General features: G+C 42.9%; 1 protein-coding gene across 1 annotated transcript; it reads right to left on the reverse strand.

The window, feature by feature from the left end:
- Positions 1-29,319: 29,319 nt before the first annotated feature.
- Positions 29,320-100,636, reverse strand: LOC137323357 (parathyroid hormone 2 receptor-like). Its single transcript, XM_067986844.1, has 13 exons — positions 100,154-100,636; positions 90,727-90,826; positions 83,610-83,720; positions 83,345-83,466; positions 82,997-83,091; positions 73,009-73,195; positions 52,652-52,805; positions 51,349-51,409; positions 49,926-49,992; positions 45,894-45,988; positions 39,793-39,931; positions 31,831-31,872; positions 29,320-30,144 (listed from the first exon to the last, which is right to left on the reverse strand). Exons 1-13 carry the CDS (start codon positions 100,217-100,219, stop codon positions 29,770-29,772), a joined length of 1,614 nt encoding a protein of 537 aa, XP_067842945.1. The 5' UTR covers positions 100,220-100,636; the 3' UTR covers positions 29,320-29,769.
- Positions 100,637-144,179: the final 43,543 nt, after the last annotated feature.

Raw genomic sequence — 144,179 nt, forward strand, 5'->3', positions numbered from 1 at the left:
TTCCTGAACAATTTGCATGGCTATGAGGAAAGGGCAGGAGAGTGGGACTAATTGGATAGCTCGTTCAAAGAGTCGGCACAGGCATGATGGGCCGAATGGCTGCCTTCTGTACTGTGTGAATCTGAGTCCCCCTAGAAATTCTACCCTTTTTACTTGCATCTACCTTATCTATTCCTCTTGTCATTTTAAAAACTTGAACTATGTGTCTTAACCATTTTTACCCAGTTACAGTGCAGTTCTGCTTGCAACATAGGGCTGTAAATCCCAGAATTATCATTCAGTCTTCCCTAAACCCTCTCCAATTCATCGGTATTTTCTTAGAGTGTAGGATGTCCAAAATTCACACACTGAGGCTAATTTTAACTTGTGTCACTTGATGTTAATAGGGCAGTAATGGCTTCAAAGTGGGGTTGGCGCCATTTTAAAAGGGTCTTACTACTGGGCGTCCAAAGCCTGTTCTGGGCAGTAGATCAATTTCAATATGCAACTTGAGGTCCTAAATGAGGCCGGTGTCTCAAAATCACGGCAGCCTCTTCACAGATATGGACTATTGGCTGGCGCACTTCATTGGTTGCCCAAAAGTCAAAATTGACTTTGCTATCCACAGTGATACCATAGGAATATAGCAACAGGAGTAGGCCAATCAGCCTCTCGAGCCTGTTCCACCATTCAATTAGATCATGGTTGTTCCATATCCTAACTCCGTCCACCTGCCCCGATTTCGTAGCCCTGAATACCCTTGCCTAACATAAATCTGTTAAATCTATCAATCCAAGTAGGATAAGGATCATTTGTTTCTAATCCCTTTGAGATGAACCACATTATATAATTCATCTTTGCCAATTAACATTCTTTCTTTGTGTTCACGTTGCACATTTCCCGTTCCAATGTGCAAAACTGTTTATTTTTCTACATTGAAATCCATCTACTGCTCCTTATCCCATCCATTTAATTGGACTAGCTGTCTCTTAAATGGTATTGAGATCTCTTGTGCTTGTTTGCCAGTCAGCTGGGAAGATACATAATTGCTTATTAGAAAATGCCTTTTTAATTTACTATTTGTGGAGTGACATTATTTTCAGTAGATAATTACCTGAAGAACTAACTGATCAGCTCTTTTTCATCACTTTGTCAAATAATTCACAGGAATGCGCAGCCATCTATTCAACCTCTATTTTTCCATCTCCCTCAGCATTGCTCTTTTACTTTATTTCTGCCAAAAGAATCTTGCTGTTTTAAAAGGAGAAAGAGCCTGTTTACAAGTACATTCCTCTGCTGGTTTAACTTTGTTGAAACACTATTGCATTGAGATGAACGTGGGCAAACTGCTAAAGGTACTTGATGAAAGCCACTACACGAGGTACAAATTATCCCGAACAAACCAATTTACGAGAATGACAAGAATTGTTCAAATTACACTGAAAATAATACTAGCACTGAACAACAACACATTACAGTGTGGTTCAATGAATTGCGCACATTTTTTTTGTGTCACTATTGTTTTCATCAAGGTGAGGATAGTTAATGCTGGAGAATGGAATGTGTTTTGATGTCAAATACTTCCAGGTCAGGTATAATAATGGCTAGCTGTGGATTAAAGCTCCATCTCCTCTGCCCAACAATGAATTTCTGACCCAACCTTAGCAGAGCATAGTAACATTTTCCATTTTATATTTTCAACATCAGCCACCCTGTGGCCTGTCTGGGTGAGATCCTAGTTAATATCAAATTAGGGGAAGTTTTGTGCCACCTGTTCTCAGTAATAATTTTTTTAAAACTGATTTCACACAGGAATTTTACAGCCAGCAAATATCCTCTTTATCTGTGTTGAATTTGAACTCAGGTCCCCCAAGGTCATCAATCTCACTGCACCACTCAGTTCCCTGAATTACAAAACTTCTAATATAGTCTGGTTATAAAATAGCAGTGAGATAATGGGGCAGATAGGCAGATAGAAGAGATATGTACTCTCAGCTGAAGAGAACTTGTGAAGCAAGACCTTGGGCTCGATGTTACCAGGGCTGCGGGTTCGCGGCGGGGGGGCTATTGGGCGCGTGGGTAACGTGCCCGGTGAAATCAGTCTGCCCCCTGCGCGATCGCAGTGTAATTGGATCCACTTACCTGGTCTTCCGGGTTCCCCACTGCTGATCTGTGCGTCGGGCAGACTGCGCATGCGCAGTAAGGTCTGTCAGCTGGAGGAGCTCTATTTAAAGGGGCAGTCCTCCACTGACAGATGCTGCAACAAATAGCAAAAATTACAGCATGGAGCAGCCCAGGGGGAAGGCTGCTCCCAGTTTAATGATGCCTCACTCCAGGTATCATTAGATGGGGTGAGGAGGAGGGGGAGGACCGAGATCTTCCCCCCGGCAGGCGGGAGGAAGCGGCCTGCCTCTGCCACCAGGAAGGCTTGGCTCAAGGTGACAGAGGAGGTCACCTGCACCACCAACTTATCGCCCACCTGCATACAGTGTAGGAGGCGCTGCAATGACCTAAGTAGGTCAGCCAAAGTGAGTACACTTACTCATTCCCCTGCACTCCGTCTGCCACATCACCACCCCCACCCCACATCTCCTTCTGCACTGCCAAAACTACTCTGTCACATCACCCCTCATACCCACTCAAACCTCATCCTCATCTTACCTGCACTTACTCACCTTGCCAGTACTCATCCCGCCACTACCACTCAACCCAATCCTCATACAATCTCATGGCTCTATCTCATACTCACCCTCTCATGCATCTCTTTCACAGTCAGCCTCACTCAACCTGCCACTACCTGTGTTGCAGCCACAGGGCATGCATCGTATATGTGCAGTAGGAAGCGTAAGGCAAACGTGTCACGTTTGAGGGTTTGTCATGGTTTTTACTTGTATTGAATTTCTGACCAACTCACATTACATATTATATTGGCACCACTACTGCCATGTCTTTGCGAATCTTGTCTGGTTTGTGCAATAATGCCCTTTCCTGAGGATCACAATGAAGACCCACAACTGATGCCACCCATTATGTCACTGAAGAGTGGGTGTAGGTGTATTTGCAGGGCTCTTTTGTGCAGACGACAGAGAGACGTCGGCGATGTCCCCAGTGGCACCCTGGAAGGATGCGGAGGAGAAGTTGTTGAGGGCAGTGGTGACTTTGACAGCGACAGGTAAGAAGATGGTGCTCGGGCCAGCCGGGAGCAGCTCGGCATGAAGGAGGCTGCAGATGTCCACGACTACATGTCGAGTGACTGAGCCTCCGTGTGCACTGCTGCTCAGAGAGGTCCAGGAAGCTGAGCCTTGGTCTGTGGACCCTGTGGCGAGGGTAGTGCCCTCTGCGACGCATCTCTCTCTGTGGTTGCCCTCCCTCCTGCTGTGCAGGTGGATGTGTCACAGCACTGTGTTGTGGAGCTCCACGTGTCAGAGGTGGACGGCGAGGCTGGTGATGCTGTTCGCCCTCCGAGGAGGTCATGACTGCAGCTACGGCGGCCCCCATCCGGAAGATGTACATCTGAGGGGGTCCGCAATGAAGGTACATGTCTGTGGACCCCAGGGTAAGTGTGCAGGTTGGTGACTTTGACTGTCAGGAGGAGGGTGGTGGAGGCCAAACTTTGTCCCAAGTGACAGAGTAGCCTCCTGCAATGAGTGAGGGTCTCCCCACCCCCCCCACCTGTCAAATGGAGCTTTGCAGCTGCCACAGGCTGACAGCTGCAACATGCCCATTTCAACTGGGAGTGTTTCCCCCAGAATGGGAAACAGTCCCAGTTGTCTATAAAATCCCACCCCTCCTCACATATTCACTTAATCAGGTCAGTTAATGACCTGAAATACCTACGTAAATACTTTTAAGTGGCACCCCGCTGGCTTTAATTGCCTGCGGGATTCCCACATGCGGGGGCTGCGCGCGCACGTCGGCACGTCTGTGGGGAACCCGGAAGTGGGCAGGTTGGAGCCGGGCTCCGGACCCGCTCCGGGATTCCCCGATTTTCGGAGCCCCCCTGCCAGGAACGCACCCGATAGCGGGTGCTAAAATGAAGCCCCTTATCTTCATAGTGAAGGAAAGGTGAATATCAGAGAGACTGTCCTTCCTTTTAAAGGGGTATGGGAAAGGGCTCAAGACTGGGATTAAGTGGCTAGCTCTTTCTAAGATGGGCCGAATGCTTGCTTCCTTTGTTGTAAAATTCTAAGATTCTGTATTGAATGAGAAACATAATATTACGGTGTTGGTTCCATTATTTTGACCGCCGTCTTATTTTAAAGGTGTGATTCTTAACAACTGTAGCTCTCTGAAGATTGACCTCTTAAAAAGATACTATCACTATATATGGACTTTTCAAACATGTTAAGTTCCTAGAACAACCAGTTCCAAATACTCACTTCCAATGTTAACATGTTGCCTAAATGTTAAATTAGTGCTTTGTTTATTTTTTAAATTATTAATTAATACATATTTTTATATTAATTAAGTGGATACTATTATAGCAATATCTATTTGGACAAATACTGCATTAAACCTTAAAACATCAGTTTACCTGCTAATTGGTATATTCTGCATTGGGAGGATGGTGAGCTCTGTTCTCTCTCCCGCTGTGTGCTGCCTTCATATCAGTGACCTTCTCCACTCTCGCTCATAATCCAATCCTATCCACTAATGATTCCACCCTACATTTATCAACTTCATTTAAATTGTGTGCCCTCCATTTCTATTGCACTGCAATGGCTGAATCACAATATTAATCCCCTCTCCGGTCTCTGATGGGAAATGGAGGACTTGTTTATTTTTCAATTCTTCAAAAGCACTGTTTCTTCACGTGTCTCATGAGTCAAACAGCAGCTATCATCTCTCACCTTTGATGGCTGCACTCTTAATCCTCCTTCATTTATTGACATTTTTGGCTTCACTGTTCTCCTCTGATCGCAAATGGAACTTCCACATCTTCCTCATTGCTAAAGCTACCTTCAAAAGTTTGTTTCTCTCTATCGCACAAAACATTTTTTTCCTCCTGTGAGCAGCTTATAACTCTCTCTGAGTCTGAAGTCTGTCCAACATTTGAAAAACTGCTTCCATATCTTGGGAGGCTCTTCTAACATCTCTCTCACATTTCAGAATAGGATTCAGGAAATTTCTTGTACACAGCTGCCTATAATTTCTCTGCATCACAATGTTGCCTGTCTTTCTATATTTTACTGATACTACTGAGGCCATTTTACCATCTGAACTTTCCTATTTTGTTCCTTCTAAGCTCCCAATACACTCTTCTATATGTAACTCCTGCACCCCCCCCCCCCCCCACAACCTCCATTAAAGTTCCTGTCTCTGCTAGTTAGGTGGAGACATTAACCACTGATTTTTAAATAGATCCCATAGCATAATTTCAGGGCCATCACGTTATTTATTTTGGGTTTGAGAATTTTAAAAATGTTGTTCCTTTTGCCCCCCCCCCCCCTCCTCCTCTCCTTCTCTCCCTTGACCTCCCGCTCTCCTTCTCTCCCTTGACCTCCCGCTCTCCTTCTCTCCCTGGACCTCCCGCTCTCCTTCTCTCCCTGGACCTCCCGCTCTCCTTCTCTCCCTGGACCTCCCGCTCTCCTTCTCTCCCTGGACCTCCCGCTCTCCTTCTCTCCCTTGACCTCCCGCTCTCCTTCTCTCCCTTGACCTCCCCCTCTCCTTCTCTCCCTTGACCTCTCCCTCTCCTTCTCTCCCTTGACCTCCCGCTCTCCTTCTCTCCCTGGACCTCCCGCTCTCCTTCTCTCCCTTGACCTCCCCCTCTCCTTCTCTCCCTTGACCTCTCCCTCTCCTTCTCTCCCTGGACCTCCCGCTCTCCTTCTCTCCCTGGACCTCCCGCTCTCCTTCTCTCCCTGGACCTCCCGCTCTCCTTCTCTCCCTGGACCTCCCGCTCTCCTTCTCTCCCTGGACCTCCCGCTCTCCTTCTCTCCCTGGACCTCCCGCTCTCCTTCTCTCCCTTGACCTCCCGCTCTCCTTCTCTCCCTTGACCTCCCCCTCTCCTTCTCTCCCTTGACCTCTCCCTCTCCTTCTCTCCCTTGACCTCTCCCTCTCCTTCTCTCCCTGGACCTCCCGCTCTCCTTCTCTCCCTGGACCTCCCGCTCTCCTTCTCTCCCTGGACCTCCCGCTCTCCTTCTCTCCCTGGACCTCCCCCTCTCCTTCTCTCCCTTGACCTCCCGCTCTCCTTCTCTCCCTGGACCTCCCGCTCTCCTTCTCTCCCTTGACCTCCCCCTCTCCTTCTCTCCCTTGACCTCCCCCTCTCCTTCTCTCCCTTGACCTCCCCCTCTCCTTCTCTCCCTTGACCTCCCGCTCTCCTTCTCTCCCTTGACCTCCCGCTCTCCTTCTCTCCCTTGACCTCCCGCTCTCCTTCTCTCCCTTGACCTCCCCCTCTCCTTCTCTCCCTTGACCTCCCCCTCTCCTTCTCTCCCTTGACCTCCCCCTCTCCTTCTCTCCCTTGACCTCCCGCTCTCCTTCTCTCCCTTGACCTCCCGCTCTCCTCTCCCTTGACCTCCCGCTCTCCTTCTCTCCCTGGACCTCCCGCTCTCCTTCTCTCCCTGGACCTCCCCCTCCCCTCCTCCATTCATTTCCATAAAAATCGGGAGAAACGTAAATCGGGCTGCCGACTTGCTATCACCCATTATACGCTACCACACAAAATCAAGATCTCCCCCAATGAATCACGCTGGGCTACAGTTCCACAGTTGCTTGCAGCCTCCCCTCAGCTCAGTGTGAGCCTGTGTGTTGAATGTTAAGTACGATTGCTCAGCTCTATAATTAAATAAAGTACCATTTCAAGGTAATTATTTTCCAGCTTTCTGATGTCCAGATGTGTTAATGGCTTACATTATACAATAGGGTTACAAAATTCTTCTCAGTACACAGTGAGAATACAAGATCACTATCCAAATCATTCATTATCTAGGTTAGAACAAAAGTTGATAATTTCCTTTTAATTATTTGGGAGCTGCAAATTGTCGTCTAAGGATAAATTTAGGACTTCCTTTTATCCTTTTTAAGAAATATTTTTCTTTAAGCTGCAAGATAGTATGCTAGTCATATTTGTAATTTTTAGCATTTATATCCTATTCTATTAAATGCTGATATCCCCACAGGCCTCCATTGGAAAGAAACACTTTTGAGCTGATTGGATAATCTGTGTTTTATTTAAATTAATGATTTAATGTGATTCAAAATGCCCTTGTCCCTGGGCTCTGTTCAGGTGCAATTACACTACAGCTGTCACATCAGTGTGAAACTGCTTTGCATCAACACTCAACTTGTAGGCCTGGAATTTTCTGCATATTTTCACCCCAAAATACACGCAATCGGAGTGCAACGCAAATATGCGCCCTAAAAGATTGTGGAATTTTGGGTGTAAGTGAGTTACATGCAGAGGTACAATAACCTCCTCGATCTTTACAACCGTCTATCAATCCCTCCATTCGAACGTACTTCTCTGCCCATAATACTGTGTAGCCATAGATGTGGCACTCATTGCCTCTGCCAACACCATCCATACCCACCTCCTGACCGCACGTGAGTACTGGGATGTGGGAGAGCTGAGGAGCCAGTCCTGCCTTCCTTCAATCTTGTCCAGGAAGTACTGCAGATCGTCTTCCACAAAGTTAAAAGCCCTTTTCGTGTGAATCAGTCATCTGTGAGAAAGGAAACTTTTGAGACAATGGAGACTCTTTGGGCTCAATTTTAAAAGGGTGGTGGGATGGCAGCGATGGTGTGGGGGTCAATTGGCACGCGGCAAACCTGAATTTAAAAAACTTACCTTTCCCCACGCGATCGCGAGGTAATTGATGCTCATTAATCTTGTTTCCGGGTTTCATGCCCGGGAGCCAACCTGGGAGCTGCAACATCAATGGGGGGGGGCGCGGGGCAGGAGGAGAAAAGAGAGAGAGAGGCAGACCTCATCAGGCTGGAACAGATATCGGGGGGGGGGGGGGTGGGAAGACATGGGGGAGTGAGACATCGGAGCAGGGGGGTGCAGGTGACATGTTATCCCCCTCCCTTGCATGTCGGAAATGTTAGTCAGCAGGGTAGTGGGAACCTAGAAGAGGTAGAGAAGCAGGTCCTGCAGACACTGGTCCTGTCCAACTGGTATGAGGTACTTGATACCTGTGAGGATAAGGATGAAGGCTGTAGGTAGGATGCCCAGAATGCTAACCATGGCACCATGGAGCATGAGGATCAGAATAGAAAGGTTGTAGTCATGGAGGATTCTATAATCAGGGGAATAGATAGCGTCCTCTGCAGTTGCGACCGAGAGTCCAGGAGGGTGAGTTGCCTACCTGGAAACTAGAGAGGAACTTGGAAAGAGAGGGGGAGGATCCAATTGTTGTGGTCCATGTCGGCACCAATGACATAAGGAAGAACAAGGAGGAGGTCCTGTTAAGGGAATATCAGAAGCTAGGAACTAAATTAAAAAGCAGGACCTCAAGGGTGGTAATCTCAGGATTGCTACCTGAGCCATGTGCTAATTGGCATAGGGATAGGCAGATGGGAAAGGTTAATGCGTGGCTGAAAGAGTGGTGTGGGAAGGAGGGGTTCTATTTCACGGGACACTGGCACCAGTACTGGGACAGGAAGGAGCTGTACCACTGGGATGGGCACCACCTGAACCGGAGTGGGACCAGAATCCTAGTGGAAAGGATAAATAGGGTAGTGGAGAAGGCTTGAAACTTGCAAGCTGGGGGGAAGGATCAGGTAGCCATAACAAAAGCCTAAAGATAAAAGAAACAGGAGATGAGTGTAAAGGTCAGACCAGGGTAAGGAATAAAGATCCACCTCCCTCTCCTCCTTTTAAGACGCTCCTTAAAGCCCATCTTTTCGGTTCGGGCTCTCTTCTTTTGATTACACCAGTGTAAGCTCCTTGGGACACTTCTACATTAAAGGCGCTGTATAAATGTAAGTTGCTGTTAGTGGGATTCTGATAGGAGGGCACATTTACTCTTCCAATGTCTAGTGTTTCATAAGATGCTGCCAAAATAATCGTACCCCCACCCCCAAAATATCCTTTGTAATAATTCTCTGGCTATATGCTCCAGAGGCTAACACCTTTCACCCCCTCAGAAAGGCATCATTCCTCTGATTTCCTTGTCATTGCTCACTCAATTCAGATTCTTTTTGGAAACGCTATCAGAGGGAGACCAAAACTAGGGGCCATGAATATATGATAGTCACTAATAAATCCACCAGGAAATTCATGAGAAACTTCTTTTCCCAAAGAGCGGTTAGAATGTGGAACTCGCTACCACAAGGATAAGTTGAGGCAAATAAGATAGATGTATTTAAGGGGAAGCTAGACAAGTACATGAGGGAGAAAGGAAAAGAAGGTTATGCTGATCGGGTTGGATGAAGTAGGGAAGGAGGAGGCTCATGTAGAGCATAAATACCGGCATAGACCTGATGGGCCAAATGGCATGTTTCTGTGCTGTACGTTCTATGTAAACGGTCAAGGCACAAATACAGTTATAAAACAGAAGTATAAAAGGACTGTTAAAAATAAAGTAAAAGGAATAACTGTTAAAGACAAATTAAACTGCCTGTACAACAATGTACACAGAGTCCAAAATAAAATGAGGAACTGGAGGCAATAATCCATAGCGAGGAACCAGATGTAGTAGGAATAACGGAAACAAGGCTTCATAAAGAACAGGACTGGCAACTAAATATTGCAGGTTATAACATATTCAGAAAGCATAGGGAAGGAAGAAGGGAAGTGATGTATCTGTACTAATTAGGGATAACACAATGACAATAGAAAAAAGGGACATAACTAACAGAAGGATAGAAACAGAGCCCATATGGATTGAAATAAAAGATAAGAAGGGATCGATCACGCTAATAGGGATATACTACAGGCCACCTAATAGTGGAAAGGAGGTGGAGGAAGAAATATGTAAGCAAAAATGTGAAATGAGTAAAGGATATAGAATAATAATCATGGGAGATTTTAAATACCCCCAAATAAACTGGCAAAAAGAGGTAGGTAAAGGGGTACAGGGAATAGAGTTTTTACAATGTGTGCAGGACTCCTTTCTTAACTAGTATGTCAAAAGCCCAACAAGAGAGGAAGCATTGCTGGATCTAGGAATGAACAATGAACCAGAACAGATATGAGAAGTAAGCATTGGGGAACATCTAGGCATAATAAGGTTTAAGATAAAGATTGAGAAAGATGTAAGGCAAAGACCAAAGTAATAGATTGGGGAAAAAATGATTTTAAGGGGATGAGAATGGAACTAGTGAAAATAAACTGTAAAAATTGACTGATAAACAAAGAAATAGAACAGCAGTGGGAAACATTTAAAACTGTGACCAATAGAGTCCAGAAGAAATATATCTCACTAAAAAAAGAACAAACTAGCCAGTAATGACACACCATGGATGAATAAAGAAATAAGGGCAAAATTGAAACTAAAGAAAAAGGCATACACTAAGTATATAGACAACAAAGGAGAGGATGACAAAAGGGAATATGAAAAGGTTAGGAAAGAAGTAAAAAAAACAACTAATGGCGCACCTTTCTTAGCCTTCTCTAGTGCAAGCAAAAGCACTCAGGTGTCTGATGCCAGCTAGTGGATGGGTAACCCTTTGCTGCACATTTTCCAGTGCCACAATGTACTTTCTGCAATGCGGTGAGCAGAACTGTGCACAGCTGAAGGATGAACCGATGTTTTGTACACACTTAGTATCATATCCTGTGATTTATATTCTATTGCATGCGCTTTACAACTCAAGATCCTATACACGTTATTTACCCTTGAGTGATATGTGTTTCAAACAGAAAACGTTTGTCGCTGCATTATGGCTTATTGGATATATCCTTGCATTCAGAAGGCAGAGAAATGAACATTCTGTTATAGTTTAAGCAACAGAATGAATTTATTAACATTAAGTGTGTAAGAAAACAACAGTAAAATAAACAATATTTATAATTATGCACTTTAGCAATTCCACCTTGAACGTAGAAAAGCAGCAAACAGTCACAACTCCTGCATTAATGTAAAAGTGAACCTAAAGTATAATTTCTCAACCCTTACCTTGTATGAGAGTCTCACTGCTAATCCTCCACACTATGCCCTGTTATCACTTTTGCTGTTGGTTTCAGAAAGACTGCAGACTTGGTACAAAATAACCTGATGTATAGTTCACAAAATCCTCTGAGGCTAGAAAGGAACAAAGGAAATTAGAAATGTAGCTCTCCAACTCAGAGAGCTGACAATCAATTGAAAAAAAAATGGCTTCATTTTTATTGCAGAGGTGGTAACCCAAAATGCCTGTGTTAAAATAGAGAATAAAGGAATTTCATAAATATGTGTTAAGCAATTGTATCAAACAGCATATTTTCAAAAGTTCTGAGTTTTTCAGGAAGCAATGCAAGAACCTTGGTCTTTCCGAATAGATTAAACTTCACAGATTATGTATTCCTAAATTAATTAAATACCATCTGGTGAAGTGAAGTCCTGCTGTACAGTAACTCACCAATTCTTCCTTTAATTCATTCTCGGGATATGCATGTCACTTGCAAGGCCGCCATTTATCGTTCATCCCTAATTGCCCTGAGAAGGTGGTGGTGGGCTGCTGCAGTCCTTTGTAGCGGGTTGATCCAACTGAGTGGCTTGCTAGGCCACTTCAGAGGACAGTTAAGTGTTACCAACATTGGTGTGAGACTGGATTCACACATCGGCCAGACTGGGTAAGGACAGTAGGTTTACATCCCTAATGGAAATTAGCAAACCAGTTAGGTTTTTACAACATGGTCACTTTTATAGATACCTGTACCAGCTTTATTCCCCAGATTTTTTTAAACTGAATTCAAATTCTCAAACTGCTATGGTGGGATTTGTTTTCTTGACTATTAGTCCAGGCTACTGGATTACTAGTCCAGTAACATAACCACTACATGTATGCATGGTCAATATGATCTCCTGGGCCGGTTTTGATCACCTGAAGGGGTCGGAAAGGAATTTTGCAGAATTTTTTTCCCCTTTATTGGCCCTGGGTTTTTTTTCTGTTTTTTGCCTCTCCCAGGAGATTACATGGCTGTGGGGAGTTAGGAAGGGTCTAGTCATGATGCCGGAGGCATCACGAGTGTGGGGCAGGCTTGATGGACTAGCTGGTCTTTTCCCGCCCGTCATTTTTGTATGTTCGTACACTACCATAAATCCTATGTGTTTAAAGTGAAAATTTTCCAATCCAGAGCATTCTGGAGAAGGGGAATTGTGAAACACTTAATAGACTACAGGCTCCATTAATATTATGAATTTCTCATGCTTTCCCTAAGCAGTCTTCAACAAGTGCAATCAGTGACTTAGTAGTCGAGAAATCATTAACTAAAGGTCGAGCGTATGGGTTGTCATGCATTAAAGTAAATGGGCATGAAAACCTGTAATCCTGCTCCACCACCTAATAGTGACAAACTGTCAGAGAGTAACATGCCTGATCCCATCTGAATTCCTGGGATCAGTTAATTAGCATTAGCTGGAGAGCACTGTGCCTGTATCAGGACAACTGAGATGGCTGCTAGGCGAGTTAGTGACTGAAATATGCAGCAGAGCTGACAGGTCCAGCTGAAGATTTTACTAATGAAGAGAAATTGGTCCATCTCTAAGAAAGGTCGCTTTAACATCACCAAATTCTGCTTTGCTTTAATGTCCAGGCCATGAAATCGACCTGAAACACTTTTGTGGGACCCACTTCCATCATTGATGTCTGTCTCTTGCAGGCATGACAATATATTGGAAGCGTCAGAGGCAGGAATAGCAGGAAATCTGGTGGGTGATGTCATTTCATGAGGAAATTGCAGATGCTTTAGCCATAACCTTCCAAAGCGCTCTCAATTCAGGAATTGACCCTTCAGATTGGAAAATTGCAAATGTAACTCCATTATTTAAGAAAGGTGAGAGAGAGAAATTAGGAAATTATACACCTGTTAGACTAACATCTGTTGTGGGCAAGTTATTGGAATCTATAATTAAGGACAGTGTGACTGAGCACTTAGAGAAATTTGAGCTGATTAGAGAGAGCCAACATGGATTTGTAAAGGGTAGGACATGTCTAATGAGCCTAATTGAATTTTTTGAGGAAATAACTAAAGTAGTAGACAGGGGAATGTCTATGGATGTAGTTTATATGGACTTCCAGAAGGCATTCGATCAGGTTCCACATAAAAGACTGTCAGCTAAAATTAAAGCTCATGGGATTGAAGACAAATTATTGACCTGGTTAGGAGATTGATTAGGTGGTAGAAGAGAGAGTAGGAATAATAGGTATGTACTTGAATTGGAAGGAAGTGACTAGTGGTGTCCCACCAGGATCTGTGCTGGGGCCTCAACTATTCCCTATATTGATTAATGACTGAGATAACACAGCAGAAAGCCAAATATCCAAGTTTTCCAATGACACAAAGATTGATGGCATAGTAAGTAGTGCAGACGGAAGCGTAAAATTACAATTGATAGATTAAGTGAGAGAGCAAATCTGTGGCAGCTGGATTTCAATGCAGGTAAGTATGAGGTCACCCATTTTGGACCAAAAAAGGATAGATCCGAGTATTTTTGAAATGGTGAAAAGCTAGGAACAGTGGAAGTCTAAAGAGATTTAGGGGTGCTTGTACACAGATCATTAAAATGTAGTAGTCATATAAAAAATAATAATCAAAAAGGCTAATGGAATGTTAGCCTTTATAACTAGAGGGCTAGAATATAAAGGGGAGAAAGTTTTGCTACAGCGATACAAAGCCCCGGTTAGACCACATCTGGAGTATTGCGTACAGTTCTGGGCACTGCACCTTAGGATATATTCATCTTGGAAGGAGTGCATTGTAGATTCACCAGAATGTTACCAGAGCTCCAAGGGTCAGGTTATGAGGAACGATTACATAAAGTGGCTTGTATTCTCTGGAATATAAAAGTTTAAGGGGTGATTTGATTGAGGTTTTTAGAATTTTGAAAGGAATTGATCGGGTAGATGGAGAAATTTTTTTCTGCTGATGGGAGTGTCTAGGACAAGGGGATATAACCCTAAAATCAGAGCCAGGCCATTCAGGAGAGAAGTTAGGAAACACTTCACTACAAAAAGCAGTACATAAAGCAGGGAATACGCAGTAAACGGAAACATATTGAGAGGGGTAGAGGAAGTGAGAGACCTTGGAATGCATGTGCACAGGTCCCTGAAGGTGGCAATACAGGTAGATAAGGTTGTGAAGAAGGCATACGGAATACTCTCCGTTATTAGCCGAGGTATAGAATACAAAAGCAGGGATGTAATGATGGAACTGTATAAAACGCTGGTAAGGCCACAGCTGGAGTATTGTGCGCAGTTCTGGTCACCACATTACAGGAAGGACGTAATTGCTCTGGAGAGAGTGCAGAGAAGATTTACAAGAATGTTGCCAGGGCTTGAAAATTGCAGCTATGAGGAGAGATTGGATAGGCTGGGGTTGTTTTCCTTGGAGCAAAGGAGGCTGAGGGGTGACTTGATTGAGGTGTACAAAATTATGAGGGGCCCAGATAGAGTAGACAGGAAGTACCTGTTTCCCCTAGCGGAGAGTTCAAGAACTAGAGGACATAGATTTAAGCTGATTGGTGGAAGGAATAGAGGGGACATGAGGAAAAACTTTTTTACCCAGAGGGTGGTGGGTGTATGGAATTCGCTGCCCAAATTGGTGGAAGAGGCAGGGACCCTCATCTCTTTTTAAAAAGTACCTGGACCTGCACCTAAAGTGCTGTAAGCTGCAGGGCTACGGACCGGGTGCTGGAAGGTGGGATTAGAGCGGGCACCTGGTTGATCTTCGAGCCGGCATGGACACGATGGGCCGAATGGCCCCCTTCTGAGCTGTATCTTTTCTATGGTTCTATGCTAGCTCAATTGATAATTTTAAATCTGAGATTGATAGATTTTTGCTGGCCAAGGGTATTGAGGGATATGGAGCCAAGTCGGGTGGATGGAGTTAGGATACAGATCAGCCATGATCTCATTGAATGGTGGAATGGGCTCGAAGGGCTGAATGGCCTACTCCTGTTCCTATGTACCTATCTCGCCAGTCTCTCCTCCATTCTTGACGTCTGGCTGCCGCCACAGAGAGCTTTAATGCTTCAAAGAACAAGGCAGAGACGTGACGTAACTGGATCCCACCCAATATTTGCCCTGACTGGTCCCTGCTCACCCCAAATCTGCTGAAAACATTGTGGATTTTTGGGGTCAATATGTATAAAAAAGATACAATGGGTTAGAATAAACTCTTACTTCTGGGAGCTGGATTTAAGCTGATTGGTGGAAGGAATAGAGGGGACATGAGGAAAAACTTTTTTACCCAGAGGGTAAATTCCTGTGCAATCACCTGTAAATGGAGTGCACCCAACTGCTCTTGATGAATGCAAAGCACCACACAGTGGTTTAGTCATTGCTGCTTCATGCTGTTTCCTAGATGTGTTTTCAGATGTCAGACGACCGGTGAGCAGTTGCACAACATCTTCACTGTGATTCACTGAGTTCAAGAACCTGTTCAATACTGGTGAAATTATTTCCTCATACAGGAGTTTTCAGAAGTAAAATCTGCACCTGAAATTAGTCATAGTCAATTTACAAATAATCTGATAACAGTTATCTTCTATCACCATCTACTCATGTTCCATTCAGAAGAACTTCTTCGAGCTTCATATATGTAGGCTGTCTTTTCGTCTTGTACCAGCCATAAGATTAATTAGAGCAATATGATTAATTAATCTTTAATTAGGTTTGCAATAGCTTTTCTGGTCAAATCTGAGCCCATGGCATTGTAGCCAGCAAATCATTTATAACCATATTTCATGGCCATCAGTTCCTGCTCACAACCACTGTTGTGCTGCCAATTATTACAAAAGTTTAGACTCATATTTGACTTACTCTCTCATTTGCATTTTAAAATCACCCAAGAAGTGAAATCTTTGTGATACCACCTCCACTTTTTGAGGTCAGGTCAATCTTTCATAGAGATCAAGCAAACTCTAGGTCTCCTTCATTACACTTGTGGCCCTCCGGGAACAAAACCTGGTGCACCATCTATCTGACTGAAGATAGAATACTCAATAGTGCCAATTCTTGCAAGCTTCTTATCTTCTAGGGCTTTCAAAAATTGCAAGTCTATGGAAGGAATCCTTTCACGAGCAGAGATTTGACTGCAAGTAAATCGGTGGCTAGAGTTCTTTTCATGTGCAGCATGAAGGCTAACTGATATTCTCTCAGTCTTTTTCACACTGCTCATGCAAGCAGGCTCGTGACCATTGGCAAGGCATTTCAGCTTTGATACATGTGCAGCAATGTCACCCCTTAACATTGATTTTAATCAAAATTCATGGTATGACTGCTTCCACGATTCCTGAAAGCAGAACTAGGGGCCATAAATATAAGATAGTCACTAATAAATCCAATAGTGAATTCAGGAGAAACTTCTTTACCCAGAGAGTGGTTAGAATGCGGGACTTGGAGTAGCTGAGACGAATAGCATAGATGCACTTAAGGGGAAGCTAAATAAGTACACGAGGGAGAAAGGAATAGAAGGGTATGCTGATAGGGTTAGATGAAGTAGGGTGGGAGGAGGCACGTGTGGAGCATAAACATTAATATAGACCAGTTGGGCTGAATGGCCTGTTTGTGTTAAACATTCTATATAATGTGTGGTTCCCAACCGTCTGTATAGGTAAACTGCTATTAAATCACATTAGCAGGAGACTTATTGCTCCTTTATTGCATCAGTATTGCATTATTTCAGCATTTAATTATGTAAAAATTGGCCTAAAAATTATTGATGGCAATATTAGCAGACAATTGCTTCGTAGATCTGTACAGCATGACTGTTTGGGAGGTGGAAATGTTGATGCCTCAATTTTAAAATTCTCATCCTTGTTTTTAAATCTTTCCATGGCTTGCCCCTCCCTATGTCTGTAACCTCCTCCAGCCCAGAACCCTCCGAGATCTCTGCACTCCTCCAATTCCGGCCTCTTGCGCATCCCCGATTTTCATTGCTCAACAACTAGCTGCCTAAGCCCTAAGCTTTTGGTCACCTGCCCTAATATATCCTTATGTGGTTCCAATTTTGTTTGTTAATGCTCCTGTGAAGCGCCTTGGGACATTTTCCTACATTAAAGGCACTTTATAAGTGCAAGTTATTGTGGCATGTAGGCTGCACTATGTCTGGATAGATTGAATGGACCAGTTGGTCTTGGCCGCTTTTTTGTTTGTTTAGAATGTTCAACTGTGGAACAGGTATCTGAAACACTAAGCAAGGAGATGGGGGCAACTTTCTTCTGCCCTCCACCCAATTTACGCTGAAAACTCGAAGTTGGCAGACGCAATGTTTTTTAAAAAACTTCCGCCCACAGGCTGCCTGAGGCCCACCCATAACAAATGGGAACCTCATTAAAATATCTAAATTGTGGTTTGTACGACCCCGATGCAATTTTGAGGTTCCATTAGGTGGAATATGCACTCTGTCTTTCAGATGTGACGTTAAACTGAGGCCCTGTCTGTCCCCTCAGGTGGACATAAAAGATCTCTTGGCACTATTTGAAGAAGAGCGGGAGAGTTCTCCCCAGTGTGCTGGCTGATATTTATCTCTCAACCAACATCTCTAAAACAGATGATCTGGTCATTTATCTCATTGCTGCTTGTGGGAGCCTGCTGTGTGCAAATGGCTGTGTGTTTCCTACATTACAACAGTGAATATACTTCAAAAAGTACTTAATTGGCTGTAAAGTGCTTTGGGACATCCTTAGGTTGTGAAAGGTGCTATATAAATGCAAGTCCTTTTCTTTTCCTTTCTTCTTCTTTTTTTTGTGGAGTTTAGTGTCGAGTGGACAAACCAGCAGTCCTTAACGGACCGTTGCAGGCCGGTCCAAAACTCCCAAAAACCCTGTGACACTAATTTTTGTGGAGCCAGGAGGACCATGAATGTTACTGGTCGCTCAGTTACCTCCCCCGCCCCCCCCCCCTCCCCCCAGCCATCCCCACTGCTTAAAAGCTTGGCTCTGTGGAGGAGCTGCCAGATTTCTTCGTGCCCGCCCTTCCCGATCAGCAAGCTGTTCGTCAGCACACATTGAAAGTTGGCAGCTCACCAATCCAATTAAAATTAGGCACGACCATGATAATAGTTCAGGCTTCCCACTGGTGGCATCGGGTGAGCGTAGTGGACTGTCTGCTGCCCACCTGATTTGCACAATGGTCAACAATTGCCACCTCTGTTTCTAGCTGTGCTCGCGATGGCACTTTGGTTTCTGGAGTTGTAAGAACTTTCAGCGATATTTGTAGGGCTATCATTGTTGATTCCAAGTCTCCTGCTAATGTGATTTAATAGCAGTTTACCTACACAGACGGTTGGGAACCACACGTTATACAGAATGTTTAACACAAACAGGCCATTCGGCCCAACTGGTCTATATTAATGTTTATGCTCCACACGTGCCTCCTCCCACCCTACTTCATCTAACCCTATCAGCATACCCTTCTATTCCTTTCTCCCTCGTGTACTTATTTAGCTTCCCCTTAAGTGCATCTATGCTATTCGTCTCAGCTACTCCAAGTCCCGCATTCTAACCACTCTCTGGGTAAAGAAGTTTCTCCTGAATTCACTATTGGATTTATTAGTGACTATCTTATATTTATGGCCCCTAGTTCTGCTTTCAGGAATCTTGGAAGCAGTCATACCATGAATTTTGATTAAAATCAATGTTAAGGGGTGACATTGCTGCACATGTATCAAAGCTGAAATGCCTTGCCAATGGTCACGAGCCTGCTTGCATGAGCAGTGTGAAAAAGACTGAGAGAATATCAGTTAGCCTTCATGCTGCACATGAAAAGAACTCTAGCCACCGATTTACTTGCAGTCAAATCTCTGCTCGTGAAAGGATTCCTTCCATAGACTTGCAATTTTTGAAAGCCCTAGAAGATAAGAAGCTTGCAAGAATTGGCACTATTGAGTATTCTATCTTCAGTCAGATAGATGGTGCACCAGGTTTTGTTCCCGGAGGGCCACAAGTGTAATGAAGGAGACCTAGAGTTTGCTTGATCTCTATGAAAGATTGACCTGACCTCAAAAAGTGGAGGTGGTATCACAAAGATTTCACTTCTTGGGTGATTTTAAAATGCAAATGAGAGAGTAAGTCAAATATGAGTCTAAACTTTTGTAATAATTGACAGCACAACAGTGGTTGTGAGCAGGAACTGATGGCCATGAAATATGGTTATAAATGATTTGCTGGCTACAATGCCATGGGCTCAGATTTGACCAGAAAAGCTATTGCAAACCTAATTAAAGATTAATTAATCATATTGCTCTAATTAATCTTATGGCTGGTACAAGACGAAAAGACAGCCTACATATATGAAGCTCGAAGAAGTTCTTCTGAATGGAACATGAGTAGATGGTGATAGAAGATAACGGTTATCAGATTATTTGTAAATTGACTATGACTAATTTCAGGTGCAGATTTTACTTCTGAAAACTCCTGTATGAGGAAATAATTTCACCAGTATTGAACAGGTTCTTGAACTCAGTGAATCACAGTGAAGATGTTGTGCAACTGCTCACCAGTCCTCTGACATCTGAAAACACATCTAGGAAACAGCATGAAGCAGCAATGACTAAACCACTGTGTGGTGCTTTGCATTCATCAAGAGCAGTTGGGTGCACTCCATTTACAGGTGATTGCACAGGAATTTGTTTGCAAGTTAGATGCAACGAAAAGGCTTTTTGGCAAGTTTCACATATAAGAAAGTTGGTGTGTTTCTCTCTACAATCAAATCTTGATCAGTTAATGTTACAAGAACCGTGGGAAAGTTTTTAAAAACTCATCCTTCCTCCTATTAAACAGTGGGAGGACTGATGCCGTTGCCTTCGTCCCCTGCCACAAACTCTGTACCTTTATCATCAATTCTAGTCACAGGCTGAACCAGATTGTTTGCAACCTCAGCGTCCTATCTGACCCCAAGCTGAGCTCCCAACCCCATATCCTGTCCATCTCCATAATATGGCTCCTATCCACCCCCTACCTCAGCCCATCCTTTGCTGAAACCCTCATCCATGTATTTTTCATCTCCAGACTCGACTACTCCAATGCTCTCCTGGCCGGTGTCCCACCCTCTGCTCTCTGTAAACTTCAGCTCATCCAAAACTCTGCTGCTTGTATGCTATTACTACACCAAGTTCCACTTATCCATCATCCCTGTCCTCGCTGACCTACATTGGCACCCGATCCCCATAGCCAATCCTTTCATAGGGAGAGTGAGGCTATCATGTAACCTCCTCCAGCCCTTCAACCACCTCTTTCTCTGCCCCCCACCCCAATAAGTCTCCATTTCTCTGCCTCTGGCCTCTTGTGCATCCCTCCTCAATTTGGCAGTCCACATAAGAACGTAAGAAATAGGAGCAGGAGTAGGCCATACGGCCCCTTGAGCCTGCTCCGCCATTCAATAAGATCATGGCTGATCTTTTACCTCAACTCCACTTTCCCGCCCAATCCCTCTATCCCTTGATTCCCTTAGTGTCCAAAAATCTATCGATCTTAGTCTTGAATATACTCAATGACTGAGCATCCACAGCCCTCTGGGTCTAGGCCCCATGCTCTGGAATTCCCTGCCGCAACCCTTCCATTTATCCACCACCTTCTCCTCTTTTAAGATATTTCTTAAAGCCCACCTCTTTGACCAAGGGTTTGGTCACCCTTCCTGATATCTCTTTGGCTTGGCATCCATTTTTTTGATTATACCTCTGTGAAGCACTTTGCGATTTTTTTTTTTAACATTAAACTGATATATAAATATAAGTTGTTGTAGTGAAATAAATAGAGACTGATCAATATTATGCAGTGATGACCGTTTGTCAGTGTAAGGACTCGTTGCTTTATCGCTCCTATGACGTCAAATTTATATGTATTGGCTGCTGCAAGACAAAAGCATAACTTGAATTGAAAATTGAGATATCTTGTGTGTTTTTGCCTGTTGGTTCATATGGTAAACAATCTTTAATTCAAATGATTTGATCATTTTAATTTCTTGAGCACAAAAAAAAAGATTGAATTATCAGAAGTAAACTATCATGCACAAACAGAATTGACTGAAAGGTGAACTTGGACTTAAAATGCAGGATTTTTATACTGTACATTATGGAAAGTAAGACCAATGAAGAACCATCGAATGCTTTCTATTGTTATGGGAATTGGCAATGAATCCCATGTTGCCTTATGCAAGAAATAAACTATTAAGCAATAAGTTCATCTCCTCATATGCATTTTTTTTTTATCTCTGCATGCCATGCACTAACCTTTGATCAAGAAATGTCCAAACAAAATGAACTGAATAAATAATTAATTGTACTAAGTACCAACTCCCAAGTAGTTATCTGCTGATGCAGATTCAGTGATGATGCAGCAGCAGTTTTTTGACAGCAAGTCAGAAGGCTGTTTAAAGACATGTTTGTATTTCATATGCAGCTAAATACTGAACTGTAACATAATCCTGCTGATAAAAACAGAACACAGATCATCATATTGATGTACCTGGGTAACAATGAGGCTGATGAAAGTTACAGGGCAGATGAAAGGGCCATTCAAAGCAATGGGTTTGTTCGGTCCCGACCATCACTTAGCCAATTGTTGCACCTAGGATATCGTCGTGTTGTTGATTGTTTTGACCCAACCTCACTAACAACCATATCAAATGATTTAACAAATTACAGCTAAACGGTGTGACTTGTATATAAGGGGATTCTAACTCAAAAAGAAATGATAATAGCAGGCTCAGTCTGAACTGTAGTGCAGTCTTGGACCATTGCTTGTAAGTGGGAACTTTAGTCTTCTTGGCTGCATTTGCAATTAAAGTCTACTTTCGTTTTGCATCAAACCTAACTTTGTCCTTTGTAATATCATCTCTGTGCCTGGTTCTGAACAATCTCTCTCAGCATTGCAAAATATTTTTGTGCAGGAATTCTTGGTCACACAAATTAGTATCAATCTTGTGCATCCCCACTTCCTTCGCCCCACCATTGGAGGCAGTGCCTTCAACAGTCTAGGCCCTAAGCTCTGGAATTTTCTTCCTAAACCTCTCTGCCTCTTCACCTCTCTCTCCTCCTTTAACTCTTTACAACCTACCTTTTTGACCAAGCTTTTGGTCACCTGTTCTAATATCTCCTGATGTGACTCGGTGTCAAATTTTATCTGATAACGGTCCTGTGAAACGACTTGGGATGTATTACTACATTAAAGGCGCTATATAAATGCAAATTAGTTGTTTTTTTATAAATCACCAATTCATTAAATTAAAAAGTTGACATTTATAAATAAGGTATGATATCTTATGCTACTCTATTCAATCTCTTCTAAAACTTTGTACAGTCCATATGATTTAATGCATGATAAAAAATAAATTGAACTGTTACTATTTAGTTTCCCTACATTACAACAGTGACATGGAGCATGATTTTAGCTCGGAGCCGGGAATTGAGCAGATGGGTAGATGTTCATGAGAGAAACCCGGAAGCGAATTGAGTGGGTTGGAATCTGCGATCGCGACTCAATTGAAGACAATTAATTTTGCTTCCGGGTTTCCCGCACGATAGCCAGCCAGATTGACAGGCTGGCTGCCTGTTGGGCGGGAACGCAGCCAGGAATCGGAGAAGGTGGAGGGAGGGGGAGATCATGGAGGATGTGGGTGGGGGGCCGTGGAGAAGATTGTGGACCGGGACGTGATCGGGTAGGCAGGAAGTCAGGAGGTGTCGGAGGTAGGGAGGAGGGTTGGCCATCAGGGGTGGGGGTCGGCCAGCTATCTGGGGGCGGAGAGGGGTTGGACAGCGGCGGTTGTCTCCCATCGGGGGGGCGGGGGCGGCCAATCACGGCAGGTAAGTTTGTTGGACCTGCAGGGAGCACTCCTGCTACTCCTGGCCCGCAAGCAGTGCTATAAAGACACTTACGTCATGGATCCGGCCCTTCTCACCTCCTTTTACTTGGAATATTGTACAGAAATAATCCCTGAAAGTAAGGTATTTTGTTTCCTGCATCATCTGCACGATTTTGTCCCAGTGATGATGAAGAAATGGTGTTATATGTCCAAGTCAGGAAGGTATGTGACTTGGAGAGCTATTGGCGGCCATGTCTTCAGCTGCCTAGGCCCTAAGCTCTGGAATTCCATCACATGGGAGCATAATCACCAGAAGGACTGCAGTGGTCTAAGGAGCATGTCCATTATCACCACATTCCCAAGGTGATTAGGGATTGGCAATAAATGCAGCCTTGCTAGCATCACCAATATAAAATAATATTGATAGTCTTTTTATGGAAAACAATTACTCTAATATTTTAACCAATTGATGCCGCTTTGATGACAAAGTCTAATATTTCAAATAACATATAGTCATGAACTAGATTTCATCACTGCAGATGATGCAGGAACAAAATACTTTACTCTCAGTGATTACTTCTGTACAATATTCCATTTAAGTTCACTAAAATGTGTTTTCTAAATTATTGGTCTTGAAGTAGACTACTTAAAGTACATTTAATAAGAAAAACACAACAATTTAGTCATTAAATGGCATGATTTTTTCATTAAATGGTCACAGAATTCAGTTTTAATATCTCTTTCCACTAACGGTACATGGATGCAGTTTTGCTGTATGAAAATAAGGAACAATATACAAAACCGCATAGCCTAAAATTTCTAAATTATTGCACTCTAAACAATGGGGTGTCCTTTAAAAGCATCAATAAATCTATTTTACAATGTAAATTTGGGTTTTGTAATTGAGAATTATCTTGTTCTATGGTCAAACCTTTTCCCCTTTCAGTATACATTTTCATCACTGTTGCTATGATGCCTTGTGGCAAGATTGCTTTGTTGCAGCATTTTTAATAGTATCGACTTGCATTTGATGAGAACAATTTAGTATTTTACTCCCTGTCTTTCAGAATAACCATTCACTTTTTTTGACACTGAATATAGCCGCAGTCTTGAACTGGCTAGTTTTACACATGCACAACTGAAACAGTCAGTATCTGACTCTTATCCAAAACAGTACTAAAATCTGTTGGCATGAAAATTTCTGAACAGTTGAACGTGACTGGGATCCTTGCTGTTAATATTGTGGATACTCCTTACGAGTGCAATTAAACACAAACATCACAAGATAAGACAACCACATGAATAAACAGCATAATAATTAGTTTTGAAATATTTTGTGTAGGGATAATGCCCATACTGTAATATATACTTTACAATTAACAGCAGGTGACTGGATGATGGTTTCAAACCAGCCCAGACTGAATAGATAAATACTTTCCTTTGTCTGCTGACCGATATGGTCCTACGTGAAATGGGCATTGGTCCACAGCACAGAATAACCTAATTCATGATTAATTGGCATTGAATTGGTAGAATTAGTCAGAAACCACAGGATGGCCTATGCAAGAAATGGAAAATGTCACACTGGTGTAGTAGAAGGTATTTTTCTGAAATTGGGGCTGGATACATAATGGGTTCTTCTAGAATGGAGTCAGATATGTGAAGTCTCCAGAATATAAATTTACTTGTATGCTTTCCAATAGCCTTGAAAGCTTTGCAACCACAAACCACACTGCACCCATTTTCTCTCCCTTTACAGTGATTCAGCAATCTCTGCTGTTTTTTAAAATTTATATTACATATATATAACACAATACCTAACCAAAAGCAAAATACTGCAATGCTGGAAATCTGAAATAAAAACAGATAATGCTGGAAATATTCCAAGTCAAGCAGCATCTGTGGAGAAAGAAACAGAGTTAATGTTTCAGGTCGACGACCCTTTGTCAGAACTGGAAGAAGTTAAAGATTTAACAGTTTTTAAGCAAGTTCAGAGCCAGGGAAAGTGGGGGAGGAGGGAGGGGAGGAAAGAACAAAAGGCGTTAATTGTATGATTTATATCGATGAGTGTTAATTGTATTCAGGTGGTAGGTATCAATTGGGGACTCTCTCGAATCCTTTTTATAGGCGAGCTTATCTCTGGTGTGGTGTGTGTGTGTAAGGGGAATCTCTGTGAATAAAAGCTTGAAAACAACTGAAGTCCAGGCTCTAGTATTCTATCCTTCACCACACGGCTAACCAATTTTAACAAAAGGGAAGGTCTGTGATAGGGTGGAGGGCAGGAGTGATTGAATGACAAAAGGGATGATGGTGCAAGGCAAGGAGGGTGGTAATGGGATAAGTAACAAAAGATGGGTGTAGAGGAGCTGTAAATGGCAACAGCAGAACCATTACCAGCACCTGCTGTCCAAAAAAAGTGGGAGCAGTGGTTATGATCTGAAGTTATTGAGATCATTGAGTCCGGAAGGTTGTAAAGTGCCTAATCGAAATATGAGGTGCTGTTCCTCGAGTTTCCCTCAAGTTGAGCTTCATTGGAACAATGTAGAAAGCAGAGGTCACTGTGGGAATGGGACGGGGAATTAAAATGGCAAGCAACCAAAAGGTCAGGGTCATGCTTGCAGACTGTGCGGAGATGTTCAGCAAAGCGATCACCCAATCTTCGTTTGGTCTACCCAATGTAGAGGAGGCTGCATCATGAGCAGTGAATACAGGAGTGTTTGGGGCCCTGGATGGTGGGAAGAGAGGAGGTGAAAGGGCAGGTAATGCATCTCCTGCGCTCACACAGGAAGGTGTCGTGAGAAGGAGTGCAGGGGTGTTGGCGATGATGGAAGAGTGGACCAGGGTGTCGTGGAGGGAACGGTCCCTTCGGAATGCTGAAAGGCGGGGGGGCGATGTGTTTGGTGGTGGCGGAAATGATTGAGGGTGATACGTTAAATGTGGAGGCTGGTGGGGTGCAAGGTGAGGACAATGGGGGACCCTATTGTGGTTCTGGGAGGGGAAGGAGTAAGGGCAGAAATGTGGGAAAAGGGATGAACGTGGTCGCGAGCCCCGTTAACTGTAGTGGAGGGGAATCCTCGGTTGAGGAAAAAGGAAGACTTATTGGAAGCACTGGTGCGGAAGGTGGCATCGTCAGAACAGATGCGACGGAGACAGAGAAACTGGGAGAATGGAATAGTCCTTACAGGAAGCAGGGTGGGAGGAAGTGTAATCAAGGTAACCTTGAGAGTCGGTGGGGTGATGGTAGATATTGATTGACAGCCTATCCCCAGAAATGGAGATAGGGAAGGGAAGAGTTGGAGATGGACCATGTGAAGGCGAGGAAAGGGTGGAAATTGGAAGTTGATGAAATTTTCCAATTTGGGGTGACAGCAGGAAACGGCACCGATACAGTCATCAATGTACCGGAAAAAGAGGTGAGGGAGATGACCTGAGTAGGACTGGAGCAAAGAATGTTCCACGTATCCCACAAAAATGAAGGCATACCTAGGACCCATAAGGGTTTCCATAGCGACATCTTTTATTTGAAGGAAGTGAGTGGAGTGAAAGGAGAAGTTGTTCAACGTAAGAGAACAACTTCAGCCAGGCAGTGGTGAATGGGGACTGGTTGGGCCTCCGTTCAAGGAAAATGCGAAAGGCCCCCAGGCCATCCTGGTGGGGGATGGAGGTGTAGAGGGACTGGACGTCCACATTGAAAAGGAGACAGTTAGGGCCGGGGAACTGGAAGAGATGCGGATGTAAATCTGAAGAGACTGGACAAGGGGAGAAAAAAAGAGTCGAGATAGGAAGAAAAGTTCCGTGAGGCAAGAACAGGCTGAAATGATGTGGATCTTGGGAAGGAGGTTGAAGTGGGGTTGGGGGATGTTTGAGGTTGGAGGCCATGGGGGGGATGACCTCCAGAGGAGGTGTCAGTGAAGGTCTGGGAAACAATGGCTTGATGTTTGGCGGTGAGGTCATGGTCCAGGGGGAGGTAGGAGGAGGTGTTGGAAAGTTGGCGTTCAACCTCCGCAAGGTAGAGGTCCGTTTGCCAAACAACAACAGCGCCGCCCTTGTCAGCAGGTTTAATGACCATGTCTGAGTTGGAGAGAACGGAGTGCTGTGAGTTCCGAGGGTAGTAGGTTAGAGTGAGTGAGGGGAGTAGAGAAATTGAGACGGCCGATGTCACACAGGCGATTCGCGATGAAAAGATCGAGAGGGTAAGAGGCCAGAGGGAGGGGTCCAGGTGGAACGAGAATTCTGAAGACGGGGGAAGACTCCTGGCCAAAGAAGTGGGCGCAGAGGCAAAGGCGACGGAAGAAGAGCTCAGCATCGTGTCGAGCTCGAAATTCACTGAGGTGGGAGCGTAAGGGGATGGAGCTGAGGCTTTTGCTGAGGACTGATCGTTTGGGGTCAGAGAGGGGGAGGTCAGAGGGGATAGTGAAAACACGACAAAGGATGAGATTGGAAGGAGGGATGGGGTCAGGGGAAAGTGAAGGGGAAGAAGGATCAGGAGGGGTGTTAGTATCTAAGGGTTGTTGAAGCTTGCGGTCCTTGACGCCTGAAAGGCGAAGGATGAAATGGAACTGTGGACCAGGACAACTCTGAGATAGAGTGAGTTGGTGCTGCTGGAGAGGTCAAGAGCGTGTGTGTGGCGGCGTATGGCGTTGAGCGTGGATCTCAGGAAGCGGTGAGAGCAGTAGCTCGAGGAACGTTGAATATCATGGGTGGATCCGAAACGTGAAGGGTGGAATTTAAGTTGAAATCCACGTGGAATAAGTCGGCGCCTATAGTACCTAACCATATAGGACTGATTCACATTGTTGGAGCAGAGTAGAGAAAGTTTTACTCTGCACCTAGCCTGTGTATACCTGACCTGGGAGTGCTCTATAATGCTGGATACCTAAAATGGGAAAGTCTTTAATTTCCAAGACTCATCATTCACATGATATGTACAAAAAGATTTACCAAAAAATATGGATAATCAAGTTGTTCATCTGGACTTATAACCAATGTAGTTTTGCCAATCCTCCTGCATTGCCCAGGAGTCTCTAGGAATGAGGAATCAATCTCCCAGGCATTGCCGTCACAGGGGATCCTCTGCCTCGGTCACGCCACTCCCCGCCCCACCCTGCAACATTTGCAGACGTCACTTGATCAGATGTCATGTGATCAAATGTCACTTGGTCAGATATCATGTGGTCACTACCAACACAGCTCTAACCAGTCACAAATGTCATTCTTTGTAACAGTGACCACGGAGCATTATCCCTCCTCATCCTCTCTGCAACCTTCGACACGGTCAACAACTCCATCTATCTCTGGAGGGAAGTGTGCAGTGGTGTCTCTCGGGTCAGTATTAGGACCACTGCTCTTTTACATATATTAATGACCTGGACTTGGGTATACAGGGCATAATTTCAAAGTTTGCAGATGACATGAAACTCAGAAAAGTAGTAAACAATGTGGAGGATATTAACAGACTTCAGGAGGACATAGACATAGATTGTTCTCCTTAGAGCAGAGAGGGTTACGGGGAGATTTAATAGAGGCTTTCAAAATCATGAAGGGTCTTGATAGAGTAAGTAAGGTGAAACTGATTCCACTGGCAGATGGATCAGTAACCAGAGGCACAGATTTAAGGTAATTGGTAAAAAGAGCCAGCGATGAGGAGAATTTTTTTTACGCAGCGAGTTATTATGAATGCACTGCCTGAAAGGGTGATGGAAGCAGATTCAATAGTAACTTTCAAAAGGGAATTGGATAAATACTTGCAGGGCTATGATATATTGATCTCAGATAAGGTCATGAGTGGGGAGGACTTTGTTCAAAAAGGGAGCAAATGTTTTGCAATGCAATACGAGTGAAAACATAGGGGGCCAGGGGAGTAGAAAGATTTACTCCTAGAAAGAGAGATGAATGGGGTATATACTGGGTGAGGAGGGGGTGTGGCAGTTTGATATTGCTGCTCTGGAATACTGGTCAATATGCAATGGAGGATTCCCTCTCTAGAGCATTGAGAAGCTGTGGGCCACTCCACAAGGGCCTCAAGCCTAGGACAGTGATTGGTTAGGAGATAAGTAGAACAATAGCAAAGGATGGGTTAGGGTTTTTTGGGGTGCGGGGTTGGGGAGGCGTGACGGCAGAGAGGGAAACAGGAATTGGAAGAATAGGGCAGCACAGGTCAAAGTGGCAGCCAGTACTTGCACACAATTGAGTAATGTGTCAAATTCCTTTTGTGTATTACCTTAACACAGTATTTATCTGTTTAAAATAAACATATTAGCAATTGTGTAAAAAAAAAATTTATGTAAATATATTAACCAGTGGAAACTATACCCCTTAACATATTAACCTTGGCTGTTGAGCAAAGTTCTTGGCCACTTCAGCTTGCTACAAGTTGCAAGTATGATGTTACTAACATAAAAGAGGCTGGATATGGCAGATGCAGATACTGATTTTATTTTACAGCATTTACTTCATAGGAACCATCGGATAAAAAGATCCTCTTACTGACCACAGAATGCTCTCATTAAGAAGCATCTGCTGTATTTGTATTTCCACCAGGGTTCAGATTCATATTTCCACAATAACAGACCTATAGCTGTGGTTTATTTGTTTAAAAGCATACTGGGGATCAGATGGAACAAGGAAAATAGTTTTCAGTCTCCAGCGTAAATCATAAACCGGCCCAGTGGGTGTCAGATACAGCATGGTAAGATATTAATTAGGAACAATTTGAACCATTTTTGTACAATAATCAACATGTATTACTATTCAAAATAGGTCACAGGCTTCTCGTAGTTGAATAAAACTAAATGAACAATGTGGGACTGCAAAGCTCCTGTGGTCTTCTGTCTCATCACTGAGGACACAGATTCTTACACAGGGATTTTAATGGAGCAAATGTTAACTTTATTATTTTGTTGCCCTTTACACTGTTTCTTCATGTTCTTCTATGTTTGCCTCGAGTACAGGCTTTGAGGATTCTTTAAGGTAAATTACATCTTCCAAGTTTTCTTCATTTTCATTGGCTTCTTCGGGAATAGATGGTTGTAAGCTCTCTGGGTCGGAGTTGCTTCTTACATACCCAGGTAAAGTTAAGTGGTTGTTTTCTTGTTTAACTCCATTCTTAAGGATTTTGCGCGCCATTAATGACACACGTCCATTCATTTGTGCCTGGCTGGTGGTGCTGTTGGTCAGATTGGTTAGCACTGAGGTATATCTGTAACTCCCACAACTTGTTTTCCCATTCCAGTCTAAGGAAAGGTTCCACCTTGTCCACGTCTTTTTAATTTCCGTCTGAACCTTTAGAAAATAGACAACATTCAATTATATTAAATCAAATTGATTTTTTTTTAAAATTGCAACTGAGAGCCTGACATCTTAGCAAATTGGAGAAACTCTAAAATCCTTACAAAGGGCATTAATTCTAAAACATTTATTTTGTGTTACAATAGAGTAATTTGGCTATCATTAAAAGAAGCAGATATATTCATGAATCACTTGTTCACATACTGTTTTTAATTTACACCCATGATTTGGATTCAGAAACTCAATGCAAACTGGTCAAATTCACATACAACATCAAACTGCAAGGGGCAGTTGAATCTGCGGACACTCCTCAGGAACTACAAAATGAATTAGACACAATATATAAATGGGCAGATCAAGGACGGGTGAAATTTAATATAGACAAGTGCAAAGTACTGCATAGAGGAGAAGAAAAAAAGGAAACGTTAAATACTCCATGACTGGCATTGAAATAGTTAACGAGATCTAGGGTTTTCAGTAGATTCGATGTTCAACATGTCCAATCACAGTGAAGCCGCAATCAACAAAGTAAATATAACGTTGAACTGCACAGCCCAAAATAGCAGAGTCCAAGTCTGCAGAAGTCATGCTGAAACTGTGTAGTGCTCTGGACAGAGTATGGTATCCAGTGTGGTCACCAAGGAGACGGTCAAGTGTTGCAGCCAGTTCAAGACTCGTTCCAACCATTAGGGGATTGGGTTAAGAGGAAAGACTGGAAAAACTTATGCTTTTCCGACTTGAAAGGAAATGACTTAGAGATAACCTTGTCATTAATAACTCTTAACATAAGAGCTGTCAAAGATAGTAATTGGTACAGAAAAGGTAGGTCTAGAACACTCTTTCAAACTAAACCATGACTGTTGGACACAGGTTCAAACTAGTAAAAAATAACTTTAGGACTGAAATCAGGAGGTAGTTCTTCACACAGAGTGAACAACACATGAATGGACTTCTGGGTAAAGTAGTGGAGGCACTAACTGTCCTATCCTTCAAGAAACAATTAGATGCTGTGATTGAGGGATTAAGAATCTTTCTGGATGGATGAGCTAAGATGGGCGAAATGGTTTTTCTCCTCTTGTGATCGCGTGAACTATTTAAACAGTTAAAGATTTTGCTGTTTTATTCCCTATGTCCTTTGAGATTTAAGCAGGCACATCTTTCAGCCTATCTGAAGCTTTATCAGTTTCAATGCAAGGGGTGATGTGGCCTCTTCTCTGATCCCATCTCAACTCAAGTCTTACCTCTCCACTACTCTCAAATCAACTTCCAGTTTTCTAGTGCTCCTGACCCAAATGTAGCCTTTCATTCTTACCAGGTTGTACTCTGGTATCCACAATATATGTAATCCATATCCCTGCTTTTTATACTGCTGCAGCTTTTTATATACTAAGTGGCCTTCTCTGTTACATTATATACTATGCATGCTATGACTTCCTAACTTTCCATCCAATTTAAACCAAATTTCATCTGCAGTGCCATTTTAAATGGCTAAAAGCCAGAACAAGATGGATTAGTTCCTCTGACTGTTTTGGGACTCTCAAGCGTATTGTCAGACAAGCTGAGACTTTGATGGTTTCTTTGTATAAATAGGGATGGGAAAAAGAAGAATTCTTATCAAAAAGAATATAAACAGTTCAATCCTGAAGCAAGTCGTTTTTCAAAAGTTGAAGAATCGCTTACCTCTCCATTGCAGAAACAGTAGATGACCGCAACAAAGAATCCCTGCAAGGAACAGGTGCATCCAGAAAGGTTTAGAATGTTGTACATGGTTAAATCAGCCAGAAAATGAAACAGAACATAAAAGTAACTTAAAAATCTGTTTTTAAAGCAGGATTTGCAGGAATTTGAACTGTACACTGTCACAGTTTTGTTTTCCAAAATAGACCTATATTTTCTAAGACAAAATTACATACCATAAAGCAAGTGTTAAATGCTTAAAATGTAAGCAAGAAATTGCATGGCGTTTTCCTCCCCGACCTCATGCTCTTTAGAATTATTTATTACTTGAATATTATTTGATTGAAAATTTGCACCAATTCAATAATGCTGTAATTTCTGAACTAGAACACAAGAAAACTGACAAATTAAAACATGTATTTTCTTATTTGAAAATTACTGGAATTATACTATAATAAAAGCCAGGAATTTTCTCGGAGCTGCTCCCACTCCTCCACCGCAACTTTGCAATGGAAACCCCATTTATGCACTGCAAGCGATATGGAGCAAAAGTGGGTAAATGGAGCTGAGCTACAGATCAGCCATGATCTAATTGAATGGCAGAGTAGGCTCAAGGGGCAGAATGGCCTACTGTCCCCGAGTGGTTAGGATCTGGAATGCACTGCCCGAGGGACTGGTGGAGGTAGATTCAATCATGGCCTTCAAAAAGGAATTGGGTAAGTACTTGAAAGGAAAAAAATTTGCAGGGCTACAGGGATAGGGCAGGGGAGTGGGACTAGCTGGATTACTTTTGCACAGAGCCAGCGCGGACTCGATGGGCCGAAAGGCCTCCTTCCGTTCTGTAATCTTTCTATGATGTTCCTACGTGCTGTCACATTTCTTGCAAAGATAAAATGGTGAAGTGCAAGCAAATTCTGAGGAAATTTCTGGCAAAAGACTCCACAACCTCTAGCCTGAGCCTGTCCAGGGCAGGTCTTAAGTCTAAAGTTTACCAACTTTGTTTGGTATACAGGACACAAGGGGAAGATTTCTTCTGTTTGCAACAAAATAAGAAGCACATTTATAACTTTGCTACAAATAGCACACAGATGAAATGTTTGCCCACAGTTGAGTAAAACAAATCGCTTATTTACACACAAAATCAGGCTATTGAGAAACACATCCAGACCAGGTTTAACAGCATTAATGGGTTTGTTTCAGCAGCCTTTACTCCTAATACAAAGCAATGGGAGAGTCTAGAAGCATTACTTTCTGTTTGAAGTGCCCCTCCCATTTGTATTGATCCATGATCATTTTCACTGACATTTTGCATGATAATAAAGATCAGCCTCCAATGCACTGAGTTTTTACCACCAGCGTAGACATGAATCTTAGTTTGACTGTACCGCATGACTCCTATGCCTTGAAATTGGGCTACATGAATGTTAGCATATGAACACTAAAGGGGCAATTTTAACCCTACCCACCCAGTGGAAACTGGGCTGGCAGTTAAAAAACAGTTGGGTGACTTACCTGCAGGCATCCCTCTATCTTGAATTTTAACCTGCTCTTCTGAGCAGGCGAGAAAGACACCAGCCTGATGATGGCGGGCTCCTTTTTAACTTATTCAGATCAGGGTCTGATGCCATCATTGGACCCTGACTGCAATTTTAGATAGTGGCCTTTGTGACTTTCCTGCCAGATGAAGTCAGTGAGAAGAGAATCCGAGGCCAGATGAGGCCCGAACAGTTAAGTTTCTTTTCTTTTTCTCCTTGTGGGGCTAGGAGGAGCAAGGGCTGTCCTGAGCCCCACAAGGAAAGATTAGGTCACCCCTCTTCCTGAACGTGAGACTCTCCTGAAACACTCTCCCGGGACTTTCAATTCCAGCAGGTGTTTAATGCTGCCCGAAATTCCGCTCTCAGATGCTGCATCCTACTCGTTTCAGACAGGCAGCTGTCTGGGGACATGCAGGTGAGGCCACAGGAGTTTGGTGTTTGTCCCGCACTCGCCCGATTCCAGGTCTACGTTAAAATTGAGGTTTCAATGTTTGTTTGAAATTCCTTTCTTGATTATTTTTTTTAAAGATTCGTTCACGGGATGTGGGCGTTGCTGGCAAGGCCGGCATTTATTGCCCATCCCTAATTGCCCTCGAGAAGGTGGTGGTGATCCGCCTTCTTGAACCGCTGCAGTCCGTGTGGTGACGGTTCTCCCACAGTGCTGTTAGGAAGGGAGTTCCAGGATTTTGACCCAGCGACAATGAAGGAACGGCGATATATTTCCAAGTCGGGATGGTGTGTGACTTGGAGGGGAACGTGCAGGTGGTGTTGTTCCCATGCGCCTGCTGCCCTTGTCCTTCTATTGTAAACAATTTTACAACACCAAGTTATAGTCCAGCAATTTTATTTTAAATTCACAAGCTTTCGGAGGCTACCTCCTTCCTCAGGTGAACGATGTGGAAATGATTTCCACATCGTTCACCTGAGGAAGGAGGTAGCCTCCGAAAGCTTGTGAATTTAAAATAAAATTGCTGGACTATAACTTGGTGTTGTAAAATTGTTTACAATTGTCAACCCCAGTCCATCACCGGCATCTCCACATCTTGTCCTTCTAGGTGGTAGAGGTTGTGGGTTTGGGAGGTGCTGTCGAAGAAGCCTTGGCGAGTTGCTGCAGTGCATCCTGTGGATGGTGCACACTGCAGCCACAGTGCGCCGGTGGTGAAGGGAGTGAATGTTTAGGGTGGTGGATGGGGTGCCAATCAAGCGGGCTGCTTTATCTTGGATGGTGTCGAGCTTCTTGAGTGTTGTTGGAGCTGCACTCATCCAAGCAAGTGGAGAGTATTCCATCACACTCCTGACTTGTGCCTTGTAGATGGTGGAAAGGCTTTGGGGAGTCAGGAGTTGAGTCACTCGCCGCAGAATACCCAGCCTCTGACCTGCTCTCGTAGCCACAGTATTTATATGGCTGGTCCAGTTAAGTTTCTGGTCAATGGTGACCCCCAGGATGTTGATGGTGGGGGATTCGGCGATGGTAATGCCGTTGAATGTCAAGGGGAGGTGTTTAGACTCTCCCTTGTTGGAGATGGTCATTGCCTGGCACTTATCTGGCGCGAATGTTACTTGCCACTTATGAGCCCAAGCCTGGATGTTGTCCAGGTCTTGCTGCATGCAGGCTCGGACTGCTTCATTATCTGAGGGGTTGCGAATGGAACTGAACACTGTGCAGTCATCAGCGAACATCCCCATTTCTGACCTTATGATGGAGGGAAGGTCATTGATGAAGCAGCTGAAGATGGTTGGGCCAAGGACACTGCCCTGAGGAACTCCTGCAGCAATGCCCTGGGGCTGAGATGATTGGCCTCCAACAACCACTTCCATCTTCCTTTGTGCTAGGTATGACTCCAGCCACTGGAGAGTTTTCCCCCTGATTCCCATTGACTTCAATTTTACTAGGGCTCCTTGGTGCCACACTCGGTCAAATGCTGCCTTGATGTCAAGGGCAGTCACTCTCACCTCACCTCTGGAATTCAGCTCTTTTGTCCATGTTTGGACCAAGGCTGTAATGAGGTCTGGAGCCGAGTGGTCCTGGCGGAACCCAAACTGAGCATCGGTGAGCAGGTTATTGGTGAGTAAGTGCCGCTTGATAGCACTGTCGACGACACCTTCCATCACTTTGCTGATGATTGAGAGTAGACTGATGGGGCGGTAATTGGCCGGATTGGATTTGTCCTGCTTTTTGTGGACAGGACATACCTGGGCAATTTTCCACATTGTCGGGTGGATGCCAGTGTTGTAGCTGTACTGGAACAGCTTGGCGAGAGGCGCAGCTAGTTCTGGAGCACAAGTCTTCAGCACTACAGCTGGGATGTTGTCGGGGCCCATAGCCTTTGCTGTATCCAGTGCACTCAGCCGTTTCTTGATATCACGTGGAGTGAATCGAATTGGCCGAAGACTGGCTTCCGTGATGTTGGGGATATCGGGAGGAGGCTGAGATGGATTATCCACTCGGCACTTCTGGCTGAAGATGGTTGCAAACGCTTCAGCCTTGTCTTTTGCACTCATGTGCTGGACTCCGCCATCATTGAGAATGGGGATGTTTGCAGAGCCTCCTCCTCCCGTTAGTTGTTTAATTGTCCACCACCATTCACGACTGGATGTGGCAGGGCTGCAGAGCTTTGATCTGATCCGTTGGTTGTGGAATCGCTTAGCTCTGCCTATAGCTTGTTGCTTCCGCTGTTTAGCATGCATGTAGTCCTGAGTTGTAGCTTCACCAGGTTGGCACCTCATTTTCAGGTACGCCTGGTGCTGCTCCTGGCATGCTCTTCTACACTCCTCATTGAACCAGGGTTGATCCCCTGGCTTGTTGGTAATGGTAGAGTGAGGAATATGCCGGGCCATGAGGTTACAGATTGTGCTGGAATACAATTCTGCTGCTGATGGCCCACAGCGCCTCATGGATGCCCAGTTTTGAGCTGCTAGATCTGTTCTGAATCTATCCCATTTAGCACGGTGGTAGTGCCACACAACACGTTGGATGGTGTCCTCAGTGCGAAGACGGGATTTCATCTCCACGAGGACTGTGTGGTGGTCACTCCTATCAATACTGTCATGGACAGATGCATTTGCGACAGGTAGATTGGTGAGGACGAGGTCAAGTAAGTTTTTCCCTCGTGTTGGTTCGCTCACCACCTGCCGCAGGCCCAGTCTGGCAGCTATGTCCTTCAGGACTCGGCCAGCTCGGTCAGTAGTGGTGCTACCGAGCCACTCTTGGTGATGGACATTGAAGTCCCCCACCCAGAGTACATTTTGTGCCCTTGCTACCCTCAGTGCTTCCTCCAAGTGGTGCTCAACATGGAGGAGGACTGATTCATCAGCTGAGGGAGGACGGTAGGTGGTAATCAGCAGGAGGTTTCCTTGCCCATGTTTGACCTGATGCCATGAGATTTCATGGGGTCCAGAGTCAATGTTGAGGACTCCCAGGGCCACTCCCTCCTTGCTGTGGGTCTGGAGTCACATATAGGCCAGACCGGGTAAGGGCGGCAGGCTTCCTTCCCTAAAGGACATTAGTGAACCAGATGGGTTTTTACGACAATCCGGTAGTTTCATGGCCATCATTACTGATACTAGTATTTTAATTCCAGATTTTTTATTTTAATTAATTGAATTTAAATTCGCCAGCTGCCATGGCAGGATTTGAACTCATGACTCTGGATTTTAGTCCAGGCCTCTGGATTACTAGCCCAGTAACATAACCACTATGCTACCGTACCCTTTGCCTGGAGGACCCTTATTTAACTGAGGAAGGTAGAGTTCCACTATTTTTGAGGACCTATTTTCAAAAAAGGATGAGGAAGAACATGTTGGACATCATGTTTTGATCGGATTGCCAACTCTGGATGTATTGCTGGAAGTTTCATCACATGACCTGCCTCCAACCGCCCCACCCAGTCAAACAGCCAGTTTTCCCCTATCTCCAATATTTTTAGAACTAACAAAAGTGCTCAAAGAATATTTTAAAAAAAACACTGGGCTAGAAATTGGGCCGTGTCGCGCCCATTGTTTCGGTGCTATGCGGCCGTCCGAAGTGCCAAGATGGTGTCTTGGCTGCGTACGCATGATTCCAGTGTGACATGCACTGGACGTTATCTTGGTATAGGTAGTAACGCATGTGCAAATACCGAACGCCAGCTGCATGTAAAGTAAAGAGAAAATGGATACAATCAGTGTGCAACGTTGATTTAAAGTGATAAGTCCCAAAATGGTGTCTAACGCTCAACTCAATGCACTGTCTTAACCACGACCATCTGAACGTGTCTTAGAATGCCTGGAGGACCCCCCCACCAGCGCTATTTAAAGGGATCATGCAGAATTTACAGGTTAGTGGCTGCATTATTTCTTCTGGCTGCTGATGTATTTGTAACTGTTATTGGAGGGCCACTAGACTCAAATACTAAGACGTGGGGACATAGCCTAACATTTCGAGCCAGGACAGCAGGAGTAAAGTTAGGAAACGCTGCTCTACGCAAAGGATGGGAGAAGTTTTTCTGCAAACGCTTTTCTGCAAACGGCCGCTGATGTTAGCTCAATTGTGAATTCTAAATCTGAGATTGACAGATTTCTGTGAACCAAGGGTATTAAAGAATATGGGGCTAAGGCGGGTATATGGAGTTAGGTCACAGATCAACCATGATCTCATTGAATGGCAGAACAGGTTCGAGGGGCTAAATGCCACTGCCACTTGCTGCCTCCTGTTATGCGCCACCTTCTTCTGCAAGAAAGCGGGACGTGTGTCTGGGTGATGTGTCTGGGTGATGTGCCTGTCATAGTTGAATAGCTGCCAGTGTGTGTGGCCTGTGAGTTGTGGGTGTGCAACTTGCAACAGTGGTAATGTGTAAGGGTGAGAGGAAGCATCCAATTAAAAGAGTTGAGTACTGATGGAAAGAGTTTGTTGGTATGTGGGTGATGGGGGGGTGTAGTGGTGTAGTGCGTGGAGCAGTGGATGCAGCTAGTGGTGCAGTTGGTAGGAGATGCCACTTGACAGTTGACCTCACTTACCTTGACCACTCGTCAAAGCATTGAACTTCTCCCTACACCTGCATCCATGTTCATGGTACTGTGCGCCTGGTATTGATTTCATCCCCCACTGCCTCTTGGGCATATGTCTGGAGGGCCTCTTGCCCCCCCCAGCCTCGCAGATATAGGATGCCCCTCCTTCTGTCCACCTCTTGCACCATCAGCAGAGAACCTTGGTGCACACACTTTCGCAGGCCTGGTACAAACTCAGATCAGCAGATTGATGAGGTCTGGCATGCAGATTGGAGGATATGGATTTATTAGTGCGCAACCTTTATTCAATGTGTTAACATAACTCATCAGTTAGCAAACATAGAGATGAGACCTGCATCTGTGTTTTACGTGTGCGATGTCTGATCTCCGTTCAGACAGCAGACTGTTATTTTCAGCAATTAACAGGTACAGGCTACTTTTAAGAGACATCCCCCCTTTAAGAGATTGGGGCTCCCCCTGCTGGTGGAAAGTGCACATTTCCTTGAATTGTCGTGTGAGGCCTACTTTTCAACGCTGCTTGAAGGTAAGTCCACTGCCTGGATGAATGTCTCGTCCTGCCTGCGCAGGGGCCATCGGGTGCAGGTTAATAGCGGATCGCGCTACCCGCGCCCAATAATAGGCCGTATCCAATTTATCCCCCACTTTTTTTAATACCCGTATGACTTTTCTCCCTGGTTGCTCGCAGCAGTGTCCAGGAGAGTATTCTACAATTCTAGGAGACTCCAGGACAATCCTGGGGTATTGTCAACCCTATATTTGGAACTGATATTGGAAATATGAGCCAGTGTCAATATTGCCCAAATTTTCACACTTATAAACCATTCTGCAGATAGCAGTAAGGCATTGGTAAAATGATTTACAAGCAGAATGATGCACTTAAGGATATTGTGTACTGGAAATCTAAAGTGCTTTAAGAGTTAGAATGAGCACAGATTTGGAGTCAATTCAATTTTTATTTGTCATCTGAAAGCATTGAGAAGAATTCTATTATAATAAAACCAAGTCTTGCTCACAGTTTATGATTTGTATCTATTTATAGTCACAAATTGGAAGTGAATAAATATTTAAAAAATCATTGGGCTCAGCTCTGCTTACTCTGCTACGGTGAATATTGTAAATTTAGTGGATTTGGAAAAATTGAAATCCATCTTTTTCCGAGTTTTATTCATTACACTACTACAAATGAGTTGGTCTCACCATTCATGTTTTGCCTTGTGTCTCTGTGAAGCACCTTGGGATATTTTTCCACATTAAAGATGGTATGTAAATGCAAGTTGTTGTTGTATATCCTCCTCACTAACCCAAAGGCACTGAGGCCAACTGTTGTGCCTTTACCGCTGCATTTATTGAGATCAGCTGGCTCAGCACGGACTGGGGCTCAGTACCTCACCACTTATTATTTTAGCCTATTAAATGATCTCACCTGAAATGAGTTGAAGAAAAGTTCAAAGTGCATCCGGATTTCCCATGCTAATCCAGTGAAGGCATGTGGCATGCCTACAAACACAATGTAATGCACTCCAAAGACGAGCACCAGAACCAGAGTGGATTTTGCCAATTTTCTTAAAGAGAAAAGCAGAATTACAACCGTTATCAATGAAATGTTAGTAATATTATTTGAAAATCAATCTGCTGCCCACACCGATCCTGGTAGTGGACCTACAATCGCCATCCTTCTCCGCATTTCCCCCAGAAAGTTTGCTTTCTTGCAAACAAGGCCCTTGGTATCCATGATCTCATAATGGCTGATTCCATTGACATCATGACACTCACTGAAACATGGCTCGCAGTCAGCACTCCTTCCCCTTCAATGAGACTTCTGGAGTCGGCTATTACTTCCACCACTTGCCCCATTGTAATCATCATGATGTTGGCATGGCCATCATCACTAAATACAACCTTAGCCCCTCCCCTTTTTCTATCTGGTTCCTTCTCCTTTTGATGAGCATCTCACCCCTTTCCATCTGTCATGCCTCTCATTCAAAATCCTCATCCCAAGTCCAACTTCCTTCCAAAAATGTCTTCCTCTCTAACCTCAGTGCCTGCACCAACAATTTCATTCCTTGTCCTTCGTAATTTTAATTTATACCTCAATTCCCCTAGCCCTCTTACCTCTGATTTCACTGCTCTCTTGTCCTACCTCAACCTCAGCCTCCTTATTCACTCCCCCACTCATCCTTAGGCATCCCTCAACCTCTTGATTTCTTGTGGCTTTTCTTGTTGCAACGATCCCTGCACAGGTAGGCCTCAGGCCGGATAGTAATTGGGCCTCGCTGCTCATTTAAATCAGACTGACAAGCTTCAAATGAGATGTAAGCTTAAGGCCTCATCTGCCTATTTAGGTTAAACTTCCAAAGGCATTATTCAAAGAAGAACAGGAAGTTCTTTTGGTGCCTTGCCAAGATTAATCTCAATACCAAAACAGATTAAATGTTCATTTATCACAATTGTTGTTTGTTCAACTTTGTGTGCAATTTGGTTGCTGTTTTTGCCCGCAAAATAGCAACAACTGTCTTTAAAAATAATTAAGTGGCTCTGAAGCACTTTGGGATATCCAGAGGACATAAAAAGTCCCATCAATAACACACATTCTTTCTTTATACAGGTGAGTGGAGACAGAATGGTCCGAAATGTTGGAATTTGTTCAGTTTTAGTTTCAGGAACGGGATTAACTTTAGAATAACAATTGGGAGCAAATGACAACTTGTAGTCAACAAAATCAAATAAATGTCTTAAGAGGGACTGAGAATCCATTGTATTGCAAATGCCTTTGCAGGCTGTCGTGTGGTCAAGAAAGTAAATGGCATACCTCGACATTTAAAGAGCTGGCACTTAGTTTCGACAACCAACACTCAGTGATTTCAAGAATGTAGGCTTGGTCAATTATTCATTGCAGGCAATTAATTACTGCCTGAGCGAGATTGTGGAGGTGTTTGCAAACTGTTGTCATGCTTTGCTGGGTTTTGTGTGTGTATAGAACAGATCTCCATTCATTTTAACATTTTGAAACCAGATGTCTAAGTTAGATCATGCTATGATACACTGATATTCTTGGTTGTTGCCAAGCAACTGCATATGAAAAACTTAGCATTTGTGATTATATTTTTAAGCTTTTAGCCTTGTGCATTCACTATGTTAAATGTTGAAAAACATTATGTGCAGAGCACAAGAAATCATAGGATGCAGGTAATGCAAGCATTGGAAACAAGAGTAGAGCAAGTGCTTTTAAATATATATCAAGCATGAAAGGAACAGTGAGATGTGACTGATGCGGACTTTCAAGAAATCACTAACGCAGTGGCATCCCATTGGAGTGAACGATGGCAGACTGCAAGTCTCTGGTCAAAAATTCTAACGAATCAATTCATTTGTTTTAAAAATATGAATGTTTGAAGAGAGGAGAAGGAGTATGCAGTAAAGTAGAAAGAAAGGTAATAAATGTATCAAGCACCTGAAATTAGATAAACAGTCAAAATAATTAAGAACATTGTTAAATATTTAGAAAGTGTTCCGATGGGACAGATTATGAAAAAATGAGACTTTTAGCTTGAAGTTTAATAAACTCAATTTTTTGTTTCTGGTGGGACTGTCCACATGGACCACAGTGATCCTTTCTGGTCCTGTACAATCTTATCAGAATGATACAGCATAGGAGGCTATTCAGTCTATCGTGCCTGTGCCAGCTCTTTGAAAGAGCTATCCAGTTAGTCCGACTCCCCTGCTCTTACCCCATTGCCCTGCAATTTTTTCCACTTCAAATATTTATCCAATTCCCTTTTGAAAGTTATTATTGAATCTGCTTCCACCACCCTTTCAGGCAGTGCATTTCAAATCATAAAAACTCACTGTGTAAATTTTTTTTTCCTCCTGTCACTTCTGGTTCTTTTGTTAATACCGTAAATCTGTGTCCTTTGGTTAGTCACCTTCTGCCACTGGAAACAGTTTCTCCTTATTTACTCTATCAAAACCCTTCATGATTTTGAACACCTGTATCAAATCTCCTCTTAACCTTTTCTGGTTTAAGGAGAACAACCCCAGTTTCTCTAGTCTCTCCATGAAACTGAAGTCCCTCATCCCTGGTACAATTCTCGTAAATCTCCTCTCCACCCTCTCTAGGGCCTTGACATCCTTCCTAAAATGTGGTGCCCAGAATTGAACACAATACTCCAGCTGGGATTCCCTATGTAGCGGACATCGATTTTTTTTTCTCACTCCATTGTAAATCACAGTCCTAAGTAAAGCTCCAAACTGCTGCACCAGAACCCAGTTCGTTGATGATATGATCTTATCCAGAGAACACTGCAGACAGGGAATCAGAATTGGGCTCCTCTCAAGATCACAATGTGCAATGTTACCAGCTGAATTTTTCACAGTGCAGCACCTACAAACTTTACAATGTTTGGGATAGGGTTGCTTTTTTAAATAAAGACATTACTTAATTTTTTTTTTCTGTTGACCCTGTCTCAGTTTCTCATTTCTGTCCCCTCTGTTGGCACCGTGTACGCTTCCCCAGAAGAGACAGGCAAGCTACTTGCTCCCGCTCCTCTATCGATGCTGATCCTGAGCCACTCTCAATATCCTTTGTCTGCTTGTGATTGCCCTTCAAATCAATTTCACCTAATGAACTCCTGATCTTTGGCGTGCTGTCAGAGGGTTGAGCCTGCATTCCTACCACTCCACAAAGCTCTGAATTATACCCATTTTTTGGTAAATAGAGCTGAGTTTCTCTTATTCATAAATCAACTAATATATATTAGTCAATCTCTCATTTCATTTCACATGGTAAATCAAGATCAGGTATAGTCCTAAGGTAAAGTAGATTTATAAGGCAGGGGATAATTGGTTCCCATTTCAAAGTCATGCAATCTATCCTTATTTTTAGAAATATACTTTATTTGATATTATTCATATAGTTAAATAGCAAAACTTAATGTAATTCAGAAACCTTTCAGCAGTGCTAGTTGGAGTATAGGAGTATTTCTGTAGTACAAGCTGAGGAGCTGCCAGACACAAACCTGAGGCCCTGCAGAGCCGCTTCTGGCAGGAGGGTGTAGAATCATAGAACGGTTAGAGCACAGAAGGAGGCCATTCGAACCATCGAGCCCGTGCCGGCTCTTTGTAAGAGCAATCCACCTATTCTCATTGCCCCGCTCTTTCCCTGTAGCCATGCAAATTTTTTTCCTTCGAGTATTTATCTGCTTCCACCACCCTTTCAGGCAGCACATACCAGATCGTAACCACTCACTGCATAAAAAAGTTCTTCCTCATGAAGCCTTTGGTTCTTTTGCCAATCACCTTAAATCTGTGTCCTCTGGTTCTCGACCCTTCCGCCAATGGGAACAGTTTCTCTTTATTTACTTTATCTAAACATCAACCGCATTGCCCTCATCAACCCTCTCTGTTACCTCATCAACAAAATCAATCAAGTTAGTTAAACACGATTTGCCTTTAACAAATCTGTGCTGGCTTTCCTTTATTAATCCACACTTGTCCAAGTGACTATTAATTTTGTCTCGGATTATCATTTCTAAAGCTTCCCCACCCGAACCATCTCCTCCTTAAAGGCCACCCATTGTTCAATTACAGTTTTGCCTGCCAATCTTTGATTCCAATTTACCCGGGCCAGATCCGTTCTCAATCCACTGAAATTGGTGGTCCTCCAATTAAGTATTTTTACTCCAGATTACTCCTTGTCCTTTTCCATAACTAATCTAAACCTTATGATACTATGATCACTGATCCCTAAATGTTCCCCCAATGATATTTACTCCACTTGACCCACCACTTTCCCCAGAACCAGATCCAGCAATGCCCCCTTCCTCGCTGGGCCGGAAACATACTGATCAAGAAAGTTCTCCTGAACACACTTCAGAAATTCATCCCCCTCTTTGCTCTTTACACTATTACTATCCTAGTCTATATTAGGATAGTTGAAGTCCCCCATTATCACTACTCTATAGTTCTTGCACCTCTCTGTAATTTCCCTGTAAATTTGCTCTTCTATATCCTTTCCACTAGTTGGTAGCCTATAGAATACACCCAGTTGTGTAATGGCACCTCTATTGTTTATTAACTCTAACCAAATAGATGCTGTCCTTGATCCCTCAAGGATATCCTCTCTCTCCAGCGCTGCAATATTCTCCTTCATCAATACTGCCTTGCCGTCCCATTGCTTTTTTTCCTTCCCTATTTTTCCTGAACACCTAGTATCCAGGAACATTTAGTACTCAATCCTTCCCTTTTTTGAGCTAGGTCTCCGTTATCACCATTACATTTTAAAAGGTAATTAGGGGAACTAGGTTTGAAAAGGGTTAATTAGCTAAATCTTTAGTTGACGGTACTGTACAATAATATGGAATGCTTTAAAATTAACTTACTGCAACTGCTGGTAACAAAAGCCATTAGAATCTTGTTGTTAGAAACTAAGGGAAGAACATATGGGCAATTCCTCACTGACCAGACATGCTGGAATGCTGAAACTAGGTAGGTATGTCATCACTTTCGGACAAGACATACCTTTAGGGTGATTTATCAACTTTAGGGTCTGCAACTAAGTTAAACAAAGAGAGATTAAAGATCTCCAACTGAGAAGGAGGTAACCCATGGCTAGGTGAACATCACCAGCCCAGGGACCACTGTTGGCAGGTCCCCATTGGCCCATTGAGTAATTAAGAGACAAGGAAAAGTAACCTGAATGGGGTAATGCCTGTCAATTATCAGGCATCATTTCTACTATAAAGAAGAGCCCTTGTTGTAGAGGACAGAAAAGAAAGTACCTAGCGGGTAAATGAGATTGAGAGTACGTGTATGAGGGAACGTGGAATGGAGTCGCGGCCTCTACCCAAAGAGCAATGGGGTAAAGTAATTCTCAATTGTGCTTTATAAACTACTGCATAAATACTGTAATATATCGTTTCTTGTGCTAAATAAAGTCATATGGCTATTAACCATTATGGTATCAGTCTTGAACACTGAATAGAGTGTCAAAATTGACTACACGAGTGAACCCCCCCGCAGGGACATTGGTCCTAGCTCTGTTGAGGTGCAACCCTTGAACAAGTCCCTCCTGCCCCAGAACTGGTCCCAATGCTGTAGTTACAGTATGACAAGTTTACATGAGCAGCTTCTTTTATAAAGGTAGATGTTGGAATTTATAATGGAAAAAGTTGAGACAGGAAGTGCATGCAGATGTCAGATTTTTAATATTATTGATATGGGAGGGTCTTTCAGCTTCTTTCACCAATGTTATTTATTCAGTATAAACTGGATGTTCCAAAGCACATTACCACTTCCAATTACTCCATCATTAAATATGTCTAAAATATACCTAACAAAAATGTACATTAATGGATAACTTCTTATACTTGAATGTTAGTGACATTCATTTGTCCAAGAAATTTCAACGTTGAAAATAATGCAACTAGAAAATGATAATATCGCATAGTTAGACATTAAATAGAAACCGATCATCTTTCATGCAAATTTAACAATAGATTGCCACTGCATCTTATTATCCATTGTTACCTGTACTGCTTTCTTGCATCATATCGGCCAGCATTTGTCTCTCGAAGCTTGGTAGCCAGAACCCGAACAATATTTACAAACAAGATAAAATTTACCTGAAAAATTTGAGACAGAAATGAATAATGTTTTAAATGTGACACTGTAACAATCAATCCTTCTTAAGTAGTTAAGAAGCCTTTATCTTTGTGCATTGATTGATTACTATGTTTTGCAATCGAATTACAGCCAAATTAGTGTGTATTGTTACATGTAGCACAGTCCTGTCTTTGTAGCCATGGTACAACATCTGTAGGATAGAAATTCACAGGACTATTTGCAGTAGTTATGAATGTGCTGGCAGCGAGTTCCTTCAAAACAGCTGAAATGAGGAACTGGTTGGTGCAATGGATTAGCAGACTAGATTCAAATTCAGTCATAACTGATGGGAATAAAGGGCCCTCTACTAGTTGTAAGGCTAGTAAGGATGCTGTATGAAGTTAAATTGGACAGTGTTAATACAGTTCTTACTAGGCAACATTCCAAGAATAAAAAAAATGTCAATACAAATGGCACTGAATTAGCAACATTCATTCAGACAGCTACAACATCGCAAATGTGAAAAACAGAACAGCTCAAACTGGTGAGTGAGTTTTGAGTTTGGGGTTGAAGCACAAGAGAAGGCCTTTTACTCTTCACTTGGCCAGAACTATAATTGACGTGGGAGTGTTTGATGCCAGTACCTGTAGCCAAGTGTTTCATTCCCTAGCACTGAAGGCGTTTAATTGTAAAGTGAGCGAGCCTTTGGCTTAGTGGTAACATTCTTGCCTCTGAGTCAGAAGGTGCAGGGTTCGAACTCCACTCCAGACAATCCCGGCGAGTAGAGACTAGAGCTCTAGCTCTGAATTCTGGATTGACATCGAGCAGGATATTAGTGTTGGATGGGTGTGAGTGATCCCTCTCTCATCGAATGGGTTGTGCGAGCCCATAAAACCCTCCTGCCGTATAGAACTGACAAACTACCCTATCAGCTGGTATAAAGATGGTTACAGCCATGGAAGGAATGTTCACTTCATTGTTAATTAGCCTGCAAATCTTTCCACTACTATTCTCCAAGGGAATAGTATGAAGATTGGAAAACAAAAACCTCTTAATAAACCTAAAAATCATTCAAAATATAAATGTAAAAGATAAGAACTCATGCAACTGTCACTTTTTCATACAATTTCTTCTGTCTTTGGTGTAAAAATAAATCTGAACTTTTACATAATTTCACCATGTCCTCTGAAAGCCTCTCCTAGCCTCATGAAAGCTCTCTTTGCATCTCCTCTCCCTTCCATCCAGTAAAGCCTTTCTTTCGGTTTCAAACTGACCTCCAGAATCTCTGTGATGTGACATGATCTGGCCTCCACAGTCTCAAGAACCAAGTGAGATGAGTGCCAACCAGTTAGCACAGAATTGCTTCACAGCGTGTCCTCCCTCAATTTTTATGTATATATAGTATTACCACAGCAACCATATTACAACTATGCCAAGAAATCTATCGCTCCATCATAGATATTTATATTTTTACGAATGTTGGAGGGAGCAGCATACACCCTCAACTTTACTGCTTATGTTTTATTTGGCTGGGTTACAGTGGAACCTTGCCAATGGGCTCTACATGTACAGATGACATATTGAGGTAGATTTTCAACTTTCCATCTTGGTGTAAACTGATGTTCTGGATCAGCCACCCGTTATAGTAAACCCCCTGATTTTGAAATCAATGGAAATGGAAGTTGGGCGATTTCAATAACAGGTGACTGATCCACTACGCCAGTTTTACACCCAAGCGGCAAGTTAAAAATCTACCCAATTGTTTCAATTCACTGTGCATTCATTTTTATGAAAAAGAAAGAATGAAAATTATACAATGGTTACAGCTCAGAGGAGGCCATTCAGCCCATCGAGCCGGTGCTGGCTCTTTGTAAGAACAATCCAGTTAGTTCCATTCCCCCGCTCTTGCCCTGTTGCCCTGCAAATTATTTCCCTTCAAGTATTTATCCAATTCCTTTTTGAAAGCCACAATTGAATCTGCTTCCACCACCCTCTCAGGCAGCGCATTCCAGATCATAACTACTCGTTGCGTTAAAACAAAAATTCTCGTCGCTTTTGGCAAAAGAAACAGTCACCTTAAATCTGTGTCCTCTGGTTCTTGACCCTTCCGCCAATGGGAACAGTTTCTCTTTATTTACTTTATCTGAACCCTTCATGATTTTGAACACTTATCAAATCTTCTCTTAACCATCTCTGCTCTAAGGAGAACAACCCCAGCTTCTCCAGTCTATCCATGTAACTGAAGTCCTTCATCCCTGGAACCATTCTAGTTAATCTTTTCTGCACCCGCTCTAAGGCCTTCACATCCTTCCTAAAGTGCGGTGCCCAGAATTGGACACAAAACTCCAGTTGCAGCCAAACCAGTGTTTTATAAAGGATCAACATAACTTCCTTGCTTTTGTACTCTATGCCTCTATTTATAAAGCCCAGGATCCCATACGCTTTTTTAACCAGCTTCTCAACTTGTTCTGCCACCTTCAAAGATTTGTGCATACATACCCCCAGGTCTTTCTGTTCCTGCACTCCCTTTAGAATTGTACCATTTAGTTTATATTGCCTCTCCTCATTTTTCCTGCCAAAATGTATCACTTCGCACATCTCTGCATTAGTTAGGTTCAAAAGTTGTAACAAAATAGGTTCACAAGTTATAATAAAATCATATAACAATGGGTGGTGTAAGTTGTACTTAACTTCTTCAGTGTATCTTCTTCAATTGTTTTTATTTATTCTAAGGTTAGGTTTTCAGATTTTTTTAGTGTTTTTTTAAATCTGCGTGCTCACTTCAGAACTGCAAGTGACTCTGTTCAAAGATAGTTTGTTGCTATGGAAACCCCAGATACTATTGCATAGAAGAAATGTTAAACTTGGGTCCTGGAGCAACTGTAGTGAAATAGAAGATCAAATATAATTGCCTGGAATATTAGTGTGCTAGAATACTTTATCATCACCTCTTACACCAGCTCAATGATATGTTGATACATTTCTTGCAATGAGCTATTCACTTATACTTCATCTTGCAGCATAATTCAGCAATCAAAAGCAATTCTTAAAAAAAAATCACAGTACATTCCATCATTTTTGTATGGCACAATGCAGAAGAACAGTTCACCGCAGTTCTGAGATTGTTAAGGTGGCTAAACAGCAAGTGCCAGAAAGCTGTGTGTCAGATAACTGGGATAGAAGCAAGTGACATGAATGGAGTTATTTGTCAGTGAAAGTTTGAAATTCTTATTACAGCAAGATAGAGATATGAATTCAACAAAATAAAGCTTGCTGAAAATAATGTTTATAGCTAACAGGTGTTCAGTTATTTTGTTCTTTCTTCATCAGATACGTTCTTTTTCTCCTGTAATAATGTTCATTGACCTTTAACATCTTTGTTGCACATTATGCTCCAAAGAACATTATATTTCAGTACACTCCATACCAAGAAACCTTAAAAATAAACTATTTTGCACTTTACTGCATAGTACCAGTGTTAAACCAGAACAGCCAAGTAGTTCTTGTTTCCTCATACACACAGAACTATCCACATTTCTGTCAGCTGATTGTGCAAAGATTGATTGGATCTGAATCCTATATTGCTATCCTTTAATAGAGCAATGCTCTATAAATGCTATTCTTTAAAAACAATTGCTTGATTTTGCCCTTAACATTTTATATGTTAATTGTATTTCCTTTTTGTTGTTACAATGGGCAAGACAGCAAACTTTGAATAAACCTGGTCCGGCTAACTCCAGCATGTGTCGTGGTCAGAGTACTGTCTGAAGAATAGCTGGAATCCCATCACAGATATCCTAGTAGAGTAGCTTTGAATTATTTTTATGCAAAACTTTAAAATAAATCTATATTGCTGATTTTGCAAAATTTCAAAATTTAGCTATTTTACTCTGCTAGTCTTTTGATCAGTCAAAACTGTATCAGGAAATCTTCAAAATATATTCAGTGAACACTTACCACAATAGCCATGAGAATTGGTGTTTGATAAATCCAATTAAAGTTGCCCACGTTTAGATCCCAGCACCTTTGCCACAGAAAGAAAGAAAAAATTATTTTAATACAACTAAAACTTTAATCCTTTGTTTCTTATTTTTAGTCTCATTTTCTGATAGCTGTCTGGCTTTCTTTATAATGCAGCAAAAGGCTTTTACTAGTCTTTCACTCACCAGATCCTAACTTGTAGTTGAACTAGAGAAAATATCGAGAGTTGGATTGAGGCATCAGAGCAATAAGGAGTCCACTCATCCTCATATCAACCATTTCGTGCTCAATCATCTTCCTCCCTCTTTTATTCAAACATACACAATTTCTACAGACAATTGCCTCTCCCCCTCTCCCCCTCTCCCCTCCCCCTCATCTGCACATAGACTGGGCAAATTAGTGTCTGCACTTGCACAAGTTCTTTTTTCCCCACAATGCAGATTGACATCCATCGGAGTACTAGTGCATTTTTCTCTGGCTCACTGTATTCCCAATCGATATCTAGCCAGGCATCCTGGATGATCATCTGCTAGATTGCTGTTACTGGCATGCTTATAACTGATTGCAGCTGATGGTAACAAGGCACAATATGGCAGATTTCACAGTGCTGAAAAGTAACAATATTAAGCCCATCAAGTGGAAGGAGTTTTTAAACTGGCATAGATGAGGAGTAGTTTATGTTGAAAGTTCGCCCCCTATGAGGTATGTCCTATTCCTCTTGAGATAATATAGTTTGCATTAACTGAGTGGGTAACATTTAGAGAAGTGTATAAGAATGCAAATGTCACTTCATGTAAATCCAACAGGAAATTGTCATCACTTTTATTGGAAACTTTAGTTTAAATATTTCAAAGGGCTGTTAATGAGAAACAACACAAGCAGTCCCTTCTTAAATATCAGCAGCAGCAGTCTAATTAGGATCTCACTGAACTTATATTTTAAAGGGTAGCTGTGCTTCACCAGGTTATTCATGAGTAAATTCGTTATCTGGTTTTTGACCTCCCCAGCAGGTTTTTCAAAATACTCATATTTGCAAGTTGACCATTTTTAATTGGCAAATTAGTGTTTTTATATATAAAATAAACAGTCAGGTGGCAATCCTATTCATAAACACTGGCCTTACCAATAATTAATGGGACAGTATTTTGAAGCCCTGTGTTCTGAAAAATGTGCCTCATCTGGGGTTTTTTGGCCAGTATTGAGTGTCATAAATTACAAGAGTAGGAGATGGTAATATCACCCCTAGTGGTGACAAATAGTAATGTTGGTACCAGATTTTCTCCAGGCAATGGCGACCATGAGGAGCAGCATACGAAATTGTGCAGATATCTTACTGACACTTACTATTTTACCAAAAGTTTTTAGAATAGTAATCAGATGGAAAAATTATTTTTCTCACCTTTCATCAGCCAACATTGCTCTAACAATGGCCCAAGCCGCAACAAAGACTGCTGGAACTCCTGGAATGGAAACAGGCCACCTAGTTTATATTGGAGGATATTTGACTATGTTTCTAATGATTTCTCAAGGCATATGGTATACCATTCAACCTGTGTCCTTTTGAAATATGGCCCTGTTTTTAAGCTTGCTGTTACTGTATGTATTATGATAGTAAATTGAATATAACTTTGAGAGATTTGAACAAAATCTGATAATTCTACAAAATACAGAATTGCGTGTTTTTCTTTTGAAACTTTTCGCAGTCAGATAAATCAGAATTTCGTGGCCACATCATTTGTAAAACTATCACCACCGTAGATTAGGGATGAACATTTCGAATCAATTTGGAGTCTTGATTTCAGCTCTGCTTCACGCTAATGGGACAAGCTGGTGTGCTGATCATAAGTCTCTCGGGATAGCTATTGAACTCTGATATATAATCCTCTTCTTCCCGCCATCCCCCCCATCAGACTGGTGAGCAACTCAGACAAATCTCCCAACTGGACCCCCAGAGAAATTAAATATATCCCCCTTATCTTCTCCTCCCCTCCCCCATCCAAAAACAGGTGCGAGCACTGGGGAGATCAGACTGGGACATTCATCGTACTTACCTCTTGTTTAAGATTGGACATTTTCCAACATTAGACTGTTGGGGAAAATGGATTTATTTCCTCTCTCTCCAACCAGATATTATATGGAATTCACAGCACAGAAACAGGCCATTCAGCCCAATGCCGGTGTTTTTGTGCACCACACGAGCATTCTCCCACCTTATTTCATCTCACCCTATCAGCATGTCCTTCTATTCCTTTCTCCCTCATGTGCTTATCTTGCTTCCCCTTAAATGCACCTATGCTATTCACCTCAACCTCATCATGTGGTAGCAGGTTCCACATTCTAAACACTCTCTGGGTAAAGAAGTTTCTCCTGAATTACTTATTGGATTTATTGGAGACTATCTCATGTATTGGTGGTCTTGGTGAGAAGTTACCTTTTGTTTTACAAAACCTAAAATAGGAAAAATCAAGCCTTCCAACTGGTATCCACTAAAATTAGAGCACTGACATGCTACACCATGGTCTGCATCCACACTCTTTGGCATGGTGAGGTTTCAGCTGTGCCAAGTGGGAATCAGTTACTAAAGGGAGACAGGAGAAATCAGAGGGATGGTACTATTGCATGAAAATATCTTCATCACCTGCAGCCTGCTTCTTTGCTTTTGGATGTCTTTTATTTTTTAAAGGAAGATTTTAGTGCCTTACCCCATCCAATGAAGGTAAAACTCCATAGATATTTTCTGTCTGACAGGAAGGCCATCAGTATAAGACAATGCAAATAAAGGCCTTCCACAAGGATCCAGTAGTAGTTTGTAGCCAAGAAATAGAGAAACAACATGACAGCAATCTTGCATCCCACCTGTTACATTATAAACACAGGCAGAATTAGAGATAACATTCACCTCAGTGGATTCACATTACATTATAAGGCCTGTGTACTTTGTTTTAAATCTGTGTATATTTACTAAGTCCTTATGCAACCTGGCAACAAGAGGGTAGAGAAGAGGTTGCTAACCGCAGGGTTTCTGCCGCACTTTCTGGTGAAGTTAAGGCAATGGCTCTGAGGAAATTCTGGGGCCATCATCAATTTTTGAAAATTAATTCTCGGGATGTGGCCATTTCCGACAAGGCCAGCATTTATTGCCGATCTCTTGTTGCCCTGAGAAGATGGTGGTGGGCCGTCTTCTTGAACCGCTGCAGTCTATGTGGTATTCTTTGTAACGGCCTGATACAACTAAGTGGCTTGCTAGGTCACTTCAGAAGGCAATTCAGAGTCAACCACATTGGTGTGGGACTGGACCACATAGAGGGCAGACCGGGTAAGGTCGGCAGGTTTCCTTCCCTAAAGGAAATTAGTGAATCAATCCAATAGCTTCATGGTCACTTTTACTGATACCAGCTTTTGATTTCCAGATTTTGTTTAAACTGAATTCAAATTCTCAAACTGCTGTGGTGCAATTTGAACTCACATTTTCTGGATTATTAGTCCAGGAGCATAACCACTACCCTACCATAACCCTTTTGGTTGATAAAAAGCATCTGTATACTTAATGAATAGCCTTGCATTTAGCATGTGTCCAAAGCATCAAACCTCTCAAAAGCATTACACTTCAAAGGAATCCCACACCCATGGACTAAAAGTTAGCGAGTGACTTCATTAACAACTATTTGTTAAGGTTAACTGTGGTGATTGCGAACCAACTGGATGTTCCATAAGAAATAGGAGCAGGAGTAGGCCATATGGTCCCTCGAGCCTCCTCCACCATTCATGGCTGATCATCAACCTCAACTCCACTTTCCCACCCTAACCCCATATCTCGGGGTCACGTAACTATTCCAGTCAACTGAAAATCAGTTCCATTCATTGATCAGGTAGGAAACATGATCGATCATTAACCAGCAACCACCATAAATCTCATCAATCAAATCGCTCAATTTCGCTCCTATGGGATCCAAAAAAGACAAGCACAGTTTTAATAACAATTGGAAAGAAAAGCAATGGACCCTCTCACAACTCATTCTTTACATGTTTCATGATAATCTTCAGCTCCAACATCTAGAAGGTTAAGGGTAGAAGGTGCATGGGAACACATTCCCCTCCAAGTCACACACCATCTCGACTTAGACATATATTGCTGTTCCTTCTTCGTTACTGGGTCAAAATCCTGGAACTCCTTACCTGACGGCACTTCGGACCACATGGACTGCAATGGTTCAAGAAGACATCAAGAAGGCATCTCACTACCAGCTTTCTCAAGGGCAACTAGGGATTGGCAATAAATACTGGCCTTGCTAGGGATGCCCAAATCCAGAAATCCCATTTTACTTGTCCGTGGAGAGTTTTTCATCGATACAAAAGAATGGTGGGTTTACAAACAGCAAATCTTGACACAGAGAGGCTCCATAAACAGCAAATTAAATAAAGGGCCAGGTTAATCAATGTTTAGTGGTGTTGGTTGAAGGAGGAATGTCAGCCAAGAGAACTCGCTGGTTTTCTTTATCTATAATGGCAGAGTGACTTAGTTTAACATTTCATCCGAAGATGTCACCTCTGACTATAAAGAACTTCCTCAATACTACACTGACACATCAGCCTACTTTTGCACTACAGGTCAGTAGTAAGGCTTGAACCCACAACCTTCTGACTTTGAGGCAGTCTGATATTCAATGATATATGGAAGAAAGGAGACAAAGAAATTGAGAGATTTACACACGAGTGACAAAGCCTGAAATAAATCCATGAGATACACAGAAAAGACAACAAAATATGTGGTAGTCTTAGATAGAAAAAGAGAGACAGAAAGAATGGAAGTCAAACAAAGACAGAGAGAGGGGGGCATGAGAAATTAGAAAATGAAAGACAAGGTAAGAGACAATTACTGGAGGAGTGAGACAGATTCCCCCCCCCCCCCCAATTCATGTCCACGAGCAATACCACAGTAGATCAATAACTTTACACAATACAATGTGTGTAACATGGTATTAATTGTCCTGTTCTGTATCCTCCAACTTACAGTGAGCAATTCACCGGAAATTCGGTAATATATCTTATTTATTATTATATAAAGATCCACAAAATTTTGATATGTATATAATAAATAACAGATGGCTCAGAACTACACCGTGAATCTTTTAAGCAATCAAAGTAATTTGCCGACCTCGTAAACTACAAGTGTGAAACCAAAATAATTTATGAAGTAATGATAACCCTGAGATTGTGTGGAGTCTGGGAGTTCTGATCCTAAATACGTAATTTTATAATGTATAAAATTTTCTGTTTAGCTATTTGGGTTTATATCTTTCACTACCATTCTCAGGTTTTAATATTCAGGTTAGCATGACATGACAGAAGAGAGGATCAAAGCCCAGAAATGGACAAATTTCAAAGTTATTTGCAGTTTTTTTTAAGCATGTTCTTCAGTGCTATCTCATAGAAAGAAAGACTTGCATTTATATAGTGCCTTTCACGATCACAGGACATCCCAAAGTGCTTTACAGCCAATGAAGTACTTTTTGAAGTGCAGTCTCTGTTGTAATGTAAGAAACGTGGCAGCCAATTTGCACACAGCAAGTTCCCATAAGCAACAATTTGATAATGACCAGGTAATCTGTTTTAGTGTGTTGGTTGAGGAATAAATATTAACCAGGACACCGGGGAGAACTCCCCTGCTCTTCTTCAAAATTTTACATCCACACAAGAGGGCAGACGGGGCCTCGGTTTAACATTTCATCCGAAAGACAGCACCTCGGACAGTGCAGCACTCCCTCAGCACTGCAATGGAGTGTCGGCCTGGATTTTGTGCTCAAGTCTCTCGAGTGGACTTGAACCCATGACCTTCTGACTCAGAGGCGAGAATGCTTCTACTGAGCCACAGTTGACACCTTTCAATGTTCCTTTGAAACTGAAAAACCAAGCTGAAGCAGCATGGGAAAATAAATCTAATCTCCACTATGCAGCAACATTATGCCTGATTGGCTCAATATAAGATTATGAAGAAAGTACCTGCTCTTTATTATTTGTACTGCGATATAAAAAATTGGTACACACTGTTTCAAAGCAGCTCCTTGAAAGAGAAAGAAATTACTTTTTTTTTAATGTACATCCCCATTTTCTGATGGAGGAATGTATACTTATTAAATAAGAACGTGAGAACATAAGAAATTGGAGCAGGAGTAGGCCATCCAGCCCCTCGAGCCTGCTCCGCCATTCAACATGATCATGGCTGATCTTCTACCTCAACGCCATTTTCCTGCACTATCCCCATATCCCTTGATGCCCTTAATATCTAGAAATCTATCGATCTCTGTTTTGAATCTACTCAATGACTGAGCCTCCACAGCCCTCTGGGGTAGAGAATTCCAAAGATTCACCACCCTCTGAGTGAAGAAATTTCTCCTCATCTCAGTCCTAAATGGCCTACCCCTTATTCTGAGACTGTGACCCCTGGTTCTAGACTCCCCAGCCAGGGGAAACATCCTCCCTACATCTATCCTGTGGCGCCCTATAAGAATTTTGTATGTTTCAATGAGATCACCTCTCATTCTTCTAAACTCTAGAGAATACAGGCCTAGTCTACTCAATCTCTCCCCATACAACAATCCCGCCATCCCAGGAATCAGTCTGGTGAACCTTCGTTGCACTCCCTCTATGGCAAGTATATCCTTTCTTAGGTAAGGAGACCAAATTTGTACACAATACTCCAGGTGTGGTCTCACCAAGGCCCTATATAATTTCAGTAAGACATCTTTACTCCTGTACTCAAATCCTCTTGTAATAAAGGCCAAAATACCATTTGCCTTCCTAATTGCTTGCTGCACCTGCAAGTTAGCTTTCAGTGACTCATGTATAAGGACACCCAGGTCCCTTTAAACATCAACATTTCCCAATCTCTCACCATTTTAAAAAATACTCTGCATTTCTGTTTTTCCTACCAAAGTGGATAACTTCACATTTTTCCACATTATATTCCATCTGTCATGTTCTTGCCCACTCACTTAGCCTGTCTATATCCCCTTGAAGCATCTTTGCATTCTCCTCACAACTCAACATTCCCACCTAGTTTTGTGTCATCAGCAAACTTGGAAATATTACCTTTGGTCCCCTCATCCAAACCATTGATATAGATTGTGAATAGCTGGGGCCCAAGCACCGATCCCTGCGGTACCCCACTAGTCACAGTCTGCCAACCTGAAAAAGACCTGTTCATTCCTACTCTCTGTTTTCTGTTAACCAATTCTCAATTCAAGCCAGTATATTACCCTCGATTCCACGTGCTCTAACTTTGTTCACCAACCTCCTGTGTGGGACCTTATCGAAAGCCTTCTCAAAATCCAAATACACCACATCCACTGGTTCTTCCTTGTCTATTCTACTAGTTACATCCTCAAAGAATTCCAATAGGTTTGTCAATCATGATTTCCCTTTCATAAATCCATGCTGCCAAATCTTATTATTATTTTCTAAGTGTCCTGTTATCCCACCCTTTATAATAGAGTCTAGCCTTTTCCCGACTACTGATGTCAGGATAATAGGTCTGTAGTTCCCTGTTTTCTCTCTCCCTCCTTTCTTAAATAGTGGGGTTACATTTGCCACCCTCCAATCTGCAGGAACCATTCCAGATTCTATAGAATTTTGAAAATCTTGAGCTGCAGATGAAGCCACCATGACGATCTCCCTCTCTGCAAGCCCACTTCATGGCATTATCAATGGGGAGCTGCCGCTCACATCCCAAACAGGCTCAATTGGAAGCAGCACGGGTGTGCTTTCGGACTGGCCAAAGATCAATGGCTTAATGCTGCTGGCTTGATAGCCCCGCACACTTGACCAATCACATGGTTATCCAAGGTTGCACAGCTTAGAGTCACCTCTCCATCGAGTCCAAAGTCACATCCTCTTGTTTTCAATGGAGCCACTCTGGGCTGCACACGGTGGTTCTGTCAGTGATATCATGGAGCAGTCATGCAGGGAGGACGGCCCAACTTGCTGGTTCTCTGCACGTTATAAAATACCATTCAAGATTGTGATAGGTACATGTTTTTAAAATATAAAATGGGTGAGTGCTTTGAACAAAGAGAACTTCCCCAGACTTTCCTTCAACTCATATTGAGGAGACTATCATGGATCCTAACAATCTCTGATTAATTTTACAGTCATGGACAGTGTTTTTATCTGTAGCACTTTCTCAAAAAGTCCAGTCATCTTACATAGAATTTACAGCACAGAAACAGGCCATTCAGCCCAACAGGTCCATGCCGGTGTTTATGCTCCACGTGAGCCTCCTTCCTCCCTCCCTACTTCATATAACCATATCGGCATATCCTTCTATTCCTATCTCCCTCGTGCTTATCTAGCTTCCCCTAGAATGCACCTATGCTATTCGCTTCAACTACTCTTTGGAGTTCCACATTCTTACCACTCTCTGGGTAAAGAAGTTTCTCCTGAATTCTTTATTGGATTTGTTAGTGACTATTTTATATTTATGGCCCCTCGTTCTGGTCTCCCCACAAGTGGAAATATTTTCTCTATGTTTTCCCTATCAAACCCTTTCATAATTGCCTTTATTTGTCTTAAAGCATAAAGACAACTCCAAGTGATGAATTGGCACCCAGAGATTAGCTTGTTCAGTGCTCTTATAACACATACTGCTCTTCTGAAAGAGCTCAATTACTGGGGTAATGGATTGAATAAAAACTTCAGAATGTTAATGGTTTTGCTGATGAGTAGCTACGATAATGAAATGATGTTACGTCAGTTGTATGATGTGCTGTGAGCTGATCTGCATTATGTCTGCCTGCTGTACCACAGTAATCTAAATACAACATATGAATCATCAGTTGTACTTCACACTTTGAAATACTTTTAACTGTTTTAAGTCTATTTTATCCAGTCGACAATGAGCAAGCAAGTTCCAGACACTTGTTTACCCTGTGTATACATTTTGACATACTTAAGATGCTAGCTCCAAAATTACTCTAATTTGGCAGATATTTTTCATGCAATCTAGGCGGGGAGGGTGGAGGCAATTTTGGGATGAAATCCTTTCTTCGCATGTCTTGAAGTTTCCGATGGAAATTGTCCCTTTTGTGGTGTTGACACTAGAAGAAGCGGGACTGGGAGGATGATGTCAGACGTTCTAAATTCCACCAATTCTGCATCAATTTTCCCACCAAACTCTAAGCCTGCATGTCTGGACTGAATCCTGGTAGATAGAGGGGGGTCCAGCAGTTGTTTAGAAGTCAATTTCCCCGTGGTAATTGATGTCTGGGAGAGGGGCAACTACAAGAAGTATAGTTTATTTTTTAAGAAAATCCCTTTTAAGGTGAGAATGGTCCCCCCACTGGAGCGGCAAAGTGCGACTTCAAAATTCCCAGCCCCACATGGTGCGGACACACCCCAGGGAGTGCTATAAATGGTGTGAGGCCTAGCCCCTCTATACTATTGATCCTGTCCCTGGGATATGGGATGGTATCAGTGCCAGAGAAGACTGGTAGGCAGAAGTTTCGCCCTACCACAGTACCAGCACCACAGTGGCCCACCAGGAATATTGGGCTATTATGTCTATCGGTAATATTAAAAGTCTTGCATAAAGCATACACTTCCTGTAACTTTCATTTACTTTCCATCACACTTTTCCCAACATGCTTTGTTGATATGGCTCAAAGAAAAACAAGGCAAATCAGTGCTAAAGAGGGAGGGAACATACAAATCAAAGCAAGGGAAATAGCTAGAAAACTGGCAGTAACATTATTAAACTTACCAATTGGAATTGTTTTTTGTTTCGTTTGATACCTTTATTAAAGTTTTTCTTTCAAGGTCTGTAGCAAAAGCCTAGGCTTTGACTAGATATCTTTCTCCACAACAGTTGAAGGGAGTTGCTAGCCACATCTACTCCTTTTCTATTGTTACCTCAGATAATTAAGACAATACTTGTGATTAGCACATCTTGTGCTTTCTTTTCTTGATATTTAAATTGCTTATAGAGAATGGATTTATTTCTCGCAGTGGAGAAGTTGAAGAGTATTTCCGTTTGTTTTTCCAACTTTTTTAAACTTAGCTGGAAAATGAATTTGAATTAGTGGGTTGCTCCTGATTGGCTACTGCCCATGTCATTCACAAAAAGTCCCTCCCCTTTGTTTTGGCTTCAAGTTCCGTTTTTTAAAAAAAATCTCATTCGAGAAAGACAGGCTTTTTTTCCATAAAAATTTGGAAATTGCATAAACAATGAACTTTTGCACAGTTCATGAAGTCATTTTTGTTTGCTTATAAAAATGTGCTTATTAGCAGTATTGGAAGGAAGGGAATCATGGGATATGGGGGTCGGGTGGGAAAGTGGAGTTGAGATGGAAGATCACCCATGGTCTTACTGAATGGTGGAGCAGGCTCGAGGGGCTGTATGGCCTACTCCTGCTTCTGTTTCTTATGTTCTTATTAAAGACTATGGGCACAATTTTAGCCCCCAAGTCCGGGTGCATTGGGGGCGGGTCATCAAAATCACGGTTTTATGGAGCAGGAACGAATCTTGGCTCCAACCCGTCAAAAAAACGCATACGACCCAGACGCATCTGAGTGCGTGCGGTTCTAGAAACTGGAAGTCCCGCCGGCAATTAAAGCTGGCAGGATGATATTTAAATACACAATTAGGACACTTAAACTATTTTATATTTTGTGTATTGAGGCAGGGAAACGATTTTAACCCTGCCTCAACGTGTTTGCCGTGGTGTAAAGACACTATGGAAACAGAGGCGGGTTGCAGCCGGCAGCCATTTGGCCATTTAAATCACTGTTTGATAGATGGGGATAAAAGGTGAGTTTTTGCAGCAGGGCAATCAGTTCTCTCAGACAAACCTTTGGCTGGGAGTTCTTTGTGCTCACACTCAGAATTCTTGTGTTCACACATATTTACCTATGTTTTGGGCCCCCTTAAACTGACATCATCAGGATGGGGGGGGGGGGGTGTGCAATGGCTGCATTCACCAGTACATCTGAGGAGGAGACACATCCACGGCAGGCATGGCGTGCAGTTCTGGGAGTTGCAGCTCCACAAGACAAGGACCTGCAGAAGAGCAGAGGGGGGAACAACGGAGGGCCCCGTCACAGGAGGCACTACCCTCGTGAGAGGGTCGACAGACCAAGCCCGAGCTTCCTGGACCTCTCTGAGGACCAATGCCAAAGAAGGCTCAGAGTGAGTCGCCGGGTGGTTGCAGACATCTGTGTGCTCCTTCATGCAGAGCTGCTCCCGACTGGGCCTGGTGGTATCGCACTGCCCGTGGCAGTTAAAGTCACCACTGCCCTCAACTTCTTCACCTCCAGATCCTTCCAGGGCACTACTGGTGACATCGCCGGGGTGTCTCAGACATCTGCTCACAAGTGTATACGACAGGTCACAGATGGCTTGTTTTGCAGGGCGTCCCACTCCATCAACGACATCAGCCAGACTGAGAGTGCAGTAGGATTTCCACTCTCTGGCTGGCTTCCCATGGGTACAGGACGTAATAGATTGCACACAATTGTAGCAATCCAAGCCCTCCACATGAGCCAGGACTGTTCATAAACCGAAAGGGATATCACTCCATCAATGCGCAGCTTGTTTGCGACCACCGGAAAAGATTTCTTCATGTGTGGGCCAGATTCCCTGGCAGCTGCTATGATTCCTTCATTCTGGGAGAATCCAACATCCCGGCCCTCTTCCACGCACCAAACAGACTTAAGGGCTGGCTTCTTGGAGACAAGGTATACCCCCTGCAGTCATGGCTCATGACACCTCTGAGAAACCCCACCAGCAAGGCACAGCATCGGTACAACGACAGTCACATCACCACCAGGTCTGTCACTGAACATGCCATAGGACTGCTCAAGATGCAGTTACGATGTGAGGGAGCCCTTCAGTATGCACCAGCGAGAGTAGGTAGAATTAAAGTCGTCTGTTGCGTCCTGCATAACATCGCGAAACAGAGAGGGTTACCGGTGCATGAGGCCTCATGAAGCATCCGCATCTGCCATCAACATTGAGGAGGACGACGATGGGCAATGCATTGGCACAGCAGTGGCTCATCTGGCTGCTCATGATGCCAGGGAGTCACTCACATTTGATAATCTACCTGGAACGAGCACCTCCAACACCAGATCCACCCCCCACCCCCCCCCCCCCACCCCCACACACACAATACAGTCCTACAACCACACATACACCCACTGTAAACGTACCCACTGGGTGGCATCAAGGCTCGCCGTTCATGATGAAGCACATGATTAGGCACTTTCACCAAAGGTGACTCAAGAATGGGCAAGACGTGCAATGGTGGTGAGAATGATAACATTTAATGTGCATGGAACAAAATCCAAATATAAATGAAAAACATGACACTCTGTCAAACACCCTTGTGCATACCCTTTGTGATTACAAAACCTTAGCCTTTTGCTTCCTACTACTTCTACATGGTGCACTCCTTGTGGCTGCAGTAGAGGTAGTGGCTGGTTGCTCATGTTCATGCCCTGAATGCTTAAATGCTTTGGGTCTACGCCCTCTGAGTTTTGGTGCCCGTGAGGGCCCCGCCAAAGATTGCTCCACCTGCACCTGTGCAGGGGCAGACTCGGCCACCTGGAGAGGAGGCAGCTTTGAGGGTGCAGCAACGGGTGAGACGTGGGAGCGCTTTGAGTGGCGTCCCCACTTCTATGTCCCCTTTTGCCATCATCCCTCTCCTGGGCCAGGGCCACATCATACCTACCACCCTGCTAGACAACAGTTTGGAGGATATGTGTGATGCCATGGAAGGGCACTTCTAAAGTTTCTGTCTGCCTGTTTAAGGCGGCAGAATGTTGATCACCCTGTGTCCGAACGGCCGTTGTCAGGGCCTGAATGGACTCATTTGTGAGCCATGCTTGAAGGTCGATGGAGGCTAGCCCTCCCTCCATCGCAGACATTCCCGCAATTAACTGTGTCCCTCTCCGCTATTGTAAAGAGTGTGTGTGACATCTGTTCCAGTATCTCACAAATGTGCTGCTGTCCCTTGATCATTCTCCTTTTAAAGTATGGCCCCCTCGGTTCAGCATCTGCGTCCAGCTGAGCAGAGCCCGGAGAGGATTGCGCCCATCGACGCGGACTCTCCACAGCTGCCCACGTCACCAGTGTCTGCTCGTGCAACGTGTATGGTGACTCACCAGGTGACAACCTAACTGACTAATGGGACCCACCGAGCTGTGAGTATCTGTGCTGGTGGATGGCTCACTAAGATGTGACGCTGCGCCCTCAGAGGCTGGGAGCTCCTCTGAGGAATCGCCCTCTTCCATTACTTCAGTCGTTGAAGGGCCTGGAAGAGAACAGAAGGCAATATTAAGCATCATCACAGATGTGTCATGTTGAGATGAGCATACTGAGGTGTTCAACATGTCAATCATTCTTAACATCAATTCATGTTGTGCATGATGAATGTTAAAGTTCTGTCACCAGATGTTTGTGGGGTGCCAGTCTCGGCATCCCCGAGGGACAGGCGCTCGACGGCGCGGCTGATCTCCTGGGCCTCCTCCTCTGCCTCTGTGACGACCACTATTTGTTGTGGCTCACCCACTCCCTTGCATTCTGAGCTCTCTTCTCCTACAAGGGGAAAAAGCACAGACATGTGAGTGAGTGAGGGTGAAGTGGTCAGCCGATGAACACATTGCTTTGGGTGAGGCTGACCATGAAATAGATGCATCAGAGGGTGACTATCAGACTTATACATCATATTGGATCAAGATTGGGGTGAGAGGTAGTGGTGGGTTCATAAATGGGGAGGTGAGGAAGTGCTCAGAAAGTGAAAGTAAGTTGACGATGAGCTTTAAGTGGGTGCGAGGAGTGATGTGATGGAGTAGTCTTCGCAGGGCAGAGTGTGAGGGGGAGGGGGTGATGTGATATGCACCACAGAATGCAGCAGAATCAGTAAGTGTTCTCACTTCTGCTGACCTGGTTAGGTCATTGAAGCGCTTCCTACACTGGACCCAACTGTGAGAGATGTTGCCACTGCTGGTCACCTCCTCTGCCACCTCGAGCCAGGCTCTCTTGGTGGCAGAGGCAGGACGTCTCCTCCTGACCGTCGGGTAGAACGTTTCAGTCCTTCTCCTCACCCTGGCCAGCAGCACCTCGAGTGAGTCATCGTTGAATTTTGGTGCCGGCTTGTTCCTGAGCTGCTCCATTCTGTTCAATTGCTCCTTTCTCCAACAGAAGCCATTGTATCAATGGCCCTTAAAATACTCCAGCTAACAGCACGTCATGCAAGTGCGCAGTCTGCCCGCTGCGCAGTTTTCAGACGGCAAACCCGGAAGCCACATTAAGGGTCATCAATTAGGTGACGATCGCGTGGAGAAAGGTCGGGATTTTTTTTTCGTGTTTCCCACGTGCCCATTGACGGCACCCCCCCCCACCGCCCCCCCCCCCCCACCGCCCCCCCCCCCCGACCAGCTGACATGCCACTGGCATATTAAAATCTTGCCCTATATAAGTCCACAATCAAAATAATAGGACACTGTGCTTAAAAGGTAGGAACTGGCTGACAGTGGGATGGGGGCAGGATGCCTGATGGTCCAGATGAAGCCAACTGCCATTTGGGGTATCTTTCACTCGGGCTTTCCCTCGAGCCTTCCTTCCAATACTGCTCGACCTTAGTCCTCCTCTCTAGTCCTCCTGGACTCTAGTACTAATCCCCAGTTTGAAACTTACGGTAATTTAACTCCCAGGCCTCATCTGCATGCTGATGGTCAGCTGCCCGCCCTAAATGGTTGGAAAGCAGCAGCTGGCTGGCGAGTGGGAGCGGAGGTTTGGGCCGGCCAAAGGACGCCAGCCAGTACCAAAGGAAAGCTCGCTGACAGGCAGGTAAGTGGTGTGGAGGGGTTTTTGGGAAGGTCTTGCGGGAGGAAAGCGGGAAATCTGGGACAAGGGAGAGACACAGTTTCCTTGTGCAGCCTGGGAGGAGCACTCCTGCTATGCCTCGCCCCGCAAAGGAAAGATTTCCACTTACTTTGGAGTGCCTCCGCCTTTCCGACAGCTGCTGACCTGCCTTAAGATGCTGAGAAAGCCACGATGGCTCCCCTGCTCAGGCCCAGGTTAAAATGCAACTGGGGCCCCATTAATGTAATGAGACCCTGATCTGCATAAATCTATGAGGCTCCTGCCTGCTTCTGGTGGGCGCCTCAGCTTCAGTAATGGCGATTTCAGCGGGCATGGAGCGGTAAAGCTGAATGCTCCATTTTCAAGGCCCCCTGCCCCATTCGCACGGTGGGTTAAAATCCCCCCCGCCCCCGCCCGGTCTCCGTTATTAATCTACTTACAACTACAGAAGACCACACCACATATATATTCTTCCCGAACACTAAAGCAGAAAAGGTCGTGGGAAACAGTCATATCAAATCCAACATTATGGATAAACTTTGCTACAAAATGTTGGTGCTCTGACCATTGATCCTAAAGAAAGATTAATGATCAAAGGATTCAGTCAGACAACTAACGCTTTTCATCCATGCAAGTGAGAATACTCAAGCCGTTGGGATAATTTTAACAGTGACATTTACCTCGTTAGCTTTCAACTGAAGGTTTTGAGAGTCTGCAGAGAAAAGGTTAGTGAGACAAATGAATCTTGATGTGTGTGTGCAGATTTTATTTGAAATCCCTACCTTGATCCAGAGCGATTGATTGATTACTCTTCCCGAGGTAACGCTTTAAACCTAAGTTAAGGTCCGTAATGGCAGGTTTTGCGATAATCAATTGAATCCTGTCAAGCGAGAAAATGAATTGGCATTTGGAAAATTATGGGCTAATAAATGAAAGTCAGCACGGATTTGTTAAAGGAAAAGTCTGTTTGGCTAACTTGATTGAGTTCTTTGATGAAGTAACGGAGAGAGTTGATGAGGGTAGTACAGTTGATGGTGTGTATATGGACTTTCAAAAGGTATTTGATAAAGTACCACATAATAGACTTGTAAGCAAAATTAAAACCCATGGGATTAAAGGGACAGTGGCAGCGTGGATTCAAAATTGGCTAAGGGACAGAAAGCAGAGAGAAGTGGTGAACAGTTGTTTTTCAAACTGGAAGGAAGTACACAGTAGTGTTCTCCAGAGGTCAGTATTAGGACCACTGTTCTTTTTGATATATATTAATGATCAGAACTTGGGTATACAGGGTATAATTTCGAAGGTTGCAGATGACACAAAACCTGGAAATGTAATAAACAATTAGAAGGATAGTAACAGACTTCAGGAGGACATAGACAGACTGGTGAAATGGGCAGACAGATTGCAGAAGAAATTTAACGCTGAGAAGTGTGAAGTGACACATTTTGGTAGGAAGAACAAGGAGAGGCAATATAAACTAAATGGTACAATTTTAAAGGGGGTACGGGAACAGAGAGACCTGGGGATGTATGTACACAAATCTTTGAAGGTGGCAGGACAAATTGAAAAGGCTGTTAAAAAAGTATATGGGATCCTTGGCTTTATTAATAGAGGCATAAAGTACAAAAGCAAAAAAGTTACACTATACCTTTATAAGTCACTGGTTAGGCTTCTGCTGGAGTATTGGGCTCGATATTGCCAGGGCTGCGGGTTCGCGGCGGGGGGGCTATTGGGCGCGTGGGTAACGTGCCCGGCGAAATCAGTCTCCTCGCGCACGATCGCAGCCTAATTGGATCCACTTACCTGGTCTTCCGGGTTCCCCACTGCTGAGCTGTGCGTCGGGTGGACTGCGCATGCGCAGTAAGCTCTGTCAGCTGGAGGAGCTCTATTTAAAGGGGCAGTCCTCCACTGACTGATGCTGCAAGAAATAGGAAAAATTACAGCATGGAGCAGCCCAAGGGGAAGGCTGCTCCCAGTTTAATGATGCCTCACTCCAGGTATCATTAGATGGGGTGAGGAGGAGGGGGAGGACAGAGATCTTCCCCCCGGCAGGTGGGAGGAAGCGGCCTGCCTTTGCCACCAGGAAGGCCTGGCTCGAGGTGGCAGAGGAGGTCACCTGCACCACCAACATATCGCCCACCTGCATACAGTGCAGGAGGCGCTGCAATGCCCGAAGTAGGACAGCCAAAGTGAGTACACTTACTCATTCCCCTACACTCCGTCTGCCACATCACCGCCCCCACCCCACATCTCCTTCTGCACTGCCAACACTACTCTGTCACATCACCCCTCACACCCACTCAAACCTCATCCTCATCTTACCTGCACTAACTCACCTCGCCAGTACTCATCCCGCCACTACCACTCAACCCAATCTTCATACAATCTCATGGCTCCATCTCATACTCACCCTCTGATGCATCTCTTTCATGGTCATGATGTGGAGATGCCGGTGATGGACTGGGGTGGACAAATGTAAGGAGTCTTACAACACCAGGTTATAGTCCAACAGCTTTATTTAAAATCACAAACTTTCGGAGGCTTCCTCCTTCGTCAGGTGAGTCACAGTCAGCCTCACTCAACCTGCCACTACCTGTGCTGCAGCCACAGGGCATGCATCACATATGTGCAGTCGGAAGCGTAAGGCAAACGTGTTGTGAGCATGAAGGGGATGCACAAGGATGTTTGAGGGTTTGTCATGGTTTTTACTTATATTGAATTTCTGACCAACTCACATTACATATTATATTGGCACCACTACTGTCACGTCTTTGCGAATCTTGTCTGGTTTGTGCAATAATGCCCGCTCCTGAGGATCACAATGAAGACCCACATCTGATGCCACCCATTGTGTCACTGCAGAGTGGGTGTAGGTGTATTTGCAGGGCTCTTTTGTGCAGACAACTGAGAGACGCCGGCGATGTCCCCGGTGGCACCCTGGAAGGATGCGGAGGAGAAGTGGTTGAGGGCAGTGGTGACGTTGACAGCGACAGGTAAGAAGATGGTGCTCGGGCCAGCCGGGAGCAGCTCGGCATGAAGGAGGCTGCAGATGTCCACGACTACATGTCGAGTGACTCTGAGCCTCCGTGTGCACTGCTGCTCAGAGAGGTCCAGGAAGCTGAGCCCCGGTCTGTGGACCCTGTGGCGAGGGTAGTGCCCCCTGCGACGCATCTCTCTCTGCGGTTGCCCTCCCTCCTGCTGTGCAGGTGGATGTGTCACAGCACCGTGTTGTGGAGCTCCACGTGTCAGAGGTGGATGGCGAGGCTGGTGAGGCTGGTGATGCTGTTCGCCCTCCGAGGAGGTCATGACTGCAGCTACGGCAGCCCCCATCTGGAAGATGTACATCTGAGGGGGTCTGCAAGGTAGGTACATGTCTCTGGACACCGGGGTAAGTGTGCAAGTTGGTGAATTTGATTGTCAGGAGGAGGGTGGTGGAGGCCAAACTTTGTCCCAAGTGACAGAGTGGCCTCCTGCAATGAGTGAGGGTCTCCCCCCACACCTGTCAAATGGACCGTTGCAGCTGCCACAGGCTGATAGCTGCAACACGTCCATTTCAACTGGGAGTGTTTCTCCCAGTATGGGAAACAGTCCCAGTTGTTTCTAAAATCCCACCCCTCCTGACATATTCCCTTAATCAGGCCTGTTAATGACCTGAAATAGCAAGGTAAATACTCTCAAGTGGCACCCCACTGGCTTTAATTCCTGCGGGTGTCCCATGTTGGCGCGTCTGTAGGGAACCCGGAAGTGGGCGGGTTGGAGCCGGGCTCCCGACCCGCTCCGAGATTCCCCGATTTTCGGAGCCCCCCCCGCCAGGAACGCACCCGATAGCAGGTGCTAAAATGGAGCCCATTGTGTTCAATTCTGGGCACCACACTTTAGGAAGGATGTCAAGGCCTTAGAGTGGGTGCAGAAGAGATTTACTAGAATGGTACCAGGGATGAGGGACTTCAGTTATGTGGAGAGATTGGAGAAGCTGGGGTTGTTCTCCTTAGAACAGAGAAGGTTAAGAGGATATTTGATAGAGGTGTTCAAAATCATGAAGGGTTTTGATAAAGTAAATGTTTCCAGTGGCAGAAGGGTCAGTAACCAGAGAACACAAATTTAAGGTGATTAGCAAAAGAACCAGAGGCGACATGAGGAATTTTTTTTTAATGTATTAAGTTGTGATCTGGAATGCACTACCTGAAAGGGTGATGGAAGCAGATTCAATAGTAACTTTGAAAGAGAATTGGATAAATACTTGAAGGGAAAAAATTTACAGGGCTATGGGAAAGAGCAGGGGAGTAGGACTAATTGGATAGCTCTTTCAAAGAACAGACACAATGGGATGAATGGCCTCCTTCTGTGCTGTATCATTGTATGATTCTATGATTCTGTAAGTCTGTTGGCAGTAATTCTCACCTGATTGTGCTATATCATATTGACTGAGGTAAAGCTTGAAAAACTGTCAGTCTGAAACGAAGTTATGTTGTGTTAAATTGAAACCACTTAATGCTTTGCTCTTGTAATTCTGAAACAAAGTTATTGTCCTATGTGATAATTATGCTGACAATCGTATTATCCTTGCCCTCACCGAAATAGTGAAATAAGGTAATTGTTGGTAATTCAGTCCTCAATAATCTTTGAACTCCCATTTAACTCATATAACCTCAATTGTGCTGTACTCGGGTTGATGGCTGAGCTGTGCATGGATTTTCTTAATTGACTTAATATTTAGGGCTGTAAATTAATCACAGTTAACTTCTGTGATTACCGCGTTAATTTTTTTTTAATGCACGTCAATGGCGAAGTTTACTCCACCCCCACCCCGATCCCTTACAACAAAGTCCTCCGCTCCCGCAGCCCATGCGAGCCTTTTGTGTTTCCAGGCCTGGGCTACCGGTTTCTTTGTATCAATTCTCAAAAGGCTTCCTTTTGAGGCAACATTGTCAGAGAACAATTATTATTATCACCGCCGTGCCTCTCTCTCTCTCCCCCACCATGATGATGCTAATGATGACTGGTGGAGAAAGTGCCAGGGAGAGTGGCTTCAATGGGTGGGGCGAGCATGGGGATCCGAGCTGCCATGCTCTCCACTCAAGTCGCTCACTCAGTGGCTCTTTTATTTCTTAAAGGCTCTTTCCCCCACGCTTGGGTTGCTGCTGCATTACTGTTGTTGCTGGAAAAGTGGTAGGAGGATGGGAAGGATTAGGGATGGGGCAGGTTTCTAGGTGCAGTCTCCTGTTCCTTCTTCCCCTGACAGAAGCCCCATTGTTTGTCTGTGGCCCCTTGCCACCCTGATTAAGATTAACCTGGTGGTGGGCAGGCAGGATTTAAACTTCCTGCACTCTCCTGTCCTGAAGTACACCCAGAACGCTGCAGAGCAGATCTCTTTTTTCCATACGCTGGCTTTCAGTCCAATCATGGCCAAATGATCATGTGGCTCTGACCAGTGACCATATTTGGGGCACCCAGCATGGAAGTACAATACACTTAACTATGATAGAAATACAGAAGATTGGTTATTAATCCAGAAATAGGAAAACAGTTTTTATGCTGGGTTGTCTTTTTTGATAATAATAGCATCAGTAATAAAACAAACTTGAAAATGATGGATGCACTATTTGTAACAATTAAATGTGATTAAAACAAAGAATAACTGAGATTGAAATTTTTAATTGCAAGATTTATGGCAATTCATTTTTTTCATCGGTTGACAGTCCTAGTAATATTATGGAGGGTGACTGAAGGCCAAATTAGACTCAGATATGAAATGCTAGGCGCATAAGTAAACCCAGTCCATTTTTCCTACAAGGCGCATAACATCCAAGCTAATTGTCAGAAGCCAACATGTCTGACCAACTCATAACTATTGTCTAACCCATCCATCAGCAAATGCACTGAACAATCTTAGGTTGACGATTGTAAACAATTTTACAACACCAAGTTATAGTCCAGCAATTTTATTTTAAATTCACAAGCTTTCGGAGGCTTCCTCCTTCCTCAGGTAAATCTTAGGTTGGCCATAGGACATCTATTATTCTACTCCATTTGTTGCCAAGGCACTGGAACCGATTTTCCTTGCTGTTACACCCCACGTGCACCATGAAAAATGGGCAGAGACCCATAATGGTAGGTTTGTGTGCATGACGTACATTTTTAGTGAGTGGAGAAAGCACAGCAGGCAAGAGCTTGCAAATTAGATTGAAATGTGATGAAGTGACACAATAATGCTTTCTGTGTCATTTTCCAAGCTTTACTCTGGGTGCACGCCACTCAAATGACTACCCATATGGCTGTCTAGGATTACCAGGTAAATGGGTGTGCAGGATTACTAGACACTGAGCAGAAAGCAGAAAAAAGTTTGAAGTGCTTGTCAGAATAATTAATTCTGCAGTTTTTCTAATTTTTTTCTGTTGGCTCTTAGGTTCTCATGAACCTTTATACCAATTGCTTTTAAAACAAATTGCTTCCAGCACCATTAATGACATTAATGGGTTTCCAAGCACCTCAGATGGGGAATCTTCCTATCTGAAGTGCTTGGAAGGAGAAGAGAACCACCAAACGGGTGCTAGGCAGGTCAAGCAACACAAGAGGTCTCACCTACCACGGCAGACAGAGGTGACCAGACAATCAATGTGTGCAACTCTGAAGGTATGTTGGGACGCTAGGCCCAATGGCACAAGTGCACATGAACGCATGACTAACCAGTACACTGGATAATTCTTCAGAAGCATGCCAGCCACAGCATGTTATATTTTACTCCATGAGAGAAGGAATGCTGGGACGATGACCAGCAAAGTCAGATTGGCCGCACTCACCAAGATGTCGCCAACCATGTGTGCAGGCATTATCCCACCTACTTGGCAACAACTGTGGGGGCCTGTCTTCATAGGGTGGGGGTTATCAGAGAGCCAGAGGTAGAGCTATGCCATCTGCTCTCAGGACTTTTGTTGCTCACATGTACCATAGGGCTAACACAGACAGTGGCAAAGGCAAGGGGTATTCAGGGTGTTCAAACATACCCCGAAATTTCTATCATTTTTTTGAAATCAGACAACTTGCAAAAGAATATACCTTGGATCACTTGCTAGAACACAGAAACAAGCTAGCCTACATTACATAGTTTTCTACATTACAACAGTGACTACACTTCAAAAGTACTTAATTCGTGTAAAGTGCTTTGGGACATCCTGAGATCATGAAAGGCGCTATATAAATGCAAGTTCTTTCTTTTTCTTTTAGTCAGGTTTGTAATTTGACAATTAAAGACCGATTAGTTGAGATTGCACTGCTAAATGTTCCTTGAGATATTGCAGTGAATGGCAGTGAAGTTATTGATAGATTAGCAACACATAAACGGCACTTGGACTTTGTGTTTTAGAGTTTGTGTCTGACAAGACTGTTCTATTCGCTTGATTTGAATTGTCAGATTAATGGAAGTAATAAAGTTTCTATTTGAACCTTATTGTGAAATTCCTATTTGAAAAATAGACCTTTTGCTCAATTCCAACCCCCCTACCTTCCCAGGAGAAAAAAAAATCCAACCTACGCCATTGAACAGTGCCAGTGACAGTACTGGTCAGCTGCGGCCTCAAACCCGCCTCGAGCTCCTTGCAGGCATAGTGCAATGCAGAATTATGGGGGATAGTGCTGTGGAGTGGCACAGATTATAATTATCTTCCCAACCAGGTCTTGCAGCACCCCTTGAACTTCAGTAGCCATCAAACAAAGGGTTGGGTGCTGGGCTGCTCCGTCACATCTGCAGAATCATTCCCGTCGCTTTTGTCTGTCACTTCTTAATCCCTTGCAACTTCAGCTTTGTGGCAAAGGCTGCTAATGGGTTTAGAAATCTTTTCAGTCTTTTTAAGGCTTTCAGAATTTTTGTCAGCAATAGTGACAATTCCCTTTAATTGTCTGCACCCTTTAAATTTCATTTGCATGCAATTTTCCACTTCGCACACTCCTCGTACCTGCCCAAATCTGCATGTGGGTCAATGAACAATTATGTAAATGAGCTGACGTGGGAAATTTGAGCACTAAGAGCACTTTACCATTCTGTTGAGATTAGTACCAGTTCTTAACCGTGTAGACTTGATTTACACCAGTTGACCAAAATCAGACCCTTGTATTTTTAAAGCATGTTGCAAAGTAAGATTCTGAAAAAAATTGGTTAACATTTCAGGTCAAATCTTTCATTAGAACTAATAGATATGTACTTACGTAATGGGACTTGTCTGTTATAGGGGCGACCGTGATAGCTTTCAGTTCATCCACTGAAAGAGAATCATATTCTTGTATTCCAAAATCTGAATGCACTACCTTGTCTTTGATGAAAATGCTGATGGCTCTGAGCACGAAGGAGACAAACAAGTGCATGTGGATATAATTCCTACTGCAATGGAGTCTTCTGTTAGGAAAAAAATTAATTGAAAGTGAGGCATCGTACAATCAATATCCTTCAGCCACTTTACTGTGCCATAATAACCAAACTGTTACAATGGTGCACTATCATAATGCTTCACAAGATTGTTTTTCAGCAAGCTGCAGCCATAGATTCAAGCTCCAGGAATCCCTAGTACTTCACCACTGTGCATCAATATATTACAAACTTTGTACATATTCTAAGGATATCCACATTTAACAATTTTACTGTGACATATACAAAAACAGTATTTACTAAGAAAATCATGGGCCTTTTTTGGCATCAGTTGTTAAATCTCTAAAGAAATTCATCGATTCTTTCAGAAATATATATTTCTGGATGAATACTTGTGCTTATCGATGTGAAGTGGTTAATGCTGGAGAATGGGCCTTTCTGGCAGTGTCAGTGTTAACCATTCTCGAGTTGGATAAGCATAGGCCTGTTTTCTATTCAGATTTCTAGTATCTGCAGTTTTTTTGCTTTTGATTAACCCTCTTTACCTTGAGGAATATAAAAAATCTCCAAAAATGTAAGTTTAAAAAGTGCGATAGTAGAGGATAATTGATCTTTTGACTCCTGTTTATATGCTTCAGGATATGGATATTTGTCAACAACAAATCTAACCTTTTAGGCTAAATTTGTAAGTATGAGACGTGTTCTCCCTCAGCAGTTCTTAGCCAATTAAATCTATCACAGATAGTTACACAGTCCATTAAACGTAAGTGTTAATAGCATTAGGATTAACATGCTCTTCTGTTGATAGATAAACTGTGCGCTGATGACATCTTTAAGGAACTGGTTTGGAGCAGTTAATAGAGTTCTTTCACATCTTGATCAGACTTTTTCTTCTACAATACAGAAATGCTTCTTGCATTACCTCTCTCTTTTCTGGCTAAATTTTCTGTATGTTCTTTTTACAAGTATAAGCAGACCAAAAAAAACTAGAGAAAGTGAAACAGTCTCTTTACTTTTCTTGCTGTGTTTTTATTCCATGTGTATAATGGAAAGAAACTGAGATTATTTTGTGATATTTACTACTATCTGTTTATTTCTTTTCCTGCTCTCCTTGTATTTGCTTCTTCATCCTCTTTGTGTTTTCTCTTCTGTTTGTTTTCTATTTTCTTACTTTTTGTTTCCTTGAATGTCTTTCTTATGGTTTTATTCTCTCTCTCTCACTCTTCCCTTTGCTAATTGGCTTGACGACAGAAGACAGAGGGTGGTTGTAGAGGGTTGTTTTTCAAACTGGAGGCCTGTGACCAGCGGTGTGCCTCAGGGATCGGTGCTGGGTCCGCTGTTGTTTGTTATTTATATTAATGATTTGGATGAGAATTTAGGAGGCATGGTTAGTAAGTTTGTAGATGACACCAAGATTGGTGGCATTGTGGACAGTGAAGAAGGTTATCTAGGATTGCAACGGGATCTTGATAAATTGGGCCAGTGGGCCGATGAATGGCAGATGGAGTTTAATTTAGATAAATGTGAGGTGATGCATTTTGGTAGATCGAATCGGGCCAGGACCTACTCCGTTAATGGTAGGGCGTTGGGGAGAGTCATAGAACAAAGAGATCTAGGAGTACAGGTTCATAGCTCCTTGAAAGTGGAGTCACAGGTGGATAGGGTGGTGAAGAAGGCATTTGGCATGCTTGGTTTCATTGGTCAGAACATTGAATACAGGAGTTGGGATGTTTTGTTGAAGTTGTACAGGACATTAGTAAGGCCACACTTGGAATACTGTGTACAGTTCTGGTCTTATAGAAAGGATATTATTAAACTAGAAAGAGTGCAAAAAAGATTTACTAGGATGCTACCGGGACTTGATGGTTTGACTTATAGGGAGAGGTTGGATAGACTGGGACTTTTTTCCCTGGAGAGTAGGAGGTTAAGGGGTGATCTTATAGAAGTCTATAAAATAATGAGGGGCATAGATAAGGTAGATAGTCAAAATCTTTTCCCAAAGGTAGGGGAGTCTATAACGAGGGGACATAGATTTAAGGTGAGAGGGGAGAGATACAAAAAGGTCCAGAGGGGCAATTTTTTCACTCAAAGTGTGGTGAGTGTCTGGAACGAGCTGCCAGAGGCAGTAGTAGAGGCGGGTACAATTTTTCTTTTAAAACGCATTTGGATAGTTACATGGGTAAGATGGGTATAGAGGGATATGGGCCAAGTGCAGGCAATTGGGACTAGCTTAGTGGTATAAACTGGGCGACATGGACATGTTGGGCCGAAGGGCCTGTTTCCATGTTGTAAACTTCTATGACTCTATCCTATTTCCCTTTAACTTCACTCTCCCCGAGCCCCAGGCATTTTGAGATAATGCACTGTGATTCCTGTGGAAATATGCAAGACTTTCTCTGGAATTACACGATCCAAGTCCTTTCCCACATAGTGCCCCACATACCCATCACCTATCCTCACCCAGCTCTAACAGCTTTCTGTACCCCAAAGGATCAGCTTCAAGATCCTTGTCTTCATTTTTAAATACTTCCAGTTTTGCCCCAATCCACTTGGGTAATCTTCTCCAGCAATATGTCCCAACCTGCACCCTCTGTTGCTCTGACTCTGGAATACTGCGCATCTCCCACCCCCTCCCTTCTAACATCAAGACTGATCTTTTAGCCCCTGATCTTTGGTACTTTCTTCCAAGACAACTTCACCTTCCTATCTTTGTTGCTGCCTTCACAAGCCTTCTAAAATCTTCCCTTCATCTAAGCCGTTCCACCCTCCATCACCCAATTGTTTCTTCTATGTAAAATGTTTAGAGCGAGGAGTGCTGTATAAATGGTGGTTGTGGTGAATCTCAGCAGTTCCCATAAGCCCCAGAAAACCTATAATGGCTCACAATTCTCAGAAACCCCTTGCGCTTGTCCTTTTTTTGGCCTGACTATCTGCTGCAGTTCCCTCGCACTAACACATAGTTGAAATGACATGGTCCTAGTGATGCTAATTCAACACACTTGGGAGGTGAGGGACATGATCATGAGACTCTTAATAATGAAGTATGTTATGTATTAGATGGTTTAGTGAGTTATCTTTCCTGACCAAGAATAATTATATGCTGATGTTTCTGCAATGTATAACACTTCTGCATTGTACAGAAGGAGACATAGGCCCTGAATTTCCTTGGACTTCCTGCTGCATCACTGTAACTTGGCCTGAAACCCAATTAAGGTGAGTAAAGTGCACATCTGGCAGAGTAACAGTGGCAGAAAGTCCGAGGAAATTTAGGGCCATAGACATGTAAAAATGTAACTTAAGTAACACAAGAACTCCCAGAGAGGCTATTTAAAAATTAATTCAAAATTTCATGATAATTCCAATGGCTCAGTTAATTTGTCCAGTCAACAGCTAAGCTGGACTGTCCAAAAAAACGTCTTGCATTCAATCCCTGGTTTGTGCTCAATTAGTTGCTCTCCTTCAATTGCCCAGTTCTGGGGAGGGGAAATTCCACCAGGGTTCCCAGATCTGATTGCTATCCAGTGTCTCCTTCCAGAAGTGCTTGTGTGGATATCAGGTGAGGACAAGCTCGAGCATGACTGTAAGTTCAGTAACCCGTGAACATTCACAACAAGACTCACATGAATAATGGCCACGAGGAACCATATCCCAGCATGGAATCAACACTTTCAGGAGGGGAGAATTTTTTTAAAATGTTTTAAACTTTGACATTTTTCATACTCAATTATTTTACATTATCACTATCAGGAGCTTATTACCATGACACAATATAGATTAAGCCTTTTAAAAAAAAATCCTCCATTCTAACTGTGCAAAAGTCTCTAATAATTTAATCAACTGCCTTGAACTGCGTTGAAATGCATTGTACTGATAGCAGAATTTTAAACTATTTCCAAAGACATCACTTGCCATCCCATTATAATATTTATTCTCAACAATTACCTGTCCAAATATTGTGTGATTCTGCTTTCAAAACCATAAACCCTTTGTGCTATATATGCCAGTTATAGCTCCCACATTTAATATAGTTTTATCCCTTGCTGGATGGATTGATTCTCTTAAAAGCCTTTATGTCAGTGATTAGTGTTCACTATCAGCTCCACTGAGTGAGGTTACCCCCTACTGTTCACTTTGTAGCCAACATTGCTACAGTCATAGAAACTGTGCTGCAACCCAAAGCTACAGTGCACCCTGCAAACAGAAAGTAATAATGCTTGATGTCTCCAATAGGAAGTAAAGAATCTTACAACACCAGGTTATAGTCCAACAGTTTTATTTGAAAATCACAAGCTTTTGGAGATTATCTCCTCACCTGACGAAGGAGATAATCTCCGAAAGCTTGTGATTTTCAAATAAAACTGTTGGACTATAACCTAGTGTTGTAAGATTCTTTACATTTGTCAACCCCAGTCCATCACCGGCATCTCCACATCATGTCCAATATGAAGAGCAACAGAAATGAGAGAAAGTACTTCGGAGGAAAAAAAAATGCCTAAGAACTATTTTGAGAATTAAGCTCTTAGTTACCTTTGAGAACGCAAGGTAGTGAAATATACTGAACAAGGGCAATTAGGCTACATGGAACTCGCTTTACTTGTGACTTTTAGAAGCTATTAGTGTGAGCAAACCCCTTATCATTAAAATATGTAATATAATTTCATTATATGGGAAAGGTTGGAATTAATGTGTGAACTCTTTATAATCCAGGCTTTCCAGACCTAGCGGCATTGTAATTTCTTCTCAAATCATAAACATAAAAACTCGTTATACAAATGGCAACAAATTTTCAATCTGGTTTGGTCTTGAAAACTCCTGAATCTGCCTAACATCACCACCGTGTTCCTTATTCCAGGAGAACTCTCCTTTTATTTAACATGGCATCTATGAAACGACACTAGCTTTGCAAGTTGTGACAGTAACATGTTTCAATTTCTGTACAACATTAACAAAACTTCACATAATATTGAACAAAGTATCCTATAACAGCATTCCGAATGACTTGGGTTGCAAAAGAGTTTGGGTTCAGTGCTTTTTGAACTGTATCCCCAGTTGCTCCTCATGTGCATTGAGAAATTATTATGTGATCTAGTTTGGAGGTGTTGTCGGTCTTTTCTGCTTCTCACTGCTCCCACCCCCCTGAGAATTACAGAAACAGGTCATTTGGCCCATGCCTTCACCTGTGTTTTTCTCCACGAGTCATCTAATTGAATCCCACTCTCCTGCTCACTGTCCATACCCTTTAATATTCCTCCTTTATAACACCCATCTAATTCTCCATAAAAATAATTTATAGACTCAGCTCTGCCTCACAGTTTAAGAACCACCGAAACAAAGCCTGAGCATTTTGTTTCTCCTGTGTAACGTTGAGATCCTGTACAGCTCCTGCCAGGAGTTTTACAACCTAGGTCTCTGGCTGTTCATTCAAGTTGAACCCAGTGGGATGCGAACTCAAGCTGAGCTTCCAGCCCCACATCCGACTGATCACCAAGACAGCCTATTTCCATTTCCATTGCATCACCCACCTCTGTACCTGCAAGGGATGAGGTCTGGCCTGATATTGCAGGCTGGATGGTCTTCTAGTTAATGCCATAGAGATTAGTTGGGCGGGAGCAGAGCTGTATTACTCAAAGGGGGTGGGGGGCTGCCCCTGGCAGAAAGTGGAGCAGAGGCAAAGACTGCACCTGAGAATGCAGCAGAGGTCCAGGGGGGAGGAAAGGCAGGGCAGAGTGTGTGAAATGTGGTTCTGTCAGAGCCCAGTGCACTGGTAGTAATATTTAAGACGCTGTTTAAATACTGTTCTTAAGTATGTGTCTTTGGTACATGTGTTATGCAATTACATAAACTGAAAATTTGGTGCATAATATAAATAAAATTTTCTTCTTGTAAGTGCAATCTGATTCCAAGGGACAGGAGAAATCCCAATAGTGAGTTTTGCTTCAGTGGCCTGTAAGTTGTGTCAGAAGTATTGGGCCCGATAGCAGGGTGGCGGGTTCGCAGCGGGGGGTCGACTGGGCGCGTGGCTAATGTACCCAGTGAAATCGGGGTGCTCCGCACGGAATCGCAGGCTAATTGGAGCCACTTACCTGTGCTTCCGGGTTTCCCGTTGGTAAGCTGTGCGGCGGGCAGACTGCGCATGCGCAGCATAGGCTGTCAGCTGGAGGAGCTCTATTTAAAGGGGCAGTCCTCCACTGACTGATGCTGCAGAAAATAGGAAAAATTACAGCATGGAGCAGCCCAGGGGGAAGGCTGCTCCCAGGTTTAATGATGCCTCACTCTAGGTATTACTGGATGGGGTGAGGAGGAGGGAGAGGACAGAGATCTTCCCCCCAGGCAGGCGGGAGGAAGCGGCCTGCCTCTGCCACCAAGAAGGCTTGGCCCGAGGTGGCAGAGGAGGTCACCTGCACCACCAACATATCGCCCACCTGCATATAGTGCAGGAGGCGCTTCAATCACCTAAGTAGGCCAGCCGAAGTGAGTACACTTACTCATTCCCCTACACTCCATCTGCCACATCACTGCCCCCACCCCACATCACCTTCTGCACTGCCAACACTACTCTACCACATCACTCCTCACAACCACTCAAACCTCATCCTCATCTTACCTGCACTTACTCACCTCGCCAGTACTCATCCCGCCACTACCACTCAACCCAATCCTCATACAATCTCATGGCTCTATCTCATACTCACCCTCTGATGCATCTCTTTCACGGTCAGCCTCACCCAACCTGCCACTACCTGTGCTGCAGCCACAGGGCAGGCATCACATATGTGCAATAGGAAGCGTAAGGCAAATGTGTTGTGAGCATGAAGGGGATGCACAAGGGTGTTTGAGGGTTTGTCATGGTTTTTACCTATATTTAATTTCTGATCAACTCACGCAACATATTATATTGTCTTTGCGAATCTTGTCTGGTTTGTGCAATATTGCCCTTTCCTGAGGATCACTATGAAGACCCACAACTGATGCCACCCATTGTATCACTGCAGAGTGGGTGTATTTGCAGGGCTCTTTTGTGCAGACGACTGAGAGACGTCGGCGATGTCCCCGGTGGCACCCTGGAAGGATGCGGAGGAGAAGTTGTTGAGGGCAGTGGTGACTTACACAGCAACAGGTAAGAAGATGGTGCTCGGGCCAACCGGGAGCAGCTCGGCATGAAGGAGGCTGCAGATGTCCACGACTACATGTCGAGTGACTCTGAGCCTCCGTGTGCAATGCTGCTCAGAAAGGTTCTGGAAGCTGAGCCTCGGTCTGTGGACCCTGTGGCGAGGGTAGTGCCTTCTGCGACGCATCTCTCTCTGCCATTGCCCTCCCTCCTGCTGTGAAGGTGGATGTGTCACAGCACTGTGTTGTGGGGCTCCACGTGTCAGAGGTGGACTGCGTGGCCGGCGAGGCCGTTGATGCTGTTCGCCCTCCGAGGAGGTCATGACTGCAGCTACAGCGGCCCCCATCCGGAAGATGTACATTTGAGGGGGTCCGCAAGGTAGGTACATGTGTCTGGACACCGGGGTAAGTGTGCAAGTTTGTGAATTTTATTGTTAGGAGGAGGGTGGTGGAGGCCAAACTTTGTCCAAAGTGACAGAGTGGCCTCCTGCAATGAGTGAGGGTCTCCCCCCCCCACCCCCCCCCCCCACACCTGTCAAATGGACCGTTGCAGCTGCCACAGGCTGATGGCTGCAACACGTCCATTTGAACTGGGAGTGTTTCCCCCAGTACGGGAAACAGTCCTAGTTGTTTGCAAAATCCCACCCCTCCTAAAATATCATGTTAATCAGGTCTCTAAACAACCTGAAATACCTAAATAAATACTTTAAGTGGCACCCCGCTGCTTTAATTGCCGGCGGGAGTCCCACATGCAGGGGCTGCACGCGCATGTCAGCGCATCACTGGGGAACCCGGAAGTGGGCGGGTTGGAGCCGGGCTCCAGACCCGCCCCGGGAATTCCCGATTTTCGCAGCCCCCACCCCGCCACGAACGCACCCGATCGGGGGTGCGAAAATCGAGCCCATTGTGTGTGGTCAGAACATTAATTATCCCAGAGAACTAACACAGATTCTGTTTCAACAAATGTCAACTTTGTAGTATTTCTATGCTACACACCTTCTTGATTTAACTTTTGTAACTGTTTTTTGAAAATTGTACGCATTAGGACATGCAGTGCCGATGTATCTACTCTGGCATGATCTGCAAAGAATAGAGATATATCATGTGCAGGGCCATTGATTTACTGCAATTCAAAAGGCCTGATTTTCCTCTGATCTGTTCCCAAATAGTGCCAAAAAACGGGTACAATGCAGAGGAAGAATGGGAGCTCATTCATTACCCCCATTTTGGTCTTGAATAGCACTGTACGTAAACTTCCGCCAGGGCTTTTCTGGTGTCTGCACTTAGCTGTGTCTGAAGAGGGTGTAGGAATGTAAATTTAATGCAAATAAATGTCAGGGGCCTCTACAATCAAATTTCCTCTAATAGAACCAGTTAGAGGGTAAACTGCTCCCAGTAAAACCTGGTACTACTGATTTCAGAGCTGTTGTTTGGGCTCTACCTGTCTTAAGGTACAGGCTGCTGTTGCCAACTAAGATCTTTATTTTTGATCTTTTGAATTAAAAAATGTTTTTTTTCTGCTTCTGTACACGTTGCTGATCGCTGATAGGATTTTACATTTCGTGACGGACGCCATGTTTAGTACTGTGCCACCCCTGCCTTTTGCAATATTGTTCATTCGGAGGCAGAAGAGGGGAAACAACCACAAGCTTCCCTTGGCGGCTGCTAAAGTCATTCACCCCGCCATCTCCTGAGTTTCAAACACCTCTGTCCCCACCACAGAGTAGGGAATATCCCCCTCTCCCTGACCATACAACTGCTCCATGACACCTGGAATAAAAAGAGAAGCCTCCTCATTCAAAAGCTAAGTCATGTCGCTTCTATTGTTGCTCTTGTTTGCAGAGCTTTTTAAGTAAATCAGGATTGTCTCTACTTGTGTGGAGCCATTCTGTGCATTCCATGGCACACTCCATAACTAGATTGCTGAAAGTTTTGTGATTTATACCTATTACGTGTCAAATCAGCTGTTTCAAAAGTGTTAGAGATGCATTATTACGGATGCATCGCGATTAGCTAGAATGACTGAAAATCAGCCAATGAAAACCTATTTAATGAAATTACACTCAGGAAAATCACCCACGGCAGCATTGTTGTCACTTGCCATTTTGATTGCATGGGACATATTTTCCTCTTTGAAAAAAATGTGGGTTAATAATTGTATTTTTTTTTGTAGATTTTAAAATTGTTAAATAGTTTCCTTTCTTATTTTGCTCTCAATCCTGTAACAGAAAATCCAGCAATGAATCATGGGCAATAAATGCATAGTGTGCACAAGAAAAGTCCGATCATGATATAGGAACACAGATAAACAGTAATAGGGGTCTAGAAAAAAGGAAGCATAGGTTTTTCGAAGAAGAGCTGAGTGTTGATATTTTGGAGGCTTCCAGACAATGGGAGCAATTTGTGCATCTCGGCCATTTCGGGCTGAGTGGAGATTTGCTTAAAAACCCACTCAGTTAACCAAGGAAAGAGAGGCATGATAGACATCAAACAAGTTACAAAGCAAAGTACAAATATCATCAACCTGAGCAGGTCAATGTTCTCTAAGTTACAAGGCTAATTTCAAACTTACTAAAAATGTCCCAACATTAACACCTTGTTCATTTTTTATTCTTTCTCCATAAGGGGGTGCTAGGAATGCTAAATTGTAAAATTTACCCTGTTACATTCCTTCTGGTATTTAAAATTGTAATAGATTAAAAAAAAATCATTTTTTCCACTTACTTGAAATACCCTATGATCATCATCGCTATGGTCAGTGAGCAGAGTGACACAGAATATCCCACGGTATACATTACATATAATCGTTCAAAGAAATCCTGTTAAATAAGAATGCATTGTGTAAAAATCAAAAATCAGATTATGTTCTGTAAAAGTACATTTCTTGGTTTTTATTTTGCTAATGAAATAATTTTGAAATAAACTGAAAATAACACTACAAAATGTTTGGGATGAAGTCAGGCTCCACTTTTAATTCAGCCCTCCCCCCCCCCCCCCCCCCACCAAAAAAAAGATTGTAACACAAATATAAAGGCCTGTAAAATCTCAGCAAAGGGAAATTTGAACTTTTACTTGTCTATGTCCACTGTCAGGCTGCAGGAACGTGATACACTCCGTGTAATTTGTCCATGTTCGATTTAGGTTTTCAACAAACTCCCACTTCCCATCTCCATCGCACTGGCGATAGGCAAACCCTGCAAACAAATGGAAAAAAGAAACATCTCGTTTATATTTTAAGAGCTGTGGTGTCTCTTCTGGTTGATTAGCCTTTTGCCATTGATAAATATGAACTTGGCAATAACGAGCAAAAAAAAGAAATAATGACATTTCATAGTACCATTATGATTAAAGTCGTAAATGTAACTTGGGCACGGAACAGCTGTGAGCTCTCCTGGGAATCCATTTGGCCAGCACATTAAACCATCCCACTCCGGAGAACAGGATCCATCTGAAAAAGGACAGGGTATAATGAAAACAGAGAAAGCAATGGTTAACTCTGAGGAGTATTGAGTGCACCACAGAGTTCTTAAAACTTTCTCGATTTGTTCAGAATAACACAATAGTAGCCTGATCAAATCATAGGAATTATATAGAATTTGTTAAGCTGGATTTGAGCACATATTATTACAATATATTCTTTCATTGACTGCAATGTAACTGTCACAGTTTGGACTGCTCCAGATACTTTTGAGACAATTTGAACTCCTCCACCCAGCATAAATGGGATGGTAGCAGAGTTAAAATTGAGATGGTTAACTTACCAGCTGGGTCCTGGTCTTTTGCCATTTTATCTGCACGGGCCAGGCGTTCGCCTGAATCAGGTGGGGGCCTCATTACCCTAAGAAAAACACAGCACCCTGATGCAATTTAGAGGGCCTACTGGGCGGAGATTGTGGACCCTCCACTTGGTAAAACCTGGCGGTCAAGAGGAACCGGCTCCTCCAGGCTTCACAAGAACAATGTGAGCCACTGCAGGCCCGAACTCGCCCCTCCTCCCTCCATGATCGCACCCTTCCACCTTTCTGCCCGCCGGGTTGGTCTCTGAGCTACCCAATATTGTGCCGGCCCGGAGCCAGTGAGCTGCAGCAGGACATCAGTCCGGGGCTATGCTGCTTGCTGGCAGCATGTTAATGAGATTCGTCCCTCAAAATGGACCGGGCCTCCTGCCGGAGGGATCAGGCGGCTGCCCTGTGTGCTCTCACTCCTTTTTCTCCTGCCTAATGTAAATCGATTCCCATAGGCAGGCCTGCACCTCCTATGAGCTGAAGGGAGACCTTGGCCTGGATCCTCCTTGAGAAAAAAGCCACCCATTTTCAGATATAATTGAGGCTTAAAATGGGGCCCACAACTGACCATCCATTCAGTTCCCTATACAAGAAAGGATTTCGTTCAATAAACGTCCAGCTTGTGTACAATGCCAATCGTCGAATACAAAGTATTTTTCTCCCAGATTGCCAGCAGCAGGGCCAGGGAAACTCACGAACAATCCAGGAGGGTTGACAATCTGGCTCTGAATTTGCTACTTCTGAGAGGTTGAGAGCTGGGTGACTGAGAAGATTTCTCTGAGGCTTTAAGGACTGAGGTGACTCTTGCTTTAGTGAAGCTGTTGTCCCTGCTTCTAGTTGCCATTTCTCTTGCATTGTGAAGGGGAGTTAGACCCAGGTCTGAAGCTCCCATAGGCGCTGTTATACATAGGAGCTTTAAAGTAGTCAGCATTGTGTCATTATCACGTGAGACAGAAGCATCTGTTACCTCTCCTTGCTGCCCACTAGACCAGGGCACAGGCTCAGGCGTGCTACTGGTCAGTATTATTACAGACACAATCATCCTGATCAAGTTTGGAAGCCCTGTGAAAGTGTTGTGTTCAGGTTGGTCCTCAAAGCATTTACTGAAACAGGGGTAGTGTCGCTCCAAAAGCCATCGATGTCTTTATAACCTCCCTCAGGAGCTTTGTTGCCACAAAAATCTCCTGGACTGTCACTCTCCCCAGGATGTTGCAGATGTGTGAAGTGGACTCATTCTACTCCCACAGCATCTCAACTATATGCAAGAAAACTATCTCCACTGCTTGCATTCAAGATTTACACTTCCAAATCATTCTTCTTTTGAATAGTAAGCCCATGAGGTCTGGATCCATAGGCTTCTCAGCCAAGGGTGGTCCTTTCTTCTCCCTCTGAGGAGGAATGGTAGCCTATCCTTCTTCCACTCCTAAGTCCTCCTGCTCAATAGTGCTTGGTGCCTCACCCAGTGAAAACCCTCCTGGCTCACTACCTACTTCCTCTTGAGTGGATGTATTTGGGCTGGTCATGACTGAGTTAGTGAGAATGGGGCAAAAGTAATTGATCTTGATGAGCCTGGCTGTTCCTCGAAGTGGCCTCTTCCTCCAAGATATCTCCTAGGATTTCAAAAAATCTGGGATAGTGTTTTTTTTTGTTAGAACAATGCATTATTACATTATGATTGAAGTGTTTAAAATTATGAAACAATGGAACAGGGTACATAGAAGCAGACTACTTCCAGAAGTCAAGGGGTGTAGAATGAGGGGCCATAGATGCAAGATTAAATGTAAGAGATATAGAACAGAGGGCAGGAGAAACTTTTTTACACAGAGGATGTGGAATTCACTTCCAGTGTTCGTGGTTGAGGCAGAAACTATTTCAGCATTCAATATTAGGTTGGATAGGTGGATGAAGGAAAAGAGGTTAAAGGGATACAGGAGCAAGGTGAGTAAAGATGATGCGAACTATTTGCTTGCATTGTGGGTAGATGCCGACATGGAGTAGTTGGATCGAATGGTCTGTTTCCGTGTTGTAACTTCTATGTATTTCAATGTAATATATGGGATATAGCATGTCGCAAAGGAAAGAAACCCTCCCTTTTATTGTAAACTTACTGCTGAATAGCTCATAGGATTCCATTACTTCATAGTCATTTCAAAAGAAGGATACCAACCATGTCAGACATGTTTTGTTACAGGCTAAACTATCAAACAGGATTATTCATGACTATTATTATTTACAGAGATAAGCAGTATTGGCATGATGTTGAAAAGTCCAATACAGTACTGGAAGTCTAAAAATAGTTCACAAAGGATTAATCAAAAAAAAGTCAGGCAAGATCCTTTTAATTCTTCTTAGAGAAATTGAAAGAAATAGAACCATAGAAAAGATACAGCACAGAAGGGCTCGAAGAACAACCAGGTGCCCATTCTAATCCCACCTTCCAGCACCTGGCCCGTAGCCCTGCAGCTTACAGCACTTTAGGTGCAGGGCCAGGTGCTTTTTAAAAGAGTTGAGGGTCACTGCCTCTACCATTAATTGGGGCAGCAAATTCCATACACCCACCACCCTCTGGGTAAAAAGGTTTTCCCTCATGTCCCCTCTAATCTTTCCGCCAATCAGCTTAAATCTATGTCCTCTAGTTCTTGAACTCTCCGCTAGGGGAAACAGATACTTCCTGTCTACTCTATCTAGGCCCCTCATAATTTTGTACACCTCAATCAAGTCACCCCTCAGCCTCCTCTGCTCCAAGGAAAACAACCCCAGCCTATCCAATCTCTCCTCGTAGCTTCTCAGAAAGAAATAAGCAATTTTGTTCCTCAGCAAAAACAGAATACAATCCTTGTAAATGTACACTTGCAGGGTTTAAAATACAACCTATGCATCATGGCAAGACAAACTGAGCAGCTAACGCATGAAATGTGCTGCTGGGATTTTATACTTAAAGGAGGAGAAACTCAACTCGTGGCTGCCCGTTTTTTCTGCATAAAATCGGCGCTCGACCTCCTAATTTTGAGTGGCAATCTGCTGCACCCGCACTATGCCAGAAGTGTTCCAGACAGCAAATTGGTTACCACTCCAAAAGTACAAAGATTCTTTGTCAGAATCTGAACTAAGGTCTGGATTGATAGTTGGGCCTTAGCCTCTGCCAAAGTTTCTCCTCCCAGACCTATTAATCCTCTGCCAATTGATTGATTTCATTTCCAATATGGCAGTGGACCTTTTGCAGGCTTATTGGAGGTGCCTGGAAATTGTGGTCTTTTACATCGGAGATGATCTCCTGCATGTGCACATTTTGTTTGTTTCTACTAGGGCTATTTATATCGGGCCTTGGAATATGAGGAGTCAGCTGTTCAGGTGGCATTCATGAAGTATGTGGGTGTGTGTAACCAGAGCCTGGAATGTTTCGTGGGCCAACAGGGTGCATCATGATGTTTGTGGGGGACAGCAGGGAAAATGTTGGTGGTGCCAAGTTGATGAGTAACTTGGTGATTTTATTTTTAATTATACATATGTTGTGCGATCAATTTTATTTTTAAGGGTATATAGTGGGATGGGTGAGGAATTGTTATTGGCAGTTGTAACTCTGATACATTTGATTTAAATATGCAGCAAATGGCTCAAGATTGTTCAATAAATGTGTAAGTTTTACATTGCCAATACCGCAGTACATTTTTGAAGACGGGGAATGGATTCTCCTCAGCTCTGCCCTTTTTAAGGAAGTCCAGGAGACTCTCTATTTAAAGAGAGAGATTGGGGCAGATCCTGCTGGAATTTCACTGACCCATCCCTGCTACCTTATTCCAACAGCTTTCGAGGTGGAGCGGGGGAGACAATAGTTTTACTGGGCAGTTGATTTAAAAAAAAATCTTACATGAGCAGAAACGCCTCTCAGCCAACACCAAGAGTTAAATACTTATCCAGATATATTATAATTGCAACTACTGGCAGAAGTTGAAAGTTAATACAATTTATCTGCAGGTTTTCATGACTTTACTCGTATCTATAAATCCCAAGTCTGCCGAATACTGCTCACATGTCTGGCCATTTGGGCTCTTCTCTTATATTCCTGAACAAGATACAAAAAATGAGTGAGTTATTGTTAGATCAGTTGAGTAGATTAATCCAAATCATATCGGTTTGGATGTCAGATAGATTAACTTGGTTTTATTACTATCAACAGAAAGTACAAGAAAGTCTATATATCTGTATATTTACAAGTAGGATATCCATCGGGGTCTTCGAACTACTAACTAATCGAGGCGAATTCTCAGTGCGGAATATCAAAGAACCACTAAGAGTGATCCTATTTATACAGTTCCAGGAATAGTTTCTAAGCAATGTCAGATGACATGCTCTGAACCTATCAATTCTGAGATTATCGTCATATGATCCTTGTATGTCATATGCTACTACACCAGTAGATGGCAATATTACAACATATAGGCCAGGATTTTGACCCAGAGCCAGGAAGGGGGCGGGGGGAGGGGGGATGGTGTTCGAATCACGGATGGGAAACCCGGAAGTACGGGTTTCCCAGACATCTTTACGATTTTGACGTAAGGACATCTTTTAATTTTTTTTGTTGGCTTCCCGTCTGACAGGCCGACCTGATTGACAGGCTGGTGTCAGTCGGACGGGAGCAGAGCAAGGAAGAGGACGTCTTCAAGTAAGTGTTCAGGTAGGTCTTAGGTTGTATGGATGGGGGGTGGGGGGGGAGGGGAGGTCAGTCATGGGGGGGTAGGGGAGGTCAGTCATTGGGGTGTCAGTCATCGGTGGGGGGGTGGGTGTTGGGGGAGGTCAGTCATCAGAGGTCAGTCACTCGGGAGTCAGTCATGGAGGGGGTCATGGGGGAGCCGATCGGGTGTCAGTCACGGGGTGGGGGGGGGGGCGGTCATCGTGGGAGTCTGCGATCATTTGGGAGGGTGTCTGTGATCATTTGCGGGGAGGGGGAGGGGGAGGGGGGGAGGGGGTTTGCTGCAGGTAGGCTTGTTGGGCCTGGGGGAAGGACTCCTGCTCCTCCGGGCCCACAGGCTGTGCCAGAAAGGCATTTACCTGCAGTTTTGAGCCTTCTCACCTCCTCTCACATGGCGTGAAGGAGAAGGCCTGGGAATCCCAGCCCCCAGAGGTTGAAATCGCAAAACCTTTCAAAATGGAGGCCAACAGCCTCCTCGAAAGGTTTTAGTGACCAACCCGCCTCCTGGGAGCAGGCTGGTCGCCTGCCCCTCATCCCACCCTGGTGAAAACCGGAAATGGGTGGGTTGGAAGTGGCATTCCAGCTGGAATGCGGATAGTCCCATAAAGATAAGATAATTTTGTACGGTTATAAACATTCACACTCTTTCCAGGATAATAGCAAGCTAACCCAGATAAGTCTCCAAACTAGGCTATAATTCTTTACACAGATACATTCTGCTTGCTTAGCTTTGGCCTGCAGAATCCTAATGCTCTAATCTAAACCATGTATCACACAGAATAAATTCATAATATACAGATATTAGTACTCACTTCGGTATTGTTAAGCTATTTTTTGTCATTTCACACCAATGCATGTCTGTTTTTCTGTAGCCCTCTATGCTAACCATCCCATGATACCCTTTACCTCTACCAAGCTGTTAAACCTATTATATTTTATACTACCCTACAATCATCTGATTATCAACTCCCTTAACTCAATACTCCAACATCATTCCCCGCCCACCCCCTCTTGCCTTTCTCTATTTCAACAATATCACTATGGTCATTGCTCCTTGAACTTCCCTTTCTGTTGCTCTTGTAGTGCATTCACACCACAGGTTTAGTGGCAGTGCAAAGGAGTTTTGGCTTCACATAAACAATAAACTTGTGCAATGCAAACTGGCTGTGAAGACCTGAACTGACTCCAAAGTGAATTACATATAATTACATAGAATTTACAGCACTGAAACAGGCCATTCATCCCAACTAGTCCATGCCAATGTTTATGCTCCACCCTAGCCACCTCTCACCTTACTGCATCTCACCCTATCAACATATCCTTCTATTCCTTTCTCCCTTATGTGCTTATCCAGCTTCCCCTTAAATATATCTATGCTATTCGTCTCAACAACTCCATGTGGTAGCAAGTTCCACATTCTCACCATTCTCTGAGTAAAGAAGTTTCTCCTGAATTACAGTGAAACTCCTTCCTCCAGGGAGTATACATATTATACATATGTTTCATTCCAGTGACCAGTTGGGCCTTGACACCAGGTTTCGGCTGAATATACAGTATAGCTTCAGTGTCAGTGCAAAGCAAAGCCACTTGGCACTGACGCTACAGTTGTACTGTAAATACACCATTAAAATCCAGTATACCATCTCAAACACTCTTCCTCCTGTCTGCATCTATGTTGAAATCAAGAGTTATCACACTGTTTCATACTCTAACTCATTCTTTTCCAGGACCTCAAAACTGGAGGTCTTTCCCTTTCTCAAACTCTCTTCCTACAACATTCTACAAAGATTGGGATGATGTAACTATTAATTTCTTGATTTATTTTGTGTCCTCTCTCACTATTTTCAGCCTTGATGTGTCATGCACTGTGGGCCTTGGCCCTTACCTCAGATTTCTAATTGAAAAAAATAAAATCTAAACTCAGAACTGACAGACCTCTTTGATGGAGAAACAAATTAAACACTGTAGTAAAGTCCTACCTTCTTCAGTTTGATTCAATATATGTAGGTCACAGTTTGCTTTTTCCCCAATAAGGAGGTATATCTGCTCTTCTTTGGTAATAACATCATCAGCATTAATCTGGAAAGAACACAAAATTTTAAAGAAATAATTTGTGTAACATGGGAATCTAAGTGAGAATAAAATGATACTGAGAATGAATGGGAACGTAATTGAGACTTTATACAAAACTGCAAGAATTGGTTGTATATAAGTATTTTTTTACAAGTATGTGCTTAAAGGCAGTCAGATATGTTTTTGCTAAACTGTATCAAACAACTTCCCATCATTTGCGTATTACCCCGTCACATCAGTACATTCTGAACAGCTCTTTCCTGCTATCTTGAAAATCCTGTTTCTGGGAATGAAGATTTGAATAAATTCTGACCTCTCGGACCAAAGTAGAATGCTGAGTTGTGTGTGAGGTTTGGGTTCCTGTTACTGGAAGATAACAAATCTTAAATACTTATCGAAATCAATGTTCAGCTACTGCATAGATTTTTTGTAGGATAAAAATGGAAAGATCTTTTTCAAGAGTTGAACAAGATTTCTCATTAGTGTGAAGACAGCAGTGCCATCTGTCCTGCCAAACTGTTGGTATACATCTCCCCTGATGAGTAAGAAATTAGTCAGAGAAATGCAAATTATTCAACCAGACAGGCTGTAATATACAAAGTTTTTATTTCGTTAGCTCTTTGAGACACCACACTTTTCTTAACGATCAGTTCAATTCCATTTTTTTCTTGTGTAGGCAGGTAGTAGACCTACAGGGCTCAGCTTATGCCACTGTTGGATTGGCTGCTACTAGTACACAAGGATGCCATAGGTTGGAATCACGTTCTGACTATCTTTTCTTTCCTCCTAAAACTGTAGGAGGCACCTTGACTGCATCCCTAAAGGCCCAGACAAGATGACGATCTCAACACAGTTAATCTCTTCTCGATTAAATAAGGAAACAAAACCCTCCTTTTTTTTCCCTAAGTACTTTCCTTTCTCTTGCCCAATTTCTCCCCTCCCAATCTCTGCTGAAGCCATTGACTTCTTGCTTAGGTATGGTGCCATAGTTGCCAGAGGTCCTCCAATACCTCACCTTAGTGACCATTATTCATGTGTGAGTGTTGGCAGGCTACTTGAGCACAGGCAACATCACAGCCAAGGTCAATCCTGTCCCCCACTCAATGCTCACCCTTGTGCGCTTCCAGCAGGGTCGTGGATAGCGTTCAAGAGCAAAAAAAACCTGACTGAATTTTAGCCGCCTTAACCCAGGGCTGTTGAGGCCAATTGTAGCATCCATCCACCGCTACAGCCAAGATCACCTAACTCAGCACAGATTAAGGATCAAACTTGGGATCTTGCTGGTCTGTATGACTCGCTGACCCCTCACAGGAAGCCTTTAAACGTTCCTTTTAACCTATTAGGACCAAGACCAAAGAGATATACAGGGGAAGTATATTGAATAACTGCAAAATCACCTGTGTTGGTGTGAGATGGCTGTACAATTTCCTATTGTTGCTGACTCCATTAGGCAGCACTTGAGAACTACTTCTACCAAAAAACTCTATTCAAATATATTGCTTTAATTAATGGAGGTAATCTGTCTAGATTAAGGCATTAGAATTGCATCCTTACTGCTAAAAATGGTCACAATAATCTCAATAAAACTTCAAACATAGCTCATTGTTTTGGGGGTGGGGGAAAGACAATTCTAGGAGGGCTGTGTGACAGGCCTGCCTTTTTGGAATGGAATCACTGTGGAGCATCACAATTAAATAATTATTTATTAAGCAGTAAAAATTAATTAATTTACTTCTCAATGAAGTTTTTTCATCTAAATAATGATTGACCTTGTGAAGAATTTCACAAAACTCCCATCATAACTTCAAAATGTGCCATTTGTTTCACTTCACTTTTATTATTTTCTCCCTTTCTGCAACTTTTCAACTCATGCACCTTCTGACAATAGCTTGTATTTAGATAGCAACTTCAACGTTAAAGAAAATGTCCCAAGGCGCCTCGCAAATGTTAAAGAGACTGGGAAATGGATGCCGAGCAATGGGGAGAGATTAGGAAGGGTGACTGAAAGCCTGGTCAAAAAGAGGGGAGGACACAGAAGTGGAGAGGCGAAGGGGTTTATGGAGGGATAAACAGTTTCCGCCTAGTGCAGTGCCAATAGCCAAGGATGATGTGTAGGAACACCCTCAGGGGTCTCCCATTTTCACTTGAGATGAAATAGTTGAAATGGGAGCTCCATATCATAATTGGTAGAGTTCACCTTATTGCGCAAGAGACATCCTTTATTATGCATTAGAACCAGTGTTGAAATATGTTGTTCATGCGCAACATGTTGCTAACACAGTCATTTGAAACCATAAGATGGAAAGAACAGGGAAATTCTATTCTGCTGGCAACTGAGCGGTGTGAGATAGCCAGTTACATTCACATTTCAATAAAGTGCACATCAAGCCACAGTGACAAACAAATAAAATGTCATCAATTGAAGGGAAGCTTTGGCCTCGGCTCTTTAAACTTCCTGGGTCTGGAGGATTGGGAGAGGCTGCTTCCTGACTGGTAGATTTACATCAGCGAGGATGCAGATCTCCAGACCCAGGGATTTTAAAGAACAGTGACCAAAACTTCCAGGTGTTCAAACTTCAAGCAGCAGTGTGTATACAGAGGCAGCGACGGCAGAGAGAAAGGTAGCAGAGGCAAACTGAGCAGCGGTGATGGAGATCACAGCGTAGGGGCTAGGGGGAGGACAGTGGAGCAGAGGACACCAGGCCAGGAAGTGAAGAGCTAAAAGGTAAGTGAGGTTCAGGCAGCCAGACCATCTTTGCAGAGGAGGTTTTTTTTTTTGTGTTTTACATAGAATTATATATAAATTACTGCACAGAAATAGGCCATTTGGCCTAACTAGTCTATGCCGGTGTTTATGCTCCACACAAGCCTCCCCATCCTATCAGCATAACCTTCTAGTCCTTTCTCCCTCATGTGATTATCTAGCTTCTCCTTCAATCCCTCAACTACTTCATGTGGTCTCTGGATAAAGAAGTTTCTCCTGAATTCCCTATTGGTTTAATTAGTGACTGTCTTATATTTCTGGCCCCTAGTTTTGGTTTCCCCTGCAAGTGGAAACATCTTCTCCACATCTACCCTATCAAACCCTTTCATAATCTTAAAGGCCCCTATAAGGGCACCCCTCAGTCTTCTCTTTTCTAGAGAAAAGAGCCCCAATCTGCTCAATCTTTCCTGATAGGTATAACCTCTCAGTTTCGGTATCATCCCAGTAAATCTTTTTGCACCTGATCCAGTGCCTCTCTATCCTTTTTACAATATGGAGACCAGAACTGTTCACAGTACTCAAAGTGTGGTCTAACCAAGGTTCTACACATGTTTAACATAACTTCTCTGCTTTACAATTCTATCCTTCTAGAAATGAACCCCAGTGCTGGGTTTGCTTTTTTTAAAATGGCCTTATTAACCTGCGTCACTACTTTTGTGTATCTGTACCCCCAAATCCCTCTGCTCCTCAACCCCATTTAGACTCTTATTATCCAAACAGTATGTGGCCCCCTTATTCTTCCTACTAAAATGTAACACCTCACACTTATCTATATTGAAATTAATTTGCCAATTACACACCCATTCTGCAAGTTTATTAATATCCTCCAGTATTTGGTCGCAGTCCTCCTTGGTATTAACTTTACCCCCACCCCCATTTGGTGTCGTCCACAAATTTTGAAATTGTACTTCTGATTCCCGAATCCAAATTGTTTACATAAATGGTGAACAACAGTGGTCCCAGCACCGATCCCTGTCGAACACCACTTCCCACCTATTGTAACTACCTTTAACCCCTACTCTCTGTTTTCCATTTTATAGCCAGCTTGCTATCCATTCTGCTGCTTGTCCCCTGACTCCTCATGTTCTGACCTTAGTCATGAGTCTACTATGCAGTACCTTTTCAAAGGCCTATTGAAAATCCAAATATATTGCATCTACCACATTATCTTGTCTACCCTTTCTGTTACTTCTTCAAAGAATTCAATAAGGTTGATCAAGCACGAGCTTCCCTTCAGAGGTTTCTCCTGAATCCCTTATTGGCTCCTAGTTTTGGACTCCCCACAAATGGAAACATCATCTCTACATCTACCCTGTCCAACCCCTTCATAATTTTAAAGACCTCTATCAGGTCACCTCTCTAGAGAAGAGTGCTTGGATTTTTCGTGTATGGGGGCTTACATTTTTCTGCATGGAGGTCTCATTTTATATGTATGAACGTTTGGATTTTTGTATATGGTGAGGGTAGGGGAATCACATCTGGTATATGGAGCTTGCAATTTTGAGTAATCATAAGCAACGCACTCAGTGGTTGGGGCACATGCATCGAACCCTGCTCCAAAAGGTTGGTACTAGTAGATTAGTAGAACTGCAAAAACATAGATCCTTTATCTCCCCTGTATCACCAGAGCAACGATTTACTGAACTGCTAACAGGAAGGTGAGGAAAATAAACCTGTGTAGGATATTTACTGCAATCAATGAGATGTGCAAATAATGCTGAACCAGTTACATATTTAAAAAAGAAAAGCTTTGCCCAAGTCTCAAAGTCGTCTTTTATGACATTGGTGTTTATTTTTTAAACAATCAATACACGTGGACAGGGAAAAATATGAAAATGCAGAGGTAAAAAATGCAAATCAAATGAAAATAGAGTTAGAACTGGACAGGATTCAGCAAGGTACAAACTTTGTTTTCTACAGTGATTTTTCACAAGTGTGTTAATTCCAGAAAAACAAATGTTGCACAAGAATGGTCTCAGCATGTAGCACCCAAATGAAGTCTGTGAGCTCTTGCACAAAATCTTTTTTTTTTGCACAACCCCAACATATTCCAGAAGATGGTTTGGATTTATTTACTTCTGTTAGTCACAAATATCCTAATTCCACTATGGGCTCTTCTTTCTTATTTTCAGCAACATACTCTATGCCAATACGTAAATATCTCAAATATTTGCACAACACAATTTTGTCGCAGTGAATCATAGGCCAATAGGTATAAAATCTGCTAAATGTGAAGCTTTGTATTCCACCAGTATATTCTCGATTTCAGTTATTGTGAATGTTGATTATAGGTTAGTTAAAGGGACTACAGAGAGAATAAATACCTGAGAGTACTTACAAGGGAATTCTTGTAACCTTGATAAAAATTAAATTACTACCTGAAAACCACTCCAGGATATCTTGTCACATTTTATAATAAACAGGGAGTACTATAAATGTTACTCAGTGGTTTAATTATTCTTTTTTTTTGCTGGTGAACTGTCAGTGTTCTCTGTGGCAGCTCTTCATGTTCATATTCACACTGAAGGATTAATTATTTCAACCTGTCAGAACTGCAAGCTCACTGACAAATAATTTCCAGGAAATTCTATATCCAGCATGATAAATCAACACTTTCACCTGTAAATTAATTTCAACAATATAAACAAAAAGCAAGAAACAACAGCAGTTCTGATGAAGGCCTTGCACCGGAAATGTTAACCCTTCCGTTCTCTCCACAGATGCTGATTGACCTGCTGAGTGTTTCCAGCATTTTCTGGTTTTGCCTCAGATGTCCAGCATCTGCAGGTTTTCTTTGCTATTTATAAATTAATTTGCAGTTTGTGGGATTTAGCTCCACACAATTTGGCTGCCACATTTCCTTACATAACAGTAACTGCACTTCCAAAGTAATTTATTAAATGTGAAGTGCTTTGGGACATCCTGAGGACATGATCAGGCGCCGTATATAGTACAAGTTCTGGGTCTCATTATCCACCTGTCCATGCTTGTTTGGACAGTTACAGTGATACAGTTTAATTCATTCTCTCCTTTAAAGTGGCACTATCTTAATTTAAAAGAAAAAAGAGCTCAGCAGACTTTTTCTCATTTAAGGGCCAGAAAGACTGTTTTATTTTCACCATGATACACTCACACACAATGTAATATACATCACATTGGGGGTGAATTTCCTCACAGCTGCTTCGACACACTTCTGGCAAAGTTACGGTGTGGCACAGGAGCAGCTCGAAGGAAATTCCCTGCCATTGTGCTTGTGAGCAAACAGACAGAGATTTTCCAAGCGCGCTCTCATTTAGGGATTGTTGCTTTAAAACAGGATACTGGTATTTTTATGTGATACAAATGTACACTGCTGTGAATTCCATTTTCAATGAAAATGTCTGTTGGAGAAATAATAACTTTGGAAATGCACAATGTTGCAGCAGTTTCATTTGTTTTGGAAAACTTATAGCAATTTATTTCCAGAAGTATTCCTAAAACACATGTGCATGGTGGGTGTAATGTAGCGCCAAAGTCTGAGACAGATTCCACACACCCACTCCACCACTCACTTGGATCTCTGCAACTACATGATCAAGAAACTGTCTTTTGCAGACTTAGTTATGAAACTTAATGTGGCAAGATGAGGATGAAAGCTGGATCCTTTCCCTGAGTTATGTCTATCAGTATAGGGACTAGGCTGTATTTTGATATTTGTTTCTATCTGCAAGATACAAACCTGACTTCTGAACAGTGTCTTATGTCATGTTTTATGTTGTTTTCTGGAGCAGATTATTGGGGACAAATCCAGTTGCATCTAAGTTCACTAAAACTATTTTCAAGATCTCAGAATAATTTCACTGGCCACAAATTATGGATTAACTCTGATCCACCCCTATTCTGTAATCAGTGCACAGCATTGCAAAGTCACAATGATTCAGTTATCTCATCAGCTCACACCATGCCAAATAATCTTTCACTTAATAGTTATTAAAGGAGATATTTGGCAATTCTTTCATGGTTGTTTCTAAATACAAAATACTGTGAGGTAAATCACGTCAAAAAGTACCATTCTGTCCCTTGCACCTAATGTCATCATGGTGTAATGTCACTACAGCCTTTATGGCTCTTGTCTATCCCCAAATAAAAATTTCAATTTCTTGCCTTCCATCCTCGTGGTGCTAATTCTGTGCTTTTAAGAGACCCACCCTCTCCAAAGTACACAATTCTCTAACGACCTCTATAAAAAAAACTTAGAAATGGTGACAATTACATTAACAAATGTTGTCTTATCCAATTATTGCAACCCAACTTATGACACCTCCATGTCCTTCTTCCAGAATGGTAACTTGAAGGAATCTAGCTACTCGTCAAAGAGGGCCAACATTTTGCTGGATTTGTGTTGCTTGTGACTCTGTATTTTGGAAGGGGGGAGAGGTTAGTGCTGTTTTGATGGTGATGGGAGCAAGATGTTTATATGGTCAAGTCTGATCCTTCTTGAGGCCACAAATGAAGGCTTAAACATCACCAGCAATTCTTCCTCGCAAATTAGCAAGAGGCACCCTCTTTTAGCCCATGCCCTGAGATGATGCAAACCAGAAGAACTGGGATGGCTTCTGGGCTGGAAGTCACTGGTGCCGTCCCTTCTCTTCTACTTCACCCCACATCTCTTCCACCAGCTGCATCACTTCCATAGGCAGAAACAAAAGGAAGAACTGCATTTATGTAACTTATTCCATCTCAAAGCACTTCACGTACACTGAATTAATTGAGGTGCAGTTACTCGGTTCTCATATAAGTAAACACAGCAGCCAATATGTGTATAGCAATGAGATGAATGACAAGTTAATCTGATTTTGGTGGTATTGGTTGAGAGAGAAATGTTGGCCAGGACAGGAGGAACCCCCCACCTCTGTTCTTTGAATGGTGTTAGGGGATCTTTAATATTTATCTGAACCCCCAATAAGATCAGCACTGCACTCAAGTGTCAGCCTACATCATGCTTACATTTTGGAGGAGGGCATAAAACCCACAAGCTTCTGATTCAGAGGCAAGGATGCCATTGATTTGAGTCAAGCCAACGTTTTAACTAGAAGAGACCCTATTCAGCAATTCAGAAGAAAATCTAATGGAAATAAATCTTTTGGACAGCTCTTGCATCCTGGTCAGTGCCCCTTTGAGGAACTGAGTGGTTACTTGAATTCATATTTGTACCTTGAGTTTAATTGTTGTTGTCTCTTTATTTAACGAAAAATCGACAGTGATAAAACCAGATTATGAGAGGAGTTTATGTCTCCTTTGGCTTCAGTGCTCTCTCCCCTGAAACCTGCTGCCAATATTTTATTGATGAGCCCCTAATGAAACTGCTACTCCATGTCAGACAAGAACAGCTAGCCTCAGAAATGCTACAGTCTCAGGAGAAAAAAACAGGTTCTGCAAGTCCCTGAAAGGAATATCTAACAACCAAGAAACATTTGCTCACGTGCCACACCACTTGTCTTTTAATGATATAAAAACTTCTGATAACTTCCATACAATGTGCAAATGTTATTCATAACTCGTCAAGTCAACCTCCCCTCCCCATAACCAAATCTTATTGAATTTATTGAGTGTCCTTATACCTGGCCACAGATACTTCTACAGGATGAACACAGATGAGAGCATACAGTCCACCTTAAGTCAACCACCCAAAATTAAAGAAAAACGTAAACCCTCATAACATCATTTAACTGGATCCTGAATGAATCAAGAAAGGGTTTTGCCTCCACTATCTTACCCAGAGTGTTGATCAGTCTTTGCATGAAGATTCCCCCCCGCCCGTAGTAGTTTCGCCATTTTTAGCCTTAAGTTTATAAAAAGGCACGATAATACAGAAACTGAATATTTTTGCAGGGAAAAACCAGCAGAAAACAATTATTTAAATGTTTACTTAAGGAACGCAAGTTCCTACTTTAACATTTATGTAATTAGATCAATTTTTTTTGGGGGAGGGAGGGAGAGGGGAGTAAGAAATTCTTACGGCTATAATTCCACTACAGGTGTGTCAATAATCACCATTAAACTAGGAAAAGAAGCGGCCTCGTCCGATCTTATATAAACCGTCAGTGAGACTCTGAGGGGCGCAGAAGGAACAGTAACAGCTCATTTGTAAGCAATAAACTCAGCTTTCCACAAACATAAACATTTTCTGTCAGCTAATTGTGCTATATGTTGCTATCGACATATATCAAAATATGTTGCTATCATTTGTATTAAACCACTGCACAGAAGCAATGTAACAGGCAAAAAAACTATTCGGAAACATACTTCACATCGGCAGGTTAAAGATCAGAATAAAGAACAATTCGGCCAATCTAAAGTACAATGTTAAATGCAATGTTAATGATTAACCTTACGGTTAGTGTTTGGATCGTTTCTTAATACCAAGTATCCATTATCATCACAACTTCCCACCGTGAGATGGCTGTATATCACGGTTAGCACTAGAGAATAAATCTGAGCTGAGATGCTTTTTATGGGGTGGCGATGGTCCTGCCTGCTTCCTGCCCCAGATCACCCCATACATAAGAGGAGCGGGTCCCGATCCTTACCTGTGGATTCAGAGCAATGCAGCAGCACATCACTCCCAGAGCACTCAACAGGGACCGTCCCCTCATCCTGCAGCCACCAGGTGGATTTCAGAGTCCGGCAACACTCTGGCTTATCCAGTCACTGCCCATCTCCGATACCGAGTTCTTCTAAATCCTCAAACTCTTCCTCAGCATTTTGAGAACTTACATAGGACATTAGTCAAGTTGGTGGTCGGCTAACTCGTTGACTGATATTATTTTGCTTTTAGAGCTTTAAAACTCCCGACAGGTGATCTTTAGTGGCTTCGGTAGTAAGGGTCGTTTACATTCCTCCACCGAATTATCAGGTTGAGGCTGTTGTCTCCTTTCTCTCGAGCATTGCCTGTTATCAACTGATCGAGCTGAAATAGTTTATCACAAGGGCACACCACCACCTACTTTCCTTGCCAAAAAAAAGTTTGAAATCCTTCCTTTTATAAACCTAACTATCTGAATTCAGACGAGCCCTCCTTGTAGTTGCTAAAAGTCAGGTCAGTCAATCATTGTGAAATAACGCCAAGTCTCTAACAGTTGGAAAAAATGCATTAATGTTGAAAGCACGTAATCCAAAACCTTATGTCTTACACATGGGGAAATATAAAAGTGCTAAGAGGCGTTTCGCTCCATTCATTGCGTAATATTAAGAGCTGAGTGGGAATAATAGGGTGTTGATTGTATTAACCATAGTGCCATCTCCTGCATAAAGCAAGAAATTACCCACGGTAACAGTTTAATAATGTATAGAACAGAATTCATCTACGAAATTCGATGATTCTTCAGTGTAACCGTCACATTGTCAGATAACAATTGACCCTTTGTCCCCCGTTCAAAAAAAGAGAAAAGCTTGTTTTTAATTTAAATTTAACACCCACTAACAAAACCGTGAGAACGTGTAGCTCAGAAACTTGTCGTTCCTGCGAATGCAATTTCATTAGATGGAAGAAAAATAGGAACAAAAAACAACAGCCAATTAACCTGTAATCATTTTTCTTTAACATGTGTCCAAGCAAAGCTGCCAGCCAGCTAGTATAAATGCTGAAAGGTCCTTTAATGAAGTTGTGGAATGTACAATTTTTGGGCACCACTGCAATTAACGAAAGCCTGTTTTACAGAACAGGTCTGGATGCATTGTTAACCATTGTAATTGTGTCCATGTATATTCTGTGCTGCTTCAACAACAACTACTTGCATTTATATATAGCGCCTTTAATGTAAAACATCCCAAGGCGCTTCACAGGAGCATTATCAGACAAAATTTGACATCAAGCCACATAAAGAGATATTAGGAAAGCTGATCAAAAGCTTGGTCAAAGAGATAGATTTTAAGGAGTGTCTTAAAGGAGGAGAGAGAGGCAGAGAGGTTTAGGGAAGGAATTCCAGAGCCCAGGGCCAAGACAGATGAAGGAATAACTGCCAATGGTGGGGCAAAGGAGATCAAGGATGCACAAGAGGCCAAAGTGGAAGGAATGCAGAATTCTTGGGGGATTGTAGAGCTGAAGGAGGTTACAGATATAGAGAGGAGCAAGGCCAGTGAGGGACTTGAACACAAGGATGACTATGTTAAATTCAAGGCGTTGCTGGACCAGGAGGCAATGTAAGTCAACGAGCATAGGGGTGCTTCACAGTAATATTCATGGCTTGCTTTTATGCTCTTATTTAAGTAGTGCAGCTTCTTCTGGACCTGCTACCAAGATCTCAGTCATACACACCATTGTTAACTCTTGCTGTTGCTTCCTGCCATGCTTATTGATGGGGCTGTGTCTTCTGATCAAAATATCTTCCCACAGAACTGCTGGGCACTTAAGGCAATAGTAGCTGTTGCAGATGTATGCAAAAACATTGTAGTGACACTGAGAAATATTAGCAAAGCTGTAGCAAGTAAAGCAATAGAAGTGAAAATTGTAGGGTTATGCAAATTAAATTATAAATGCAATGATGGGAAAGAAAATGTGCTGCCAGAAGGGATTTTCATGGACGAGATCACCCAGTCTCAATCCCCACTGCTATTATGTTCAAAGATTGACCTTGCAGTTAACTGGAGGTGGTAGCATGGAACAAGTGGTGGACCCCCAGACACTTACCCCAGCTCAGTATGTATGAGCAAGCGATTGAGATGTTCGGGAGGGAGAGCTTGGAAGTTATGGGGTCTGCAGAGACTTAGGCTGACTCTCAAGTTGAACCTGAAGAATGCTACTCATACTTGAAACAGACAGCAGCACAGCTGCAAGTGTTGCAGGAGCTTTTGATACTGATATTGAGGTGGAAGCAGAGAGTGCATCACTGAGTACTGATTAAGAAGGGGTATCAGAGGTGGTGGTTGATAAGGGGCTAAATAATAAATGGCAGAAGTGATGCTGTGTTCCCTTTCTGAATTGCATGGGCATACAGACCTTAATGGAGCTACTTTCACACAAAAGCTGGTATGGCATCAAGCTTGTAACGAGGAATCACTTTCCTCTTTGCACACAACAGTGGGAAGTGGTCTGTGTTATGTGGGGAAGTCTAACATTCAGATATCTTTACTCATGGGACAGCAGTTGCCTGCACTATTGAACAAATGCACATCAGTTGTATAGGAGACCTCAGTTATACAGGTTATAAGTATATTCCTTGAATGCTGCTATAGTCCCTTTGGAGTCCAAACTCCCAAGACGCATTCATGGCTGGCTCAACTGTTTTAGATATAGGCAACCATAAGCAAATTATTTTAAGATGTCATGGATGCCCATTGTTCTATGCTCATACTGTTCAGTGTGTATCATGAGAAGATGCTCCCTGCCACTGGCATGCATGGAGTAGCTGAGGAGCAACTGGTTGGCACTTATAACAGCAGCAGTTCCGTGTGATCACATAGCCTTGCACAACTGATTCTGTCTCTGAAAGCAATGAGCCCAGAGTGAGTCCAGCAAGGGAAATCTCTGGCATTGATACAGGTGTTACCAGGGTTAGTTGCACATATAGGTAGCAGACCTTCTCTATCCCCTGCAGCTCACTAGTTAGCTGGATACCCACCTACCAATGCTACTCCTTACTAGGAGACTACATACACAACCGGTGCAGAGAAGTTCATGGCACACAAGAGGCAAACACATTAGACTGCAACACCACTAGCATTACACAAGTCAACAAATTAATTCCCTTTTAACATATGTTGCAGTTTGTCATTCTTTTATTGTGTAGAAAACAAAGCATCAGTTGGCTAAAAGTAAGCATAATTGAACATGGGCAGTTCTCTGTCAACAAAAACAGAAAATATCTGCTCCATCGTTGTAAATACCTCCAATGGAAAATAATTGTGCTCATTGCAAGCTCACTGGAAGAATTGGGCAATGATTGCCTTATACACCTGTCTCGCTGCCTGCAGTGGCTGGTTGATTGCTGCATACCACCATCTGCCTGATCTATTGTTTGCAATTGGTCCTCATTCTAGTCCACAGGGAAGGTCCTGGTGATGGCAGTATTGTGCAGCATACCACTATAATTTTTCAGAGCTTCTCTGGAGTATATTGTAAGCCTCTCCTCCAGGTGGTCCAAACATTTAAAGCATTGCTTTAATAGCCCAAATTTATGTTCATGAGGGCTCTGGCTCACACATATGCCTTGTCGTACTTGTTCTCTACTCAAGTGTAGGGATTGTGCAACTGTGTCACCAGCCATGGTTACACCATGTAGCCCATATTAAAGAGGAGCCAGCCATTCATTCATTCTTTGTCTGCAAAGAGATATGTCATGTTTGGTTGCCTCTGAATGAAAGTATCAAGTGGACCTCCCACCCCCCACCTAGGAACCTTACATTGAGGTGAATTATTTTGAAGTAGGGGTTGCATATCATTTTCATGTTGATAAGAATTTTTTTAGCTTATTTTAAGCTAATACCTTATTTAGGTATTTCATAGGATTAATAGTTGGCGCATGAGTGGCAGCAATTTGGAAACCTTCAGTCAACTCTCTTGCTAATGCTTGCTTCTGGGTAGTACATATAGCTGGGTGTATGGCAAAACTGTGGGTGCTTGGAAGGATCTTGTGGTATAAAAGTTGAGGGCAATGGTGACTTTTACTGCCACTGTTAGTCCAGTACGTATGGTTGATTATCCTTGCAGGTCTTTTAGTACCAGTCACTGACTCACTGCCAAGCTAAGCCTACTTATATACCACACTTATGTGCTCTGCAGTCTTGCACCACTTTCTCCTGCTCCTCCTGTAGCAGTGACCCCTACACTCATGCTGTCAAGGCAGAAACTCCTCTGCTCTATTCACTTCTGTCATTGCTGGGATGATACTTTAAAATGTTCCTGTTTTTTAAGCTCACTAATGTATTTAAACATTCAATTTTTGATTATACTTCTCAGCTAATTTTTAAATCAATTCTAAACATTTGGAATATGTCACCTCATCAGTGTGCACCTCTATTTACAATGGCAGGAAGCCACTTTACGAGGATGCTGATGTCCTTTAACTAATATGTGCTAAGTGCTTTTAAACGATTTTTAGGGGGATTCAGGAAAGGTTTTCTTGTGGAAGTTTGTGGAACAAGAGAGCAGGAAAACAAAGGCTTTGGAATAAGTGATATCAAATCATGCTATAAGTGTGCTGGCATGTTTTATTGAGTAATAAGAAGTTGGGATAGGAGAGATTTTTGAAAGATTTCTAACAAGGCAATTATTTCTGATTCTGATTCATATTAAGCAGAGCTGTGCTTCCATAAGAACACCATCAAATAAAAATGTAATGATGCTTTAGTTATACAACCAGAACCAGGGAAGTAGTCCATGTCAGCCAACTAATTTATCTTCTGAAAAGACTTGTGTGATTACCCATCAAAAACAAGTGGAAACTATCTGAAAGTACAATTGTGACAACTGACAAAAATTGGTGCCTAAAGACATTTTGAGAAAGGTTATTAATAGTTGCTGAGAAAATCATTGGGAATTAGAGGAGTATGAGCTGAACCTTTTGACACGTGGCTGGGTTTATTATCTAAGGAATAGAGAGGTCCTCAGCTTGACAGCACTTATTGAGACATAGCAGCATGAATGCCTAATTTTGATATATTGGCTTAGAAACGGTGAAAGACTAGGGCTAGGATTTTGGCTCGGAGCCAGGAAGGGGGCGGGGGGGGGGATGTCAAATCGGGGATGGGAAACCTGGAAGTACGGGTTTCCCGGACATCCTTACGATTTTGACGTAAGGACGTTTTTTTTTGTCTGTTTCCTGTCCGACAGGCCAGCTTGATTGATAGGCTGGTCTCAGTCGGACGGGAGCAGAGCAAGGAAGAGGACGTGAAAAGGTAAGTGTTCAGCTAAGTCTTAGATTGTATGGATGGGGTGGGGGCCATGGGGGATCATGGGTGGGCACGGGGGCACCGGGGGCCTGGGGGGGGGTCAGTCACTGGGGCGGGCGGGCAGTCATCGGTGGTGGGGGGGGAGGGAGGTCAGTCATCGGAGGTCAGTCATGGATGGGGAGGAAGGGTCAGTCATCGGTGGGGGGGAAGGGATCGGGGGCCCTGGGGAGGGCAACTGGGTGTCAGTCACTGGGGGAGTCAGTCACTGAGGGGGGGGCAGAATCGGGGGTCATCGCAGGGGTACACGATCGTTGGTGGGGGGTCTGTGATCGTTGGGGGGGCTCCGCAATCGTTGAGGGGGTTCCGTGATCGTTGAGGGGGGTTTTGCGATCATTGAGGGGGGTTCCGCGATTGTTGGGGCGGGGTTTCGCAATTATTGAGGGGGGTCTGCGATCGTTGAGGGGGCACGATCGTTTGGGGAGGGGGCGCGGTGGTGATCGTTGAGGGGGGGGGTATCGCTGCAGGTAGGCTTGTTGGGACTGGAGAAGGCACGCCTGCTCCTTCAGGCCCACAAACTGTGCCAGAAAGGCACCTACCTGCAGTTTCGGGCCTTCTCACCTCTTCTCACGCGGCGTGAAGGAGGAGGCCGGGGAATCCCGGCTCCTAAGGGTTGAAATCGCAAAACCTTTCAAAATGGAGGCCCGCAGCCTCCTTGAAAGGTTTTAGTGACCAATCTGCCTCCTGGGAGCGGGTTGGTCACCCGCCCTCGTCCCGCTCCGTGAAAACCAGAAATGGGCGGGTTGGAGACGAGTTGGGGGCATGTCTGAAATTGTTGCGATTTTCAATGCCCCCCCCCCCGCCCCCAACCCATCCGTTTTTCCCTGTTAAAATCCTGTCCTAGCGATGAGAGACCAAGTTCTGTAACAAGGTAAGGGTTATTCATTAAATGTTGTCACAAATGATTCCGTCAGTTTTCTAACAAGATCCCAGACCTCACAACAACTGTTTTTAAACACAGTCGGTAATCAACTGTTTTACTAGAGGCTTCAGAAGTAATGGTGGCAAGCACTTGTGGAGGTTTGTGGGCACCAGTACCTTAGTACATGATTCAAACATAAATTTATTAACACTTAGCAGTCATGTAATACAAAGTACAAGAGATAACATATTGTCGTTAGTGACACATAATAGAGACAGGGTGGTGTGTCTATCAATCACATCAATGGCAGGCAGTAGAAAATCCTTATTCATCACCAAAACCGTTTACTTTCCCATCTACATCACCCAGCTCTCCGCCAAACTTACCATCACCACTGCCAAAACCCTTATCCATGCTTGTATCACCTTGAAACTCTATGGCCTTGATTTTCCTCTACTGTCATGCCCATACTCAGATGGGACAGCAGAAAAAAAGGCAGTAACATTGGGCGGTGAGGCTTGCCACCACATTCCTGATCAACCTCAATTCCCCACCCCTTGATCCCATCCTCGTCTTCAAATGCCTCCATGACCTCACCCACTCAATATTTGGAACTCTGCCTGCCTTATTTCCGCTCCCACATCCTTCAGTCCTCCAACTCTGGCCTTTGGTACACACCGCGCCCACCCCCCCTTCCCACCTTTGCATCCACCATTGATAGCAAAACATTCAGCTGCCCTGATGCTACTCTCAAACCCCTCTACTTCTGTACTTTTCTCCCTACTTCTAAAAACCTTCTTAAAATTCATCTTTTCTACCAAACTTTCAGTCACCTCCCCTAACTCTCCCACTATGGCCCAAGGTTTGTTCCTTCTTAAAAATGTATTCCTCTCTTTAAATCACATTGGGGCATTTTTGTTATGTTCAGCTCACTATACAAGTGCAAATTATTGTTGATTGCAATGGTTTACAATGAAATAAGAACATAAGAACATAAGAAATAGGAGCAGGAGCAGGCCAATCAGCCCCTCGAGCCTGCTCCGCCATTCAATATGATCATGGCTGATCTGATCCTAACCTCAAATCTAAATTCATGTCCAATTTCCTGCCCGCAAATGAACAGGTGTTGATTGATATAAATGTAAAACAATGTTTTTTTTCATTTCAAACATTGTTTTACATTTGTATCAATAATTTCTGGTTTCTTGTCTTCCTAAATGACTGAAAGTATTCTATTTTTTTCGTTTAAAACATTGTCATTTAAGAAGGCAAGAAACCAGAAATTATTGGTTAGTGAACATTAATGAATGTCGGATGAGAGGATTGAACACACGTGTGATTTGCCTCCCCTCCCCTCCCCTCATGTTCATCTAGTCCAAAGACACTCTGGTCTATGTTTTCTGATCATTAATGTCAACATGAGCCCATTAAATATATTTAGGCAACACTGGTGTTAAAATAAAGGTGATCAGAAAACCTAGGCTTCAGTGTCTAGGCTTACACATGAAGTAAAGCCACTTGAATGAAGTATTGAAGGGCGGGGTGGGTGGTGCTGGTGCCCATGCAACTGTACCCCAGCATAAATGAGCCACTTCAGGATAGGACAGGAGAAAACTAGAGTGGGAAAGAAACGCATTTTGGTGTGTCAGAGAAAAATAAATTCCCATTCTAAAAAAATGACAACAGAAGCTCCAGGAGTGATTCACTGCACAGCAATCATACCATTGTCTTGTGAAATGCTTTTGTAGAACATAATTATCTGCAAAATAGTCCAGAACCACTGATCAGATAACTACCTTATAACACTTGGCAAAGAATTATTTGCTGGTAAACAAATCAATTTTCCATTTAAATGTCATGTTGAGTTTTCCATTAATTATGTGATTGAAGCTAAATCTTCTGTTGAGTGAATCTACCATATATATGAAAGACAGTTTTTAACAGCTGTCACAAAGATTTAGAAACATGCATTGAAGATTTCCTCCTTAGAACTATAAATAATCTGTTGTGGAAATAATTCACTCAAAGTTTGATCTGTAATATGAGCTGATTTTTAATGTCCTTGACATTAACACAACAACAGTCATGCACAGCTGAACAAAGCAAACTCTCCTAAACTGGATGACTTTCCATTTGTGATACTACAGTTTATTTCATGTTCTTTTATATGGCACTCTTTTGTCACTTTCTTGACGATGATTTTCTCAGGTAATAATTAAGGTCACAATGCTGATTTATTTCAGGACAAGGACTTACTATAAGTAGAGCTCTCTCTGAGCACATCTCGACAAACCGCTTTTCTAACCATTGAGGAGAGTTGCCATATAAATGTAGTTATTTTCTCTTATATTCTTACTAACTGCGGGAGCTAATTGACCTGTCATGATCTCTATGAATGTGAACAGACAAATACTCACAGAACTGTTGCTGAGGCTTTGTGGATTGGAATATAGGTCATTTAAATTCGAAAGGACTGCCAGCTTCACACATAATTGAACAAAACATACAGTTGTTTGTGTTAAATTGTACAGCTTGGGTCCTCTTCAACCTATCTGCCCAGAGACCAAACCTACTAGTTATCTTTCCAACATAATATCAAGTTAAGTTGGGGACATGATACAGAATGCAACTGTTTTTTTAACTCCTTATGTTTGTGACTGAATTAAAGCAACCACTATCCAGCTAAAATTAGACAAAAATATTTTATTTTTGTTACAACTCTCTTACTTCCAACATTTCTCCCCATCGCAACCTTTGGTATCTTTCTCTATTTTAATCAATATCACTATGTTAAGTACTCCTATGAAACACCCTCTCTTATTCTTTCTATGCTCCAAATATACCATATATACTCTTCCTCCATTATGTTGAAGTAAAGCCAAATCACACAACTTATTCTAGCTCATTCTATCCTAGGATATCAAAACAGTTGTCTTTCCTCCCTCTTACAATTTTAGGCTTTTAAAATCCAAGCCTGGATGACAGCTTTCTCTTCTGCAAACTCCTCTCAAACTTGGTGGTGTCCTGCATTGACCCTTCATCCTGCTTTCTCAGAAGAAAGGTACATAATAACCACAGATGCTAATTGAATTTATAGTTGCACTTGTATCAACTGAAATCCTTATCACTATTGTAAATCCATATAACAGCTGAGATGTTGATGTATAGATGCATTTGATTTAGTCAAACTATCCAGTACATTCCATTGTAACAGTATATCATTAAATTCCGCTGGTGAAACAAAACCAGTACTAAATGCCTGTTTACTTTTAGAGTCAACATTAAACTCAACATATTATCTTTTCACCTGTATCACATTGCCCCTGCCATAGAATGACATAGAATTTACAGCACAGAAACAGATTATTCGGCCTAACTGGTCTATGCTGGTGTTTATGCTCCACACGTGTCTCCTCCCACCCGACTTCATCTAACCCTAACAGCATTCTATTCTTATCTCCCTCATGTACTTATCCAGCTTCCCCTGAAATGCATCAAATGCATTGGTGCTGCATGGCAGCAAGAAAAGTAGAATAAATGAAAATGCGCCGGAACTTGCCCAGAGCGGCATGGCAACGTTCGCAGCAGCTCCTGCGAATTAAATGTACGGATTTACTCACTGCGGGCTCCGTGGTGTAGACTTGCGTGATTTGGAAGTTTTCAAAAAATGCGCGACATCAACCCATCAACAGCGTGGGTTGATTCGCATGGGAAATGTCAATGAGAATGGAAGACGTGCCCACAGAATCTATCAGGAAGAGAAGTCACGTCCACAAGCAGGCATGCAAAGTTCATTCATTTAAAGTAATATTCTGCAAGTCATTGTAAATAAAAAAATTATTTTTTTTATAAAAAGCCAAAGAAGTAATTTAACTAAATTAAAGAGGCAGAAATGAAAAGTAAATTTTTTAAAACTGTTTTAATTTTAAACAAATTTTAATAACCAAAAAATATTACAATAAGGAGTAATATGAGACTCCATGTTTTTAAAATTTAATTTTTAGTTGTTTGGCAGTCATTAAGGGTCATCACGCTTTTAAAAAGTAGTGCAGACCTGGTATTTCTCAGCATACCTTTTGGTGGCGTAAGTAGTTATGTTCCAGCTGGGCAGATGGGCAAGTTTATGATTTTTCTGTGATTTCAATGATTATGGCATGCGATTCCCCTTTAATTTGCAGCTGTCAATTCGCTGGTGAACCAATAGGAATAAGTTCACGATTTCCGGGTTTTAGTGCGCATGTGCAAATGCGTGAATTTGCTCCTTCGATTTGCAGGCGGAGACACAGGACGCCATTGAAGAACGGCGTTCGCAGGTGAGTAATTTCCACCCCGATATGTTTATACGCATTCAGTGTACATTGCATACTTAGTTACAATAAATGATCTATTTCACATCCCCATTAAATTCAAAATATACAGGATGGTAGGCATTTTGCTGTGCTAATGTTTCGTAACATTGCTCGCAAAACCCTTATTTATGAGTTAATTTTATTTCTTGTTGAACTTTATTTCAATCAAAACATGCATGAGTTTTTAATAGCAGACAATTCATAGGTGCTTTTGAAAGATCACTGGTGGAGTATTAAAGATCTGTATAATTAAAAGTCTTGCATCTATCATGTGTCCATTGCATCACACCTTTCAAAGGGTCACAATTGCAAATCTGACCTCCAAGGCATTATACCCTTAAAATGTGAGTTGTCGAGCAGGCAAACAAATCATTGTTGGCTCAAATAACCATTCATCTGTTACATTACAAATCAAATATCTAATAAACTAAATGTGTCATTTCTGGGTCTGTTGTAGTCTAATTGATAGAGATTGATTGCTCTGATTAGTCAACAACTCCATTACTGTTCTATCATGGGACTACCAGGATGGTAGAAGATGGATTAGATGGACCTTGGCCTTTCTCGTCTAGCAATTCCTTTGTTCCTAGGCTACCACAGGACCAAGATAAACAGTAGAAATTGCACTGCAGGTCCCAGACTACCTGTGAGCAATGCCACAGGAGATTTACTGGTGTATAAGTAAACTGCCAGCATAATGGTAACCTTTCATGTATAATGGGGTAGAGTTTCTGCTATATTGCACCTGTGCAATCTGGCTGAACCAACGCAAAAGATCGCGGAAACTCGATTTACGCTGAACGTAATTACGTCCAGCGTAATTTGAGTTTCCGCGATCTTTTGCGTTGGTTCAAAAATCATTGTGCTGAAGCCGGCCTCACCCACAAAACTGGTTATGCCCCCTGATCAAAATAATGAGGATGGCGAGTTTCTGACGATTGCACCCGTTTGAGGAGGGTCTTCAAATTAAGCACGTTTTTGTAGATGCACGGGCACATTTTAAAAGTTTTTACAAATTAAAAAATATTTAATTTACTATGAAACTGACGAGTGTACACCAATGAAAGTAGTAAATGGTTCAGTATGCTTTTTTTAAGTCATGTTCAGTGATTTAAAATCAGTAAAATGAGAAAATAGAGCTGTAGTACACAGGTGGAGGACTAGACACTTATTAAAAATGCTTATTTTTTGTGATAAACCCATTTTCAGCTGCATTAATAAAACTGCACCAGGTTACCACTCTTAAATACATCTTAAATACATCAATGAGGATTTTTTATTGCAAAGGAAAAAAAATATACAATTACGCTCTATTAAGCTGGTTCATGGAAGATTTTATGTTCGTGATTATGCAAATGTATTTTAGTGGAAACTCAAACTGTAGCCTAACCGGCGCAATTTTTGGGCGCAGTTTGCATCAATTACCGATTGCGTCCAAAGCGGAAGCTCTTCTCTAATGCACTACAACTCTATTTTCTCACTTTACTGCAGTGTAAATGCTACCTTTTCATGTACTTTTGTTACCAGACATAGAAATTGAACTTGCTTGAAAAAACAACTGTCAACTCCACAAGCTAATTACGTTGCTACAAAGCTCTCTTAGCAACCCATGACTCTCACTAGCTGTATCTTTTTATAACAACCAGTTATTTTGTGATTTAATTTAATACTGAGTCAAAATTTAGTTATATCGCTGCAATATCACTGATACCACAAAATGTACATCTTCAGGATAAGATGTTACACCAGGGCTCCCTCTGCCTTTTCAGGTGGATGTTGACAATCACATGGCGGTATTCTAAGAAGTAAAAGGAGTTCTCCAAGTTCCTCGACCGACATCATCAAAAATAGAATGATACGGACCCCTCATTGCTGTTTCTGGGACCTTGCTTAATGCAAAATGGCTGCTACATTCACCTTCACATCAAAAGTAACTGTAATTCATTGTATGTGTATCACTTTGGGGCATCCTGAGAGACATAATAAGGCAACACATGAATGCACGTTCTTTTTTACATGATGACAGCCTGGGAGAATGGTATGCTGTCTGAGAAGACATCAAAAAATGAATGAAGGGAGGCAGAAGTAATAAGTAAAAAAAAAATGTTGAAACCTGTTAAAGCAAAACATTATTGGCTTATAAACAGATGATAACCATACATACCAGTGAGAAATACATTTATTTTACCTGAGATTACATTGCTTCGGGTCCCTTGTTAGGGCTTGTTTCTATAATTGGAACTATCAATATGAATGAAAGTCATCCCTTACCCTTCATATTTATAGCTGTATATTTGCACATAGTGCATTTTGTTTCACAGAGAGCCTGAAGCTTTGTGATGTTGGGAAGGGGAGACCCCAATGTATTTTATAGGTATTCTTAACTGCCAGTCAAAAACACCTGTGCATGAGAAGGGAAATAAACTAATTTATCCCATTCCACATACCGCATGAGGACTGAAGGCAGAATCATTAGAATAACACCTGAAGAGGAAAGACAAATCATCTGAGTTGTGAGGCTGTGGATGCTATGGTTCTATAGTGAGTGTCAAAGTAAGCATGTTGAACTGTGAAACTGAGTTCTTGAAAAATTATGAATGACTGCAATTTACTTATGAGCTGTACACAAGAAATTAAAGTTGGCTTAAATAGTTCAGTAATCATACCAAATTCAGCTAATGAACACACTTTGAGTAATGCAACTGTTCTATCGACAACAGTGTGCTTCAGATAGTGATAATGGCCTTATGCCCCAGTTAATTTGTGCACAGCATTGAATCCCACAACATACAATATAGAGCTACTGATCTCTCAAAAATTGGCAGTTTGCCAGTGGTAGTGTTGGTGAGACCACCCAAAAAAGTTTAACAAGAATTCAGGTAGTCTGCTGTCCTGTCAGCGCTCTTCTGACATTGAAGATTTCCCCATCAGTTGGAGACTGTTGAGCAGGACCCCATCCATATATTTCACTACATATGGACTGCTGCCATTCAACAGTGATGATGTGGAGATGCCGGTGATGGACTGGGGTTGACAAACGTAAGGAATCTTACAACACCGGGTTATAGTCCAACTGTTTTATTTGAAAATCACAAGCTTTCGGAGGCTTTCTCCTTCGTCAGGTGAGTGTGGTCCCACACTCACCTGACGAAGGAGAAAGCCTCCGAAAGCTTGTGATTTTCAAATAAAACAGTTGGACTATAACCTGGTGTTGTAAGATTCCTTACATTCAACAGTGATGTGAGTGGTCAATATAACCAGTTTTCCTCTAACATCACTTTTTAAAATACACCCAGTTGTTACACTATAATTGGAGCAATAGATACTGTCTGAAATAAAGTATATTGATTTAGTAATCTAAATTTGGATTTCTTTTAGGTGGAGTTTTCAAATTTTCTATATATTCTTTACAATCCATTTATGAGGTAATGTATTGCAGCAAAGCTGAAAATCTAGACAAATGTTATCAACCCACTCCCTGTTCACTTTTTTCCAATATATTTCCTGATCAATCATATCACAAAAAACTAGTGAACAGGTACAAAAAGAAATCACAAAGGTTACGGGAATGTTGACCTTTATGTCAAAGGGGCTGGAGGAAGTGATGCTTTAGTTGCACAGAGCCTTGCTCAGACCCCATCTGGAGTACAAAAGCAAAATACTGGAGATGCTGGAAATCTGAAATAAAAACAGAAAATGCTCAAAACTCTCAGCAGGTCAGGCAGCATCTGTGGAGAGAGAAACCGAGTTAACGTTCCAGATCGATGACCTTTCATTGGAACAGGACGATATTAGAAATGAACAGCTTTTAAGCAAATACAGAGCCAGTGAAAAGGGGGCAAGAAAAGATCAAAAGGGAGAGGTCTGTGATAGGGTGGAGGGCCGGAGTGATTAAATGACAAAAGTGAAGTTGGCGAAATCACCAGATGTCAATCAATAAATATTTAAATATAATATAATCTGATTTATTATTAATAATTCTATTTTTATAGATCACTGACCATTGTGTGTTTTTATCAATGTGGCTAGGCCTTGTGATCTTGAAAGATATTTCTCAGAAGCAAGCAATACTACCAGATAAAAATAATTAGTTTAATTATCCTCGCTGATGAGTAATTTTGTTTGACATCTACTCATTCAACTGTGAAATGTTTGTGAATTATTTTAGGTGCACTTGTATTCAAATAAGATTTACTACAAATAGAATGGGTCAACATGACCACTGACGTTGCATGATAGTGTCAAGCAAAATGACTCAGAAAAAAGTAGAGGCTTGTATTTGGAATCTTAAACAAAATGTATCTTTTAAAGACAGCACATTATAAAAAGGGTTTTATATGGATTATACAGGGAGATCATTATAGGCAATGCATGTTGTGTCAGAGTCTGATCTGAGAGCATCATAAACGCAACAGGTTCACCAATGTTCTTCGGGGAAGGGAACCTGCCACCCTCCTCCTCTCAGCCCACATGTGATTCCAATACTAAACTAAGTGGTTAACTCTTTTAAAAAAAATGTCCCCTGAAGTGGCCGAGCAAGCCACTCAGTTGTAAATAAAACAATTTTATAGGTTATAGTAGTGTAATGGCTATTGTACCAGACCACTAACACAAAGCTCATGAAATCATATCCCATCACGGCAAGTTCTGCAATTGGATTTAATAAATCTGGCACCACTAACAAAATGTTGGATCATTGTAAAAGCCCAACTACCTCCTTCAGGAAAGGGAAACTACCATCCTCACCTGGCCTGCTCTAAACATGACTCCAGTCCCAGGCTGACTCTTAATGCCCTCTGGTAGCCTAGCTATGACGAAGACCCGAAAAGCATCTTGGAAACACTCAGCAGGACAGAATGTACTCTGGGTGGGGGACTTCAATGTCCATCACCAAGAATGGCTCAGTAGCACCACTACTGACCGAGCAGGCCGAGTCCTGAAGGACATAGCTGCCAGACTGAGCCTGCAGCAGGTGGTTAGTGAACCAACACGAGGGAAAAACCTACTTGACCTCATCCTCACCAATCTAACTGTCGCAGATGCATCTGTCCATGATAGTATAGGTAGGAGTGACCACCGCACAGTCCTCATGGAGACAAAGTCCCGTCTTCACACTGAGGACACCATCCAACGTGTTGTGTGGCACTACCACCATGCTAAATGGGATAGATTCAGAACAGATCTAGCAGCTCAAAACTGGGCATCCATGAGGCGCTGTGGGCCATCAGCAGCAGCAGAATTGTATTCCAGCACAATCTGTAACCTCATGGCCCGGCATATCCCTCACTCTACCATTACCAACAAGCCAGGGGATCAACCCCGGTTCAATGAGGAATGTAGAAGACCATGCAAGGAACAGCACCAGGCACACCTAAAAATGAGGTGTCAACCTGGTGAAGCTATGACTCAGGACTACATGCATGCTAAACAGCGGAAGCAACATGCTATAGACAGAGCTAAGCGATTCCACAACCAACAGATCAGATCAAAGCTCTGCAGTCCTGCCACATCCAGTCGTGAATGGTGGTGGACAATTAAACAACTAACGGGAGCAGGAGGTTCTGCAAACATCCCCATCCTCAATGATGCCAGAGTCCAGCACATGAGTGCAAAAGACAAGGCTGATGCGTTTACAACCATCTTCTGCCAGAAGTGCTGAGTGGATGATACATCTTGGCCTCCTCCCGATAGCCCCACCATCACCGAAGCCAGTCTTTAGCCAATTCGATTTGCCCCACATGATATCAAGAAACGGCTGAGTGTACTGGATACAACAAAGGATATGGGCCCCGACAACATCCCGGCTGTAGTGCTGAAGACTGGTGCTCCAGAACTAGCCGCGTCTCTAGCCAAACTGTTCCAGTACAGCTACAACACTGGCATCTACCCAACAAAGTGGAAAATTGCCCAGGTATGTCCTGTCCACAAAAAGCAGGACAAATCGAATCCGGCCAATTACCACCCCATCAGTTTACTCTCAATCATCAACAAAGGTGTCATCGACAGTGCTATCAAGCGGCACTTACTCATCAATAATCTGCTCACTGATGCTCAGTTTGGGTTCTGTCAGGACCACTTGGCTCCAGACCTCATTACAGCCTTGGTCCAAATATGGACAAAAGAGTTGAATTCCAGAGGTGAGGTGAGAGTGACTGCCCTTGACATCAAGGCAGCATTTGACCAAGTGTGGCATCAAGGAGCCCTAGTAAAATTGAAGTCAATAGGAATCAGGGGGAAAACTCTCCAGTGGCTGGAGTCACACTGAGCACAAAGGAAGATGGTAGTGGTTGTTGGAGGCCAATCATCTCAGCCCCAGGACATTGCTGCAGGAGTTCCTCAGGGCAGTGTCCGAGGCCCAACCATCTTCAGCTGCTTCATCAATGACCTTCCCTCCATCATAAGGTCAGAAATGGGGATGTTCGCTGATGCTTGCACAGTGTTCAGTTCCATTCGCAACCCTTCAGATAATGAAGCAGTCCGTGCCCGTGTGCAGCAAGACCTGGACAACATCCAGGCTTGGGCTGACAAGTGGCAAGTATCATTCGTGCCAGACAAGTGCCAGGCAATGGCCATCTCCAACAAGAGAGAGTCTAACCACCGCCCCTTGACAATCAACGGCAGTACCATTGCCGAATCTCCCACCATCAACATCCTGGGGGTTACAATTGACCAGAAACTTAACTGGACCAGCCATATAAATACTGTGGCTATAAGAGCAGGTCAGAGGCTGGGTATTCTACAGCGAGTTATTCACCTCCTGACTCCCTAAAGCCTTTCCACCATCGACAAGGCGCAAGTCAGGAGTGTGATGGAATACTCTCCACTTGCTTGGATGAGTGCAGCTCCAACAACACTCAAGAAGCTCGACACCATCCAGGACAAAGCAGCCTGCTTGATTGGCACCCCATCCACCACCCTAAACATTCACTCCCTTCACCACCGGCACACCGTGGCTGCAGTGTGTACCATCCACAGGATGTACTGCAGCAACCCGCTAAGACTTCTTCGACAGCACCTCCCAAACCCGCGACTTCTACCACCTAGAAGGACAAGGGCAGCAGGCACATGGGAACAACACCACCTGCACGTTCCCCTCCGAGTCACACACCATCCCGACTTGGAAATATATTGCCGTTCCTTCATCATTGCTGGGTCAAAATCCTGGAACTCCCTTCCTAACAGCACTGTGGGAGAACCTTCGCCACACGGACTGCAGCAGTTCAAGAAGGCGGCTCACCACCACCTTCTCAAGGGCAATTAGGGATGGGCAATAAATGCTGGCCTTGCCAACGACGCCCACATCCCATGAACGAATAAAAAAAAAAGCATCTGTGGAATGAGAACTGATGAAAGGTCACACACCTGAAATGTGGGCATGATTTTAGTCGCTTGGAGGTGGGAACTCAGCGGGTGGTTAAATAATCGCGTGGGAAAGCCAGAAGCAAGTTAAGCACACTAGATTGTCCGATTGCAACTCAATTGAAGAGACTTAATGTTAGTTCCTGGTTTCACGTCTCCAAGTTCCGTAGCGGGCATACTGCGCACCCGCCTGACGCGATTTAAAGCCCACCAAGAAGGCGAGGCTGGAGGTGGCCGAACAGGTCAGCAGCAGGAGCGCAGTGCCCAGTTCTTGGCTGCAGTGCAGGAAGTGTTTTAATGACCTAACCAGGTTAGGAAAAGTGAGTACATTTGATGATTCACCAACATCCTGTGTGGTTCAACTCCACCCCCACCCCCCTTCATTCTGAGTTGGCACACCTACCTCATCACATAACTCCTCACACCTAGTTAAGTTTCAGCAGCAACCATCTTTCACTTTCTATGTACTTCCTCAACTCCCCATTTATGCACCCACCACTGCTACTCACCCCCATCCTGATGCAATGTGATGTATCTGTCTGATAGTCACCCTCTGATGCATCTGTTTTATTTACAGCCTCACCCAATGCATTCATAGGGTTTAAATGTCACCTTCAGTCACTCACAGGTCTGTTCTTACACCCCATGTAGGAGGAGAGAGTGCAAAACACAAGGGAGAGGACCAGAACTGGAGGTGGTCCACCAGAAGATAGTCCAGCTGAGAGGGGACCAACCCTTCAGTTGGTCCCCTCTCTGGTCTTCTCCAGGTCCTTGTTGCGCACCTCTGTCTAGTGCACCTGCAGATCCCAGAACTGCACGATGTGCCTGCCATGGATGGTTATGTTCCTCCTCCTCAGATGCACTATGGAATACATTCGTATGCCTCCCATCTTGATGTCAGTTTGAGGGGCTCCAAAATGTTCATAAATTTGTGTGAACATACGAATTCTCTGTCTCAACAAAGAACTCTCAGTCTAAACACATGCAACTCCCCGCCAAACATTTACTTGAGTGAACTGAGTGCCCAGCTGCAATACCTCACCTTTTATTGCGATGTGTCAATCACTGATTTAAAGGGCCAAATGAGCTTCAGCTGCATCTCGCCTCCATTTCAATGGTGTGTTTCAGAAGCCAAGGGAGACACGTTCAGGAGTAGTTAAATCCGTTTCCATAACATAAGAAAGAACATAAGAAATAGGAGCAGGAGTAGGCCATACAGCCCCTCAAGCCTGCTCCTCCATTCAATCAGATCATGGCTGATCTCCAACCCCAAAACCCGATCCCCATATCCCTTCATTCCCCTAGAGTCCAAAAATTTATCTATCTCAGCCTTGAATACACTCAATGACTCAGTATCCACAGCCCTCTAGGGTAGAGAATTCCAAAGATTCAAAACCCTCAGAGTGAAGAAATGCTACGTCACCTCAGTTTTCCCAACGACTGATATCATGCTAACTGGCCTGTAGTTCCCTGTTTTCTCTCTCCCTCCTTTCTTGAATAACGGGGTCACATTTGCTACCTTGAAATCTGCTGGGACTGTTCTAGAATCTAGGGAATTTTGGAAGATCATAACCAATGCATCCACTATCTCTGCAGCCACCTCTTTTAGAACCCCTGGATGTAGGCCATCAGGTCCAGGGGATTTATCGGCTTTTAGTCCCATTAGTTTCTCAAGTACTTTTTCTCTACTGGTAATAATTACTTTAAGTTTCTCACTTTCATCAGCCCCTTGGTTCCCCACTATTTCTGGTAAGCTTTTTGTGTCTTCTACTGTGAAGACAGATGCAAAATATTTGTTTAACACATCTGCCATTTCCTGATTCCCCATTATAATTTCTCCTGTCTCAGCCTCTAGGGGACCAATGTTTACTTTGCTACTCTCTTCCTTTTTACATACTTGTAGAAGTTCTTACAATCTGTTTTTATATTTCTTGCTGGTTTACTTTCATATTCTATTTTCCTGCTTTTTATTAATTTTTTGGTCATCCTTTGCTGGTTTCTAAAACTCTCCCAATCCCCAGGCTTACTACTCTTCTTGGCAACATTATAGACCTCTTCTTTTAATCTAATACTATCTTTAACTTCTTTAATTAGCCATGGGTGGATCACTTTTCCCGTGGAGTTTTTATTTCTCAATGGAATGTATATTTGTTGAGAATATTGAAATATTTCTTTAAATGTTTGCCATTGCTTTTCAGCCGTCATACCCTTTAATTTAATTTCCCAATCGACCTCAGCCAACTCTCTCCTCATATCTATGTTATTGGCTTGATTTAAGTTTAAGACTTTAGTTTCGAACTTAAGTATGTCAGTCTCAAACTCAATGTGAAATTCTATCGTTCTTCCCCAGAGGATCCTTTACTGTGAGATTACCAATTAACCCTGTCACATTACACAATACAAGATCTAAAATAGCCTGTTCCCTGGCTGGTTCCATGAAGTGTTGCTCCAGGAAACCATCTCAAATGCATTCCATGAACTCATCCTCCAAACTACCTTTGCCAATTTGATTTGCCCGGTCTATGTGAAGATTAAAGTCCCCCATGATTACTGCATTTCCTTTGTTACAAACTGTTATTATTCAATGATTAATACTCTGCCCAATATTATTGCTACTATTAGGGGGCCCATAAACTACTCCCACCAGTGATTTCTGCCCCTTGTTATTTCTTATTTCCACCCATACTGATTCTATTTCCTGATCTTCTGAGCCAAGATCCTTTCTCACCACTGTCCTAATGTCATCCTTTATTATCAGGGCTACACCCCCTCCTTTTCCATTCTGCCTGTCTTTTTTAAATGTCTTGTGCCCTGGAATATTTAGTTCCCAATCTTGGTCACTTTGCAACCATGTCTCTGTAATGGCTATTAGATCAAACCCATTTATCTCTATTTGTGCAACTAATTCATCTATCTTGTTACAAATGCTCTGTGCATTCAGATAAAGAGTCTTTAATTTTGACTTTTTACCATTTTTTCCTGCTTTCACCTTACTTGTTGATGCTCTATTATTGATAAACTCTCTGTCCTTTCCTGCCACACTCTGCTTATCTTTACCCAAATCACTACACTGCTCTGTTGCCTTAACTTTTCTCATTAGATTTCTAAATTTCCCCTCACTGACCCCTTCCCCCCCTTTTTAGTTTAAAGCCCTATCTACAGCCTTAGTTATTCGATTCGCCAGGACGCTGGCCCCAGCCTGATTTAAGTGGAGCCCGTCCAAACAGAACAGCTCCCTCTTTCCCCAGTACTGGTGCCAGTGCCCCATGAATCGAAACCCCTGTCTCCCACACCACACTTTGAACCACGCATTTAATTCTCTGATCTGATATGCCAATTTGCACGTGGCTCAGGTAGTAATCCAGAGATTATTACCTTTGAGGTTCTGCTTATTAATTTAGACCCTAGCTCCTCAAACTGTCTCAGCAGAACTCAATTCTTAGTTTTACCTATGTTGTTGGTTCCTACGTGGACCACGAGAACTGGATCCTCCCCCTCATGCTCAAAGTTCTTTTCCAGCCGCAAGAAGATGTCCTTAACCCTGGCACCGGGCAGGTTTCTGTTGCAGAGTCCACAAAAAGTTAAGTACCTAAGGGTTTAAATGACCTAAATTGTCCCTTTAACTATCGGCCCGGGGCTTTAAGTTGGCATGGGACATTCGGGTTTCTGGTGCGTCCGCACATCCTGGGTTAAACCCTGGAAGTGGGCATGTTAGTGCTGGGATGTGATCCTGCTCCAAAAATCATCTATTTTTACTGCCCACCCACCCCCATCCGACCTGTTCTTTGAGGTTAAAATTACCCCCATTTACTCTGTTTCTCTCTCCACAGAAGATGCCTGACCTGCTGAGTGTTTCCAGCATTTTCTGTTTTTATTTCAGATTTTAAGCCACCGCAGTATTTTACATATGCTGAAAAGCATCTTCTTTGTGCAATTAGGGATGGTAATAAAAGTGGCCTTGCCAGTATCACCCACATGCAAAGAACAAATAAAAAAGTTACACAGTGTAGAAAAACACTTTTCTTCTGATATATAGCTGACTGGCGATCATCTAAATTACTGTGCAAAGCAGAGATGATGTAAGACCATCTCTTGGAGGTAGTCTCACTCACACCATTAAAAGCTGGCACTAATAACTTGGCGCTGACATGTTAAAAACTCTCAACACGGCACTATAAGTGCAGTAAAATAACAGCATAGAGCAAAATTTCATGTTGAGTTCATCCAAATCCAAGCACTACTGTGTGATATGCATGCAGAAAAGAGGCAAACCAATGTGTGGCCATTTTTAATACATGATTAGGCTTGAATATTTATTAAAACAAACATTCGGAATAGATTTTAGTGATCAACATTAAAGACAATCAGCTACAATGTTTTGAATACTAATAATTTTAATTGATATTTGAAGTAGTATTCTTAAACATTTGGCATTTATAACCATTAATAGAACACCTCACATGTATATTTATAGATCTTCCCCCTATGATTTCTTTCTGTTTCTTAGTCCCAATTGATAAATTCACATTCATTTCATTTAGCTGCCCAATATTTGTTATAGGCAAATTAATCACTCATCTTTCTTCTCAAATACTCAATCCCTTCCCTCTGTCCACTCTTTCCCCTACTCAAGTTTTCTCTCCTCCCCCTTTTCCAATTTTCTCCCCTCCTCTCTCGAATGCATCAGTCCAGTACCTCACCCAGCATACACACATGCACTCTTTGCAACAGAGGTCACCGGATCTGAAGCATGAATGGGAACTCTGGTTGATTTTCTCCCCTCCTTACCCAGGGGCAATGAGGCCAATTGTAGAGCCCCAATTGTCTACTCATCACAAACCACAAACAGAACTTGATTATTTCTGGTTAAAATGGATTAACAAGCATCTTTACTGATTAAGCCATTAGGGGAGCTCACTCTTCACTCTAATCAGTTTTCTCCAATCCTAGCTCTAAGCCTTAGATCTTCAAACCCTCATCTCCCTCCCCCCAATGATGTGACATCTGCATTTGCATATGTACAAGTTCCATTTTCTAAGAAGTTGCTCTCAATCATAGGATCAGCCACTCACCTTAAGAGATTCAGGTTAAAGACAGTGAAAGGACTGAGCTGGGGTTGTGCCTTGGTCCTGCTCTCTGGAACTCCCTAAACCCCTCCGCCTCTCCAGTTTTAAAACTTTCTTAAAATGCAATTCTTTGGCCAAGTTTTCAATTATCCCTCCTAACCTCTGCCTTCATGACTCAATGTTTATTTCATCATCTATTTCTATTTTGTGAAATGCCTTGCCTTTTTTAATATTAAATGTGAGTTGTTTTTCTTGTTGAATTCTCCAAGAAGAGTCTATGAGCTTGAAAACAGAAGTAAAGTGATGTGCAGTTCAACATGTTAATAAATAATTTAAAAGCAAGACAAGTTTTGAACATTTACCTTTAGAGGGCCTCTTCTTGCCATTGCCCATGGAACTGGTTGGAGTGTGCACGGCACAGGCCCTGACCAGTTCCTAACTAAAATAACAATTGGGATCCTATTAACATCATAGGACCATTTTCCATATTAAAAGAGGCCTATTGCTTGAATCAAGCGGGTGCTTTGGACACCCAGCGGTAGACCCCTTTTAAAATGGAACCGGCCGCGTCGCCAGTGTTAATGTGGATAAGGCCACTGACCCTATTTTGAGTCCGTTACCTCCTGGTTAATGTCAGGCAAGGGCACTCAAATTCAACTCCATATTGCGTCCTGAAACTACATCTTAAGCCTGATACATTCATATGTAAACAATTTTACAACACCAAGTTATAGTCCAGCAATTTTATTTTAAATTCACAAGCTTTCGGAGGCTTCCTCCTTCGTCAGGTGAACGATGTGAAAATGAAATCCTCGAAATGAAATCGCATTTATAATTCACAGAACAATGCTTGGTGATTACAGACAGTTTTTTCAACTGCCCGTTGCCAAGGCAATCAGTGTGCAGACAGACAGGTGTTACCTGCCAGGTCTCAGAATATACAAATCACCAAAAAAAACAACAATCAAAAAAAAACAGAGATAGAGAGGTAGAAACATAGAAAAGACAGCAACTGACCCATTATATTAAAAACAGATAACATTTGTTCGCTGGTGGGGTAACGTGTAGCGTGACATGAACCCAAGATCCCGGTTGAGGCCGTCCTCATGGGTGCGGAACTTGGCTATCAATTTCTGCTCGACGATTTTGCGTTGTCGTGTGTCTCGAAGGCCGCCTTGGAGTACGCTTACCCGAAGGTCGGTGGATGAATGTCCATGACTGCTGAAGTGTTCCCCGACTGGGAGGGAACCCTCCTGTTTGGCGATTGTTGTGTCCGTTCATCCGTTGTCGCAGCGTCTGCATGGTCTCGCCAATGTACCATGCTCTGGGGCATCCTTTACTGCAACGTATGAGGTAGACAACGTTGGCCGAGTCACAGGAGTATGAACCATGCACCTGGTGGGTGGTGTCCTCTCGTGTGATGGTGGTATCTGTGTCGATGATCTGGCACGTCTTGCAGAGGTTACCGTGGCAGGGTTGTGTGGTGTCGTGGATGCTGTTCTCTTGAAAGCTAGGTAATTTGCTGCGAACGATGGTCTGTTTGAGGTTGGGTGGCTGTTTAAAGGCGAGTAGTGGAGGTGTGGGGATGGCCATGGCGAGGTGCTTGTCCTCATTGATGACATGTTGAAGGCTGCGGAGAACATGGCGTAGTTTCTCCGCTCCGGGGAAGTACTGGACGACAAAGGGTACTCTGTTGGTTGCGTCCCGTGTTAGTCTCCTGAGGAGGTCTATGCGATTTTTTGCTGTGGCCCGTCGGAACTGTCGATCGATGAGTCGAGCGTCATATCCCGTTCTTACTAATCCACATCAGTCATATGTAGTAACAGCCAAAGAGTAGGAGAAAGGAGGAACACTTTCCTGTCTAATTATTCTAGTTTGGCTGTCCTGCAAATTGTCAATCAAATTCCATCAGAAATGGTTTTCTCTCTGTAGCAACTTTGCTAAAAGTTTATTGTCTCGTTAATCTAGAGAACCCTCAGGGCTAAAACATCCCACAACTCTCAGACATCTCCACACTGGGAACAATAGGTCTCAAACTAATGTCTTACTGGCTTCTAGCCTTCTACTTTTGTTTCGGTCATCCGTCAATATGCTACTTAATGTGTTTAGAAAGTAATTGGTGCCTATTTAAAACTCTACCATGCTGAAATGACCTATTTCTCAAAACCATAACATTTATCTTTTTCCAACCCTTTATAATAATACAGCAGAATTCTGAACCCCAGGATGTGGCTATGGCCTTTGATACACATAATGCAGGAAGAAAAGGTAGAAAAGTTCAAAAAGAATGTTAAGAACCCTTCAATGTCCCTGGCTCCTAATTGTCCTGAACAGGGCAGCAAGTTTAAGATAAACCAACAAAACAGAAACAAAGATACAGTAACAATTGCAACAGATCGTGATTCCCGTGGAGTCTGCTGGACAACAATTAGCCTTCATCATTTTATACCAACAACAACAACTTGCATTTATATAGCACCTTTAATTTTTTTTAAATTAGTAAAGTGTCCCAAGCCGCCTTCACATAAGCATTATCAAACAAAATTTGACACCGAGCCACATAAGGAGATATTCGGACAGGTTAAAATCCCCGGGTCTCAAACGTAGGCCAGCGTGTGCACGCAGTGGTCCCACCCCCTGCCCACCTGAAACCCGCTTGGGGTTAAAATCAGCACACTTGTCTCTCTTTTGTACTTCAGCTGGCATAGATTAATATGCAAATAAAATAAAACTGAATTAAGATTATGTGGGAGAGATGATTGAAGAGGGACATCAGACTTAGTTATTTAAAAGAGTAAAGTAATTAGCCCACTAATAACCATTGTTCAGACTGTTACTCAAAGGCTGGCATTATAAAATAGACAGGAAGGATCACAGGGCACCAAAAAATTATACTGAACATCACAAGTGTAGGTGTTTGCAGTTTAAAGGGCAACTAAACCCAGAAGGAAACAACTATTAGTATCAATGTGGTTTTTCATCAAGACATTCTGGCTTACAATCCAAAAATGTTAAATACAAACAGTGGTTAGTTAAGAAATATGAGAGGATTCCAGCCTGTTAGCCACTTGCAATTTTTATAATAAGACCCTTTTAGACAGCATAAATGATGAATTATTCAAGTAAAAGCTTACATGAAGGGTTCATCTTTGAAGTTCGCTTGTTATCATCATTGGGCTTTCAAGCCAGATATGCTTTGACGATCCGGATTCTTTCCCCTCAGTCTGGTTCAGTAATAACTGAAGTCGAATACATTTTAAAGTCCAACACATCTTTAATAGCAGGGTTCTTAGTCTGCAGCATTGATTTGGACTCCTGATAGAGTCCCTCTATGCTGGCAGAGCAAGAACAAGAAACATACAGAAATCCACACGTTTTTATACAAATCAATAGGGTTGGAACATACTTAACGAGGGTCAACACCAATCATAAGCCGGGCATAGGTTGCCATGCGAGGTTACATTATTTCCGGCCAATCATAAATCGTCCATGTGCTGATCATGCTGCTGTTAGACATCAAAGGGGATAACTTCCTCACTTTCCAACTTAGAATGTTCTTCCCTGTTCCTTCTGTTCCTTATCTCCCAACCTGGAATGTCCTTCAACTTTGGCTAAGCTCGTTCCCTATATTGATCTGCCATAAACATGGAGACATTCAGACCAGTCCTTGACTCACATCAAAGACCTATCATTGATAAGACAATGCAGGCCTGCTGACTAAGCAAACATATGGCCCAGCAGGAGGGCCAGGCCACTTGTATCAATCTCAGTTACTAACTAATTAACCCTTTCTAACCATTTTGCATTCTGCTTCTTTGCCACGTAGACATTTTAATATTTTACCGAAAACTGACCACGTAGGGATTCTCAGCTTGACAATAATCCTTTAAAGCTTTCTCTCATTATATTTGATGGGTTAATTTGGTGCTGAATATCCAACTAGGCAGCATAATTAATTTTATTTTCCTATGTATGCATTGGGATGCACAATCTGTGTGCAAAATCATTTTCTGCCACAGTTCCAATAACATCTGCTGAGAGATGAATTTCCAAAAAAATTTCAGTCCACACTTACATAATAATAACTAGATCTGCAACAAACTTTTGAGAGGCCCAATGGTTTGCAGCTGATGCTTTAACAAATGTAGGATCTTTACATTTGTTTAAAAATAGAGTGGCAGGAATAGAGTGACACAACCGAGTGAAGAGATAATGTTCAATTTCTCCCATCTCTCAAATTCTGCCATGTTGCTGTGGGGAAGTTGTAAGGAAGACCTGCTGCTTCCCCATTGAGGGGAGGAAATGTTGGAAGGTGTGCCATCACTAGGCTGCTCTTCCATGCCTTCTGAACCCTTCATTCCTCTGACTCAGACCTTCTGCACCCTGTCACTTGCATTCATCCACCTTCGTCATGCTCTTTGGGATTCCCTCCCAAAAACTCCCGTACCTCTCCACCTCTCTGTCTTTAAAAACCTCCGATCTCCTTGACCAAGTTTTTGGCCACTACTCCTAATCTCACCCTTCTTAGCTCAACATCTGTTTTCCTTATACCCATCAATGAAGCAGCTTGGGACATTTCTTCACATTAGAGGTGCGACATAAAAGCAAGTTGTTGTTCTTCTGCTGGTTGTCCAAGAGTGGCATTAGCAGTTGTCTGGGAGTGGTTTGACTACTGAGAAGTTGTATGCTTTGGGAGAGACTAAATGGGAAAACAGGTGGAGAAAATTGAGGGTAACTTACCCTTCAGAAAAAGAATGAACAGGAAGTAGTGCACATTTGTTCAGATAATGTCCATAAGAATAGCAGAAAAGAATGAAACGCTGTTATATGTTTCAACATGCAACCCTCCTCCTAAAACTTTTGAGCAGTTTGCTTCTTAGCCAACCCAAATATTTTGGAATCTTCTCTATCTGAAACGAAAGGGGAAATGCATTATACTGAATTAATTAACGTGGAGCATCTGCACTGTGTTTCACAGTTTAGAACTGCTGGTTGGTGATAGTCTGGGAGAAAATCATAGTGAGATAATAAATGATGCCAGTGATGGGTTGTGGGCAGCACTGCACAGTTAATTTATTACATCAAATTGATGAGGAAAGCCCACAACTGTCTATACTAGCTGTTACTTGAACTTGATAAATTCAGAACGTATAAAAACCACCAAAAATATATCAGGTAAATAGGAGCCAAATGATTTTTATCTATTTGTTTTTCACTAGAAATGAGGCATAAATTCTTAACTTAAAGCCTTGCTGTATTAAGTGAACTGTTTTATTAGATTGATATTTAATAGATATACATTAAATTGTCCTCAAGACAACATCGATAACTCAACATTGATTCCTCCAGCACAAATGTAACCCCGCTATTCAAGAAAGAACAGAGAGAGAAAATAGGGCACTATAGGCCAGTTAGCCTGACATCAGTAGTAGGGAAAATGCTAGAATCTATTATTAAGGACAGGGCACTTAGAAAATCAGAATATGATTAGGCAGAGTCAACGCTATTTTATGAAAGGGAAAACGTGTTTGACCAATCTATTAGAGTTTTTTGAGGGTGTAACTAGCAGGGTAGATAAGGGGGAACCAGTGGATATAGTATATTTGGATTTTCAAAAGGCATTCGATAAGGTGCCACACAAGAGGTTGTTACACAAGATTAGGGCTCATGGGATTGGGGGTAATATATTTGCATGGACAGAGGATTGGTTAACGGACAGAAAACAGAAAGTAGGAATAAACAGGTCATTTTCGGATTGGCAGGTTTTAACTAGTGGAGTGCTCCAAGGATCAGTGCTTAGACCTCAGCTGTTTACAATCTATATCAATGACTTAAATGGTGGGACTAATTGTAATGTATCTAAGTTTGCTGACGATACAAAGCTAGGTGGGAAAGTAAGCTACATTGAGGGCACAAAGAGGCTGCAAAGGGATATAGACAGGTTAAATGAACGGGTGAGAAGGTGGCAGATGGAGTATAATGTGGAGAAATGAGAAATTATCCACTTTGGTAGGAAGAATAGAAAAGCAGAATATTTTTTAAAAGGTGAGACACTAAGAAAGGTTGGTGTTCAGAGGGACTTAGGAAGGCAAATGGCATGTTAGCCTTTATTGCAAGGGGATTGGAGTATAAGAGTAAGGAGGTCTTGCTACAATTATATAGGGCTCTGGTGAGAGCACACCTGGAGTACTGTGTACAGTTTTGGTCTCCTTATCTAAGGAAGGATATACTTGCCTTAGAGAGGGGGTGCAACTAAGGTTCACTACATTAATTCCTGGGATGAGAGGGTTGTCCTATGAGGAGAGATTGAGTAGAATGGGCCTATAGTCTCTGGAGTTTAGAAGAATGAGAGGCGATCTTATTGAAACTCATAAAATTCTTAGAGGGCATGACAGGGTAGATGTTGAGAGGCTGTTTCCCTCACTGGAGAGACTAGAACTAGGGGTCATAGTCTCAAGATAAGAGGTTTAGGACAGAGATGAGGAAAAATTTCTCAGAGAGTTGTGAATCTTCGGAATTCTCTACCCCAGGTGGCTGTGTATGCTCAGTCGTTGAGTATATTCAAGATTGAGATCAATAGATTTTTAGCCACTAAGGGAATCAAGGGATATGGGGATATGGCAGAAAAGAGGAGTGGAGTTAGAAGATCAGCCATGATCTTATTGAATGGCGGAACAGGCTCGAGGGGCCATATGGCCTACTCCTGCTCCTATTTCTTATGTTCTTATGTAATATCAGGAAAACAGACGCCATTGGGGGTATTTTTAACCCCCAAGAACAGGTGGTTTGGGGGAAGTTAAAATAATAGTAATTCAAAGCGCGACTGCAACCTGGCTCCAACGCGCCCACTTCCGGGTTTAAAGGAGGTGCGTTTGGATGCATGCAAGTAACCTGCTCGCCGGAGACGGGTCGATAATTAGTACAAGTGGGTCGATAATTATCAGTGCAATTTAGATAATTAGCAGATGTTAATGAGGCAATTTTAAATTGAATTCAACGTCCATTAGAAATTAAATTCTCCAGCACGAGTTTCCCAGGCAGCTGGAATCCCGGCAGGTGAAAGGAGGCTAGAAGGGCCGGATCCATGAGATAAGTGCCATTCTTGCATTGCTTGTGGGCCAGGAGGAGCAGGAGTGCTCCCCACGGCCCACCAAGCTTACCTTTTAAACACCCCGCGATCGGATGACCCACTCCACGATGTCTGATGCGCCCCAAATGCCTCCCCCAAGATGTCTGACTTCTCCCACTCCCAACTTGATCATCCCTCCCCATCCAAACCCCAAAGCTGCCTCTGCCCCTACCTCATTCCTAGCACCACTGAAACTGTTATGCCTGCTTTTCCTCAGCTCTGGATTCGACTATTCCAATGATCTCCGTGCTGGCCTTCCATTATCCAACCATCATAAACTCCAACTTGTCCAAAACTCTGCTGCACATATCCTGCCCCACATTAAGTTCCACTTACCCATCATTCCTGTTATCACTGGCCTAAATTGTTTCCCAATTCCCCAAAGCATTAAGTTTAAAATCTTCATCCTCATCTTTAAATGCCTCCATGGCCTTGCCCCACCAATCTCTGCAATATTTTCCAGCCCCTTATCCTCTCCTGAGCAATCTGTTCCTCTGAGTCCAGCCTTCTTTGTTCCATCATTGGTGGTAGAGACTTCAGTCATGTGGATAAAATCTGTGAAATTCCTTCCCTAAATTTCTTTGTTTCTCTATCTCTTTCTCCACCATTAATAACCTTCTCCAAGCTTTCAGTCACCCCTCCTAATCTCACCCTTCTTGGTTCAATTTTGTTTCCTTATGTCTATATGTGAAGCACCTTGGGATGTTTTGTTATGTTAAAGTCACTGTGTAAATATTGTGGTAACTTTGGGTATTTTAATTTCTCCCTGTTTAACACCAGCAGGCCTGTAACGATGGTATCTATTTCATGCCCATTAATCTAAGTCTTAAAGCTTTTATTTCTTAATTCTTTTTTTGACAAACTCCTACAGAAAACACTTGCAATAAGCAAGCATAACTTGAATATTATTTCATTATTAAAATACATTTCACCTTGAAGAGCAAATTAAATCAATACCATAGGCATTTATACTTTTCCTGAATCAAGACTTTGTCAAATAGTTAACTCCTATCTAGTAGCTGGTTCCCTCCAAAGTTTCCCTCAGGATAGCTGGTGCTCGAACACACGCAGTTTTATCTGATAAAGCGAATGATTAGAGATCTTGGGGCCGAAACGATCTCAACCTATTCTCAAAATTTAAACTATTTTAACAACATTTTACCTTTAAGATAATTGAAAAAAAATCTAATATAATTATCCCAGATCTGTAATATTGAGGAATTCCATTCAGCTCCTAATTGCTGGGATTTTAGAAGATGATATTTCAGGCTCCATTGAAACCTAGCCACGATTCTAAATTTTCCCTTCCAATTTTTAGTGTATCCAAAAGTATAATCAAGAGCTGTTTGTTTTATTCTTGTTGATCCCTTTTAAGCCTTTGTATATTGAATGTCCTTCTCAGCATGCTTTTTGATCTGTGAGAACATCTGTTGCACATTCAGGGCACTAAATTGGGCCGTGTAGCACCCGTTGTTTCTGCGCTACCCGACCTCTTCGACATCCAAGATGGCGCAGATAACGAACGCTAGAATCATGTAAAGTAGGGAGAAAATGGCTTCAATCAGTGTGCAATGCTGATTTAAAGTGATAGACACCAGTTTGGGACTTTACGCTCAACTCAACGCACAGTCTTAACCCGACCATCTGAACGTGTCTTAGAGTGCCTGGAGGACACCTCACTGGTGCTATTTAAAGAGACCATGCAGGGTTTACAGGTTAGTCTGGATTGCTGGATTATTGCTTTTGGCTGCTGAGACATTGGTAACTGTTTTTGGAGGTTTGTTGCACTTGAATACTAGGACGTGGGGACATAGCCTAACACTTAGAACCAGGACATGCAGGAGTGAAGTTAGGAAATGCTTCTACATGCAAAGGGTTGGAGACATTTGGAACGCTCTTCTGCAGATGGCAGTTGATGCTAGCTCACTTGTGAAAGTTAAATCTGAGATTGATAGATTTCTGTGAACCAAGGGTATTAAGGGATATGGGGCTAAGACGGGTATGTGGAGTTAGGTCACAGGTCCACCATGATCTCATTGAATGGTGGAACAGGCTTGAGGGGCTAAATGCCACTGCCACTTGCTGCCTCGTGATATGCGCCACCTTCTCCTGCAAGAAAGAGGGACTTGTGTCTGGGTGATGTGCCTGTTATGGTTGAATAGCTGCCAGTGTGTGTGGCCTGTGAGTTCTGGGTGGGCGGCTGAAACAGTGGTAATGTGTAAGGGTGAGAGGAAGTATCTGATTGGAAGAGTTGAGTACTGATGGAAGGAGTTTATTGTATATGGGGGATGGGGGGTGTAGTGCGTGGTGCAGTTGGTAGGAGACGCCACTTGACAGTTTACCTCACTCACCTTGACCACTCGTGTCAAAGCATTGAACTTCTTCCTGCACTGCATCCATGTTCATGATGCTGTGCGCCTGGCATTGACTTCGACTCCCGCTGCATTCCACTGCCTTTTGAGTATATGTCTGGAGGGCCTCTTGCCCCCCACTTGCGGATATAGGATGTTCCTTCTTCTGTCCACCTCTTGCTCCTAAGGTCTCTAGTGCATCAGCAGAGAACCTTGGTGCATGCACTCTTGCAGGCCTGGTACCAACTCAGTTTGGCAGATTGGTGAGGTCTGGCATGCAGATTGGAGGATGTGGGATTTAGTAGTGCGCAACCTTTATTCAAAGTTTTAACGTAACTCATCAGTGTGTAAACATAGGGATGGGATCTGCATCTGTGATGTCAGTTCTCTGTTCAGACTCCACGCAGACAATAGACTGTTATTTTCAGTAAATAACAGGTACCAGCTACCTTTAAGAAATTTCTAAGAAATATCCTCCCTTTAAGAGATTGAGCTCCCTCTGGTGGTGGAAAGTGCGAATTGCATTGATTCCATGTGCAAGGCCCGGAATGGAACGCTGATTGCAGATAAGTGCTCCCTTGGGTCCAAACTTTTGGGCACGGGGAGTTAGAGCATCACGCTACCATCACCCAGAACGGACCCTTATCCAATTTTTCCCCCACAGTGTGTAGAATTGTTTTGCTAACTAATGTATTGTAGAAAATTAGAAATTAACTTCAAACATTTCGTAAATCATAATATTCTCAATGAAGCAGTGTTTTATGTATCTTTGGTAGGAAAATTCTACTGTAGTATTCAAGAGGTTAATAATATTCATTATTTCAATCTAAACTTATTGTAGATATAAAGTGATGGAAACATAGGGGTAGAGACTGGTTTGCGTTGCACCTGTTTTTCAGGCAAAAAGCGGGAGCAAATCTTACCAATTTCACAGTGGGACAGCCTGGTCGTGAGGAACATTGAGGTCTGTTAAATATGTTACTGAGGGGGCCTAACGCCTGTTGAAGGACCCCTCTACAAAATTTGTTCCCAATTCTTCAGTGGTCCGATCTGACCTCTCGGAAATTACCCGAGGGCCGCTACCAGCACCCAAAATTAATTTCTCTCGTGGGGCGAGCTGCCTGTGGATGCGTGACAGACGCCGATGGCTCGCCCCAAAGATGTAGAGGAGGCTCGAGGCTGAATTTTGGGATGGCCTCAGGCCTCTCTGTTCGGGCGCATGAAAACGGGCCCAGACTAATTTCTACCCCATATTTTCTTGTGGAAAGGAGAAAAGACACAGTATTAAGATGATCACGGCATAATGAGCATCATTGGAAAGGTTTCATAGGTTGCAGTTTTGATAGTGTTTGAGATTCCAAAGCAGGTGAACCCGTGGGCAGCCTGCAACTCTCTGAAAACATGATGAACTCGGTGAGCTCCTTACCTCCTACCTCACAGACTGCTATTCCAGCCTACTCAATTTATTCAACAATGTTAACAAGCTGCTCCCAATCTATTAAATATTCAATATATGTTCATTCTTCAGTGATAAATGGTACTTCTTACTTTTGCATTACTGGTACAAATTAAACATTTTGTGCATTTCATAATTACACTGAGAGTCAGGTAGAGAATAATGATTCTTTCTCATTTAAAACAAAATCTAAACATGAGCTATTGTCATTCACTACTGCATAAGCTCTTCTTCTTAGCAAAAAATAACTATTTAGTGCTTTTAGCATAGGAAAACATCCCAAGAGAGGAATAAATGCTGTTCCTTAGTAGGAGAGTTAGGAGAGGTAACCAAAAGCTTGGTCAAAGAAACAAGTTTTCAGTATGCTTTTGAAGGCGAAGAGAGAGATAGAGAGCTGACTGCCTTAGGGTGTGTTTCAGTTCCTTGTTTGGTAACCAAATCTGATCTATGCTGGGGAAGAAAGTTCTGAAGACATTTGGAAAAACCCTAAAAGAGAATAGGAACCCCACAAAAGCTGAGCTCTACTTCTCACAGTCGTAAAAGTTGAATGATGATTTTCCACTCTTTTTCTGCCAGTTTCTGGATGGATCTGGTGTGGGAAATCAGGGAGCTGTTCACCGATTTACTGCCAGTTGCTGCCGTTTCCAGGATTTTTCACAATTAAATATGTCCACCCAGATATGGACGGATATATTCAACACAGGCAGTAATGATGGAATGATTCAGATGCTGTATTTTCTGTCACTATCACCATAGCAACATTGAATGCAACAAATACCAGCACATTACTGGAATCCAGGTGGGAGGGTATTTAAAATTTGAATCCTGTCCCCAAAGGAGAGTTACCAATTGCAGGATGGTTGTTTACACTCCCACACCCCATTAAATTTAAAACTGTTTTTAAAAAAGCCAACACCTCTTCAGCTGCCTCACAAGTGCCCGAGCCCTCCAAACAAATTTCCTTTCCAATGCTGACTCCTTGAGACAGGCAGGAATTCCACAGGGAGACTGCCAAAATTATATGTATAAGCCTGACCCCAGAAAATTCACTCGGTCAGTAGGGGCCAAGTCAGGGCACAGAGCCCACCTCACCATTGTCCTGCTGGAATCCTGCCAAAACAGAAAATTAAAATGAAATATGGCCATTGTAAGTAGATTTAACAGGCTACAGTGAAAACCCAACTCCTGGACCAAGCAAAGTCCAAAGCCAGAGGCTTTAATGAGATGGGTTACACCATAGCACACTCTATCCTCTTTAAGAGAGATTTGCCTACAGGTTTGTGATAGGAACAGATCTACTTATATACTCACACATCGTTTGTCACTCCTTCATATATTATATAACACAACATGGAATGTATCGTGGTATAACACTTTATAAAACAGTGCATCTTCTGATTAATTGTAGTAAACGCCACAGGACATTCATTCTTGTTCAATAAATGGTTTTGATTCATGTACAGTAAATTTAAGTATGATGGGGTTTCAAAAAGCAAATCAGTGTTCAAACTTTTAAAATGTAACTCTGTGAACTTTATTAATCCTATATTAGTAGCTAATCTTATATTAATCCTACAAAAGCAAAATACTACAGATGCTGGAAATCTGAAATAAAAAAAGAAAATGCTGGAAACACTCAGCAGGTCAGGCAGCATCTATGGAGAGAGAAACAGAGTTAACATTTCATCAGAAGTGGAAGATATTAGAGATAAGCAGCTTTTAAGCAAACACAGAGTCAGGGGAAAGGGGGCAGGAAAAGAACAAAAGACAAAGGTCTGTGATAGGGTGGAGGGCAGGAGTGATTAAATGACAAAAGCGATGATGGTGCAAGGCAAATGGAGGTTTCTACTAGGCACTTTACAGCCTTCCGGCCTTAACATTGAGTTGAACAACTTTAGATAACCACCGCTCCCATTTTCTCTTGGATATATTTTACACCCATCTTTAGTTTCCATGTTTGTCCTATTATCACCTCCCCCCCGCCCCCCAGCCCTTACCTGTGAGTCGGCTCAGCTGAATTTCTCAGGGCTCCAACCATCGAGCTGCACCGGGATGTCCGATTGATATTTGCAGCTCAACGGTGTTATGTACGGGGGGCCCGAGGCCCAATTCCCACTATCCTCTGGCCTTCAGCTTCAGGCGCATATTGCAGGCGTGCCGCCCACTTTGCACTGGTTTTCAGTGCGGGACCAATTTTCCGACCTTCTTTTCAAATTCTATCCCAGGAGATGTGCTCTCTCCACAATAACATAACATCTGAACCACTGTGGGCAGTATCATGGGAAAGCTGCTGGTGATGTAAAATTTAAAGTGGCTTGGACTGTGAACTATCCAGCGTTGCTGGAGAAAACATAAATATTTGCATTTGACATCAAAATGCCACAAAACTGTATTTCATACAGTTAATTACTTTTCTTTGGAGGGGAAACTCACTTCCAAGTTAGCTGTTGCCAATCTAACCAGCACCTGACTTCCTCTGTCACAGGCTGTACATGTTCATACCTAGACCTGGAGCCTTTCAATCTTTCTGACTGATGAACTATAGTGCGAGAGAGAGAGAGAGCGATCTCTTCATGTCTTTCACTTTTTCAGGCTGCCCAATCCAGAGGGAGGGAAAGAAACAAAAAACATGCTCTGGCCACTCCCTCAAATCTGGATGCCAAGGATTGCAGAATGAAATAGCTAATGAAACTGCTTTGATAGTCTTTAAGAAGATTAATTAGTTTGGTGTCTCACAGTCTAGATAAATGTTTGGCATTTGTTGCACACAATATCATCAGCTTCCGGTAAGGAACTGTGTCAAGAGCTTTGCAAATTCTATATACGCTACTGAGCATATCATCAGTGACCTGTGCACAAATCAATAAATAAATAAAGGGAAGACTTCAATATGGAAGCTTTCTGTGTTTATGATTATTACTGATTTGGTAGAAATGCAATGTGTGTCATTCCTAGCTGTATTTCCTAACTTTTGTGATCTTGGGGAAATACTGAGGATAAGACCAGTGTTTCCACAAGAATTCCCAAGCCTTTCTTACAGACTTCCTAGCAGGATTGGCAGGGGCTTAGAAGCAGTCACCTATTCTTTTTTTTATTCATTCATGGGATGTGGGCATTGCCAGTAAGGCCAGCATTTATTGCCCATCCCTAATTGTCCTTGAGAAGGTGGTGGTGAGCCACCTTCTTGAACCTCTGCAGTCCGTGTGGTGAAGGTTCTCCCACAGTCTTGTTAGGAAGGGAGTTCCAGGATTTTGACCCAGCGACGATGGTGGAACGGCGATATATTTCCAAGTCAGAATGGTGTGTGACTTGGAGGGGAACGTGCAGGTGCTGGCATTCCCATGCGCCTGCTGCCCTTGTCCTTCTAGGTGGTAGAGGTCACGGGTTTGGGAGGTGCTGTCGAGGAAGCCTTGGCGAGTTGCTGCAGTGCATCCTGTGGATGGTGCACACTGCAGCCACGGTGCACCGGTGGTGGAGGGATTGAATATTTAAGGTGGTAGATGGGGTGCCAATCAAGCGGGCTGCTTTGTCCTGGATGGTGTCGAGCTTCTCGAGTGTTGTTGGAGCTGCATTCATCCAGGCAAGTGGACAGTATTCCATCACACTCCTGACTTGTGCCTTGTATATGGTAGAAAGACTTTGGGGAGTCAGGAGGTGAGTCACTTGCCACAGAATACCCAGCCTCTGACCTGCTCTTGTAGCCACAGTATTTATGTGGCTAGTCCAGTTAAGTTTCTGGTCAGTGGTGACCCCAGGATGTTGATGGTGGGGGATTTGGCAATGGTAATGCCATTGAATGTCAAGGGGAGGTGGTTAGACTCTCTCCTGTTGGAGATGGTCATTGCCTGGCACTTGTCTGGCGCGAATGTTACTTGCCACTTATGAGCCCAAACCTGGATGTTGTCCAGGTCTTGCTGCATGCGGGCATGGACTGCTTCATTATCTGAGGGGTTGCGAATGGAACTGAACACTGTGCAATCATCAGTGAACATCCTCACTTCTGACCTTATGATGGAGGGAAGGTCATTGATGAAGCAGCTGAAGATGGTATTCCATTGGGTTGTAATGGGATACAGGTAAGAAAACCAAGGCTAGGGACAGAAAATGTAAACCAGACAAGTTCAAAAAGAACAATAGACTCTTGGAGCAGTCTGCTGATCTCTGGTAGTGCTTACTGTCTGGTGCTAAAACAAGTGCTCACAAACTCAGTTCAAATCTTAAAAAAAAACTGCTCATATCTCTCATTGTACTGGTTGTTGCTTTCCATGCTCATATTTGCACAAAGTTCAACCTTTTTCATTTCATGTTTACTTTCTCAATATACTGCTAAAAGGATTCCTTTGTTTGAAATTCATGTGAGAACATTTTGTGACTGGATTCATGCCCAGTGAAAATCAATTTCCTTCATGAATCATTTGCTGGATTCTTCATCAAACAGAAACTGCAGAAATTGGAAAAGGCATCCTTTCACAGTATCATTTTACAGCAGTGACTATGAATCTTTCAGCTTTTTTTTTGTATATGAAGTCTTTTTTTCCTTCACGTGGTTTTGCGGTTTCCATAAAGAGAACTGTGACTGTGACTTATTAATATGGCTCACTTATATTATTGCAATTTTCAGCTTTACTTTGGTTACGACATTTTGTCATGCATTCACTTATTCACATTGTACAGTGTGCTGGAGTGAACCTTACAAAATGCAACTCATAAATTCTGGGTCCATCAGAACACCTTCTGATACTTACAAATAAAACACACTGCGCATGAAATTTGTCTCAGGCGGTACACAAAACGGGTGATAGTGAATCTGCCGCCCATTTTAGACTCCAACTGATTTTCTTTTCCATTGAGTTCAGTAGAAAAGAAAATCATGTGAAGTGTAAAATGGGCCACGGATTCACTATCTCCCACTTTGCACTACCACCTGAGACAAACTTCATCCCCTTTACATCTGGCTTAAAAATAGAAAACGCTGGAAATGCACAGCAGAGCAATAAGCATCTGAAAGGATAAGATATCAGTTTTGAGGAAGGGTCCCAACAGAAACATTAATTTACCTTTCACTTTCAGATTAAGACCGACCTGTACAAGTCTGAAATTTATGTTCTTATTTCAGATTTCTAGCATTTGCAGTTTTTTTTCTTTATACCTCTATATCTGGTTTTGATTCTTTGGACCAGAATTTGCGCAGAGTGGCACGATAACGATCGCTGCAGTTCCTGCGAAATATATTTACGAATGTACTTACTGCGGGCTCTTTGGCGTCAACTTGCGTGATTTTGAACTTTTAAAGAATTGTGCGCTATAGATTCAGCTTCGGAACAGCGTACATTGATTTGCATGGAAGTGCCTGTGAGAATAGAAGACATGCCCACAAAATCTGTCAGGAAGAGACATCACGCCCACAGGCAGGCAAGCAGACTTCATTCATTTAATGTTAGTATTCTGAAAATCATTGTAAACAAAAAAAATTAATTTCTTTTATAAAAAGCCAAAGGAATAATTGAATTAATTTAAAGAGACAGAAGGGAAAAGTAAAAAAAAAAATTAATTTGTTTTAATGACCAAAAACTATTAAAATAATGAGACTCCAAATTTTTTAAATTTAAATTAAGTTGTTTGGCAGTCATAAAGAGTTATTGCACTTTAAAACTTAGTTTAGACCTGGTATTTTTCAGCGTACCTTTTGGTGGCATAAGTAGTTACATTCCTGCTGGGCAGACGAGCAAGTTTGTGATTTTTGAATGATTTCCATGATTGTAGCAATGGCCCTTTAATTCGCAGCTGCCAAAGCACCGGTGAACCAATAGGAGCAAGTTCACGATTCCCGCGTTTTAGTGCGCATGTGCAAATGTGGGAACTTGCTCCTTCGATTCGCCACAGAAAACGGAGAGCATTGTTGAGCTCCTCCGTTATTCCGGGAGCGATTTCTGCCCCTTTGTGAAATTGTGAATCGCTAACTAAAATGTTCCCAAGTCCTGCTTATCATATGAATTAACCTTTAAAGTGTTTTGCACCATCCCTGCAACTGCTCCTGTCCTGATTTATGTCTATATTTTTGCTGTGTATATATGTTGGTTTCAAACCCAGGTTTCTAGCAATGAAAGGACACTTCTATTCACTGAGCTTTTTTACAACCCTCTTATTTTTAAAGACTGCTTTGAATATGTTTTAAATTTTATGTAAGTAGCATTTAAATCCTTTTGAACTGACTAACATATCACAGGGGTTTGTATTTGTCCACTTTCCTATGTACAAATGGAAAATGTTCTGCCATTCATCCAATAGAAAATTAATTGAAATAACTGGTGACGCAATTTTACAGCATCCATTACTCCTAGCTGTAACTAAGGTTTATCGTGGTATCATTGCATGGTACAGCACAGGAGGAGGTCATTTAGCTCATCGTGCCTGTGATGGCTCTTTGAAAGATCTATCCAATTAGTCCCACTCCCCTGCTTTTTCCCCATAGCCCTGTAAATTTTTTCCCTTCAAGTATTTATCCAATTCGCTTTTGTAAGTTACTATTGAATCTGCTTCCACCACCCTTTCAGGCAGTGCATTCCAGATCATAACAACTCACTGTATAAAAAATTGTTTCCTCATGTCGCCTCTGGCTCTTTTGTCGAGCACCTTAAATCTGTGTCCTCTGGTTACTGACCCTTCTGCCACCAGAAACAGTTTCTTCTTATTTACACGATCAATACCATTCATGATGTGGAGATGCCGGTGATGGACTGGGGTTGACAATTGTAAACAATTTTACAACACCAAGTTATAGTCCAGCAATTTTATTTTAAATTCACAAGCTTTCGGAGGCTTCCTCCTTCGTCAGGTGAACGATTTTCACATCGTTCACCTGACGAAGGAGGAAGCCTCCGAAAGCTTGTGAATTTAAAATAAAATTGCTGGACTATAACTTGGTGTTGTAAAATTGTTTACAAATACCATTCATGATTGTGAACACCTCTATCAAATCTCCTCTTAACCTTCTCTGTTCTTAGGAGAATCCCAGCTTCTCCCTCTCTCCACATAACTGAAGTCCCTCATTCCTGGTACCATTCTAGTAAATCTCTTCTGTACCCTCTCCAAGGCCTTGACATCCTTCCTAAAGTGTGGTGTCCAGAATTGAACACAATACTCCAGCTGAGGATTTACCAGTATTTTATAAAGGTTTAGCATGACTTCCTTGCTTTTGTAATTTATGGGCGCTAAATTGGACCGTGTAGCACCCGTTGTTTCGGTGCGACACGGCCTCTCTGACATCCAAGATGGCGTCTTGGATGCGCACGCACGTTTCCTGCGTGACGTGCGCCAGATGCCATCCTGGTATAGCAATTAGCGCAGGCGCAGATAACGAACGCTGGAATTATGTAAAGTAGGGAGAAAATGGCTTCAATCAGTGTGCAACGCTGATTTAAAGTGATAGACACCATTTTGGGACTTAACGCTCAACTCAACGCACAGTCTTAACCCCGACCATCTGAACGTGTCTTAGAGTGCCTGGAGGACTCCCCACCAGCGCGATTTAAAGGGACCATGCAGGATTTACAGGTTAGTGGCTGGATTATTGCATCTGACTGCCAAGACATTTATAACTGTTTTTGGAGGTCTCCTAGACTTCAATACTAGGACGCGGGGACATAGCCTAACATTTAGAGCCAGGACGTGCAGGAGTGAAGTTAGGAAATGCTTCTACACGCAAAGGGCGGGAGACATTTGGAATGCTTTTCTGCAGACGCAGTTGATGCTAGCTCACTTGTGAATGTTAAATCTGAGATTTCTGTGAACCAAGGGTATTAAGGGATATGGGGCTAAGATGGGTATATGGAGTTAGGTCACAGGCCCACTATGATCTCATTGAATGGTGGATTAGGCTCGAGGGGCCAAATGCCACTGCGACTTGGTGCCACTTGATATGCGCCACCTTCTCCTGCAAGAAAGTGGGACATGTGTCTGGGTGATGTGCGTGTCATGGTTGAATAGCTGCCAGTGTGTGTGGTCTGTGAGTTCTAGGTGGCAGCTTGAAACAGTGGTAATGTGTAAGGGTGAGAGGAAGCATCTGATTGGAAGAGTTGAGTACTGATGGAAAGAGTTTATTGTATGTGGGAGATGGGGGATGTAGTGCGTGGTGCAGTTGGTAGGAGACGCCACTTGACAGTTGACCTCACTCACCTTGACCACTCGTGTCAAAGCATTGAACTTCTTCCTGCACTGCATCCATGTTCATGATGCTGTGTGCCTGGCATTGACTTCGACTCCCGCTGCCTCCCACTGCCTTTTGAGTATACGGTCTGGAGGACCTCTTGCCCTCCCCCCACTGTGGATATAGGATGTCCCTCCTTCTGTCCACCTCTTGCACCCGAGGTCTCTAGTACATCAGCAGAGAACCTTGGTGCAGGCACTCTCACAGGCCTGGTACCCAACTCAGATCGGCAGATTGGTGAGGTCTGGCATGCAGATTGGAGGATGTGGGTTTTAGTAGTGCACAATTTTTATTCAATGTTTTAACAAAACTCATCAGTGTGTAAACATAGGGATGGGATCTGTATCTGTGTTTTACGTGTGCGATGTCTGATCTCCATTCAGACTCCGTGCAGACAGTAGACTGTTATTTTCAGCAAGTAACAGGTACCAGCTACCTTTAAGAGATTTCTACGAAACATCCTTCCTTTAAGAGATTGAGCTCCCTTTGGTGGTGGAAAATGCGAATTGCATTGATTCCACCATCACGCTACCACCGCCCAAAACAGACCCTTATCCAATTTTCCCCCCCTATGTCTCTACTAATATAGCCCAGGATTCCATATGTTTTTTAACAGCCTTCCCAATTTGTCCTGCCACCTTCAAAGATTTGTGTACATACACCCCCCCAGGTCTCTCTGTTCCTGCACTCCCTTTAAAATTGTACCATTTCGTTTATATTGCCTCTCCTCATTCTTCCTATCAAAATGTATCACTTCACGCTTTTCTGCGTTAAATTTCATCTGCCATTTTACCAGTCTGTCTATGTCCTCCTGAAATCTGTTACTATCCTACAGATTATTTACTACATTTCCGAGTTTCGTGTCATCTGCAAACTTTGAAATTATACCCAAATTATACCCAAGTCCAGGTCATTAATATATATCAAAAAGAGCAGTGGTCCCAATACTGGCCCCTGGGGAACATTAATGTATACTTCCCTCCAGTCTGAAAAACAACTGTTCACCACTACTCTCTGCTTTCTGTCCCTTGGCCAATTTTGTATCCACGCTGCCACTGTCCCTTTAATCCCATGGCTTTAATGTTGCTATCAACTCTATTATGTGGTATTTTATCAAATGCCTTTTGAAAGTCTATATACACAACATCAACTGCACTACCCTCATCAACCCATTCTGTTACTTCATCAAACTACTCAATCAAGTTGGTCAAAGACAATTTTCCTTTAACTTTGACTTTCATTTATTAGCCCATACTTTTCTAAGTGCCAATGTATTTTGTCCCGGTTTATTGGGGGTGATTTTAGGAGGCAAATGCGGGTGCGTTGGGGTGGGGGGGCTTTGAAAATCGCGCAAATCCTGTTCAGGTTCGGAAGCATCTCTGTGCACGCGGGCGACCCTAGAAAGGAAGTCCTGCCAGCAATTAAAGCCGGCGGGATGACAGTTAAAGAGCCAGATGTACTCATTGAGGAACTTAAGGCACTTTACCTGTGACAGATGGAGGCATTAGAAAGATTTTTAACTTGCCTAGGCGGCTTGCCCACCGCTTCTGATTGAAGGGCCGGATCAGGGAAAAAGAAACTAAATACATTAAATTAAAAAAGATGCAATGAAGTGAAAACATTAAATGCACCTACCTTTGAATCCTGCTCTGATGTCCGATGTCTCCCGCTCCAATATCCCCCTCTTTACCCTCCCGATGTCCCCCCGATCTCACCGTTTCCCGATGTCCCCCCGATTTTCCCCTCTCCCGATGTCCCCACAATCTCACCCTCCCGCTGTCCCCCCGATCTCACCCCTTGATGCCCCCCCGATCTCACTGTCTCCCGAAGTCCCCTCGATCTCATCCTCCTGATGTCCCCCCGATCTTCCCCTCTCCCCCCCCCGCCCCGGT

This window comes from Heptranchias perlo, chromosome 7 (assembly GCF_035084215.1).
Source record: "Heptranchias perlo isolate sHepPer1 chromosome 7, sHepPer1.hap1, whole genome shotgun sequence".
Taxonomy (NCBI): domain Eukaryota; kingdom Metazoa; phylum Chordata; class Chondrichthyes; order Hexanchiformes; family Hexanchidae; genus Heptranchias; species Heptranchias perlo.

Excerpts from the sequence above, each read along its gene's own strand:
- LOC137323357 (XM_067986844.1), bottom strand. The coding sequence starts at position 100,219 with ATGAGGGGACGGTCCCTGTTGAGTGCTCTGGGAGTGATGTGCTGCTGC. Across the intron at positions 83,092-83,344 it reads CTGACAGTGGACATAGACAA|GATTTCTTTGAACGATTATA; the intron begins GTAAAAGTTCAA and ends CTTATTTAACAG. Across the intron at positions 51,410-52,651 it reads TTTTACCTTCATTGGATGGG|GAGTTCCAGCAGTCTTTGTT; the intron begins GTAAGGCACTAA and ends TTTCCATTCCAG.